This window comes from Dunckerocampus dactyliophorus, chromosome 5 (assembly GCF_027744805.1).
Source record: "Dunckerocampus dactyliophorus isolate RoL2022-P2 chromosome 5, RoL_Ddac_1.1, whole genome shotgun sequence".
NCBI lineage: Eukaryota > Metazoa > Chordata > Actinopteri > Syngnathiformes > Syngnathidae > Dunckerocampus > Dunckerocampus dactyliophorus.
In genome coordinates, this window is record NC_072823.1 from 3,268,885 (window position 1) to 3,375,000 (window position 106,116).

At 41.7% G+C, this 106,116-nt stretch overlaps 3 protein-coding genes and 1 long non-coding RNA gene across 6 annotated transcripts in view; 2 read left to right on the forward strand and 2 right to left on the reverse strand.

The window, feature by feature from the left end:
- Positions 1–1,079: 1,079 nt before the first annotated feature.
- Positions 1,080–35,522, reverse strand: sf3b3 (splicing factor 3b, subunit 3). 2 transcript variants are annotated; one of them, XM_054777327.1, is made up of 27 exons: positions 35,408–35,522; positions 34,713–34,853; positions 32,458–32,613; positions 32,096–32,266; positions 30,989–31,161; positions 30,654–30,795; positions 29,285–29,397; positions 28,462–28,599; positions 27,105–27,208; positions 26,775–26,940; positions 26,387–26,482; positions 24,310–24,382; positions 22,447–22,598; positions 21,922–22,077; positions 21,651–21,806; positions 19,609–19,752; positions 19,388–19,510; positions 19,143–19,297; positions 18,817–18,991; positions 16,435–16,640; positions 15,969–16,125; positions 11,924–12,049; positions 11,353–11,565; positions 11,025–11,123; positions 2,993–3,136; positions 1,995–2,099; positions 1,080–1,919 (listed from the first exon to the last, which is right to left on the reverse strand). In XM_054777327.1, the coding sequence occupies exons 2-27, from the start codon at positions 34,780–34,782 to the stop codon at positions 1,779–1,781; spliced, it is 3,654 nt and encodes a 1,217-aa protein (XP_054633302.1). In that variant the 5' UTR covers positions 34,783–34,853; positions 35,408–35,522; the 3' UTR covers positions 1,080–1,778. The 2 variants fall into 2 exon arrangements, with proteins under 2 accessions (XP_054633302.1, XP_054633303.1); XM_054777328.1 differs by having other exon boundaries at positions 35,452–35,521.
- Positions 35,523–37,092: 1,570 nt separating this feature from the next.
- On the forward strand, positions 37,093–56,656 carry LOC129180987 (uncharacterized). Its single transcript, XR_008570332.1, has 3 exons — positions 37,093–37,511; positions 48,366–48,490; positions 49,814–56,656. It is a non-coding gene; the product is annotated as an uncharacterized LOC129180987 (long non-coding RNA).
- Positions 56,657–66,141: 9,485 nt separating this feature from the next.
- On the forward strand, positions 66,142–88,886 carry st3gal2 (ST3 beta-galactoside alpha-2,3-sialyltransferase 2). Its single transcript, XM_054775757.1, has 8 exons — positions 66,142–66,182; positions 68,690–69,281; positions 78,181–78,240; positions 78,423–78,556; positions 82,979–83,158; positions 83,226–83,271; positions 86,078–86,197; positions 86,284–88,886. The coding sequence occupies exons 1-8, from the start codon at positions 66,142–66,144 to the stop codon at positions 86,455–86,457; spliced, it is 1,347 nt and encodes a 448-aa protein (XP_054631732.1). The 3' UTR covers positions 86,458–88,886.
- A 9,295-nt stretch (positions 88,887–98,181) lies between these two features.
- Positions 98,182–106,116, reverse strand: part of aars1 (alanyl-tRNA synthetase 1) — an 18,423-nt gene continuing 10,488 nt past the window's right edge. For both annotated transcript variants that reach the window (XM_054775497.1, XM_054775498.1), the window contains exons 10-20: positions 105,994–106,116; positions 104,718–104,862; positions 104,456–104,634; positions 104,118–104,231; positions 103,822–104,028; positions 103,220–103,404; positions 102,927–103,035; positions 102,281–102,394; positions 101,218–101,424; positions 100,842–100,955; positions 98,182–99,042 (exon numbers count right to left, since the gene is read on the reverse strand). The exon at positions 105,994–106,116 is cut by the window's right edge and continues 2 nt beyond it. In XM_054775497.1, coding sequence (XP_054631472.1) covers positions 98,863–99,042; positions 100,842–100,955; positions 101,218–101,424; positions 102,281–102,394; positions 102,927–103,035; positions 103,220–103,404; positions 103,822–104,028; positions 104,118–104,231; positions 104,456–104,634; positions 104,718–104,862; positions 105,994–106,116 — 1,677 coding nt within the window. In that variant the 3' untranslated portion in view covers positions 98,182–98,862. The remainder of the gene's footprint in view (positions 99,043–100,841; positions 100,956–101,217; positions 101,425–102,280; positions 102,395–102,926; positions 103,036–103,219; positions 103,405–103,821; positions 104,029–104,117; positions 104,232–104,455; positions 104,635–104,717; positions 104,863–105,993) is intronic.

Genomic DNA, 106,116 nt, shown 5'->3' on the forward strand with positions numbered 1-106,116 from the left:
TTAATCAGACAGCATGAGAAGCAGCGATTTTCATTCAAATGGATATTTTCATACTTCAGGCACTAAGGCTTTTTTTTACGTGCTAAGGACCCCCCCCCGCGCTTTAAATCGGGACCACATGTCAAACGGAGCACACGGCATTGGGATTGGATTTACATTTTTACAAGGAGCAAAAATACACATGAGAACTGTGCTTTGGCCGAGTTATTTGATTCCCCCCCCCCCCCGCAGAGACAAATCCCATCATTTGTTTAGGGGCGCTGACGTTGAATTGTAAGGGCTTGTAATTTCGTCTCGTAGTGTGCGACTAATAATCCTCTTTGTAAAAGTTGCACACACTCGATGTTTGCACGTCAGGCCGTTCAGATGCGAGTCAGCGCTGGCAGGCAATGAGAAAACAATCCGCGTGTGACGATGGCGTTCCCTTACAAAGACAAGCCAAGAGATATATTAGATTTTTGCTCCTCTGATTTGTTGACGTTAGTTTTTTGTGTGAATAAACCACATCAGACATGCAGAGATTAAAATCAAGAAATAGATCTTTGTAGGTGTCCGCTATCTTCACTTTGAATTCCCTGCAAAAAGTGTACGACCTTTTGACGCACACACACAAAAAGCACAATCAGAATTGCAACATGTACTGTATATACGGTGGTGTGAAAACGTGTTTGCACCCTTCCTAATTTATTTTTCTGCATGCTTGTCACACTTAAATGTTTCAGATCATCAAACAAATTTAATTAGTCAATGACAACACAACTGAACACAAAATGCACTTTTAAAATTGAACTTTTTAATAAGGGAGAAAAATTCCTAAGCTACATGACCAAAAAAAGTGATGGCCCCCTAAACTTCATTTTGTTTTTCTTCACTCATTCAGAGGTGGACTTGCTGGTGTGTTTTGGATGATTGTGGGAGATTTATATTTACTTAATTTATACTTGTAATCGCATTCCTTTTCTAACACTTTTTTAACTCTGAAAATGAGATTTGACTCTCATAGAATAGCAAATAATTACTACGAGTGATCAACACCGATCCAAGGAACACGCTTGTTCATCGTAGACAGTCAGCACACAGACAAGATTGTGTCATGTAGAAAACTTTATTTACAACACAGACTGTTCTATCCCACACTAAATGGTGCGTTTCTACAAGAAAATGCAACTTGTGGCTGACGTGGGGAATTCACAAGACAAAAACAAGACTCGCTTTGAACTTTGGATGTTGATCCGCCCACGTTATTTAGTCTGTTTAACCGCTGTTTTGGGTCACATTATGTGGCAGCGGAAAAAAGGTGACAGACAAGTAGGGCAGTCATTTTCCACTTGCTTTATATCGTGGTAAAAATTCACCTAAGCATAAAGTAAATTGGTTAAAAGACTGAGATGTAGAGCAAAACAAAACAACAAATGCCAGTGAGCCTCTTGTAGGCATGACTTGTCTACTAGCTGCACTTTTGTGTGTGTTGTGTGTCGGAGGGACACTTGTGACGGTTGTGTGAGTGGACAGTTCACACAGCTGGGCCATGAAATACAGGCGTTTGTAGCCTTAATTACATGTAGACGTGCTGAAGCGACATAAATCTTCCTGCACTCTTGCAGTGTTTGGCGACTTTGTACAGAGTAACAGCAGCAGCACGTTTTACTGACTGTTGAGGTGTATCACAAACACTGCGGGTGCACGTTCACACACGTCCCTACCACTTGGTCCTTGATGACAGGAGGCAGTGTGTCAAAATGGTTCATCGTAGTAAAGGTGAAGCTTGGGGTGTGCGGTTAGAATGCATAGCGAGTACGAATGTCCTCCAGTTTCTTTGAGACCTCAGGTGGCGTCCTGTCCAGCTCTTCTGCAACGCTCTTCTGCTTATGAGGCTCCATGCTGTTAAACTGCTCACACAGGTCCCCGTCAATCACGTTCTGCGCCACCAAAAAAGACGAGAGACTCATCAGTGCAAGAGCAAGAAGACGGCATTAAAAGCATCACAAACTGACCTTGACGGGGAAGTAGTAGGACCTAAAGCTAAGATGGTCTCGGCCGCCCATTGGAGGGAACTCGGAGCGCATGTGCATCTCTAAATGTTGGAAGAAGTCGTGGTCCTGCACAAAGAAACAGGCTTCATTGAATAGGCTGGAACAGGAGCGAGAGGAAATTAAAGTCTAAAAAACACACACATACTGTACAAAATATGGCTGTATCCAAGATGTGGACCTTTTTTGGGCCCAAATTTAATAAATGTAGCGTTCCCTCGCTACATCGCGGTTCACCTTTCGTGGATTCGCAGTTTCACAAATTTTTAAATTGCAATTATGCATATTTTATTTTAACAGCGTATGAGCTCGCATCGTTTGCTGCATCCGTGCTCTGTTGCGTGTCTGTTATTGCATTTGCTACTGCTACCAGTAGAGGGTGTTGTATGCTCATGTGAGAGTTGAAGATGTGTGCAGTATGTGTTAACGTGCCTCCACCAGCATATTAGGAACCCACAGTAGACAATAGCTGGTCAGAGTGAGTCACTTCATTTGTGTCCGACCTAGTGGGTTGATCATTAAAACTCAAATGAAATTTGAACTGAGAAAAGTTTCATGGCTGTCTGAGAAAAGTGTATAAAGTGTACGGTGAGGGGCTTTACAGCCTTAAAACATATAATCATTGTAAACAAATAAAGTTGGCTATTTTGCAGATTTCACTTATTGCGGGCTATTTTGGGAACCTAACCCCTGTGATAAACGAGGGAACAGCCCATCAGGTTCAACAATCACACAGTCGATCCCTCCCACAACCCTTTTCAGTGTTATGATGGGTAACTGACAGGTTTAGCACAATTTTAATTTTATTTTCCAGAGCTGCGGCATCATGAAACAAATTGCTTTAAATTAAAAAAAAAAAAAAACACAAAATTCTGTCGAAAAAAAAGTCAAAAATAAACTGTCTTCGATTTAGAAGACCAAACCTTTTAACAATACTTTTTTTTTTTTTCTTTTTAAATGACCTCATGCGAAGTAAATGGGACCAGAATGCCGATCCCTCCAGACAAGGTGGTGTAGACCAGGGACTCGGAGCCTCCAGGAATCAGCGTGGTTTTCTGGAGAGACAGGATGGTCTCCCCAATGTGGTAGTTGACAATCACGTCAGCCTGGAAAGCACATAAGTTTATTGTGTATGTTGACTCACCATTGAGGCAGCAAACGGTGGTGACAGTGAGTAGCTTTTTTTGTTTTTTGCATTGTGGTTGGTGCAACAAAACCAAAAATGGGGTCAGTCAGTGTGGTGGAAAATGTGGAGAGTAGATAAATAATGTGTCACGTATCTCCACCTTTGACTAACATGGAAACATCTTTTTTCTCCACTGTGTGAACCTCATGTCAGACTCACATCCGACCCGCCGTGTCATTTTGTGGCCAGGAAATATCTGCATGTTGTGAGCTCTGAGCCATCTAGACATGAAACACCTTTACACAAGTATTACCCACTATAATAGGCATATGAGAAAATACGACATAATTATAGACTCACAAGTTTCAGTTTCTGTACTTTTTGCTGCTATTGTCTCATCAATGTAACATTACTGACACCTAGTGACCAATGTAGAATACTATGAATCATCACGTCTTTGAATGCCTTATATTTGCATCTTAGTTCAATTACCAATTATTATGCTTGAAAATGTTTCATTTAGGCAAAACTACATACAATTTGCTTAAATATACTTTTTTTTTCTTTTTTTACCAATTACGACAACAAAACAGCAATGATTTATTAATGTATTGTGAAAAACTCTGATAGAGTGAAGCTGCATTACTGTACAACTATCAAGCATGTGTTGGACAGATGGCAGGTTGGGTCAACACTGTGTCCTTTCCCTCCTGCTCATGCTTGACCAAGTCGCCCATAAACATGGCATGCACCTCGTGGTGGCATAGCAAGCGAGTGGCAGAAATGCGAGATGCATTCACGGACATCGCGTCAACAATTTTGATTTATTTATTTTTTGCAAAGACCCAGTGATCAAAATTGCTCATCGACAAGACAAACTCTTTTCACTGCTCCCAAGTGCTTAACAGCAGGCCCCTGTTGCAATAGGATAATGTAAATGTTTTGAGTTAGCAGACGTTGCAGGGGAAACATTGAGTGTGACACCGTACCGGAAGAGAGAGCCGGGCTAGCTGTACATGTGATGTTCAAGTGAGCAAGAATACAGCCCTAACCATCCACTCTTTACGGTGAAGCAAGACTAGACGGACTACAGTGAAACAGCTGCTGCCTGGTTCTTGATCTTTAGGCCCCAGCTTGATTGCCAGCTTCAAATGCTGCACATTCAATGGTGTGGTGGTTCCTTGGCGTTTGACAATGGCGAACAAGGTTTGTTGTATTCAATGTTTTGTTTGCAGTCCCACCACGGCTTATTTCTCTCTTACATAAATTACAAAGGCCAATCCTTTGCTTGTTTCCTGCCACACTGATGACATGGCCGTTCACCAAACGATGAGTGTTGTGTGCCGATGCCCCAAAATGACAGATCAGCACCAATCGATCGGCATGCGTGTTTACTCCAAACAGCCGCATGTTCGTCCATGTGAAGTATATAAGAGTAGTCTAGGTCAAAGTCAGGAAATTGGCCCAGGTGGTCAGATGTAATCTAATAAATGTCTCAAACTAATTTTGCACATTAGAGTTAATAATATGAGCAGGGAATGCATCACTGGGAGAAATGTCTTAGTCAGGACAAACTGCGTTGGGGGAAACACGTGACACAAATGCCAGGAGACCACAAAAAAAGTTACATATAAACATGTTTTTCAGAGCTCAGTAGGCCTGCAGGCACAGAAACAAACTATCATCAGCTGAGGATCGACGACTTGGCAGCAAGACTTCAAGAGGGACAAAGATATGGGGAATAAAATGTACCCCGAAGAGAAGATACGAGACACTGCAGATTTATTACATCAATTAGCAGCAAACCTCACTGCATACTACTATATTAACCCCTTAACATTCCCACGACCTAGCACCCCCATCTGCAATTGGGCTTGATACACAGCATTCCAGGATACAGCTATAACTGCAGGCTACGTGAACGTGAATGCTGGACAAGTCGCAAGCATAAACGTTAACGACACTCGCCTTCCAACCTGACAGTAGATTCCAATTCCAACAGCAGATAAAAGTCACAGTCCAATGAGGTTCATTTGGTCTAACGTTCATACATTCTAAGCAGTTCTTTTTACAGACCAGAGTTGGCTAGATTTTTTTGTGCCTGACAGTTTCGACTGCCCACTTGCAGTCTTCCTCAGAGTGGTCACATGATGTTTCTGTGACGGCTGATTTATACAGATGTTGGGAGGCAGGGTGACAGCGCCATCCGCCGTCCGACTTCTTTAGGACCACATCCCAGGTGTGAGAGTGCAAAGGCCCCCTCGTCCCGCCTTATGGTCCTACGGGCACATTTCCAAATCTCAACTGCTTCTTTGATCCATCAGTGATGTTTGTTGTCCTCTATCCCAACTATGTTTGCTCCATTCCAATCTATAATGTGGTTTTCTCTTTTGCAATGGTCCAAAATGGCGGATTTGTGATTTGTCCTGCTCTGCTTTGCGTTTGGTTGCTCATGTGCACGCCTTCGCTGTTTCCTTCTTGAGATCCGGAAACGTGCCCACAAGACGATACACCGGGACCAGGGGGCCTTTGCACTCTCTCACACCTGGAATGTGGTCCTAAAGAAGTCGGACGGCGCAGCGGATGGTGCTGTCGCCCTGCCTGTAAAAGGAACTGTTTAGGAACATAAAAGTCTGACAAATAAATCCATAAAAGACAAACGGTAACCCACAGTACGGTTCGTACCGTGGTCTTTGGGCTACGATTTTGGTACGTCTCTAGTGCGTAAAACTTTGTTATTCATTTGTTATTATTAAGTTTTATTTCAAATTAAACATAAAAATGCAATCTACTGGCAGGTAATTCTCCAAAGAATACAATTCTTAGATAAACAATACAAATTTTGATATAGCACACAAAAAAATTGAAGGATGTGAGGGGCCACTTTGATGTATACATTAAAGATGTTAAACCCAATCCAGTGCAGGTCAGTATACTGTACTATAAGCAATATAAGCTTGTGTTATAGACAACAAGGTAAATTAGTGTAATAGCTAATATATATCATTAACTTATTTTTTTAGAATAAGCCTCGGGCCAAGAAAGAACAAACAGCGGGTCAAAAATGGCCCCTTGGCCGCACTTTTGACACCCCTGGATAACAGTGTTTTTTTAGGAAGGTGCAAGTGCAACAGTAAAGAACAGGGTGATGATTTTTTTTTTTTTTTAGTTCCCTACCTGAAGTGCAGTGTTAATAGCAGATGATAAGTGAAAATAAAATTAAAATCACTGTTAACTGGTTACGGATCCGACCAGGAGAACTGAAAACGACGGCAGTGACAAGCACTTTACAGCTCACACACACGCTCCTTTTCAAGATGACACGAGTACTGGAAGCGCATCCCGTATGACATTTCTGTGTATTTTATTGTCCAACTAGCAAGAACAATGACGTCAGACTTACATTAAATACATTACACAGGCTGTAGAAAGTCATGGTGTATAATAAATGTTTCTGCAACACGTTGACAAACATACTGGCAGGCGTGCACTCAGACACAGGGCTGGACGGCCCATCGGGAGTTGTAGGAGTTTTCCCTGCGGGCCAATCAATAATGGGCATACTGATGGACGTTTATTTACTCACATATTTATTGCTGCGGCTTGCCTTGGTCACTACTGTAACTAAATCTCCTGGGCCGGCCTGGGAACACAGATTGGGCAAGTCGGCACAGTCAAGTGTGGTTGCTCCCAACACGCAGAACAAGTGCTGTGTGTGGGGCCCCACAATCCGTGGGGAGGGGAACAGCGCATTTTATGCAAGGGGGCCATATGCGCAAATGCACCTCGCTGCCGTGCATGCAGCGTCAAGTCAGTCCGAGGCTCTGTTGCCAACTTGAGAATAAATGACCGATCTCATTTGCACTAATCTGACAAGCCCCTGCATATCACCCTACACGGCGTGCAGTGTTCTGTTGAGACTTTCATCAACAATGACCATTTTTGTTACCATCCCTGAAAGCACACGGACAGAAAGAAAACAACAAAACCACAGGCTCTTTTCAGAAGGTTAGTGGTTTTGGTGCGGCCACATAACAGAACACACAGATGTGTTTAGTAAGAACATTATTAGGAAAACTATTTAGCGAGAAGAAACTATTAATTACATCTGCAGGAATGAATATTCCCGCGACCCTAGTGAGAATAAGCGGCATCAGGGATGGATAGATGGATTGAATATTGAGATGTCAAATATTATAACTTGGTATGCCACATGGTAGCAGCAGAGTTGTTATATTTCTCAACAATGAAATGGACCAACATTTATTTTCATTGACTGAAAGGAGCTGGTGGAACACTGATAAGAAGAATGCTGAAATACTCTTGAGCTCTGCTGATTTAGCGTCACACACTGTGGCTGTTTTATAGCAATACACTTTATACCGTAAAGCACCGTGTATAAACTGCACCCCATTTTCAGGCTCACGGCAGGGGAAAAAAAGTTTTTGTTCATAAATGCTTGCCAACTCTTTCATCTCAAATCAACATGCGTATAGGTACTAAGCAATTTCAAAAAGAAGAATAAAGGAGAAATCTGAACTTCAGCATCTAGATCTTTAATATTATGGCTAAGCACAGATTAATAATAATAATAATAATAATAATAATAATAATAATAATAATAATAATAAATCAAAATAAAGAAATTTGCAATTTTCAGAGATGTTTTGATATCTTATCTTTCACTGCTTCTCTTTTTCTCTATTATTTTATTGCATTGCTTCAGTGTGAATTTGAATAAACTCCAACGTTGTATTGTATTTTACAAATGCAATGTTTTAATGGAAGCTTGGGTTAGCTTCAGTGTATATAGAGATCGTTTCACTGTGTAAAAATACAGACAGCCGTCAGATAAGTTAGTTGCATACACAAGCATTTTCAGCAACTGTACAGCAGAGGGAGCTAAAGTCAAAGCAACTGTCTGACCCACAGACGGCTATTCTAAAATGGACTTCTCGTCAATTTCTGCGTCTGGTCACAGACCTGTCAACCGCACTTTTTTTCCACTGGTAAGAAGCAAAAAATCGGGGTGCGGTTTATACACATTGCTTTACGGTAAATGTTTTTCAGCTTTTCCATGACGATGAAACTGCGGGACTATTTAGCAATTTCAAAACTGCCAAAACGCTGCCATCCTTAATTTAAGACTGTCAAGCTTTTCATTCTTCTGGTGCTTGCTGACCCACAGCTTTCTAGATATATTAATTTAACATTAAAGGAATGCTTCTGATTTCATGTTTAACAAACAGTTCATTGAATTGGATTTTGTTTTAACATTTGAAAATAATAAAAATTCATTCCCTTTATTAGTATTCAATTTTTATCTTATTTTAAAATCTTTATTTCTTCCTAACACTTCACTACAAGTGTCACAATCTGATATTGATTATTGGCTATAGGGAAGATATCAGCAAAAAAAAAAAAAAAAAACGACTATCAGATTACATTGGCCTGCATCTAAAATGTCTGATTTTGGCACTCTGATACATACAGTGCGTATGATATGGACGAGTCCAGACTCCGCACCAGCACGTCTATCCAGCAGCGGCCAGATAGAGCCGACATGATCACAAAAACAGGATGTGCTTCCAAAGTAGCAAGGAGTAGGTGATATTTTGGGTGTATTGCAGTATTTTTCGTCACGGTCCGAAAAAGACGTTGTACAGTAGGTGAGTGAAAACTTGTCATGCACAAGTTTCCCGTGGTGGCACAGATGCGGGTAAGTTTCGTACGACCAACCTCGTCGTGCATTTGAGCAGCATCTCAAAAAAACTTGAGGATTTTCGCAAGACCACGACTCCCTCCAATGCTGTTTGAAACATTTGTGAGACGGCAAAAAAAGTCATTACCTCCAAGAGAAAAGAGGCAGCCCCTGCCGGTGGTGAGTAATGTCAGCCTTAAACGCTTCATTGAGCACCCCAAACCTTGCTATATTATGCCTAGCCTCCCCCTCAATGTGGATAAAACTATACCCCAACTATATCCCAAGTATAAATAAACAAATCGGTCAGTTTTTCCCTCACGCCTACTGTTGCTGACTAGTGTTTAGAGCTGCAACAATGAATCAATGACTCATCAATTACACAATGAATCAACTATAAACCCTTTAATGGTTTGATTTAAAAATGTAAATATCCTCTGATTTCAGCCTTTCAAATGTAAATATTAAATGATTTCCTTCGTCATCCATGAAAGCAGACCTATTATCTTTGTGTTTTAGGCAAAACCAGACATTCACACACATCAGCTTTGACCGTGCCTCTTTTCTGACATGTTGCGGCTCAAACCACTAACTGTTTGTTTTTGGTTCAAATTGATTTGGTCCGTCTAGGTCTTTTGGTCTCGACTAAGACAATCATTAGTTGCAGCCCTAGTATGGTTGAGTAATATCACTTGATCAAGCATTTTCTAAAACTTCACACTACAAAAAAAGTCATAAAAGTGTGTGCGATTCATGCTGATATCAGATCAATATCGGCTGACACTCAAGGTCTCACTTCACAGGAAGACACGGTGTGAATGAAATATCAGTGACAGGCATGGAGAAAGGGTAAGATAAATAAGTGCCGCTTCTTCCTACTCCTTTTTAGACATGTTGAATTGTGCAAATGTAACCATGTGATGATGTTGCTTCAAGTAACTCGTAACAAATAAACCATACCGTAGCATAGCATAGCGTATACTGGGGACAAAAGTTGACATGTTCACTGTGAGGTGTACTCAGCTTTTTAAATCATCTCCCGACAGAAGAGCAGTTTCAGTGGCAGATTACTATCACTGCACTGTTCCACTGACAAAATGAGCAGATCATTTCTCCCCCACACCGTGCGACTTTTCAACCTATTATTATTTATTACGTATTATTGAAATTGAAGTGATCTGTTACGTATTTATTTACTCTTATTCGACTGTATTTTCTTATTATTAACTCTCCTATTTTGCTTTGTTTTATTTTTTAAGTGATTTTGTTTATTAGGACACTTGCAGAGCTACTGGAAATGTGAATTTCTTTTGAAGATAAATAAAGTATCTATCTATCTCATGAGGGGATATACCTGTATTTATAGGGCAGTAAATATATACTGCCAGAGAAACTGCACGCTGACTATAGCCAAGGTTCTTTCCTTGAAAAGATATAATCAAATCTGAAACTTGAGTCGTGGACTCATTTCTGTGATGTTAAGTAAAACAACAGGCTAGTGTTACACATTTTTAGATATTGTAAACTTCACTATTTCCAAACAATATGCAGTTTGGCTATATTTAAAGCCAGTTTTAACTTGAAAAAAACAGTTTTGAAAAGAATGACAACTAAATCCCAAATTGTCAAAGCCTGATCTAACCACACCAAGCCACCAAGTAAACCCAATACGAGGCAGTACCGCATGCTAACATCATTTGTTTGTCCAGGGTAATTCACTATGATTTCCCAAGAGTAACTTTTATGTTTTTATTCTCATCTCTTTTAGTTGTTGCGAGAAGTGGGAATTCTTTGTTGATAAATTACTGGAGTGCAGCATATCCACTCCATTAGTAGTATAACATGATAATGGGAAAGGTGCCAAAAAAATTGCCTTTTGTAATTCTTCCAAACTTTCAGCAATGGAAATGCTAAAAAGACCACTTGGACACAACTGTGCTGCTGTGTGTAAGGAAGAAGGGCACGACCCTTCTAGGCATTTTTCTTTAGTAAGACAAGGCAAGATATCATATCATATACAACTTCATGTCAAAAAATCCAAACCATCCCTTTAAGCCCGACTTTGTGGACTAATTTTGAGTCTTTCTAGTGCTCTCTATTATAAATGTTTGTTGCAATACATAGGAGGGGTTGCAATATAGTACTTCACTGGGTTCAAGATCCTTACCTTCTGTGAAGCTCCATTCAGGAGCCCTCTGTCCCATAAGGCTTTGTTCCCTGTTGGATCTTCATCCACATCATCGCTTGTGTTGGGAGGAAGTCGCACCTGCAAAAACCGCAAATGACATACTGTATAATTGTATAAAACCCTCATGTTGCAGGCATAGGGAGCTGCCTGGGGGATAATATAGCAGCCACATCGTCCTCGCAGCCAGCAGGAGGAAAGGGATGGGAGAGACATAACTGATGACATTAACTGGAAACATTGCATTTCATGTTTTTGGAAAGGTCTTGTGTCACACAGACTGACAATCAAGTCCCATTACAGTACTCACAATGGTAATGTTCCCAAACTTGTCAGCGGAGGCCATGGTGTCATAGTCCAACAGACAAGCAGTTGTCACCCAGCGGGGACACGTATCGTCGGCAAAGATGATGAGCTGGTTCTCATTGCGGCGGTACCGAACCCAGAATAAACTCTCTTGCACGTCCGAGACTATCACACGCTGGCCAATGGTGTGGATGCCAGTTACCAGATTGGGAACATGCTGAGGACGAGGAAGAAAGTGAGGAATAAAACAACATACTGTAGAGCATGTTGAATCCATACACAATGAACACAGTAATGCTCTCTTAGCTTCAGCACATTAGGAAAATGCCACCAAATCAATTGTCAGGTTTACATTGACATCCATGTATGTGGTATGACTTGCATCGTGTGTGTAAAAGCTATTCTTGCAACTAGTGAGACAGACTCACTGCCTGTTCACTGGAGTCAAGTCATGTCACAATGCCAATGATGTTCATGTGGCATTTTTTAATCAATTAGTGCTGATGAAAACCTTTTGGCTAAAGCTGCAGCGTGACTTCAGTTTGTGTTCCAACAACTTGCCAGAACTGACATACCTTGTTCTCACACTTGCGAAGCAGTTTCTTTTTGCCCATGTCGTAGATTCTCAGTAGTTTTCCAACTCCCACCAGGGCACGTCCTTGGAATGGAGCAATGGCCAAAGGCACATCCTCTACTGGTGTCTGTCACAGAGGTAACATTTGGATCTTCAAGAAGATGAAACTGATGGCAATCAGGGAATGTTTTTTGGTGACACTAATTCCACAATACGGGCCTTCTCAGAAGGTTGTTGCTCAGTTCAGAAAATGTCGATATTTCAGTGAACCATTACAGCCAATGTGTAATCACGCTGTTCTTGCGCCCCTAATAACACTGAATTCTGCAGCAGGACATATGATTCTGATCATAATAACCCAATCACACAATAGTGAGTCCAAAGACAACAGAAAACTGCACTTTTTTAAAACCTTTTAAAATCATCCACAATCCTTATGTGAGACATGAACACACGTCTCTCTTTTCTGTGCATTCTAAAGATATAAAAACAGATCAAATGAGGCAGCTCATTTCTGGCACGTTATGGGACACGCTTATGGCGTCTACAAAGAACGCTGTTCAAACACCTCCGAAAACCCCCAACAAGGTCTTATGGTTTTATATGCATGCTGTGATCATGTAGTAACAGGTACATTCGTGATACTATGTAGTATTTTGGTCCTTTGAAGCGTTACCGGAACTTGCTTCCTGGGCACACTGATTTCACATAGCAACATAGAAATGAACGCCTACACCTTGGGTTAACGTTTCCAGACTCAAAAATAAAAACACAGCGGCAGCTCCAATATGTAGCTTTACCTGTCAGTACTCACCTGAGGCGTTGTGATGCGCTGCAGGCGAGTGTGTGGTAAAGCTAGTCGCTAGCCGGCTAGTAGCTAGCCAGTGTGGTGTGGCAAGGCGTCACTATGCCAGTAACGTAGTTCGATCTGCGTAACAATGTTAATAATAATAATAATAATAATAATAACAACAACAACGTCACTGTAGCTTGGTTAATATGCACATCAACATTGTATGGAAATGGAGCATTGTTGGCGCTTTTGGGAGTTTTTTTTCAGAAGGCTCTATAGGCGGAATGTGTGTTTCCCATCACATGCTTTAATCGATCACGTTTTAATCGATCAACAGCAGTGGGCACCCAAGGGGGCCCTCGCGTAGTTCCTGTGGGCCACCAAGGGACTGGCGTTCTGGTGGCGCAGCCTGCTAGCCAAATAGCTAGCTACATCGCATTCTTAGTTGTGGCTTTTTTATATCTTTAGAACGCACAGAGAAGATGTCTCAAGGATTGTGGCTGATGGACAAAATCCCCCCCCTCCAAAAAAGTGCAGTTTTCCTTTAATGGTAACACACTTCATAACAGAAATATATAAAGGCTCCAAACAGACCAAAAGTTAAAACCTACAGTGCCTGCAACTACACGTGTGTGTGAGTGCGTGCATCATCCAAATAATGCAATTGCTCCTCTCGCAAGCAATTATTGATAGCCACTGTTTTGCACAAAAGAAATACTCAGCTTGACTCGAACTATGACTGCAAATATATTTGAAAAGGTAGCAATACAGCAGTACAGAAGCAAACAGGCCAAAGCACGACTGCTCTGTGTGAGTGCACACCTAGGTCCACCATGGTACAAATGGCCTGGTGTGAGTACACCCTTGCAAGTAAATGAACATTGGTATACCTCTAACAACTCCAAAAGGCACTTTAAATCTTGTGCATTAACAATGCATCTCTGGTGAAATTTGTACTATACATTCTGTTTTGAAATAGAATGATTTCACTCTGAATGAACAACTCATCACACATACATTCATCAACATACTGTGGGCTGAGTCATCCTGATGACCCCCCCACCCCCCACATTCATAGAATTTGACCAAAGAACACTGCATAGCATCAGAGGCAATGACATCTGTGTTTGGTGTAATTTAAATCTTAAGCCTTTCTCCCTCCAGTCCAACTACTATCAAAACATTAGCGCAAACTGTGACCTGAAAACTAGTGTGTCAAGAATGGAGTGGTCTCTCTGGACTGTTGCATGTGACATCACGTCCGATTCCAATCATCACTGGTTCAATCGGACAGTGGAAAACAAGCATATTTGTAGCTAGATGTCAAGAAATCAGAGGGAAAATGCCGCCAACATGTGCTGTTCTCGCATGTAGAAATCGTTAAAATAGGGATTTCGGGAAAGTTATTGAGAGAGACTATCATATCTGTATATCATGTTTGAGTTTATAGTGACAAACAAGAAGCAAAATATATACTAAACCCCCCCAAGTTAAAATACTGTTGGAACTGAAAATGCTCTTAAAAATGGGAAATACAGAAATAATTGCCTCATAACATCTGAAATGTGAAACTCCCATGGAATAACAGCACAGTGAAAGGATGAAGAACATATAAGATATATGTTATATTATATATAACATATACGCTATATTACAAGTAGGCCTGTCACGATAAGCGCCCTCTCGCGCTCCAAACAAACCGGACATTGTTACCATCGAGAGTCAAGCTAGCCTCCTCTGCTAGCCACGGCTGACAACGACTACGGTAACCGGGCATACTACCAGACACTTGCCAGAGCCGAATCCACCTCAGCAGGCCCAGCTTTTGGGTGTGTGTTTCTGTCGCTGTTTTTGGCCTATGTATATACAGTATATATTGATCAACAGCTGTGGGGACCTGAGGGGGCCCTCGCGTAGTTCCTGGGGGCCACCAAGGACTGCCGTTCCGGTGGCTCGGCCTGCTAGCCAAATAGCTAGCTACAACGCGCTGTCGGGCTGGTTCCTGGCTAGCCGCGAAGCTAGCGACACTGCTAACCAGAATAGGAGATTCCAGCAAGGGAAGACTGCCAGGCCGCAGAGGTACTACGCCACTGTCATCGGCTGAACTGAGGAAAAATAATAACAATGCCACCAAAGGGAAAAACGGAGGTGAAGCCGGATGAAGAATATGTCTCCCTCGCTCAGGTGACCGACTTGTTATCACAACAAAAAGACACATTCACACGACACTCAGGAACATCAACAGCAGGAAAATTTCAAAAGCTTTGTTAAAATCATTATGGACTCTACAATTACAAGTACCGACACACTAGCAAGAGCGTTGTAGGAAATTAAGACAAGTCTTCAATACACACAAAGAGATGTAGAAGACATGAAAATAGCAATCACTAAGCAGATTGAACATAGCGACAATATACAAGCAGACATCTGTTAAGTCTGTGCCAGCGTGTTGTCTATCACCGATAAGATGGAGCAATTGGAGGGACAGTCAAGGCAAAACAACCTAGTCTTCGATGGGATAGAAGAATCACCCAGAGAGAGCTGGTCAGAAACAGAGGACAAAGTAAAGAAAGTTCTGTCTGCCAAGTTACAGCTACAATGGGACGTGGAAGTGGGGAGGGCGCACCGAGCAGGAAACTCAGGTGGAAAAAGACCCCGACCTATTGTGTTGAAACCGCTCAGGTAGAAAGACAGAGAGGAGATATTAAAATGTACAAAATCACTCCGGGGAACAAGCATCTTCATAAACGAAGACTTCACAGACTTCGTCAGGAAGAAAAGGAAGGAGTTGATGCCTGAGCTGAGATCTGCGAGAGAAAGGGGTGACATCGCCTATCTACGACATGATAAACTAATATACAGCTAATATACAACTAATATGAAATACGTAATAATACGTATTTAGAGGGTTGGAAACAGGTTTTCCATGACATAACTTTTAAAGTATTCCATTTATAAATAAGGAATGCTACTTCATGGAAATTCACTTATCACAGTCGGGGCTGCAACCAAATAGCTGTGATAAAAGAGGGATTACTGGAATTCTTTTTGTTTTTTTTGGTTCATGTAAACGTACTGATTGTGTGACTGTCAATGCTTTGGCCTTTGATGTTCTTATAGAGGAGGACCAATGCTGTTCAACTGGATTGAGAAACCTGCTCGCCTGTACATATCCTCTACTTATGAGTTTAAACCCTTGCTTTTCTTGCGCAGTGTGATAGAAGCTTTACAACTCAGATTCATTAACTCTTACCTTGTGCACAAACTCAAGCTTTTCACCCCCGCCAGTGAGGCGATAAGTGTAGATGAAGCCACCGCCAACTGATCTAGGGTTGAGGATCATGTCTCTGGCCACTCCCACCAAAACGTACCAGTCATCCCCTGCGTTGTGGAAACGACACACTGCAACACTAGGAAAGAGCACACATGGAAAGTGAAGATGAGACATACAATAAAAGCTTTTATTTTGAATGTGTGATAATGGCTGTTTCACTCTGGCAATTCTGAGTTGGGGTGTGGTCTATATTCTGTTTACATCCCTGCCTACATAGTAAAGTAATACCACCAGAATGTTTGCGTAATGCCCACGAAACTCTTCCAACGCTGAAGCCTCAGCTTGCCGTCATCAACAAAAAGCAATCTCAGTATTATTTGGTCTTGTGTTCATCCATATCTTAAAAGAAGTCAGGAATCAATCGTGAACACAAAGCAATGTCTACCTGAATGCAGCTTCATTCTGCTCTAACTGCACTTGGTCCAGAGTTGAACCCTGAATGGGGTTGACCAGCCGCACCAGCGATGCCCACTGCCCAGCTCCAGCTTTCGGTGAACCAAAAATAGCTTCTGGAAGATTCTCATTGAGGAAGGCAGCTGCCATCTCAGCAGCCAGTTCCCTTTCATCCTCACCTGCAGCCTCCACCATTTCCTGAACGCAAGAGTAACAAAGATCAAAATGTGGAACTACATTTTACATGATGTGGTTACCTCTGGGATCCAATAAATTCTTAAAAAATGCTGTAATCTGTCAAAACAAGACTCGCTCAGGAACTAGTTAGAGTGGAAGGGCATGCTATGTGTGCTTCACACGCAGTTACACTACTCTCAACACTGGACGGCCGCGACCACCAATAAGGATAATGATCATATTGTATCGTCTAACCCAGACGTTGTAATGATGACAAAGAGACGGTAGATCAAGGATCTCTTTTTTTGCAAAGGAAAACAGGCTACTGTCAGCCGCAACCGTGCTGAAACAAAATCAGCAAGCTCAACCAAGCCGAGGCGCTGTTGAAAAGCGAAGTACATCTAGAGTGTGAAATGTTGGATAATTAAATCATGCGCTGCAGTTGTAATTGGCAGTTGTAGTCTGGAACTGTTGACATTTTTTGACAAAATAGTCCCAGAACAAAGTTCCTCTAACTCACACAAAAAAAAGCATTATTTTTAAAATGCAAATTTGAATACTTCATGGACGTTGCATTTGTATCAGGAGAGTATTTCAAATGCTATGCTAGAGGCATTTGGGAGGAACTACAGGGTGTATCCAAAAAAAAAAAAAAAGTAGACTCTCCAAAAAGTAGCCACTGAAGTTACAATTGAATATTTTCATGAAATGTCTTTATTTGCATATGTTTGTATGGACATCATCCTTTGGTCCATACCCAAATTTATTACATAATTGCATGTATGACTGAACACAGGCCCTTTTTCAGGAGGGGGAAAAAAAAAAATAAATAAATAAATAAATAAAGAAATAAAAGAAATCCTCCAAAAAGTTACAGGTTTAAATTTTAAGGAAAAGTCATAAACTGTGATGCAAAATGTGAATTTTTGTTTCCGACAAGACCAATCTTGTCGGAAATGGTTTAATTGTTGGATCGTACTTTTTCTGCAACAACATCAACGGTGACGATTATCTCTGAATGTTGAATGAGCATGTCGTTTGTACTCAGAGGAATGCCGCGTTTTTGTCTTGAAGAAAATGATGGTCGGCTGGCACGTGCTTGGTGGGCCCAAGATGGTGCTCCACAGGAGAACATCCGGACAGTGCAATTGTGCATCCAAGTTGACAAGCTTAAAAGAAAGGGTTAATCTGGGTATTGCAGCGTAGAACAACAAAAATTCTCATTTTGCATCACAGTTTAAGACTTTTCCTTCAATTTTAACCCTTTAATTTTTTGGAGGAATTTCTTTTTTTACCCACCGAAAAAAATGGGCCTGTGTTCAGTCATGCATGCGATTATGCAATAAATGTTGGTATTTGGTAACATATGCAAATAAAGACATTTCATGAAAATATTCAATTGTAACTTTAGTGGCTACTTTTTGAAGACTCTACACAATTACAGTTGGTAAAAAGTGTCACACACTGTCACACACATGGGTGTCACAAGATTAAAACGTAACAAGTTTTCTCGTTCATAAAAAAAAAAGAACCCGTCTCGTGGGTATTAGGCCTCGGACGATAATAAATTATAAAGAACCCAGCCTCAATATAGTGTCATGCGTGTGTATGTCTGTTTTCCTCACCTCTCAATAGGCAGGAAGAGGACTGGCTCTGTGCATCGGTTTCAGCACCTTAGTGCATTTGTTCCACAGAACAACGGTATGAACGGAGTGAGCCCTTTTGTCAGTCAAAGGATTCATCGATTACCTAAATAATTGTCCATTAATTGGGTCATGGATTACCCACCAATTAATTGGCTAATTGTTGCAGGTCTATTTATATCCTTCGTGTGTTCTGTGTACAGTGACTCAGGCGTTAATTTACGACACACCGGAGGAACAGAACTTGAGGACCACTTGTCATACCACATTAACTAACACACATCCATGCTGTGTCTTGAAATGACACAGCAGATGTCAACTAATCGTAACACTGCATGTTCAATGGAGTCTTGATTTCCAGGACTGAGCTTTTTTTAGCATGCACCAGCTGGGTAGATGTGCGTGAGAAGACATGACAGTCAAAGGACTAAGTCTTGCCTCCCTGCCTGCATGGCTCCCGTAAAAATAAATGGGAGTTTTCATTATTTCCCCAAGCGTTAGCTGTAATTGTTACTTTCTTTCCTCTATGTCTGGCTGAAAATGCTGTTTCATACCTCGGCCATCTGTTGTTTCCTTTGTGCTTTGGTCGCTTCGGTGTAAGCATTATGGTCAGTCTCAATCAAAATGAGGTTGTTTGTCTCTGGATGGATCACAAACTTCCTGGGAGTGTACTGCAAGGGAAAGGCCACCTGGTTGAAGACAGCTCCTAGTTTCTCCAAAGCCAAGATTCTGTAAGACAAATGATGAGATCATGAGGAGAAGGGCCAGACAGATGCAAAACTTTCTACAATCGAGGACTATAAGGCCCTCAACGAGAGACAAATAATTCAAACCAAAGGTTAAAAGCAACGTACTGAAAGGAACGTGCGAAAATCCATACCTTAGTGTGTTGGTGGAGATGGCCACGATACCTTCTGGGCATTGCTCAGAGGCAAAGCCAGAGGCATACTCGAGGGTCTCATATGACAGTGGGGTCAGATGGAAACGAGACTGATACGAGTAGCTGAGCCATGAGCGGCTGGACATTGCCAGAACCTGATGATGAGAAGAGATTGAACATTTCTATTTGGCACCTTTGACCAATCGTTTGTATTCAGTGTTTTCTGGACATTTCCAACAACATACAGCGTCTTGGCCCTGCATCTTGACTCTGAAAAGCTTGACAGGTCGTGACCCCAAGTAGCGGGTTCTGGTATCAGATAGATCACCGGTTACTGGGTCAAGCACAGTCCTCAGCAGCACACCATTCTGACATAGGAATACAAAAAAACAGGACTGTTCACTGACATGACCTGGAACCCGTGACTGTTCCCCAAAACAAAACAGATGTGAAGGACTCATAATACCTGAAGCCCTATGTTAAGGTAGAGGAAGCCGATGGTTCCTTTCTCTCCAAGTTCATCCTGTTTCTCAACACCTCCCATTTCAACAATACAAAGACTCTCTGGCTGGGCCGGGAGTGCCTGCATACTCAATGGCTGCAAGCAATCCTGAAAATAAGATTCCAGTAATATTACTCCATCTGAGAATGACTTTTGGCCCAGGTGTTTTCCAAGTTAGTAACTCATTCAATACCACGTCTTTTACCTTTACGAGGTGATGACGCCAAGTGCACACTAAAAGACAGTTTTAAGCCATAAAACAGCCAAAAGGTGGCAGAAGTGCATTCGATAAGAGCTCGGCATGGCTCTTTTGCATGTAAATACACACTCGTCAGCAAGGGGGGCGTGGGAGAGCATGGAGAAGAGTAGCGTGCAGAAGGTTACGTATTGTAGGGAAATTTTAACGCGTGCACACACGGACACACGGTTTAGTTCAAAATGTGAAAATTGATGTTTGTAAATTGTTCATGATGCTATATTTATAAATAAATTGTTATTTTGATATACAGCAACCCAAGCCGTGGCTCCAGGGGGTTTACTAGCCAACAAAAGCGGGTATCTTCAAAGATAGTAAAGGGCTGGTCGTCCAGCACCATCATTTCCATGATGAAATCATAGACCGCTCTATAGCCCTCGGGTCATCTACGGCAAACCGTCTACATTTTTCAAACGCAGCGGCAATGGGAACATGCCCCAGGCCCTGGCGAGGCTGGAGTTTCAGGTGGCTCATAAGGTTTGATGTTTATTCCCTCATCACGGAATGTTTACAGAGCATTTGGCAAAACGTCTCCCTGTAAAACAGTGAATAAGTCCCACACAATCTACACCGTGTTTGTTTACAAATGAACTCAGGAAAGTCACGACAGTTTGCAGCACGTCACAGACTGGGAGCGTTTGATCTGCTCATGCTGACCCACCTACAGCACATTACGGGTAATCTTGCCTCACTGGAGCTTTTTTTAAAAAAATTGGTTATCGGAGCCATTTGCTCATGACAGCCGTGTAGCAAATGTATCTATTTTTAACTTAATTTACTAAAAATAGTTAAGATTGGAATTGAAAATGTTTATGTTTAATAAACAAACTAGAGAAGCACTCTGAGACCGCAGACCTCCGCCAGGCGTCATAGTTCCCCCCATATTGTGATTCCCACCAAAATAATTTGGATCAGTCTTTGATATTTTGTAGAACCTGTTGTAAACTTGTCCTGTAATTTTTTTCCAAGGGCTCTGACCATTTTTTGTGGAGTTACATGCACAAATGTCGAAAATGGTCCTCTCTTGCAATGTTAAAGAATCCTTTCAGATATTCTTGGATCTCGACAGTGATCCCGATCACCCCCAAAATTTAATCTGTTCTTCCATATCGCATTTCCAACAATTCCTGAAAATTTCATTCAAATCCATTCTGAACTTTTCAAGTTATTTTGAACACAGACAAACAGATAAACATAGCAAAACATAACCTCTGCTCTGCGCTGTGCTTGGCGGAGGCAAAAAAAAAAAAAAATAAAGGCAAACAAACAACATGCTCTATTGAGGCACTCTTGTAGTTGGCTCAATAAACTAAAAACAAGCCATTCTCCAAGTCAGTCTCATGTTTGCAGCTAAGACTCGAGGTACGCCATGGGTTTTGCTCTTTGCATAACTGTTAGCCACAGTGGGTCATGAAAATGATTGTTGCTAAGCTTTACAAAGCAATTTGCTCACTGATGTTGCTTTCCCCTGGGGCTTATTACAGTTTAAGCAGCAACTGGCATTTAATATTTTATTGAGTCTGACTTCAGAACAATCTAAACAACATAAAACTTGAAAGAACTGCAGTCAGTGTTTTTATGTAAACACGGTACTTATAAAATATAGGTCTGATGCACCAAAGACTCTCATTCGACTAAATAGGTAACATGCCCTTTGACAAAGTAGAATTTAGGAGGGTTGGACAAGAATTAGCAAGCAATATAAAAGGCTTCGCCAGGGGTCTGCCAAATGAAATGTCTTTATTCATACCGAAGGATCCAGGGATATGATTCGAACAGTGTTGTCAACCAGTCCAACGGCCAGGAATCGAGAGCGCTGTTCACCTGGGGGAACGTTTGCCAAACTCATGCAGACTACATCGGCAGACATTTCCTTCCGCTCTGTATACTCATTCAGCTGGCCTGACTGGAGAGATGGAAAGACAAGCGCAGTAATAAATACAATAAATTATACAGTAATACATTCAACGTATGTGTTACTGCATTACAAACTGATGATGCTGATGTATATTTGCTCTTACCGGGTCCATCTCGAAGTAGACCAGCTCGCCGCCTGTGAGTGCAATAACCACTTGCCTCTGGTTCACAGCACAGCGGACAATGGTCTTTTTGCCAGGAGTCTTCCATTCGTTCACACGCTTGTCTGCTCTGATATGGCGGATACCATCTGGGTACACCTAAACAGAGTATGTGACAATTAACTGTCTTACCTAACTCTTGCACTTCATGGTGATGCATCAATAACAACAATTGGCTAAAACACTCCATAGTAGCAAGCCTAGTGCTCACGGCGGCTAATGCAGTGCTAATTCCTAACTGACGCGCTAGCTGGGTGGCTAATGTGGTATCTGTTATGGCTATCACTGCCAGTAAAACACATCATACTCCTCACAACACAATATTAGTCAATGTTATTATTGTTGTGAATATGTCACTTCAACATTTGTTTTGGTGTCATGGGCACTGTAAAACTGCCTCAGTTAGAACCAGAGAGATTTATCCTGCTAAAAAGAAAATAATAATTTGTAAAGTCTAATATCACACACCTGAACGAGGGCATCGTCACCCAGCAGTGAACAGGAAAGAGTGGGCGTTGTCCCCAAGAAACCAGAATCCGTCACCTCCTCTACCGTCTCCCCGATGGACAGCACCAGTGTAGCGTTGACGAAAGACACAATGATGTAGGCATCAAATTCATCTAAGTCAAGTCAGAAAATGAGGACTGATTAGGTGAAATTAAAGTTGTCCATTTTTCAGCTTCAGGAGGTAACATCAGAGTCGTACGAGACCGTCGGGATGGTGTCTCCAGTAATGCCAAGAGCAAAAGTGGCAACACCTGAGACTCACTTTTCCCACCCTGTTGTGTTGAAAGCAGCTGTTGCTTTCCAGCAACTAATTCGACTCTGCTTGCAGGATGTTGTGTCACTGTGTGTACGCACACAAAGTTACCGGTACGCTAATGTCCTGATTCACTGAAATAAGGTCAAATAAGTACTGGATGTATTCTTATCATTTAAAATCTTGCAGCATCTCTTGGTTGAAGAGGCCATAAGAATCTCATTTTCCAGTCATAAATGTCCCAACTATAGCTCAAATTTTATCTGATGAAATATATTGAACCAGGAACTATATTCAAATACAGTACTTCATGTTGTTTGCCGAAGGCAGATGAATACAATGGTTTCATTATGCTTGATTCATAAGGCACAAGGACGATGATCATGCCCACAAGCAGCATATTTATTGTTTGTCTTTTACCACTGTCACATGAGACAGCACAAACAAAACCCCAGAGGGAGAAATGCACTGCAAAAATTAACTCTAATGGGGCAATGAATATTTAGGACTGTTCTCTTCTTCTGCTTTGAGCTGTGCATACTCACTAGCAGAATCAAGTGTGGACACATATGAGGCCCATCATTTTCCACCGATTGTGCCATAGTGCATCCAGGATAGCCCAGAATGGCTAAAATTACAGCATGGACGTTTTCCAGGCGAGGGTTGGCATCATCATTGTTGTCCAGTCAGATTGGCTATCGTAGCAATGTTAATCACAGCTCTGCACAAAAAGTATCGTTTTTGGATTATTCTTGTGTCTGCTTCTCGGGAGAAACCTTTTGTTTGGAAGCTGCCTTTACAAATAAGATGATGTATTAAATCTTCTAAAACTGGAAAAACAAAGAGCAAGAAAACAAACCAAACCCGTGAAAAACATAAATCACTTCCATCTTTCGAAGGAAAGCCAGTAAGTTGATCGCCAGCAGACACGAGAGAGAGAAACTGGAGCAGTCAAGCCTAAACCTTCCTGATATTATTCAGTAAATCGAGGGAAAGGCTTCTTGAGACGTCATCTGTACTTCTGTGAAGAAGGTGTCGGACGTTTCGCTCCTCATCCGAAGAGCTTCGTCAGCGAACTAATAAGTGCTGTTAGCCTAGGCCTTAAATACAGTAAGAGTGGGCGGAATTGGTGTGCCACCAAGGGAGCGACACTTCCCTTTTATCGGAGGTGCTAATAGCAGGAGAGGATTATACCACTACTCCGCCCAGGTTTAGTGAAAGGAACCAATAGAAGGAAAGTGTTGGCACACCAATTCCGCCCACTCTTACTGTATTTAAGGCCTAGGCTACCAGCACTTATTAGTTCGCTGACGAAGCTCTTCGGATGAGGAGCGAAACGTCCGACACCTTCTTCACAGAAGTACAGATGACATCTCAAAAAGCCTTTCCCTCAATGGACAACTCCTGTACGACTGAGAGCCTACACAGACGCATTATTAAGTAAACTTAAAACACCACAAACCTTGTTGACTTCCTCCACCAGTATGTGAACATCCCGCCAGCACTGTTATTATGTTTATATTCATGACTTAAGGAAATGAAAGGTGTCTGAAAGAATACTGTAACATTACCTTCTATATGTCGGCGTACTGTCCACACAGCATTGGGGTTACCAGGCAGCTCAGACACGGCCATCTCGGAAACCTGTTGAAAACATTTTAAAAAGGCACACATTAGTAAATGCTTAATATCATCATACAAGGAGTTATCAAAACTTTGACACTTTTGTTTAATTGTTGAATTGAATATTTTTAGTTTAGTTTTTTTATATGTCCATGTGTTCTATGTACAGTGTGAGGGACCTAGGTGTTAATTTGGGTTTATAATTTAAGTACAATGTCAGATTTGCAACAAAACTCAAATTAGATCAGTCGTAGGAATAGAACTTGTTTGAGGACCACAATGCATGTTGGATATCTATCTTTCTATCTATCTATCAGGCATTGTAAGAATGCCTTGATTCGCCCTGGCATCTGTGCAAATAAAGCACAAACACAAGCTAATCAGAGCCCCAGCAGGCAGCCAAGCCTCATCCTACTTCAAATAAACACACTTAGACACCACACTCAGCGCATCTGATAAGTGGATGAGAAGCAACAGGCTGTTAACCCTGATTAAATCCCATCCACACGCCAACAATGTATGGCAGAAGATCAAAGGAACCACACACAAATAATGTCTGTGGATTAAATACACTTGAACAATGTATACATACAATGCCTATATGAAGTATTCACTCCCTTGGATGCTCCCTCCCTTTTATTGCTTTTATAAATGAAATCATAGTCATGGTCTTCCAGTGAACAGCGTGAGCGTGAAAGCACCAACTTTAACACACCTCCGCCCCACTCACACCTCAGACCATGTAACATGGCACCGAGAAGAAAAAAAATGGCTAATTGGTCCCAATCTGGACATTTTCACTTGGAGGCGGTTTAGACATCAATACTTGTAATGTGTTATTTTGAGGGGACAGTAAATCTACAGAAATTGCAAAGTGACTACTTTTTTGACATTTCAAAATTGTGTACTTTTGTGGACTCGGTAAATATGTGTGTAAAAATCGATAATTCATGGATTATCCAATTAATCAACAATTATTTTTCTATGGTATTCGATTAATTGTTTTGGTTTAAAAATGCAAATATACTCTCATTTCAGCCTCTCAAATGTGAATAATTTTTTATTTCCTTAGTCATCCATGAAAGCAGACCTATTATCGAGATCAGCTTTGACTGTGGGAAAATCGCATTTTTGTCTCTTTTTTGACATGTTGTGGACCAAACTGCTAACCGTTTGCTTCATGTTGATTTGGTTCATCTAGGGCCTAACCGATTACTCGATTCATCGAAACGACAAGCTTTAGATTAATCAAGTAAGAAAATAAGTTGGTTGCAAAAGGTAATGTAGCTCATACAAAAAGGACTGGAGGAGGATAAGAGCAGAGGGTTGGCCGAACCCCCAGTTGCTCCCGATGCTGTGTCATCCGTAGGTAAATGTGCTAGCAGTGTCAAAGAGCTTTGAGTGCCTTGGAGGTGGAAAAGCGCTATATAAGCGCATCTTAGATGCTACATTGAACTTCCTCTAAGCAATCAGAATTAAAGAAGTCCAACAATAATGACATCTGTCTTCCAGGACGTTGGCTGATGTGAAAGAGCCAAAGCGACTGCTAAAGTGTACTACTTTTCCAAAGTAGACATCTTTTGTGAAAGTGTACTCATTTAAAAATAAATATATTCAAGCTGAATGGTTTGATATTTACATATTAGTTGAAGATAGCCATGTAAGAAATCCATAGTAAAGTTGATAAAGTTTGTATCAGTAAACAATTCTTGGACAAGTTCAGACATTTCATCCAAAAAGAATTCCGGTTAGCGCCCTCATTTAAATCATACAAACTTTCATGACGCTGCCTCCTACAAGCATGGGAATCGAGGATGGTTAGGAATTGTTCAAATTCAAACGATGCCCAACCCTACTTCAAATGTGTATCTGGCAGTGAACTTTCAGTGAAATGTTGAATGTGCTGCAGTAACAACTGTGTTTCACATCAGATCATGATCGTAATATGTTATCCAGTGATCAAATGTACTCATTCCCATCTCAGTCAAAGTGTGTGTGCATATCCTTGTGTCTTGATGCGTTTACCTCAAGTCCATGTCTAAGAACCCTCAATGTCGACTTCGGACCTCGTCCACAGGCCACATAAAGCTGTGGTGTATCTTCATTTGCCAAATCAGCAATCTATGATGAAAACAAAAGTGTGTATACAAATAAGAAACTCACCATGAGTGACATCATTCCAAAGGTTGGTCTTTAGAGACACCAAAACACCACCCTTCTAATTCTTATGCGCTCTTTTATATAGTGGGGGAAGTATGCCTTTAACACAATAGGCTGCAACAAAAACACTGTATTTTTTCCATCTTGCTGGAAAAATGCCAACAACTTTTTCTTTTTTTTTTTTTAATCAGATCTGTGAATTGTCTGTGCTAAGGCAACTCTGGAAAACCCCAGCTGTTAAATGCACACCCACCTGACAAGACATGATGGGAGACAAGTTCTCCTGTTCATCAACCAGCACCAGGTTCTTGAGGGGGCGGGGCTGGAAGAAGAATGTGTCCCCTTCTTCCAGCGGCATTGCAGAGGAAAACTCAGGCTCGTCATCGTCGTCGCCCAAGTGCGCAATCTGGTAAAGGTAACTGACAAAGCATTGTACAGCCTCAGGAAACAGTAGCCAGTAAACATGTTCGGGGGAATAAATGCACACAACGAACATAATTTCAGCAATAAAGGCAGTTTAATTTGCAAATAAACTACCAATGAGCGTACGAGGGATGGAGACAGCAACTGTGCAGACACTTACTGGTTTCCAAATTCCGAAGCCACAAACAGGAAGCCAGTCTTCAGGACACACATCGCTGTTGCCACAGGGATCGTGTCAAAATACTTAAGCCTGATTTCGGTGACCTACAAATACAGCACATAACAGATTTTTGTATCCCATTGAAACCATAATTTTATTAGAGACCTGAAGGATTCCATGTCAATAATATTGTAATTATGGATGTCCCGATCCGATCTTCGGGATCGGGAGCCAATCCACTGCATTTTGAAAATTGGATAATATCGGCTTCCGCCACAAGATCGGGCCAATCGGGTTGGCGTATAACATTCGCAACTCTGGGCCACACTCCAACATGGTAGCTGCGGTAATGCACCTCAAAGCTGGTTGCCATTCGACTCCCGCCACCCGCAAGAAGAAAATGCAACACCATGCAGACATGTCCGCCGTGTACCACAGTGAAGTTAGTTCCACGTTTGTTATTCGGTTCCGTAGCTACAGCGGTAGTTCCCCCTCACTGTGCCCGGACTGCTGTGTCATTGTGCGGGGAGCTCGCATGGGAAGTGCTGCTCTAATTTCTGGTTGTTTATACTAGGGACTGTCAATAAATTACTATTAAGTTGAAGAGAGTTTGCTACAAAAATGTCATATATTCACATATATTAACATATTCAAAATCACACCACAAATTGATCTATAACCATGTCAAATGATTAGTCCTACCCTAAAAGGATTTTGCACGGCCATTTTTTCCAACTTTATCTTTTATTGGATGGACTTTCATTGGATCTTTTATTGGCTTAGGGACCTTTGTTACAAAAGCCAAACAATAGTCATGCTGAGTAATAAACTAAATTCAGCAATACTTTGGTTGCATTGTTTTAATGCTTTGAAGAGCTATTTTCATAACCATATTCAATTCCACAAATTCATGTTTGTAACAAAAGCTTAAAAAAAAAAAAAGATCGGTGCCAGATTGGACCAGACTAAAAAAAAAAAAAAATCAGATTGGATGCCAAAAAATGTAGATCGGTACATCCCTAAGTGTAATACAGCAGATCCCTGCTCTTCGTGAGGGTTATGTTCCACCGGCCAATGGTGAAAAACCACAAGTAATTGATACGGCCATAAAAATACCTATTTTTGACACAGCTCGCTCCCATGAACCACCATTTACCCTCCAAAAAAACAAACTAAAAAAAAACATACTTTTGCGCCAAAAATCTGGCGACTCTGGAATGTGCAGGGATCCACCGTGCTTATTTAGTGAATGCTACAGTGCATGCAGTGGAGAATTATTTTTTACAATGTAAACTACGCTTGACATATTTACCACAAAACCAGAAAAAGACCATCCACTCTTGTCTCCTCAGCTCACCATTTCCTCATCAGTTTCCAAGGTGACCTTGAAGATGTCTCCTTGCTCTGTCTGGGCTAGGAAGAAGAACATGGACTTGGTCTTGTGAGTTGCTGAGCACACAAATATCATACCGCGCTCTGGGTCGTCCAGGTCATTCTATGAGAAAGAAAAACATAAGAATGAAGCGTTTTTGGGTGACAACAATCGATGTGATTTTACAACTTGTCATGAGCACTGCAATTGTTCTCTCATCAGTTTAACATTATTGGACATGTTCTCACAGCCGTGTGTGCATGACTTGTGGCAAAGAACAATGCATGTCTCAGAGACTTTGCCAACTAAATTGTAATCAGTTCCAATGAGAATTTTGCTGCAGATGTAATAAAATTCTGTCCAGGTGTTCATTAAATACCACACTAGCAGCAGAGTCTGCATGCCCAGTTACAGGAAATCTCTTGCATATGGACACAAAATTACATTTTGTACCAAAGTTGATGACGTTAAGGTTCACGGATTTGTTCAATACTGTAAAACCAAACAGCATCATGCTTGGATCTTGCAAGAGTTGCAGTTTATTGGCATAAGAGAGACAAATATCAGGTGGCTTTATTATTTTTTTTTAGGTGATTGTGGATAAATTAAATGATTTTGGTTTCATAACATAGGTGTTAAAACATACTTTTGCTACAACTTTCTCAACTTTACCAGTGCCAAATGTTTTCAATCCTAGTCATACCTCTGGATTACAAAAGAAAAAGGAAGTGTCAATTGCAGGAGACATGACTCGGCGGGAAACTTAAAAATAAATAAATAAATAAAATTTAGCTATGGCACGACTCACCCTGCGACGTGGGATGGGACAGCGGATGTCAGGCTGGTCTCCAAAATTCTTGTATGTGATGTAGTTTTCAGAACAGATCAGAACTCCACTGGGCCCATCGGAACCACCAGGAACTACAGTAAACATGCAAGAGGAAATATTAAGAAATAATAACACAGGTACCTCAGGCAAGTACGAGTTTCATTCTCAGACTGTGATGTAAGTTGAGTTTTGGTGTAAGTTGGGTCTCACACCTCAATCATACCTAAATTAACTCCTAAGTCACTCACAATGTTTGACAGGAAAGACAAAACACGGAAAACGCTAAATATAATAATTAAATGAAACAGTAATTTAAAAAAAAGCCAAAGCAGGAGCCATCTTTCCATGTCAATAATAAGACCAAAACATTTTAGGTATTTTCGATCAAGGGATCAACAACCTGGCAGTTATGTGCAGCGTTAGGGGCTATCCACACTGAAAAATTTCAGGTCAAACCGGCAACGTTGTAGCTCTCCACTCAAACAGTGTGGGCATCGTCGTGCTCATTTGTCATAATATAAAAAGGCAGAAAGTCTGAATTAATCAGTTATAATCATAAACTACCAAGAGGAAAAGCAAATGGGCCGCACGGTGGCCTAGTGGTTAGCATGTTGGCCACACAGTCAGGAGATTGGGATCAGATGACTGGGATGCATGTTCTCCCCGTTGGTGTGTTCTCGCGGCAATACAGGACCCCCAAGTGCGTCCCTTGTCGGCGCAATACGGGAGTTGGCAACCCTAAGTGACACAACACACATGCACATTCATGTCATGTTTGTGTTGTCATGACATGAATTGTCATGTAGGCCCCGCACGGCAACCGGTTTTGGCGATCAGATTTGAAAGGCATTATCGGCATATACTGATCACGTCCATCCATCCATTTTCCTCCGCTTATCCGGGTCCGGGTCACGGGGGCAGCAGTCTCAGTAGGGAAGCCCGGACTTCTCCTCCAGCTCCCCCGGGAGGACACCAAGGCGTTCCCAGGCCATCACGTTTTTTATGGAAATCGGCCGATACTAAAGTGGCCGATCGATCGGAGCATCCCTAGATATTAGTATCAACATTTCAGCTTTTTGTCTTCACATTCTGCCTTTTTATTCAATTTTTATTCATTTCTTTTTTTGTTCATTTTAATTTTATTTCTACATTGTACCAATACAAAAAACAAACCGCGGGTCGCACTTTGGACACCCCTGCTGTAAATGTCCTTAATGGCATATTGACTTAATAATAAAAATGTGCTACCAATTTGACTCTAAAATGAAGGTTCCAAAGTAAAAATATATATATATCTGCCAACAGTTTTGAGCAGCAACTGTGAAACTACTTCAGAAACTTTGCTTACCAGTGATGAGAAAGTTCCCATGTTCTTCTAAAGCTTCGCTGTACTTGCGGACAACGTGATTCAAGCCGAGGTCCAGCTCGTAGAAGGTGAGCGTCTGTTGTGTGTTGGCCGCCGCTTCTCCCGTCGGATCATTGTCAGCTTCCTGGGAAGGGTTGTTGCCAAAATAAAGATATTAAAATACGAATGTGCAAAAACAGTAAATCAGTTGCTCATATTTGCTTTTTTTTTTAATCAGCGTTCAGAGATATTGATCTTTCTCCAGTGAAGGTCAGAGAAGAGACATAAACTCATCACGGCTTGTTTATGTGAAAATTAATAATTTAACTTGACACTACCTCATAGTCCATTTCAAGGCAAGCGAACATGGGATTTTCAAAGCCGACATCCACTCCCACTACATGGTAGACCAGTGTGTTGGCTTTGTGGGCTTCCAGTGGGGATGAGATGGTCAGTCTTGCAGCTGCATCTCTGTTCAGAATATAAACCAACTTCTGTTTCTCTATTGCTCCTATGTGAGGGAAGTGGAAAAACACCTTAAGTTAATGTCAGTTTTTGCTGGTCCAAGACAACATTAATAAAAGTAAGCAGCTTATTTTTCTTAGCAGCTAACATTGTCCAAATCTTTAACTCATTCAATCCCAGCCATTTTTCAAAAAGGCAACCCTTTCAGTATCGGCCATTTTAGACGATTTTGACTGATCTTTCGAGGCACACAGAATATTGTGTTCTATGGCGATATAAACATGGAACCTACCAAAAGAAAGGTTAGACTTCCCCATCTTTCATTAGAAAAAAAAGTTTTTGTACCTTTTTCCGTTCTTTACTAATCAACAGTAGAACACAGGTAAGTTTCAGGAAAATATCAGTTCCAACTAAAACAGGGATAAAACCAGCTTTTTGTGAAATTATACATTTCAAGCATAACTTTCACTTTGACACAAATGTTTTACTTTTGTGACAGCTCAAGTATCTAAACGACTATACCACCACATAAACAACACAAAAAAGCATTGTTTTACATTAAAATAACAATTTCTTTCCAAATATAACACCATGAACTATTTACAATTTTCACATTTGGAACTAAACCATGTGTGTGCACGTGCGTGCGTTAAAATTTCTCTATAATGCGTAACCATCTGCACGCTACACTCCATGCTTTTCCACTTCCTCCTTGCTGTCGAGTATGTTTTTACATGCAAATGATCCATGTCGAGCTCTTATCAAATGCACTTCTGCCACCCTGTGGCCCTTTTGATGGCTTAAAACTGTTCTAAAAGTGATTACATTAGTGTGCAGTTGCTTCATCACCTCTTTTTGCCTCTTGCGCAAAAATACGTAAGAGACATATAAATACATCTTTGGGATCGGGCGTTTGGGATTATAAAAACGTATAAATACGTCTTTGGTACTGAATGAGTTAATGAACCTACTGAACATACCTATCATGACTGCTCTGCCTTTGGGGTCCACTGCCAGAAATTGTCCTGGGACAATGCGGCGACAGCCACTCTTCCCGAATGTTTCCTGGTGGATCTTCTCAAACATGTTTTTGGATGGATGGTATTCCAATATAACAATACGACCGCTGTCACTTCCAACAACGATGTAATCTACAAACACACATGAGTCATTTAAAGTCAAATAGCAGTGTAGCCCACCACCACAGCTTCAAAAAAATCCTAGGGGAAACCCTGCATTTTCCCAAAAGCTTTGGTCAAACCCTTAATCGGATAAGACTTTCAATCTTAGAGGTTACGCTCCATTTTGTCTGTAAAAAGTGTGGCTGCACTCGATTATATACCTTTAGTTCCTCCTGTCAATCGGAAGGCCATTAAAGAACGTATGATACCAAAAACTTCCACCGTGAGCAGCGTGTGCACCTTTCCAGTATTAGCATCTGGCCTCAGCAACTCTAAGATCTTTCCCCTGGAAACCACAATCTCCTGCATTTTTGTTCCTGCAAAAAACAAAAAAGAACATTTCATTCAACAGCAGTTTAATGGGAGCAAAATACCAAAGTGGTTCAGTACCCCAAAATGTCTGTATCATAATATGCACACAAATTATATTCAACAAAACTGCAAAACGCATTTTGCTTTTGTTCCCAACTCAAAGATGTCACTCTTTTTCTATGTACACAAAAGACCGATTTCCCTCAAACATTGTTCACAAATCTGTCTACATCTATGTTAGTGAGTATTCATCATCCATCCACCTCACAGGTGTGGCATATCAAGACGCAGATTAGGAAGCACGGTTTTTGCACAGGTGTGCCTTAGGTTGGCCACAACAAAAGGCTACTCCAAAATGTGGGGTTCGAAAACCAGTCGGTACCTGGTATGACCATTTGCCTCAAATAGCGTATACGCCGATCCATAGCATCCCAAACATGCTCAATGACATGTCCAGAGAGGATTCTGCCCATGCAAGAACTGGGATGCTGTCATCTTCCAGGAATTAAGTAGAGATCCTTGCAATGTGGGGCCATGCATTATCGTGCTGCAACATGAGGTGATGCTCGTGATGAATGGCGGAAAAATGGGCCTCATGATCTCGTCACGGGATCTCTGGGCATTCAAAATGCCATCAATGAAATGCACCCATGTTCGTTGTCCATAACATACACCTGTTCATACCATAACCCTAATGCCACTACGGGCCACTCGATCTGCAACACAGGATAGCATACTCACCAGACATGTCACCCACTGAGCATGTTTGTGATGCTCTGGATCGGCGTATGGTCACACCAGATACTGACTGGTTTTCGGACCCCACATTTTGGAGTGGCCAACCTAAGCCAATAATCATTGCTGTCTAATCAGCATATTAATGTCACACATGCGAGGTGGATGATTTCTGAATGCGTGCTAAAAATGATTTAGACAGATTTGTGAACAACATTTGAGAGAGATAGGCCTTTTTTGTGTGGAAACTTGTGGAAAAATCAGAACAAAACAAGTGTTGCATTTGTATTTTTGTTGAGTATAGTTCAGAAGCAACTAAGTTTACAGAGTACAGAGCAAGACAAAACTTGAGCCAAGGATAACATAGATGTCACTCCTATTATGACAAAACTTTACCTCAATTCCACATATTAGGATCCAACATAAGCAAGCAACAATTTAATCTAATCTGAATTGACTTTTTACACTATATCAAAGCATTCCCAGAAAGCATCTCAACAAATGAGATTTTCCATTGTTATATTCAAGATCCGATCCAGATGAAACAGAGACGGCATACCAATAGAGAGTTTTGTTAAAAATGATTACAGCTGACAATTTCCCCCAATTTAAACAGGACGTATTTTCTTGTTTTGTTCTACTGGCTCTTACCCACAGAAAACTTGAAAAATAAGCACATCACACAGCTACAGCAGGAGGTCAAGCAATATGCAGCCTTTTTTTTTTTTTTTTTTTTTACACATAATCCAGCATAGGCTGGATATTGCCACAACTGTATCTGCTTTTCTACAGAAAAGCCAGCATCCCGCTTTTAGAAAGTTCCAATGTGCGATGTTGTCACAATAATGGATAAATCGAACGAAAAAAAAATCTGAGTTGATCATTTTGCTGGCTTCGATAAATTGACATGTGCATGCCTGTTTGTTGTCAAGATCTATTACCGACAATAATTTGCAGGACAATTATCATCCAGCAAAATTAGTTATCGAAACAGGCCAAGTCAGCGCCAATGTCTGCTGTACATAATTCCTGTGCCGTTACACTAGAGTCATTGCCGGCTTTATCTATTACGGCTCTGAGACTTCAGCCAATGGTGAAACGGCTTGACTCGACACCGTTTATAGAGAAAGGTGAAGGAAAAGGTGCATTAATGCCAATTTAAAGAGGAAGTGTAGGATTCAAGGAGCTGCTTCTTGTTAAATACTGTACCAGTCTAGAACGCCTTCTAATCATAAACGGTTACATCAAAAACTTTGGACAGAAAGTTACACAGAAACAAACCCAAAACCTATGCAAACATACAAAGCCAATCACATAGGAACAAGTGACAGGCTAAAAAAAAGTGTGTCCGAGTGCTTTGTAAACTCACCTGAAAAGTTTCCATGGATGGCATGTGTGATGCCAGTGGCACGCTGCAGGGTGATGTTGTACAGAAACATGGCTGACTATTCACCGTGGCTTCCCCACAAGCCTCTCCAGGGGCTGAAACGCACACTTGGCCGAGCTCAATCTATAGAGAAATGGAGAACGGCAGATTGGTGCTTCCCCTCAACAATATTTCACATCTGCCTCTTGCTAGTACAGAGCATTTACAGTACGCTCAGAACAAACCAAAATTACGGATAGCAATTTATGCAGAGAATTGGTATTTTCTTGCATCGTGTGTTTTTTCCACGGAAACCAACACAACACCAATAGTAAGTGCTGCACTACTGTTGCTAGCGTACTCGTAGGTCCGAACTGCTAGCTTAGCCAGGCGAAGTCGACGTTGAACGAGTAAAAATATATTTACAAATGCATCACAATTAGACGTTAGAATGTGTAATGAAAGTGACTGTTGCTGAAGGTTACCAGTGATCTTCCCCTGGCAAAAAGGACACATTTAAAGGCTGCACACGCATCTCCTCGAGACTACTCGTAGTAAACCCATTCATACAAAGCGCTACTTTTGTCGGACGTATTCGCTATTTATGTTCTATCTGACAAGAGCTCAGCACATTTAGCTCACATACGATATGCGTTCGTTAACGGACAAACAGTACATTTGTAAAGTATCTTATTTACCGCTGTGTGAATTGAGATGATTAGGATTTTTGTTTGATACAAACTCTGTGCTGTTACGTTGATCCTGCAGTCCTTGGGAAGCCGACGACTTACCGCCGTATGTTGGGGTCCTTCGACAACCTTTCTGCGTCACAGGCGGGGGCGAAAACAATGCCTGAAGGAAATCCGTGACATTCTGTAGTAACAGAAGAATTCCCGCAGATGTCGACAAAGACCATAAAATAGCGCAAGGTTAACTTCTGACCTTTTTATTATGTTGATTATGAAGCAAATACATTAGCTCTGCATATATACACAAAAACAAATATCCCAGTGGAATACAATATGTTTACGGGATACCGACTATTGGTCAGGGTTGGGGAAAAGCGGTGGTTTAGCAGCTTTTTTGAAGAAGCGCATTATGTAATTTCATGGCAAATTCTTTTTTATAGCAAGCCGACCGTTATAACTATTTATGCGCAAACTGGCAGCAACGAGCAAAGGTTTTAAATATGCAAAGCTGGATGAATAAAAATACGTAAGATCCAATGCCTTTGTTGTCAAACCCTACAAAAATTATTTCAGATCTATTGATGAACGTACTATCGTGACAGATCGAGTGATAGACCAGTTTATTTTCGCTATCTGTGTGTTTTTGTTGTGTTTTTCATCTTGTTACTTAGTGATATGATATGATGGTTATATGGTTATATTTACAAATTGTTATATTGTTTACAAACTCAGGGAATAAGTTATTGGACAATGGAGAGTTGGGGGGGGCAAAGGATTTGAATGAGAACCAATAGTAGCTTTTGCTTATGTATGTAATAAAAATAAATTATTGTATTTTGTATGTGGAGGTTTATTTCAAGATCGCTGATTCGCTCCTTTCACTGTCAATCAAAAAAGGATTCCGCCTCAAACAGATTATCCAATCATCATGCAGAAAGCGAGCGGTCGGGCCAGCCCACTGCCCCATAGACCCCCAGAGAGGCTGAGCGTCCGATGGGCGGGACAAAACCCAGCATTTATCCAATGACCGTCCAGTTTCGCCCAGTGGAACAACCCACTCTACACTTCCCTATCAAAGTCAGCAAACGCTCAGTAGACGCTCAGCGACCCGCAGTGTGAAAACGCCGTGGCGCTGCGGTGACGAATGAAAACAAAGTCGTGTCAGTTGCCTGTGATAAGTAGCTGATTCTAAACAAAAGATGAAGGTATTCTGGCGCATATTTAGTCAATTAAATGTACACACAGCAGTACATATTTCACCACTTTTTTTTTTTTTTACATTTTAGCCGAAACTGAGTTTTCTTCCCAGTTTTAGAGCAATCGCCACTGCCTCGTGTTCTGGTAGAGAATTGTCACGAGCTCGGTCCTCAGACATAATCTCATGAACCTCTGTCACACGTGACTACAACACAAAATCCGAATTACTTTGCACATTTGAAGGTTTTGCAAAAAAGTAACACGGTAACTATTTACATTTATGAAGGGGTAATTCCGTTACTAAGTCATTATTTGGGGGGAAATAACTAGTAACCATAATTCATTACTTTATGAGAGTAATTTGCCCAACACTGCTTATAATGAAACTATTCAGTGAAATCATTTGATCCATGCTTATATTTTGTTTCCTAGTAGCTGTCCTTGTGATGCTCTCGTTTGATTTTGAAAATATCAAACCGGAAGTTTCACATCGACGCTAGTTTAACAATAGTGTTCGTGTGGCGCGTGTGTGTGTGTATGTGATGGAGTGTATGCGCGGAGGAGCGTTCCTTTAAGGGAATAAAACCAAACGGGCATCCCGCCTGCTTGGACTGTGAGTGGCGGCTACCCGAACAGTCTCTCCCTTGCTTAAGTCAACCATCATCCAGGAGGGCGCTGGACTCCAGTCTCCTGACATCTGGTAGCGGATGTCTTTGTGTGGCTAGGTTCGACTCGCTAACATCCTCTCCTCCATTCAACCGAGCTTTATCTAAATTCATCAGCACGTTCGGGAATGGAGAAAAAAATACACATTTACATTCAGAGTGTGTGACCGCTTGCCATCAAGACAGACACCCGTGAAGACGACGCTTGTTTCGGGATCCCCCAGCAAAAAAGAAACACCTGCTACTGTAAGGTGAGCATTTTTTCCAACATGCTTTTGTTGCACGTTGTCTTTATTTATCGTGACGGCAGGTTGGATTGGAAGCAAGCAGTTGTGAGGTTTAATTGTGCAGGGATCCATCTCCACCCCCTTGAGGTGTTATTGTTAGTTCTGCATCATAATAATGTTAGAAAGGAAATAAGTGTCTGGCATATGTTGTGTATAAACATCACGGCTCATTTCAATTAGGTACACAAAAGAAACCTAATTAGGTTGATCACATGATCATTCGCAGCATGGTATGGTCCTGGTTTTTATCTGTTTCAACCATGCTTAACGTTGATGAACATCACGTTTACACTTCTAAGAGTTATTATGAACGAATGACCACAGACGGCGCCTAATTGTGATCCACTTGTATCGGATTGTATTGGACACCAGTGTAATGTGCAGCCCACTGCTGGTTTTCTAACTGGCCCCCATTATCGTCTAAGAATGCAATTAAAGACTTGAAGCCCACACCACAACGACGGATTACTGTGTTTAGTTGTCTCATTTATTTGCTACATAAATAACCAAAACTTAAATGATGTATAAATACGTCTTTGGGATCGGACCTTTGGGATTACAACCCCTGGCAAAAATTATGGAATCACCAGTCTCGGAGGATGTTCATTCAGTTGTTTAAATTTGTAGAAAAAAAGCTGATCACAGACATGACACTTTCTGGCTTTAAGAAACACAAAGAAATCAAGAAAAAAAGATGTGGTAGTCAGTAACAGTTACTTTTTTAGACCAATCAGAGGGAAAAAATTACGGAATCACTCAATTCTGAGGAAAAAATTATGGAATCACCCTGTAAATTTCCATTCCCAAAACTAACACCTGCATCAGATTAGATCTGCTGGTTAGTCTGCAGTTAAACAGGAGTGATCACACCTTGGAGAGCTGTTGCACCAAGTAGACTGACATGAATCATGGCTCCAACACAAGAGATGTCAGTTGAAACAAAGGAGAGGATTATCAAACTTCTTAAAGAAGGTAAATCATCACGCAATGTTGCAAAAGATGTTGGTTGTTCACAATCAGCTGTGTCTAAAATCTGGACCAAGTACAAACAACATGGGAAGGTTGTTAAAGGCAAGCATACTGGTAGATCAAGGAAGACATCAAAGCATCAAGACAGAAAACTTAAAGCAATATGTCTTGAAAACAGAAAATGCACAGCAAAACAAATGAGGAACAAATGGGAGGAAACTGGAGTCAACGTCTGTGACCGAACTGTAAGAAACCGGCTAAAGGAAATGGGATTTACATCCAGGAAAGCTAAACGAAAGCCATCATTAACACCTAAACAGAAAAAAACAAGGTTACAATGGGCTAAGGAAAAGCAATCGTGGACTGTGGATGACTGGATGAAAGTCATATTCAGTGATGAATCGCGAATCTGCATTGGGCAAGGTGATGATGCTGGAACTTTTGTTTGGTGCCGTTCCAATGAGATTTATGAAGACGACTGCCTGAAGAAAACATGCACATTTCCACAGTCATTGATGATATGGGGCTGCATGTCAGGTAAAGGCACTGGGGAGATGGCTGTCATTACATCTTCAATAAATGCACAAGTTTACGTTGACATTTTGGACACTTTTCTTATCCCATCAATTGAAAGGGCGTTTGGGGATGATGAAATCATTTTTCAGGATGATAATGCATCTTGCCATAGAGCAAAAACTGTGAAAACATTCCTTGAAGAAAGACACATAAGGTCAATGTCATGGCCTGCAAATAGTCCGGATGTCAATCCAATTGAAAACCTGTGGTGGAAGTTGAAGAAAATGGTCCAACCTGCAAAGCTGATCTGGCAAAATCAATCAGAGAAAGTTGGAGCCAGATTGATGAAGAGTACTGTTTGTCACTCATTAAGTCATGCCTCTGAGACTGCGAGCTGTTATAAAAGCCAGAGGTGGTGCAACAAAGTACTAGTGGTGTGTTGAAGTATTCTTTTGTTGTTGTTTTTTTCATGATTCCATAATTTTTTCCTCAGAATTGAGTGATTCCATAATTTTTTCCCTCTGATTGGTCTAAAAAAGTAACTGTTACTGACTACCACATCTTTTTTTCTTGATTTCTTTTAGTGTTTCTTAAAGCCCGAAAGTTGCCATTTGAAATGACTTTAGTTTTGTGTCATGTCTGTGATCTGCTTTTTTTCTACAAAATTAAACAACTGAATGAACATCCTCTGAGACTGGTGATTCCATAATTTTTGCCAGAGGTTGTATAAAAACGAATAAATACATATTTGCTACTGAATGAGCTGTGGCAGCTGTAGCGTTGGAGTTGCCTGCTGCACGCCCACTCTGTAAATAAGGGAAAAGAAGTATATTATTATTATTATTATATGATGATTATTATTTTCATCTGCCAGACACACACACACACACACACACACACACACACACACACACACACAGACAGACGTTACACCTGTAAAAACAAAACATGTTGCACTCTTTCCCTTAGGATTGTTTTTTAACACAGAATGTTTTTATTCTCAACATCAACCGGATCTTTGTCAGCCTCTCCGTCTCACTCAGTGCCTCTGCCCGAATTCATTTTCAACACATTTGGCTCTGCTCTGCTGTATGTTGTGGACAGAAACATACCTGCCTTGTACACAACCTCGCTGCCGCCGATAGAGCCCAATAACATGTGGGCCTATTTTTTATCGGACACTTGACTTAAGTTTCCTTTATTGACAAACTATAAGAACGTTTGACAGACAAACCATGCGTTCAACTACAAGTTTACTTACCTTACACACTGAAAAGTTGTGTATGGGGGTCACAGAGATGGCTGCAAGTGTTAGCCCCATTTGGGGAGATTTTTTTCCCTGCATTTTATAGGTTGATTGTCTTCAACGATTTTCCACACAGAATCCTTTGCTAATTCAAACTATGTCCAGACTTCAGATTTTGTGTTTTTACTGGGGAGGAAAATCTCAGGAGGGCTGCTTCCGGGGGTGCTGCCTGCCATTGTGAACTTTGCAAACTGTGCATGCGCATCCTGTTTTGCCGCTTGCAGCCGCACGAGCAGTGTCACTGGTCCATGCATTTACCGAAGTGATATTTTACAATCATTTTAATATGAAACGGTCATATTAACCATTGGGAGTTTTACCGTGGTTAATCATTAATACCGGTAATCGTTACATCCCTAGTTTTGGAAAACAGCGATGGACATTTTTGCCTCTTTTCTCATATCTTGCGGACCAAACCACTAACCGTTTGTGTTTGGTTGATGTTAATTTGGTCCGTCTAGAGCAGAGGTGTCAAATTGACGGCCACATCGCAGTTATGGCTGCCCTCAGAGGGAGGGCAACGTTAACAGAATCACGGAATTGGCCAATAAAAACGGAATCAACTGTGAAGTAAACTGACATAACGTGAATGAAATGCTGTCATCGTGAGGAGAAGGAACGATCGTGTGGGGAACTGGTTCCCCGGCGGACCGCTCAATCGTGGTGGAATCTCTAGCCCGCACCCTCCCGAACTAATCATGTCAAAACAGCAACCTGAAACCCTGGCAAAAGCTGGCGAAAAAACTTTGAAACGCCTCTCCTACGGAGTGGGGTTAGCTTAGTTAGCAGAGCATGCTAGTGCGGCTGTGTGTGTGTGTGTGAGACTCAGACTGTATGAGTGTGTTTTCACCGTGTTGGGTTTTGCCGCTTGTTAATGCAAACAAGCATTTCACGATGCCCGCTTACGCCGTGCAAGTTGTGAGTGAAATAAGGATTTATTCTTTCTCCCAGCTCGTCTTAACACACACGACACACTTCCAGCATTCAGAATAAGAGCACCGTTCGCCAGGTACTGTCTAATTGTGCCATCAAAATAAGGGTGTCATAAAAAATGTCTTGCATCGGTGACTACGTCTTCCTTAACCACAAGCACGGGCATTGCGGTTTGTTGAGGATTTTGTTTCCATGTGTGCAGAAGCTTGATATCCCATTAGAAAGGTTAGCTAAGCTACATCCGTTTCTGAAATACTGGGCAAAATTGTCCAATGTTGCGTCAATAAATGGAAGGATCTTTGCATTTAATTAACTGTCATTTTATTTACTATTACAAAGGTAAACACTCTGTGCTGGTAAAATCTGTGTAAAATGTAAAAAAAATAATAATTTAAAAAATTAAAATGGAAAAAACGGAATTTGGGAAAAAATAAAACTGATTTCATGGAGCCCTACTTTCTGACTTCACGGCGGCAATCTGCTCTCTGCGGCCTTTTCCCCGTCTTCTCCTTTTTTTGTCCTCTAACCCCCTTCCGCCTCCCTCCCAGTCACGTCACCCCGCGTTTATCTCAATGTCTTTCTATTTTCCCCTTCATCGATTGGCCTTGCAGCGTTGCTAAGAGACAACAGCAGTCAGTCAGCGAGCAGCGAGGGATGGAGAAGTGGTTGGCCAAGCAGCTTCTCTTTGCTCCAAGGCAGGAGTGGGACTTCATTTTTTTTTTTGCCTCCTCTTCAGTTGCTGGGGTCACTAAACGTCTCGTTTGGCTGACAGGTCAGAAAGTGTATGTGCTGTAAAAAAGAAGATGGGGGAGGGGTCATGCTGAGTTGTGTGCATGTTACTAGGCCACACCTTATGAGGAAGTCACAGCCCTCCACAATTTAGTGTGTGCCCCCTTTGTCCTGTATGTCAAAGGGATGATTGTGCATCCAAGAATGAGCAGAATTAAACAGTGACTTTTTTCATCTCTTCTCTCGAGCCCAACAAGCCACCGCATGCCCACGTAAATTCACTGATTTTTGGTTAACTCATAGTTAATCACATTTAATTGCAGATAGGCGTACATTTGTATTTTTGATAAGAAGGGGTGTAAATCTCTTGGTGGTGAACGCTTTGAAATGCAACTACTATAACTGCATCAAATTTTATGTAAAGGCATATCAATTTTGGAAATATGAGCCATTATTTTGTTCAAAAATAATACAGTTAGAAATCCTACAGTTTTAGAATGTTTAATGCAAGCGGCAATTTTTCCCACTGTTTGACGGTCCTTCTGACCTTCTACGTTCTCCCGTGCTGCACAGATAAATGATAAATGGTCTTTATAGCGCTTTTCCACCTCCAAGGCACTCAAAGCGCTTTGACGCTGCTTGCACATTTACCTACGGATGACGCAGCATCGGGAGCAACTGGGGGTTCGGTGTCTTGCCCAAGGACACTTCGACACGATCACGGGAGGACGGAGGATCAATCCGTGTGAGCCGCAAATTTCAGGCTGGGAGACGAGCACGCTCCCACCTGAGCCATGCCGCCCCGATAGACTACTATACTGTGTAGTAAGATTTGATGACCTTATTGAGTGCTGATGTGCATATTTGTTTGGTACATAACCTCTCTGAAAAAAACTCCAGGCTGGTGTTGGTGGATGGTGGCTCTGTATTCATTTCGTCCTTTTAATTTGATGTTATTCCTGTCATAGTTTTACACAGTACATAATAAATAAGATAAATGAGATCGCTATGTATGTTTTACTGAGGTGTTGAAAACCTAGCTATAGTTCGCTGCTATTGCTAGCACTGCTAATGCTATTTATAGCCACTGGTTTCTCCACTGGTTTGACAGCCAGTGAATAGCAGCTCGTAATCCAAATCTTAGCTCACAGTTCAAAGCAAAAATGAGCGGGGAGAGGGTTCGCATCTAAAAAACACTCGTCAGCTGGGACACTCGTAGCATGCCAAGGTAGCACAGCATATGACCATAAAAACAATACCTGCACTGCTCCGGTCCCGTGATAACTGAAGTCACAGCGACAGCAGACACAAATAACTTCGGTCTTCGGCCATCTGCCAGGGCTTTGAAGCCAATCAATCAAAATACCCTTTTGATTGATTGAGGGTCAAACAGGACATGCGCATGTCAATTGCCCGTCAAAAAAAATACTGCCGTTAAAGGAAACTTCAGCGTTAACTTTGACAGCACTAAAAAAAAATATACAGTATATATATATATATATATATGTGTTTGACTTTTCTTTCAATCCTTTTTTACTAATAACAGGCCGTAGTCAACCGTGAAACAGCGACATTTTTGAGTGAGGGAGCGATGTTTGAACCGTGATGTAGCGAGGGACGACTGTACATACATTTTTGAGCAAGAAAAGAGCTGCGGAAAAGAGCAGAGCAGGAATCCGCAGTGGAAACCTGAGAGGCCAGCAGTCAGAAGAAACTAGCTGTGGAATTTGTGGTGCCATTTGTCTTGTTTATTGAGTCACGTGTTCATAACCAACACAGCATGAATTTGACTACTTGCAGAGACCCAACTAGTTTATTTTAAACAGTAAATTTGGTGAGAGGCAAACACCCGTTAAATGATGTAGTTGTAAAACATGTAAGGCTTGCTGAGAGACACAAAATACACGCAAATCCATTTTTTTTCAGTGATACAACATCAAAATAAACCGGGATTTAAAAAAAAAAAAAAAAAGCCCATTACAACCGGCGAGCATAGGGCTGTCAATCATGTGATTGCAGCATAGCGATGCTGATCACGTAACACATGTATGGCAAACCCAGGCCCAAGCACCAGATGCAATTTCATCCGGCTCACGAAACGGTTTGGAAAATAGGACTGAGTTGGACGACATTGCGGACCTCAACAAAGGAAGTTAACTACTTGAAGTTAAACGAGGGAAAGGCTTCTTGAGACGTCATCTGTACTTCTGTGAAGAAGGTGTCGGACGTTTCGCTCCTCATCCGAAGAGCTTCGTCAGCAAACTAACAAGTGCTGGTAGCCTAGGCCTTAAATACAGTAAGCGTGGGCGGAATTGGTGTGCCAACGCCCTCCTCCTATGGTTCCTTAAACTAAGACTGGGAGGAGTAGTGGTATAATCTACATAATCTATAATTATAATATAATAATTAGCACCTCCGATCAGGAGGAGGGCGTTGGCACACCAATTCCGCCCACTCTTACTGTATTTAAGGCTTAGGCTACCAGCACTTGTTAGTTCGCTGACGAAGCTTGAAGTTAAATATCAACTGTCTGTGGAAACAAGCAATTCTTCCAGTATCAACTACTCCTCTGGTGTTACAAAATGAATATGGCTGCAGTATTTTATGTAGTACGAACTGCACAGCCATTCTTACAATGGGTGCTCCATTCAGACCAAAAGTAACAATCATTTACCCGTACACCACGTTAACAACTTTAAATATTACACGCTGTCTCTGCAACTCTGGCTTCCGCTGTGGAGCACATACGCAACAATGGTAGCGCGCGGTAGTGCGCAGTGATACCAACGGAGAGAAAAAAGCACCGAACGATTGTGTGGTCTGATATTTTCGAGGAGGGATTTGTATGACGCAAATGTGTTACTCTTTTGAACGCGTGTTGTTTTGAGAAGCCAAACTCTTTACTTAAATGCCTCCAGCAACTCACCGGAACTACGTTCCGCATCACCGAAATCCGACCAGAACTCAGCTCACGGGACGAAGTGGGGGGTAAGTCATCGTTGATGCGCTACACTGCTGATGGGGATGTCATACAACTTCAAATCAAAAAATCCCAACTATCCCTTTAAGGATTTTGTGTGTGCAGAGGATGGCATCCTATTAGAAAACTTAGCCAAGCGACATCCGTTTCTGAAATACTGGGCAAAACTGGCCAATGGTGTATTGCATCAATAAATGCAAAGATGTTTTCATTTCATTAACGGACATTTTATTTACTGTCAGAAAAGTACACACTCTGTGCTGGTAAAATAAGTGAAAATGGTGAAAAGAACAACAAAAAACCCCCACTAAAACGGAAAAAACGTCACTTGGAAATTCCAATCCCGGCACTGTGCGCACGGGGAACCGGGATAAGAAATATGTAGGCCACTTACTTATCTATTTGTCAGTGCTAATGTGCCATTTTCTCAAACTCTGACCATACTAAATACTACTTTTGATCCTGGATTATTGATCCTTTCATCCCAGCACCGCTAATTGTCACGTTTCTCTTGTTTTTTTTTTTTCAATGAACTGGCAAAATACATGTTAACTGGCTTCTATGACGCTGTTTACTCTCTGAGGCGCCTAGCTATAACCGCACCATGCCTCTTCGTGGAAACATGGTTTAAGTACCTCAGGGTCTTTGTTCGGGAGGGGGGAAGGATGAAATGGGAGATTGAGAGCAAGAAGAGATAACGTGACTCAGGCAGCTATTATTATTGGTGAAGACCTGGGACAAGCAGGAGGGACTTTATAAACTGTTACTCAATCAAAACAGGGCGTCCAAACCTTTACCAGCGAGAAACATGAAAGGATGCAAGGGCCACTCTGATATTCTATAAAGCAACACTTGTAGATGTGCAAACAAGTTATACATAGTCCAAGAAAAAAAACTACATCTCAGCATTGTGATGCAGGTGAAAAAGTATATTATTCCTTTCAACTTCGCTCTTTTTTTCCCCATTTTTGCTGTTTTTTACATTTTTTTATTTAACAAATATTTCAACTGTCTTCTTAAATAATCTTTGTATCTTTGTATCTTTGTTTTTATATTGTTGTTATTATATTATAATATTACTTTATTCACATCATCTTTTGACTTTATTCCCGTAATATTATAACTTCTTCCCCAACCTAATTTTCCAAAATTACAACTTTGTTTTCTTTTGTTTGTTGATTGTGATATTGTGATTTTTAAACAATGACGTTTCGGCTCTATGCTACTAAAATGACATTATTTGTCCTCATAATATTATGAGTTTATTCAGGGGAAAAAAAATGAAATCTTTTTTTGTCATTCGAATACAACTTTTTCCAGTTAATATTTTGACATTTAGTCCTGTAAAATTACAGCTGTTTTTTCGCCGCAACTTTCTTCTTGTAATTATGACCTTATTCCCATAATATTTTGGCTTTATTTCCATAATGTTCAATCTCTTTTTTCAGCAACCTAATTTTCCAAAAATGACAACTTTATGTATTGTTTTGTTTGTCCCTTACTTGAAATACGTACAGTGTGGGAAATGGGCCTTTATGTCACACAAAGTGCAAAATGCATTGAAAAACAGCAGATTGTCCCGTGCAGGGCGGACCGAAGGGTTCATGTTTTTGCTGCTTGTGCAGTATTAAGGATGTTAAGAATAACAATGTTAAAAAATACAGATAAGTGTATTAAATAAAGTTAATATTACATAGAAAACAAATAAGCTAGAGTAAGTAAAGACATACAAGACAAAGCAAAACATTCGACCATGTACAGTCGTCCCTCGTTTATCGCGGTTAATTGGTTCCAGACCCGAATTTCCACAAAGTAGGAGCCAACGTTAATAAATGGAATATTTTCGTAGTTAGAGCATAGAAAACCTGTTTATGACTTTCTAAATTGTATTTTTAAACATTATTAGAGACATGAATGAACACCCCTCGCCTTTACACCCTTTTATCGTTGATTTACACCACATTGCTAATGCGCACGCTACGGGATCACTGCAGGGACACAAGAGACGGCCATGGCTGCATAGCATGCTAGCGAGCTAACTAGTTAGCCTCCAATTTATTCTAAATTTAAGAAAGGGTTTCAAACGGAGTGGGGAAGAAGGACAAAGTAATAAGCCAAAAACCTACCACTTCCACTTGCAATAGGAGGAGAACTTTTATTCAGTCTATCGTGCCATGGCTGACTACATGCAGTGTTAAGGTAATGTGATGTGAAGTCATGTCTCATCAATGTTTTCTGTCATTACTGACGCCTAGTGTCCAGAATACTACATACAACTTGTATTTCAATATGTTTTGACTAATAATGTGCCAGAGTCAACCACTACAGCAATCATTCATTCATTAATCCATTCATTTAGGGAAAAACACAAGCGATATTCGAACCGCGATGTAGCGAGGGACGACTGTATGTCCATGTCGAATTAAGCAGTCACATTCTAGTCGTAACGGCGAATAGAACGGACCAGGACTTGATAAGTTGGTCAACATTCATGGTTTGTCAACTTAAACATGCGATGCTTACGACGTACAAAGCTAAAGACACAGAGTAAAGAGGTTACTAATAGGATTTAAACCATATGTACACACACACACACACACACACACACACTCATTAGACCCTGCTGCTCATTCTAAGAATCCTGAGGACAGATTTGAAATGTAAATCCCTTCTGTTGAAAGCCGTAAGGTTTCTCAGAGTCTGCGACTGGTGACCCAGCCGTGAACACACATAATGTCAGTGCACATTTGGAGTTATTTATTTGAGAATAACAAAAGGTCCTGATAGGCTACTAAATCAAAATCAATTGCAACAAGTGAAGAGGATGATTTTGCTGACAAACGTGAGCCGTGGAGCGGGGCAATAAATGAAACAATTCATGAAAGGCGCAATGAAAATTCACATCAGAAAACTCCATTTAAGACCCACTTGTAGGACCAGCAGACCAACATGTATGCATTTTGACCCTTGAATACGCCTTGTACGCATCGCTGCTCTCCAGGTACGCATTTCATTGCATTTTGCCGGTTTCAACATCAGGCTGTGCCACCTAGATAATGCTCCTGCGTCCCGGCTCGCTCCTCCTCCTTGCAAACTTGCGTAGCGTGACATGCGCCTCCAAAAAATCCTCGATCTGCGGCTATGCAGACCATTACTGTGATTGGTCATGTACTATTTCCTGTACGTATACGACTCGTTCTGAGGTTGTACCGGCCACCTTTTCCGATTTCGGATCAAAGTTTGCAGTAAAAATGACTGTTCCAACACATGGTTTTATTCCAGCTGCAGTAACACTCCTTTTCTCTCCTTAATGACCATCGTTCACGCGCGACGAAAGAAGCTGCCGACCTAAATAATAAATAAATAAAGTTGTGATTTTTCACAGAGCTGACGTCAACCCTGACGAAGAACGATGACAGCAGAGGTGTCCGAGTACTCCTAAAATTACTTTGAGGTTGGCAGGTCTGTACCAGGAAAAGGAGGAGGTGGACACGAAGAATGCTTTGAATGGTACGGATGCACGTCTAAATCATTATAAAACAATCTGCATTGGAAATGAGATTCAAATGGACTTTTCGAACTTGCAGACTTCTCAGTGAAAGCCCTCCCAGGGCACCTTGCGTGAGCAAATTTGGTGGTGACAGCAAGTTTAACACCTAATGAGCTGAGAATAAAAAAACCCGTGTCTGCAGTTTAAATACTGCTTTAGGGTTCATGGCCTCCAGTCAAGTCTTTTTTGGGCCTTTGTGAAAGCACCTGGATGATTTCACTTAAAGCAGCCGCTCCTGACTGGTTTGGCTGCGGCACCCACCCCCTTATTACTCCCTTATTGCTGACATTTTAAAAAATCTTTTTTAAATCTTTTTTTCCATTTCTTTTATCTTTTTTCTTTTATTTTTTCTTTTATTTGATGGAAAGCCAAATTCAGTTTGAATTTGAGGTAGTCCACAAAATACTTTGAATACTTTCAGGGCCGACACGTTTTTCTCCACAAACCTCAACACGATTTCAGCAAAAAATTGTCTGTAAAAGTTTTCTGTCAGAAGACACAAACCCTTTCTCTGTGACGTTCAATATAAACCAAAATGAATTTAAACACATAGCGGGATGTTAATTTACACTGAAAATCCCACACACACGCTAGCAATTAGCATTAGCTATGACGCACGTTCCACTTAAATGCATCATACAAATCAAATACTTACACGTTCTAAGTCCCAACAAGACACAGGAGTGGCACATTCAACATCTTATTTTCAGTAGAGAGCATTGTCGCCACCTACAGGAGTATGACTAGAATTACTAGTATTACTAGTCCACACGGAAACATTTTCAGGTCGAAACGTATTTTATCGTTTCAGCTGTTCATCCACACGCCAACGGCGTTCTGGATAACGCCGGCTTGTTGTTGCCATGTAGAAAAGCAACTTTGTGAAAACGATGGCATTACCGTCCGGTCCAAGAAAAAGACAGAGCCTCACACGCAATAAGTTCTTTTAGTCGTTTCTTTTCCAGGTAGTTCATTCCCTCTGAGACTTTTGACCTAGATTTACTACCAATGTTGCTTTGTGTATTATATAGTATAGTATTATAGTGTTTTGCCATTTCTTTGCTGCTAGCTCTGTTCCCCAAAGGAACACATTTAGAGCAACACACATGAGCATGAGTCTTATTTATGTCTTACATGGCTTATTTTGTCTTTTATGTCTACTATATCGGGTAATACGAGTGTAAAGGTGACTATAGGAGTGTTAGATCATGTCCAAAGGGCTCTAATAATGTTAAAAAACGTATTTAGAAGGTCGTAAACACGTTTTGTGTGGTACTTTGCAGAAATCCACGGTTGGGTCTGGAACCGATTAACAGCAATGAACGAGGAATCACTGTAATTCATCTGTCCATTTTCTACCGCTTATCTGGTTCGGGTTGACTGGAGCCTATCCCAGCTGACTTTGGGAGATTCAGGTCACTGGACAGGACACAGGTCGAAATGATCATCAATCAAGTGCATCATCCAATGTGGCAGATTACTATCTCTATCTATCTATCTATCTATCTATCTATCTATCTATCTATCTATCTATGGCAAGAATTTTTCATGCCCATCCCTCATTAAAATGCATGTCGCACCATCTCTACTGGCTTAAATCACATTGACGTGGCATTGCTATTTTTGTGGCAGCCGCACAGTCGCAGTCATTTTTGGGTACCACAGAAATGCGAAGGTTAAAGCGTCTTACCACATCACTCACAAGACGGAAGAGACACTCGTGTCAACTGATTTTCATGCTTCCCTCGACACAATCTTTCCCGTTAATCCCACGCATAAAGCATAAGCTGCTGGAAGTGTTCCTCAAGTTTTAAAAAGGAAAAAGAGCGTTTCCTTCGCAGAGTGGAGTGGCAACTCCATCTCACCTGTCTCGCAGAAACACCTCCTCTCTCCGCGGAACTTGAAAGTGTCAGATCCATCTTGTCTGCTCCCTTAAGGGGCCTTTTTCATCATCCTCCACTTAACTTCGCTGCACGAAAGACATTGCAAACATCCATGCAATTGTTACTCGTAGGTCAAATGGAAATTCTAGTAAATTCCAGTCGTCCCTCTCTTCATCACGCCTTCACTCTATCGCGTTGTTTCAAAGATTAATTAATAAATGATTGCTGATTCTTATTAGTTGAAAAAAAGCATATTTAAGCAAATTGTACTATCCATGGCCTAAATTAAGCATTTTCAAGCATAAAAATGGCAAAATTAACTAACTAAATTAACCAAAATACAAAAACAAGGCAGAAGAGGCATTGTAATTGTGAATGTACGTTGGCCACTCGATAGAACCACTAGAACCTCCGACGTCACTTCCTGTCCTCCACACATCCGTCTGCCTGCCATTAAGGTCCCCCAGGGAACACATTTACACACACGAGCAGGAGTTTTATTTATGTCTTAAATGGCTTACTTACTCTAATTACGTCTACTATATTGGGTAATATGAGTATTAAGCCATTTAAAGCCGCTATTACAATACAATGATGAGAGGTACGTTGTCCAGAAAAAAACAAGAACTGCTAATGTGTGAGTTATCTTATTTATGTCTAATATGTGTTATTTTCTTTTCTTATGTCTACTATATTGGGTAATAGGAGTGTAAAGGTGACTATAGGGGTGTTATTTCATGTTTAGAGGGCTCTCATGATGTTAAAAACCGTATTTAGAAGACTGTAAACTGGTTCATAACTATGAAAACATTCCACTGATTCCAATTATCGGCGATGAACAAGGGAGGACTGTACATGTGATGATAAAATGAATCTTGGATATTGTTTGGTCTTTTCTTGATTGGCGATTTAATCCTGGATATTTGGGGGGAAAAAAGGACACAAAAACCTGGCACAAACATCATGGATCAACTGTAATTGCATTCTGTAAAATTATTTGCAGTGGAAGTCATGATTGATGTGCTGTTTGCAAAATAAGCACACACTTTCTGTCGGACAGATAGTATCGGCAAAGTACAGGAAGGTTGGAAATCCAATAAAAATCTCACAAAACTTGTAATATTCCGAGAATAAAGTCGCACATTTGCTCAACTGCTCTGTTTTGCTGCCGCGTTTGACACGATGACATGTGATATCGCCACTTTAATCTCACCAATTGACGACTTTTTTGTCATTCATTTACGACTGTTTTCTCATCATATTCCCACTTTTTTCCTCGTAGTATTACGACTTTTTTTCTCATCATATTCCCACTTTTTTCCTCGCAGTATTACGACTTTTTTTCTCATAACATTACGACTTTATTCCCGTAAAGTTACAACTCCTTTTTTCACTTTGGCCCTAAAAAAAGTCGTACATTTAAATCGTTTCATGCATGTAAAACTACAATTCTAAAACTATAAAATCATGTTTTGTCTTAACACTTTTGAGAGTCAACCGCTGATGACATCATAGACGAGCAACATAACGGAGCTGACGTGCGGTTCCAGTTGCCATTTTGTTCACAAGCTAATCGGATGCTAACAAGGAAGGACGTTTTCTGAAAAAAGATGAAGGAAACAGATCTCATGCAGTGTATTCAGAACACAACAAGACGCGCACCGGTTAGACGTATGCTAACCGGACAATGCATGCAAAATTGTAAATTTTCGACCTTAACCAAATATAACCGGGCCGAAAGGTAACCAGGGTTTCACTGTATTTGGGTCAAATTCCACAAATATGGGGGCATTTCACTTCATAAGACATTTCTGCGACAGACGATGTGAACATGACGATCCTGACCAAAGACGACAGTACTTTACTAACGAGGACCGCTCTCCGTCCGCTCAGAGCACAATTACAGCTGAAGACTCAATTCTTTAGTACTTAAAGGCTTAAAAAGGCCTCGTGCGGCTGATAATGTCTGTTAAACCGCGATTGACCGATCGCTGTGAGTGACAGAAGTTTAGCAGGGGCCCGAGGGCTGCATACACAAAAATTCAAAGATGCTGACAGCCACTTTGATGCGTTTTGTACATTAGAGGTGCTAAATCCAATCCAGTGTAGGTCAATATATGCCATCTAAACATCCTAGCTTTGTGTTCAGGCTGAATTATGCTAAAGCGGAGTCACTACATCGCCGTCTTGATCTATTTATAGAACTTCAGCTGGGGCCTAGTGCGCGATGTTTAGTTCTCCACCAAAACGCCAGGGGCAGTGTTTCCTTGAGCGTGAGCAACCACAACTCCTTTTTCTCTTTGACGAGTTATTTAGCTTGCGGCGTCTGAGTAAAAGATGGCGACTGACGCGACATCCATATAAAACTTAACATATTATATTTGGGAACTTCCTCGCTCAGACGCTCCTCTACTTGGTCCTTTGTGATGGTGGATTTTTGGGGAAAAAATGCCGGCCAATCACATCTCTGCGGTCCCCGTTGCCCTTGACGGGGAGTTAGAAGTTTTTGGAGGTGCACATCAAGGGTTTGGAGGGTTACGCTCCGGCGTCATGTATTTGGTGTAACATCTAACAATATATCTCATTAATAATGAATTGATTGGATTTTTGGAATATGCAGAAGGTTAATAAAAAATAAGCAGTGTGCCGAAAATGTCCCAACGGCTGCACTTTGGACACCCCTGACTTGCCGGTCCTCGTAGGATGCAGTGCTGCAGTTTCCATCTTATTCGTATGTGCAGTTTCAGTCATGTCAGGCAAACTGTCACATAATATCACTAAATTGGATTTCACTCTCACATGTGAAATCCACCTTCTGCCTTCTTCTCTGAGCGAAAAGGTCAGTTGGAAACGGAGCGTGAACATCCAATTTGATTGCAGGGTTCACAGGCTACGCATCAGTCACCTAGATGCAAATTGCAGAAAGAACTGCAGCTCAGAGGGGATGGAAAGAGCAAGATGAGTAGGAATGGGAGGGAAACTGTGTATGACCCCTGTGGGGTTTTAATGGAACTATTTTGCTAAAAGAGGTGGCTGCATGTGAGAATACGGACTCATTGTTGGGTGTGAATGGATCCAGTGTGGTCTAATGAAATAAGGGTGAGGCGAGCAATGTGACAGGCATGGACTCCACACCCTCTGTTGGACTGTACTTAGTTTGCAACTTCAGGCGGTCCTCGGTTTACGATGTTTCGTGGTTCCAAACGTGCTCCTATAAGTTGATTAAAAACTTTATTTAGGTCCATAAAGACGAGACTCACTTGAGAACTAGCTATAGCGTGCACCGGCGGCAATAATGCAGCGTGTCAATAACATCACTTATTAGTTACCTTTTTGGACTTCACTATATCTCCTAATAGGCGATGCGCTAAAGAAAAGGAAAGCCATCACCATGGGAGGGAAAATGAACATCATAAACAGTGATGTGAGTGTTTTATGACGGTATTTTATATGTCCTTCATGTGTTCTGTGTACAGTGTGAGTGACTTAGAAGTTCATTTAGGTTTAATGTAGGCATAAGTTCCAACTTACACAAGACCCACTAGACTCACACTACGATGCTGCCCATCCCTTCATCCATTTGAATCAAGTTGTTTTATGTGCTGGCACCTGGACTCCCTCTAAAAGCAAGCTAGGAAATGGAATAGCTAGCACCTGTCCACACCACTTTGTCAAGCATCCTGCTTTTTACCCTTCACTTGTACCATCTGCACTGACCAAGCAAGCATGCATCGCAGGGTAGCAGTGGGACCCAGTGGGACCAGTTCGACCAGTGGGACCAGTGGTTGGAAATGCTGCGCCACAGGAAAACGGTTTGGGGTTTCAATCTGTGTTTTTCCAACATAATGGTGGTTGCAGTCAGTAGCACAGTGATGTGTAGCATTGTATAGTAGAGTGGAAATCATTTATTCCAATGCCCCTCGGACTGGCTGACTGACACACCAGAAGACTAGGGACATTGGGCTCCCCGGGCAAAACCCCAGGATAAAGCAAAAGCACACTGCCACCTCCACAGGTGAACCCGACCCGCTACCACTATCAGAATTCTTTTTTGGCATGATTTGCATGGAAATTCACTCATTTTAGATTTATAAACTAGATAAAAAGAGAGTCATATTTTCTTGAAAATTGCTAGACATTATATTTTTTCTTTTTAGGAATTTTTTTTAAAATGGTTGCTTAAAATGGGACTTTTTTACTTTCTTGAAATGTAGTTTTTGGTCATTGAAGTATTGCTAAAACAATACAGCCAATGGTTGTTTTGCACAGTACCCTGTATCAATCCTCTCAGTATCTGGGGAATGCGTTTTATTTTCTCCACTGAAATAGTACCTTCACTTAAAAATATCTTTTCAAGGCGGCCCTTTGTTTGGCAGCAAAACTAGAATGTAATGGTTCAGATAAGATTGAAACCCGCATGATACCAAATGTTGTGTAGGCGTGTCTACTTGTTCTGGCTGGAGCAGATGCTGTATATAGAAACCCAAAGAAAAAATACAGGATGGGGAGTTAAAGGCCTGGGAGAGCAAAAGTGGGCAAAGTGAGAAAAATATAGGATGATGATAAAAGCTCCATGCGTATAGGATTCACCCGGAGAGGAAATGGCTTGTCAGTGACCCCTTTGACTGCCTGCCAGCAAAGTGCTCTTTAAATGCACCATCATCATTTTGCAGGAAGAAAGCTACCGCATTCTCATTCTTCGTGTTTCTGTGGCCACTTAGTCACGTGAAAAAATGAGGACGGCCCATGGGGGGTGCATATTATGACTGACTGCATTCTAACTATGTATTTGTTTAAGCGAACTGTACTACTGGTGACACTGTTGCCAACATCTAGGCCAGGGGTCACCAATGTGGTTGCCCCCATGACCACATGAGGTGCCCGCAAGCCTGCTTTTCATTCAGGTTTTCAGTTCATAATGAAAGAACAGTAGAAAGAAATGGACTCTGAAATACAAAATGTGAGTTGTGGACAAAACAAGCTTTCGCTTTGTTTGGGTTTAAAATAAGCTCTGAAAAGAAATGTTACAAAAATGAGTAGCTCTTGGCCATTTTCATTTTGTAAAAGTAGCTCTCACAAGAAAAAACCTTGGTGCCCCCTGGTCTAGGCTGTCCCAGAAGTCTCTTTATGACATCATCGTCTCATTTTGAGCTTCATTTCGGGTGATGATAAATCTCCGTAGATGGCAACATTTCAACTTGGCTTCAGCATCTTAACCGAGTCTTGGAAAAGACGCAGTATCGTTTAGAACAATTTTATCACCTAAATGTGGACATCGTACCACTGGATTCCACTGGGAGCGTTTCATGAAGTCCTTTTTTGGTTTCTCAGGCAAAAATCCTTCCTTGTAGCGCACACATTTCTTGCTGACAGCTTTCACCGGGAGATTTTGTTTGGATTACTCCTCCGGGCATGTCGAGAGAGTTGTAGTCGCTAACAAGTCTGATATGTTGGAAAAATGAAACAATGATTCAAAAAGTCTTGGTGCACCAAAAAGAAAAGAAATTAAATCATCTCCAAAATTTGGGGGAAAGTAGTACAATTTCAAAGTGGGAAATAAAAGCAGTAGGCGACAGAAGCAAGCAGGAGCAAGCAAAGACACGTCTGCACTCGACGGAAGCACAAGTGAATAACGGATTATGCTGTTATTCATAGATTATGCTGTGTTTATTCTGTGGCTCACATTAGCATGACTCTGTGTGGTTTGTGAGTAGCACACTCTTCTGGTGAATATATGTAATAGCAACTGAATTACCAATTACTCACGTTTACCGGAAGAATTGTAAAATAATCCACTTCATTTTACAAATAAAGAGTAGCAATAGAATAACAATAAAATATAAACACACCCTTCTCTTTTATCCAGGCTTACAGAAGATTAAGAAACATTTGCGGTTTAGATGTCGTTGTGTGAAACAGGGCGAGCGCCACCCCCGTGATTCATTTGCGCTTTCGATGCGTTGAGCTCCACATCACGCTCTCAGTGTGTCGCGGAAGGTGACTGGACGCCGCCGGCTTGTGACTGCCTTTGGGCGGGGCGGATGAGCGAACAACACCCGCTGTTGCTCAGTGAGAACACAAAATGCAGAACAAAATCGCTGACTGGTGAACCGCCGTACACAATTTATTTCTGACAAGTACACCTAAATGTTATGAATACTCCGCCAGCGTGAATACTTAAATGTGGAGGAGCCTTGTGATATTTTTATTTATTGTTTTCATTTTGTAAACAAGGCTAAAAACTGTGCTACATATGTAAAGACAAAGCTTTGTGTAATTATTAGTTATGAGTATCAATGTTTCAGCCTTTTCTTGTTACAATATGGCTTTTGCTCAATTTTTCACATTTTTGCTGTTTTTTTGTTTTATTTCTACAATGTGTCACGGGCCAAAAAAAGCAAGCCACAGGCTGCAAATGGCCTCTCGGCCGCAATTTGGATACCCCTGCTTTCACAGGTCTTTGTCAGGGTTTAGCGCATAACGTGACGGCAACTCTGTGAACAACCACAACTCTCATCAACTATTTAGCTTGTTAGCTTCCTTTGTAGCAAGGGAACGATGGCACTAAAGAGAGACTAACCTGAACTAATCCATGTGTTACAACACTCATTTTTATTGCAAATGTTGATCCAAAAGCAGATAGAGGAGGCATACGCGAAGGTGGGCTGTACGTCCTCGTACACAGACAATAATGTACTACAAGCCGACCAATCACGGCCTTTATGGTCCGCTCTCCCACAGAGACAACGGGGCAGTACGACTGACAAGAGTGCTCACTCTGTCCATGCACTTGTATATGGAACGCCGCTGCATCCAATGCAGAGTGAACCCTCTTCCTGCCTGTTTGGAGGCGAAAGACGAGGAAAACAGACACGCATGCACACATGGCAATACTGTATGTGGAGGCGGGCGAAATAATCAAGTTCGTTTTATTATTGATTAGTTGGCAGAGACTGATCTCGAAACTGAAACCGTAAAAATGTAACAAAATGCACACCTGGAGAGCAGCGAAGCGTACAAGCATAGTCAAGGGTCGAAATGCGTGCTGTGTACAAAAGAATGCATACGTTTGCAGGTCTGTACACAGCTCAATTTGCTCGACAAAACACTCGCTGTAAGAAACGTCTTTGCAGGGGGGCACAGGCGAGACTTAGCAACTAACTGCCCATCAGTCATGAACCGTTTGTCTAATGATTATACAATGTTGAGGATGTACTACAAAGCATTTTTCACTCAACCCATACGGTGGCCTATTTGTTTCCCATAATTGTATGAATTGCAAGGTGGGAAAAATAGATACGAATCAAAGGACAAATGCAAAGTAAATAGAACTTATAGGGCTGGTCAGAATATAAAAGGTGGTTCACTCACACACACATTTATTCATTCACACAGTCAGAGACTGGTACACACAACACAGGAGTCACACATAGCTCATTGGCATTCCACGAGCATGGAGATGTCTGATGTGTTTAATTGCACACAGGGGATCTGTGTGAGGGATGGGTTGGGTAGGCTGTGGCTGTTTCTCCTCACTTTATCTCTCCCAGTCCCGTATCCATCTGTGTGACTAACCAACACGCTGAAAACGACAAATATTGGCAAATAAGCAAGGTCAGTCGAACAAATCACATTTTTTACACGTTTGTTTTTCATTTTTGAATGGGAGACAAATGAACAGAGAAGTCATCATTCAAAGAGAATATTATGTTCCAACTACGGTGGAACACGTTTATGCCAATGCCCCTCGGACTGGCTGCGTGGAGTCCACATAAGGGATTGTCGGCCTAACAGAAACCCAAAGTAACCATTGCTTGCACATTAACTTGTGACTTTCCACAAGATACACAAGGAGAATGGGTGATAATAAAGGATCTTTTAAAATACGGGAGTTTGTAGACATGGTTTTCCTCCATTTGTGCATATTTTTATTTTGACTCTTCTGTTTTCGTATATTTTATACGCCTACCTAACAGCTGCTGCGGTAATTCTGTTGTACGTCTTGACAGCAATTACAATAAAACTCGGGTACATGCACAAATCTTTCTTCCCGTGGCTGCTGAAAAAAATGGAAATGGATGCATTTTTGCTGTGATTGAATCTACCATGCTTTTATTTTGAAATTCACCTTTCAGTCAAGAGGAAGTCAATGTGCACATTTTAATGCTGTGCAACTAGATGGTAGCTATGTTGCTGCTGTCGTTTCACGCTGCTCATAACGGTAAGTGGACGATACATGAAGACATAAACCGCACCATTTTTCATAGATTGGGGCAGGCAATACTGCAGGGCATCTGTGCCTACAGATATACATTACCACCACCAGCGCCTGACTGTGGAGTGAATGGACAACAGGTTTCAGAGTGAAGCGCTTGGGATCTCTGTAATGAGGCGCTGCAGTCGCCCCTCACCACATTGCGGTTCAAATTTTGCAGCTTCACTCTATCACGGTTTTTCAAAAATATATTCATGAATAAATCATACTGTTTTGTGGTTGAATACGGCCTATTATTAGTCAAAAATGTGCACATTTAATTTGCCTAAATTAAGCTTGAAAGCAAAGCATAAAAATAGTTAAATCAGCTAAAATACAAATCTAATATAAATCCAATCCATTATTATTATTCTTCTTAAACTTAGAGCTAGTTTTCCTGACACTCATACCAATACGCTTTACTTGTAATTTTACAAGATGGTTGAATGATTTGCCTTTAATTTGTACACTATATCAACAATGTGACAGATATTTCTGTCATTTCTATCACGGTAGTATCAATCCAATATAGATACACCCTTGGTATCAATACTATCAATATTTGGATCGATCCACTCAAGCTGCTAGTGTTCAGGTGGTTTTGGGGCTAAAGACCAGTGAGTGGCAGGCCATGCATCACGTCACAATTATACAAAGAAAAAGGCAATATAGCATTGCATTACAGAAGCGAGACACCAAGCCAGAAACCCAGTTTTATCTTGGAATACGTCATCGCCAGTATGCCTCAGTTACATTTCTCCTCGTGATTTCAAGCACTACGGCCTTCACTCGTGGAAGCTGCTTGGAAACACGGCACGCAGCCAAAGGTAACAAGCATCAGACAACTCCAAAGTTGGACACAACAACACCATCTGGAGCAGTTCTGAGTCAATATTTATGTAATAACATGACAAAAACATCAAACATTTAAATAAAATGCATCTACTCACCAGAAATGCTGATTATTTATACACATCCTCCTTCCCAGATCCATACCGACAACTTATTGAACAGTTTTGCTCTGATCAACCAATCAGAGGACGGAAAATGCTGATGTTATTGCTGGCCCTGTGAGGTGAATCTGAAATCGTATTGGTTAAAGAAACAGCCCCTTTGCTAATAGTGTTTAAGTGACATCAGGCAGCATTCCTGATTCTGAAGGCCCAGGGCAGATTAGATTGATATGGCAACACATAGAAGCTGAAATCTGCACGTGCACGTGCGCACATATTCATACTGGAAGCAGTGCAGCCCAGAGACACGCCACAAAATGAAGATAATAGACTACTGGCAATAAATGAATACAATTTCATGGAACAAATACTAGAATTTAGGTGGTAAATGTGGGTCAGTGCTTCTGACCGTGTTTATGCCTGCAGCAGCCATGAATCCATTCAGCGAACTTTAGGTTTAGTCGTAGTCCTATCAGACACAAGTATCATCAAGCTGGTAATGTAGACAAACAACGCATTTGGATTTAATTAAAGTAGCCTCTAATGCTTTACTGTGTGAATATGGTGCACAGTAGGCGGAACAGAGAGTTACGTACTGAAGCTCTTTGTGGACAATTAATTTGTGCCATCGCGGTGGTACAACTTAATTACATGAAGGCAGACATCTCTTAGGAGGGCACCAACATGTGGTTTCCATGGCTACAGCCCAGTTGCAAATCTGGGATAGTTTGATTTGTTGTCATCACCAAATGGATTGCATTCATCCGGAATTATTTTCTCATCGTGCTTTGCTTCATTTAATGATTGAATTGTCTCCTGCTGGTGTGCTGCATGAGCAGTGGAGGGGGGCGTCATGGTTTTTTATGTGAACACTAACTGTGTTTTTTTTTTTTTTTTAAATCACGGGAGCAGAAACGGGTGACTCATTCGTTAAAAATAATCCGGAGAGGAAGTGCAGGTTTGTTTTCCGGAGAGCTGCCACCACGTTCTTGTACGCATCTGTTGAAACATACTGGATCGAACATTTTGCTTACTGTCGCTTTTAGAAATGATATAGCCACGGGGGGGGGGCGCTATGGGAGGGGCAGTATGTAAAGACAATGTGACTGGACAGTAGGGAAGGGATATAGAAGAAGAGTGAGGAGTTGATGAAGGGAAACAGATAAAAACAATGATGAATTGTGTTGGTGTGGGAACATAAATACGAGAAGGAAATTGATGGAAGATGTTGCCTCCACTTCAAGGGAAAACACTTCAGAAAAGGCTTCCGGGGCTGGGTGAAGTTGATACTGTAATAAAGTAGAATCCCTTTATGTCAACGCCCCTTGAACTGACTGACTGACGTCGACGTAAGAGTTTTTCGACAAAACCCAAAACAACACATGACCTTGGGCAGAGACGTAGTGCTGTAAGGAACGGTTTCTGGGGAAAACAACGTCAAATCCTGCAACGTGACGAAACCCAGTGGAACCTCGAAGGGCGAACAAGACGCTGGTCAATCGCTGATTTGTTCAAATTCCGAAACCAACTGGCAAAAATGGAAATACGGTCGAAACTGTTAGTTGCAGGGTCAAACTGTCACCATCATGAAACATTTATTTATAGACAATGTTTTTAACAGCCGTCACGCAAGTGTAAAAATAAGTGAAAAACTCCATTCCACTGTTACTGTGTTATAGCATTACGACTGTATCAATACCAAGGGTGGCATCAGTATTTGATCAAAGGTAGCACAATGAGAGTGATATTTTTCAGTTCTCTTTTATGTTTATTTCCACAAATATCTGTGTATTTTTTATTGTTGCACTACATTGTTGATATTGTTATATTTATATATTGATATATTGATTACAAACTCAGGGAAGTCTTTGGACGCAGGAGGGCTTTGAGGGGCCAATAGTTTTGACAATTTCCTCACAACCGATGGTTTTTGGTTCAAATGTCGTCTCAAACGTGTGGCATAAGGCCCCACGAGTTCCACATTGACAGACTCGTGGAATTGGTCAATGAAAATGTAATCTACTGCACGGAATCTTGTGGAAATTGACATAATGTGAATGAAATGCTGTCAAACTGAGAAGGAACATTTGTGTGGGGAAGTATTTTCCCGGCGGACCGCTCAATCGTGGCGCAACACCATCACAAACATTAGCCCGCCCCATCCCGAACTAAACATATCCAGACGGTGACCTGAAACAAAAACTGAGAAACTCCTCTCCTAAGGAGCGTGAATGGAAGCTAGCGGGGCTAGCTTAGTTTAGCAGGGCATGCCAGTGTGGCTGTGTGTGTGTGTGCGACTCAGGCTGTATGAGTATGTTTTAGAGAGTGTGTTTTACCCCTTGTTAATGCAAACGAGCGTTTTATGATGCCCGCTGACTCGCAAGTTCCGAGTGAAATCAGAACTTGCTCCCCGCTTGGGTTAACCGTCAACAGACATTCTCAACACACACACAACACACTTCCGGGCTTCAAAATAAGAGCATTCAAAAGAAGAGAAGATTTTGTGCGTGCAGAATCAGAAAAGTCAGCCAAGCTACATTCATTTCTGAAATACTGGGCAAAATTGGCCAATTATCAGTCAAATTATATGACCAAGTATGTTATATTATTAGCAGACACACTCTGTGCTGGTAAAATAAGTGTCAAATGTAAAAAAAAAAGGTTCCACAGTCCAAACACAGGCATGCTAGGTTAAGTGGGCACTCTAAATTGTCCATAGGTGTGAATGTGAGTGTTACGTGTCCTGTGATTGACAAGTGACCAGTCCAGGATGCAAGTCAGCAGGTACATGCCCCCCGCTCACCTGTGAGCCTGCACGTGATAAGCGGTGAGAAATGACTACATGAATGAACATGCTGCAGTATCCCAGTAAAAGGCTGGCACTGTCCAATCAACTTAATTACTTGACCTGGATGACTCTGGGTGGAGGGAGTATTAACAGCGGAATTACAAAAACAAGGAAAATGTGTGTGCAGCTTTATTTAATAAGCAGAAAGCATTTTTCTCTAATCAGTGCTTTCCTACCTCAGAGGATGAAACGCACCGTCTGTTGCAAAAGGCTGGTTGTCATATTTTCCCATAAGAGATAATAATATACAAAAATGAATAAAACCTCTATTAACTGTACAGGCAATGTTTTAATGAACATTTTGACACTCTTAATGAACTGATGTCATTGTTTTTAGATGTGGGAGAAACATACAACATATCAACCTGCTTCAAAAGGATGCAGCAATGTTCTATTTTCTCAATAGAGTTGTTTTTTTTTACTGTTTACCACCAGAAGTAAGCACTCCTAAACTCCTAAACTTTGCATAGAAACACGCCAACAAATGTTGCTCAGTTTGAAGTTACAGGTGTCCTGATGGTGCCCCATCTCCTGGTGTACTACATGAGGTGTCGTATTAGCAGCAAATTAAGCTATGTTGCTTGTCGGGATTTTTTCATTATAGGGAAAAAAAAAGCTGATACCAGTATTGACCAATATTACATTTTTATGTCAATATTGGGCCGATATTATCAGACATCCCTAGTGAAGACATAAAGCAAAATTACCGCAGCACCTATGTTAGATAAGAGTATAAAATAGCATATGAAAACACAAAATATAATATAAAAATATACACAAATGGAGGAAAACGATGTCAAAAACTGCTGTATGTTACAAAATCCTTTATTATTCCCAATTCTCCATATATACTGTATCTCTGGCCAATGTCACAAGCAAACATGCAAGCAAGAATTAGTGCCATAGAGCGACGGCGGGTGCAAATGAGAGCACTTAACAGGAAACGACAATGAGAGGCGACAGACTGATATTTGCAGCACCAGTTAAGAGCCATTGTTGCATGGATGGAGCACAAGCAAATACAGTGAGTCACAACACCGAGCTGTAAAAATGAGATGGCATCAGGCTTTAAAACAGGGGTGTCCAAACTTCTTCCAGCGAGGGCCACATACTGAAAAATGAAAGGACGCAAGGGCCACTTTGATATTTTGTAAACCAACACATAGAGATATGCTAAGAAGCCGTATGTAATACAGGTGAAATGCTACTAAAAATGACGTTTTTTTTCCACAATAACATGGGTTTATTCTTGTAAAATTGCGACTTTTGTTCTTCATTCGATTCTGACTTTTTTTCTTAATATTTTGACTTTATTCCCATAAAATTACAGCTGTTTTTTTCCATTTCTGCTGAGTTTTTTTTTCAAATATTTCATTTCAGCTTTCCTTATTTCAACATTGTTACTAAAATTATATTTTTCCTCATTTTACAAGTTTATTCTCATAAAATTGCAAATGTTTTCTCTAATTCTTTCTCTTAATATTTTGACTTTATTCTGGTAAAATTTCTGCTGTTGCTTTTTTCAACTATCTTCTTGTAGATTTTTCTTCTCCTAATATTTTGACTTTATTCCTATGCTATAAATTTGCACCCAACCTAAGTCTCAAAAATGACAACTTTAGTCATTGTTTTTGACGTTTAAAAAAACTTTTTTCTTTAATATTTAAACTTCATGCTACTAAAAGGACATTTGTTTTCATACTATGACTTTATTCTTGTGAAAGTTTGGCTTTTTGTCCTTGCTAGATTACAACTCTTCTCTCAATATTTTGACTTTTGATTAATTTCCCCATTTTTGCCACTGTTGTTGTTGTTTTTTTTAAGTTTCTTTGTTAAGCTTTCAAACGATGTACAGTATACGCCAAATGGAACGTATTGAAAAAAAACCTTGGGGAGGGGTGGATCGCTATTTAAAAGTGGCAACTGCTGCTACAAAGCCAGTGTAAAATCAATTCAACAGAAAAGAAAATCTAAAGGTGAAGTTCACACTCCGATGGCTGCTGGCGAGATGTAGAAATGCATGAACACCTGGAAGGCTTGAACACCTGGACTGATGGAAAGCAAGCTCAGTGTGCTTTGCGTCATTGTAATGCAATGAGCCACCGTCACTGTGCAGATTTGTTTAGTGAAAAGCTGGTCCAACACACTTAAAAGGCTGCGACAGCTTTGTGGGACCCGAGAGGACGCTGGGGAGCCAAATTGAAAATATAGCGGGAGCATAGATCCTGTCAGTAGTACACTTTTCTGTATGTTTGCTGCAGCGCTACAAATGAATAATAAATGGACTTACGTCCAGATCTTAATAAACCCAAAGGAGAAGAGGCGAGTCTCACACTCAAGTTAATTGTATCACTTGGCGTCAGTGACAAATGATAGGAACACTAACAAGCACCTACACAGATTCTGCTGGGGGGAAAAAGGGGTATGTTTAACAGCTCACTAAAATCTATGGTGTGAGTATGTGTCTTGGTGGTGTTTCTACAGGTGCTAGAAAACTGTGTATGACTTTCTAAATCCGATTTCTAACATTATTCGAGCCCTGTAGACATTAAATAATACCCCTATTATTCGCATTATCCATTATTATTATTAGCATTATCGACATTGCGCAGGCTACGGTATCACTGCAGAGACACAAAAGACGCCACGGTTTAAGTATAGCATGCTAGGGCGCTAACTAGTTAGCCTCCAATTTATTTAATTGTTTTATTTACGTGTGTCAAATGGAGCGGGTAAGAAGGACAAAGTAAGAAGCCAAAATCGTACAACTTCCACACGGAATAGGAGGAGAAGTTGGAAAACTGGCTGACTCCATGAACTGTAATATAATCCAGGTAATGTAATATAACGACGTGTCTCATCAATGTAAGGGCCCTGTCACACCTTGACGATTTAGGCAGCGCATGCCGGACGTGATCATTTTGATGGCATATGTTGAATTTTGGGCGTATACATAGCGTATACATAACAAGTTCGACGTAAACATGACGTATTAGTAACTTATATAGAACGTTTCTCTAACTTATAAACAACTTATATTAATGAATGCGTAGCTTGTTGCCGGTGTTCACAATTTATGCCCAACGCCTGTCACACCTTGACGATTTAGCCAGCTTACGCCAACGTATAATAATACAACAATACACTGGCATACGTCGTAGTACGTCTAAGTCGTCCAAACATTTTGTGCATGCATAAAACTTTTTCACGTATGTCAACGTATGATTCATACGTCCCGCATCCGCGGGCAATAAGTTATGTGATATGATATGAATGACACTTGTCGTGTGCTGAGCTGAACAAACCAATCACGGTGAGGTATATGGGTCTCGAGGGCGAGACCTCGGCCGGGCAGTACGTCCAACGCCTCACCGCCTTGACTCGTTCGCTCGCTCATTCATTCATCACACACAACAAGTGTCATTCATATCAAGATTTGCGGGCCACACGAATATTAATCTTTCATATTAAGATGGGGGCCGCAAACTATCGTCCCGGGGGCCGCGAGTCTGAGACCCCTGGTGTAGGCTGCATATGCTACCACTCATGGATTTGTGACTTGCTAAGGCATTAATAAAGTTGATAGAAAATCAAAAAAGAGTTGGTTCCATTCCCAGTGTCACTGTGCCCTCTACTGGTCAAGCTGCAAACTTACCTGCAAATGCAAGCCGCCATGTCCATCACCCTTCACCAAGAAGACAGTTTTGTCTCAAGGTATGTTGACGTATTACGACTTGTACGTAACTTACAAATAACGTGTGTGAACGGGCGTCAACGATGGCATAACTTATTGCCCGTGGATGTGGGACGAATGAATCATATGTTGAGATACGTCGAAAGGTTTTATGCGGGCACAAAATTTTTGGACGACTTAGACGTACTATGACGTATGCCGGCGTGCGTCCGCGTGCTGTTAACATATACAAAACTTACCCATAACTTATTCGACGTACGCCAGCGTATTGGCCACATTTTTCATACGTTGGTGTAAGCTGGCTAAATGGTCAAGGTGTGACAGGGCCCTAACATTACTGACGCCTCGTGACCAGATTACTACATATAACTTGTCTTCCATTATTTTTTGACTAATAATAGGCCATAGTCAACCACGAAACAGCGAAAAAATCTTTTTTGAAAACGGCAATGCAGCGAGGGATGATTGGATTGGATTTTTTCTACATTTGTTTCCTTCTGTCTCTCTTTGTTACAATCAACCTGCCATACAATGTATGTACTGGTAAAGGTGTTCACATATAAAATGAGTTGGGGATCAAACACTTTCCCCCCCACTGCAGTCAGCCAACAGGTGTTCGGTGGTGATTGTCTTTGATCTAAAAAGGAGATTGCCAGAAGTGAAAGTTCATTATTTGCAACAAAACATATTGAGTCATCGAATTAAAAGGTCTTGCGAGGGCTTTCCAGATCTGTATTTATTTTTTCATTCCACTCTAAGCATGATGACGTTTGTTCGAAAAGGTCACCCGTCTTTGAAGTGAGCAAACCACATTGACTCATTCTAAAATACTCCCGTCATTTTTGTCATTTGACAATGTGGACGGCCGTGACCTAAACCATGCAAGCCTGCATGCACGCTTCATTAAATACTACTTGGATTACTGGACACAGTACGTCTGGAGTCTTCCCCTTATGAAAACTGTTACATAAAGATGGAAAATAGAGCTTAATGGTTAGTGGCTGATTTCTCTCTCGCTCTCTCTCTCTCTCGCTGTTGTTTCAGGTTGTCCATGGAAGAGGCAGCTTGTGTCCGATGAGAATGATTCATGTGGATTCCCAAACACACAAATGCTTGAATAGGGAATGAACAATTTTCAGTTTTTACCCAAAGGCCGTGATCTGTGCCTTAGACAGGTTGGACAGAAATACGACAGTTTTGCTGCATTGGGAAAAAGCCGATAAATTCACTCACCCACACCTTGCAACCGTGATGAAAGGGCACTGAGATGAATGAAATGGAGCTAACGGTCGGCGTGAAGGGGACGGCCACAGTGGTGCTGCTTTCAAATGCCAGCTTAGCAGGTTAGCACCAACAGTTAGCCCTGTGAGAGTTGCCAGTCACACACACACACACACACACAGACACACAAAATTAAATCAATACAACCAACAGACGGTGTGCAGCCCTAGCGTACACACATTCAATCAAAGGCACAAAGTGGCGCGCACAGACACATGCACACACCCTGTGGGCCTGCAGGACAGATGCTGCCCCCGCCCTTCCTGCTATTGTCCTCTCAAAGCCAGCTGGAGAGAAGATGAGATTTAGGACTGATTGGTTCTTTTTTTTTTTGTCACCTCCTGTCCGCATCCCTCCACCCGGCCTGGCCAAGTGGAAGCGAAACATCATAAGATTTTTGTTTTGTGACAATATCACACAAAATCCGCTTCTGGGATCCTTGGATTAAGTCTTGTGGATTTTTGAATTTGTTGCTGGAAAAATCTTAAAAAAGATAACCAGACTGACTAAATGGTGGGTTTTTTTCGAGTGTTTAAAGATCCTGAGCTGGCAATTCCCTAAGCAGAGACGCTCTCACGGAGCACTGGAAGAAAAGGGTCAATTTAAAATAGACATAAGCAGTCAGCAGGTAACAATGGCAGAAAGTGAACAGGGAGAAAAGAAAGAGTGCGAACAAGACCACACCGGGCTACGTTTTGTCTAGGATGGCTCGAGACGTGACGGAATACCCAACGGGCCGGACCTCCTCCCTTTTACTGCTCCTCCTCCTCCAGCCTTCCTCCCTCCCTCTCTCCCCAGCTCTCAACTAGAGTGCAAGCTTTCCTGGGCTCTGACTACAGTGCAAGGAAAAACACCAGGGAGAAAGAGAGAAAGCAGAGCCTGATCACTTGCACAGATGGTGGCAAGAAAGAGGAGGACGACCTGCTGCATCTACCCTAAATCTTAGCCGGATCTCACCATTGGATACTGCTGTTAAAACTAAGAAAGGACAAGGAAAGAAGAAAATGAGGCAAGTCAGGGCAACGATAAGGATACAGAATCAGATGCGGAGCTTGTCCTGATGGAAAACACAAGACTTCCGAACGTCTCAGACTGCAGCTGTGTGTCATTCAACTGCAACTTCAGCGTGTGATAGGAGAGACACATCGAACTCGTGCCGGAAGACCGCCAAATCAAGTGTGACAGTGTTTGTGTCGTGGCTAAAATGACAGAGCGCGTGACCTCGTAGTCCAGAGCTCTAAACCAGGAGGTTGGCCCAAGTACGCACAGCAGACCTTGGAAGCACAAGAAGCGGTGGGCTGGGTACGCTGGCAGGCCCAGCTGTGGGGGCATGGCCATGGGGGGGCCGCATCCCTTCCTCCTCCCTGCACCGGGACAGACGCTGGGGGTTTTGGGGTGGGGGTCCTTTCAGAGGTACGTCCAGACTCTCAGAGCTGAGGCCTTGGCTAAGCCGAGGTCATAACGTGGAAGGGAGCGGAGCAGACAAAGGAGGACGGGTCAGATGTTCCCGCAGAGTCCTGGTTCTTCTCGGCTCGCTGGTTCTCGTCTTTCTCACCTCGCTGTTTTTTTCCGTCTCGCTCCGGGGAAGCGTCGGCTTCCACTACCTGGAGCCGCCCGGGTGGGAGGAGTCTAGGCGTGTGAAGCTGGTGCCCAGCTACGTGGGCGCACACAGGCTGTCCCCCCCTGATGGCCAGCAACAGAAAACATGTGCCTGCCCTCGCTGTGTTGGAGACCCTGGAGTGTCGGACTGGTTTGATGAAAACTATGACCCAGATATCTCACCTGTGTGGACCAGAGACAACGTCCAGCTGCCCTCTGATGTCTACTACTGGTGGGTGGTAAGTAACAACCCACTTGTACTCCACATGTTCCAAATAACACTGACATCATGCACAAGCACCTCCATGTTGTTCTCCTGATCCATTTCTTTATGTCAGACAGGAGGGTGTTCTTGATCCTAGCATTTCTGGAAACTTAAGTGGATTTTTCAAAAAACGATTTCTTAAAGGATTGTATTGCAAACACCACACGCACAGTCAGTGCACCCAAGCAGCTCTATTGATTCAACACGACTACTTGACAACTTACACAAAAAAACTACAGTGGCATCACCGATGTTGAACACATCTGTCAAGTGACTCAAAATGCGACATGTCAGCATACCTCCTGAGACTTCACCTCAGTGAGCATCTCAAGTGCTCGTGTTTGCTTCTTATTTGGCTTCTCTCTGCTTGTTTTTAATGTGATGCGAGTATAGAAGGGTACCAGTGCTGATGATCATAGAACCAAAAATGCAACCAATCGCAGGGTTTCCCATGCATTCATTCGTTTGGGGCGGCCCCCCTCAGTTAATTTTCGGCTGCTCACATTCACATTATTATGTTGTGAATGAATGGCTTGTCATTAAAAGTCTGCATAGTCAAAAGCACTTCAGCTTGCATAAGGTGCTCTTCCATTTGCAAGCAGTAGTCAAGAACGTACAGAGAAACATACACATATTCCAGAAAACAAGTTTGTGACATATTGATATCATCTTAGTTAGTTGTTTTACAACTGTAATTTCCCAACTAGAGTGCGCTGGTAAATAAGCCACACCCATTAAAGATGAAAAAAGATTTGTAAACATAAAGGTCACACGTGTCTATAAGATATTTAGTAAACACAAAGAGGTTACACAGAAATACTTCTTTAAATTTTGGTTAAATAAATGCTTTTTCCAAACAGTGCCGAACAGTGCGTGTAACATGACAAGTTAAACATTAGCCTACCAGAAAAGTCATTCATCGCCTTCCCCCTGGGAACTAAAACCAGTAAAGAACAGCCTCATAAGTCCTTCGTCACACACTTTGTCAGTCTCGTCTCCCTCTTTCGTTGTCGCTCTCGGCATCGAGGTGTAAGGTCTACAGTCACCCTTTGACAAGACAAAAACTCACAAACTTGTGCTCTTTGGGAGTGGATGTGCTGTATGAGAGCACAGCGTATCACAACGCCTCATATCGTATAGTTATGTTTACAGTATATGACCTTATCCATGCGCTCCGCTTTGCAGGGGCTACGCTACGCTGTTGAATAGTGACGGTTGGCAGCCCAAGCAGTCCAAACAGAAGCTGCAGCAATTCAGCACTTGATTGAACCAACTAAATTTTTGTCACATCAAAACTTGATCGCTGCATAAGACTTCAAGACGTGATATTAGCGTCCACTGAACTACTTCCTTGTTTCTTGTGTAACTGATTGTATTTGCATTGACCCATGGGTTAAAAAAAGTCATACCTCGTCTGTCACGGTTAATTGATTCTGGACCAGACCGCGATAAAAATTTCCGCAAAGTACGATTCAATGTTAATAAACCAACGGATTATTTTCATAGAGCATAGAATGACTTCTGAATGTGGTTTTTTTTTTTAAACCATCATTAGATCCATGTAAACATGAAATAACACCCCTCACCTTTACACTCCTACTATTCTTTGTTTACACCACATTGCTAATGGGCAGGCTACAGGATCACTGCAGGGACAGCCATTGCTTTAAGCATGGCATGCTAGCGAGCTAACTAGTTAGCCTACAATTTGTTCATGAGGAAGGACAAAGTTAGAAGCCAAAAACTTACAACTTCTACAAAAAAATGTGAGGAGAACTTTTGTGTGACATGCCATGGCTTTGTCATGGCTCATCATTGTTTTGTGTCATTACTGACACCTAGTGGCCAGAATACTTGACTAACAACGACTAATTGACTAATAATGGGCCATAGTCAACCATGAAACAGCAATCATTTATTAATTCATTTTTGAAAACCCGAGGGACGACTGTAAATGTATTTTCTGTATGATTCCAATCATTTTTAACATTTACAAATTTGCACAGTTCCTGATCAAATACAGGGCAGAAACCTATGATGAGGCTTACGCTTAGTGCGTGAAACCCACACTACCATCTGACAGCACTCAGGGGGTGCACTGAGTTGAATCATGACACCTGCCAGTTTTTGTTTGTCAGCATGTCACCAACAACATAATGTATGCGGAAACATTTACAATACAAAGCTTTCTACAGCCTGTGCAATGTCTGCCGTCCATAGAGAGTAAAAGCCAGCATTTGTTTCAGCAGCAGCACCAGCTGGGGAGCAGCAAGTCAAATGCATTAAAGATATCTGTATGCTCTGCTGAATGGACCAATGAATTTGACCGCTAAGATGGAGGATCACCGTACTTTTTTTCATGGTTTGGCTGGTGCTGCCACTTACACTCCGGAGCGACTTATATACACTAGGTCCCCAACTTACGAACACAATTGGTTCCAGACGACCGTTCTTAAGTCGAATTGTTCTTAAGTCGGGGAAAAGGTAATATTACCAAAGATAAAGGTACTACATGTACGTGTATACATATACAGTATATGTGTATGTATGTAAATATGAGTTTGGATGCAGTAGTAATATTAAACGAGGATAATTAATGAAAAAAACAATCATAAAAATGATATAATAATACGTAATGATAAATGTTATTTACCCTTGAAGAGGAGTGGTCGAGCATACGTCCTTGGTTGTGGTGGAGTTGGAGGAGGAGTTATTGAAAAAAAGGACAAATGGTGGTGGTGGTTAGACTCTTCTAAAAGAGGTCGTGTTCTGTGGGTGGTGTAGAATTAAGCAGGCCTATTAACTCTTCATAAACTTTAATCACACGCTCTGTCCGGGTTGTATAATTTAGCTTTCCATTTAGCTTTCCACTGTATCTCTCCTCTGTTGGTCCCATTAGCTCTAAGGCTGCATTAGCAGTGTCACAGTGCCCTCTACTGGTCAAGCATGTACAGTAGCAGTATAAATACTGATTGAGCAGCTACAAGGACCATAAAGTAAAATATAGACCAGTCGGCTTGTGTTCGTATCCGTGAATGTTCGCTAGTCGGGTGTTTGTAAGTTGGGGACCTAGTGTATGTTTTTTTTTCCACACTGACATCCACGAGAGGCCTGTGTGCCAGTATCCTATCACTCCTGTACTCCTGAAAATGTAAAATGTAAAACTTAACTGTGAAAGACGGAACACAAATGCCCCCAAAAAGAAAATCATATTCTGCAGATTACAAGCTACATTTAAACTAGTTATGTTATATTGTTTAGGCTGTAATTATCTGAATAACTCTGAGTATGTTACGTTAACATCCCACCTATTCACGTTACGTTAACAGACGCCTATTTAGCTTGTTGTTCTCCATTTTATTATTACTATAACTTGCCTTATCCTTTCAAGATGAAATGTCTCTGCGGGTCTCTGGTTTTATAAAATAAATTTCCCCCCAAAAATGTGACTTATAGTCCAGTGCAACTTATATGTTTTTTTCTTCTTCATTGTGCATTTTTGGCTGGTGCGTCTTATAGTCAGGAGCAACTTATAGTCCGGAAAATACGGTACATATGTTCACCAAGCTCATCAGGAGGTGATCAGACTTTTACCACAAAGTATCAGAGCTTTTCCCGCAGAAAGATCGGGTGCATGTACCTCATATGCAAATAAAAGTTAAGAACACAAATGTTTTTCTGTTAATAAAAAAATGTATGAGATTAAGTATTTGAAAACATTTTTTTATCAAGTGATTTTTTTTCTCATCTTTTTCTTGTTGTCCTCTTAATGAGCAAGGTGTATAAACATAAAAAAAAAAACTCCAAAGGAGTCAGTGCCTCACCAGCGATGAACGTCACGGCACATCGCTGGTGACTCTACATGTAAGATTTTAAAAATGCTGACGTAACCAATTTGCATGTGACATTTTAAAATCTTACAGGGTCAAGCTTAAAAGCAGACATTTACTTTGGATTTCCCTTGATGAACTATGGAAGAGCTCTCGATTGATCTCGATTGAGCATCTCTCCAGTTCTTCCTGTCCGCTGCTTTAGCTGTTATCTGTTAAAAAAAAAAAAAGCAGTCTGTCGTCAATCGGTCAACATCCGGAAACCTCCAGAGAGGCAACCTTTGTATTTCCTGGCCGTGGGGCACCATGAATACGTCCTAAGGTTAGACGTGAAGCAAATAGCTCACTATAGGAGTGTAACTGAGCCATAGACAACACTGTACAAGTATTGCAGAGAGGAAAGCTGTCCTTTCAAGCAGTTTGAAGTTTTTTACACCAATATAGAGAAAGTGGTATAAGTCTAATCACAAATCTCCCTTCATCCTCTGCTGTCGTCAAGCCAACCAATCCACATGCTCTCCTTGTATCCATGTTAAGATGCTGGCACAGGAGTAGGACTTTTCCACCACCAACAGGGTGCTTGTAAGGTCTCAAAACCTGACATAAATACATCTTCTAAGAGATTTGTTTTTGTAATGATTTGTCATGTCTTTTGTGGCTGTTGTCCTGTGCAGTACGTGTGAATCCAACTTAAAGTGTAAATGCGGGAGTGCGTGTCGCCTCGGGCTCAGTCCAGCTCATTAATGGCAAAAAGACTCCAAACACAGGCCAACAGCTGCCAAGTCATTAGGTCACACTGCAACAGGGAGACGATGAACTAAGGAGAAGGGTAGAGAAACAGAAAAGGGAAGGAAGAAGCATAAAATAGGAAAATCAACAATCAATCCCTCCATGTGTTTCAACTCAATCCATTCAAAATATTTATCATTTTTGGCTTCCTGGAGCGGATTCATTGGATTTACATTATTTCCTATGGGAAAATTTGATTTTGTTAGCGTCCATTTCGGGTAGAGTTGGGCCTTCTGGAATGAATTAACTCACTCAATAACAAAGACGTACTGTATATATACGTTTTTTTTAACCCGAACACTCGATCCCAAAGACGTATATTTTACGTTTTCTTGCATAAGAGGCAAAATGAGGTGATGCCACAAGTGCACGCTAAAAGATGTCACTGTTAGAGCAGTTTTAAGCCATAAAAACGGCCACAAGGTGGCACAAGTGCATTTGATAAGAGCTCCCCATCGATCTTTTGCATGTAAATACACACTCGACAGCAAGGAGGAAGCCAGAGAGCGTGGAGGAGTGTAGCGTGCAGAAGGTTATGCATTGTGGGGAAATTTTAACGCATGCACATACACAAATGCGTGCACATGTGCGCACACACAGTTTAGTTCCACATGTGAAAATTATAAATAGTTCAGTCTGTTATATTTGTAAATACGTTGTTATTTTGATGTAAAACACTGCTTTTTTGTATTGTTTATGTTGTGGTATAGTTGTTTAGATATTTGAGCTGTCGCAAAAGCAAAAACTTTGTGTCAAAGTGAAAGTTATTCTGGAAATGTATCTGGTTTTCTCCCTTTTCTAGTCAGCAACTGATACTGTGTTTTCCTGAAACGTACCTAGAGTATGTTCTACTGTTGACCACTAAAGAAAATGTTAGAAACAAACTTTTGTTCTGATGAAAGATGAGAGTCTAATCTTTCTTTTGGTAGGTTCCATGTTTATGTACCCATACTGTACAACACTATATTCTGTCTGCCATGAAAAATCAGTCAAAATCGTGTCAAATGCCGGTAACGGTACTGAAGGGCTTGAATTTTGTAAAATGTCTGGGATTGAATGAGTAAATGACGCTAACCAAGGTTCCATTGTATTTGAAAGGCATTGCACCTGCCACACATATACGTCACAAAACACGGCAGCCCGAAGACATGAAATGCTTTATTGTGCCATTGAATCTTCCTTTTTCCATGAAGGGCTTTACAAATAAACAGCGTAGCTTTTGCAAGAACACTTCAAATGCATACATTTTCTGCTAATTGCAGTTCCTGTGATATTAGCCTTAGCATGTACACTTGAACAGTGACAAGCTCCAGTGTTCATCTGCCCCGTTGTTCCGCATGTGCGTCAGTAAGGGTTAATAGTAGGGATGCTCCGATCAGGTTTTTATGCTGCCGATACCGATCATCCATGAGTGAAATCATCCGATACCGCTACATTAACAAACTGCTGGTATCCACAACTGACATTTCACGTTATTAACTGAAAACCTGAATGAAAAGCAGTCTTGCAGGCGCCTCATGTCGTCGTGGGGGCGGGCACCACGTTGGTGACCCCTGGGCTGTATGGTATGAAAGGGGAACCATAACATTTTGACAAAAACATATTTGAGTTACTTTTTCAAAATAACTGGTGAAACTTAGCGGCTCAGACGCCTTCTTGACTTCAGATGCAAGAGTAGCTTGATGGCGCTCCAGCAGAACCCCAAGCAGTCGGGAAACCAAACCCGGTTTCCTCCATCGACAGCCGGCCATCCAGTCCGACGAATCCAACCACTGTTCGGGCTATTACGGGCGCGTGTCCCGCGTTTTGGCTCCGTGAAGGAAAAGTGGGCGGGAGACGGTCGCTATAGGCTGGCTGCAGCAATGGAGGCAGAGCTGATCGGCGAAGGGGCCGATACTGATCGGTGGGCGATCGATCGGAGCACCCCAGGTAATAGCTGTTACTTGACTGTGTCGTGAAGTCGTGCTGGTGCTGGTGGACCCTTGGAAGCGTGCAAAGTGTGATGTGCGTGCGTTGTTTCCACTCCACCGAAAATACAATATCCATGTGTTAGAAGCTGCTGCCAGGTATCTTATACCTTAGTCGTCAGCTTAGAGGAAGATTAATGGTCTCTGAACAACAGCAGCACAATGTGCCAAGCTGGATTTGGCAAGGTGCAGAGAGGGAGCATCAGAGACAGAGAAGCCGAAAAATGGCGAGATGAAGAAAGAGGTAGGAAGAAATGTAGAAGAAGAGACGAGGTACCAGCTGGAGAGTAAGAGAGGTAATGGTGGGAGAAAAAGACAGATTTAGTGCTCTCTGATCGGCACTGATGAGCTGCGTGGCACACGGCCGTCCCAGAGAGCTGGAGAAAGACAGGAGGAGGAGAAACAAAAGCGGAGCGGGGGAAATTAAAAGAGAAGGATTTAGACACGAGGGCACGCAGACTGCTGGGAGACGCATGAATGGAAATGTAAGGGAGAAGCAAAACTAGGCCGACGGTGGGTGAGGGTGTGAAAACAAGAATTGTTGAAGGAAAATAACAGGAAAGATGAGAAGTGAGGGGTTTTTGTTGTGCTTGATTTCTCTACGAAATGTAAGAAGGAACGTTTGTGCCCATGTGATTTGGTAGATGTCATTTATTTTTGTAAAATGTGACTAAGGCCTGGTTTACGCTCCTGCGCCAAAGCGCCAGCGTACGCTACACTCACGCCTCCCCCTCCAAACCCTCCCACGTAGCTTGATGTTCACCTCCAAAAAAATGTAACCCCGAGTTGCGAACTGTAAAGGCTGTGATTGGTCAGCTTTTTACAAAATGAGAATTTCCTTTTTTTCTCAAACAAAGCTACAACTCAACCGTGAACCCCCAACATCACTTCCTGTCACACCCTCATTCTGGTCCCCAAGGGGAGCACGTTTATAGTAACACACACGAGCACACACGAGTCTCCTTTATGTCTTAAATGAATTATATTCTCTTATTATGTCTTCGATATTGGGTAATACGAGAGTACTGCACAGGTTATTTCATGTCTAGAGGGCTCTAATAAAGGTAAAAAAAATATTTAGAAGGTCGTAAACTGGTTTTTGATGCTCTGACTACAAAAAATATTCAGTTCATAAATGTAGGAATCGTACTTGGCAAAAAGGGAAGGTGTAGTGAATCCACAGACGCATCATCCAGGTTTTAAAGTGGATTGATCCAACTAAAATTTGTCGTCAGTTGTTTTTTAATGTAAATTATCAGATGAATGGGAGAAATATTTTACCTTCTTTTCCAAATCACTGTTAAAAATATAGCTACATATCCAAAATGTCTGTGAAGTGAGTTGAGGCCTAAATTTATTCTGACATTTTTGTATGATCCCCGCATTTTCGTGATTCAGCATTCGCAACCCCACAAATTTGTAGATTTTTTATGAAAACATTTTTTATTCATGGGGAAACCCCACCATTTTGTGCTTACAATCTCCACAATTAGGCGATTATTGGTAAACCCATCTCATCTTCCCTGCATTGCTAAAGCTCGACTTCCACAGAAAGTAGTCATGATCAGCTTATCAACCCAAACGCCAACCTCACTCATGGTGCAGCCAAAAAGAACACGTGGAACACACGATGTAGGCGTACCAGCACTATGCAGGTATCACAATAGATGCTTACAGACTAATATACATGCAAAACAATACTATTTTGTACTCATTTATAACCAAGGTGAGCTGGGAAGCCCACGCACACACTTCCCTAACAGGAAGTTACCCAGCATGCCTTGTGGGTTACACATTAGTATAAAATAGTATTGTTTTGCATGCATGTATGGTGTGTACGGGTTTATTTCGATATCCACATAGTCTGTGTAGTGCAGTTACATTGTTTGTCCCACGTTATTTTTTGTTGCGCCGTGAGTGAAGGAGGCGTTTGGTTTGATGGCCTCCTGTTAGTTCGTCATCGACATAGACCAGGCTTGACAAAGTGTCTAAAATAAACTTTTTTTATGAGCATCTTAGTTATTTGCAACTATTCACAACCCTCACGATTACCAAATAAACATTCGATAAGCAGCTGCCACTTAACAGCCTTTTTACTCTGAATGTTGAGAATACCTGAAGTTTAAAGCATTAACAAAAAAGACCATTGAAAATCCTGTATTTGCAATGGAATCTCCTCCCTTTATCCTGTATGAGGTTTGGTCCACAGGGGTGTTCTCTTCTGTTAAATGTTGTCAGATGCTGTTTCTCTGCAGAGCCTCCTAACCATATTTTCCTTTCCCTCCAGATGTTGCAGCCCCAGTTTAAACCTCACAGCATCCAGCAGGTGCTACTAAGGTTGTTCCAGGTATTATTTTGTCATTTTTGCTTTACTAGATTCAAAATCAGCTCAGGTGAATGGCACAGAACCCACCCCAGTATTGTTCAAGCAGGGCTTTTATAAAAAGGCTGGTAAAAGTCAGCCACGTGGTGGAGTTGTGTTTCAACCTTAATGAAAGCTCATAGTTTGACGACGGTGTTCTGTCCAAGGTGATTCCCGGAAGATCCCCCTATGGCTCATGGGATCCAGGACGATGCCTGCGGTGCGCCGTGGTGGGGAACTCGGGAAACCTACGCGGGGCCGGGTACGGGGCGACCATAGACGAACACAACTACATCATGAGGTGAGACGAGTGGATATGGACGGAGGACAAAAGAGAGAAGACTAAGGCATAGGGAAAGAAGGACGAGTGAGGGGGAGGAGGCAGATGGCTGCAGGGCAGCACGGAGAAGCACGATACTCTTATCACTCAGCACGGAATGTGTCATTAAAGTTACATCACGGCTAAAAGAAGGAAAGTAAACAGATGTGTACCTAATGCTATATTTAATCTTTAACATTTTGCACGTCCCTGGATGCTAATGGCTGGCCGAGGGGGTCATGGGCTTCCTGGGAGGTCAAGAATCCTAAGAAGTTGAATTATATTGCTGGTACGGATACAGAGAATAAATCCTTTGGTCTCAATCTATCCCCTCCGTTGTGTTGTGCCAAGAGCAAATCTATCAGTTCAGAGATTATGTTAGTCAGCAGGATTGTGTGAAACAACATAACTTAACAAAATGATTTTGCGTAGGCGACTAAGAAGGATGTGGGCAAGAATTTTGGCTACGGCAGTTTGTGGTGTGACATCTGTTGCGAGGAGCATGTAGGTGAACATCATAGTGGTGGGACGTTGGGAGTAATCGCTTCCAAGACATCTTGTTTCCGCCACTGACTGTCTTTTGCTTCTTTGGCCGCCATTTGTCTTCGTGCCTGTCAATTTTGTCGACGAACTTTGACGTTTGGCGCCTTTCGATGACGAGACCCAAATGTTCTGCCTGCAGTAGCGTTGGATGCATATTGGATGTATACTGTATTTGCATATGAAAGAGGCCTGAGTGTCTCCAAGAAGCGCCATTGCTGGGTTTCAACCGCGTGACTCAGGCTACGTTCACACTGCAGGGTAAGATGCCCAATTCGTACGTTTTGGTTTCAGTCCGATTTTTTGTGTGGACGTTCGCATTACCAAAAAAAATGTGACTCGTTAATGTGAACAAAAAACACAACGTCACACCAATTTCTGTGTGTTTAAGGAAGTAAAGGTGCTGTAGTGTGTGCTCTGGTGATGTGTGATACCACTGATTTCATTTCCGATCCAATACTGGGTAAAGTTCAGGCTGGTATCGGCGATACCGATCCGATACTTTGTGCAAATACACCTAATGGGTGGGGTGAATTTGAAAAAGTACATATTGTAATGCGGCACCGTGCAGTAACACGACGCGTTGATACCATCGTCATTTCAATGAGACTTCTGACATTTAACAGCTCTGACACTTAACTTTCTGCTGAGATTGTCCTCATCCTAATAGCATTCTAGTCACTGTCTAAAAATGAGCGCATCAGTGTTACATTATTGCCTTCATCAATATTCAGTAGCTTTCACCGCCAGTGGCTTGACTTGTAATCTGACTTTGATGAATTGATTTTGTGCATTAAGGAAATGAGATATTTTTCTTGTATTATATTCAGTATTGATGCGCAAGGCACAGTGAAGGTGGTCATATACGTGCAGGAGATGCAGGAACCTTTCGCTTTACTTCTCCATGAAAACGCTGATTCATAGAAGACAGCAGCCCTGACTGCTTCTCCTTAACCTTTTAAAAGCACCGACTCCAGCACAGGGCGCAGCGTGGGTGCATTTGCATGGCTATGATAACTGCTTTGCAACGCTTGTATCAATATACGCATGCAGTACATCCATGTAGTCAGAAGAACGTCACCTAAAAGCTCAACCAAACCCATTTTAGAAAAAACTCAGACAATTCAAACCACAAGCGCTTGGATGGGCAGAGGTCAAAAACAAGCAAGCGGTCCGTCCGAATGCCATGAATTATTTCATAAGAAAACACGATTGCCACAAACTTAGCACCGTTTCAGAACTAACACTTCGCCCTTGCAAAAGTAAATGAATCATTCCTCAAATTCCCAAACACAAACACAAAGATGTTCACGTCTACAGTAACGGTCCGAGTCTCCACTTTACTCCTTTAGATGTTGTAAATGGAGAGAAAAAGGTTATTTTTCCCTTTTCCAGCAAAATGGCCCAAGATTTAAGAGGTTAAGTAACTTACTTGGAACCACCTGTGGAACGACTACCGCTGTTCCAGTTTTACAACCTGGCTCAATGTTTTTGCTTTGTAATAACAGCATGACTCAGCATGACTTGAGTGACTTAGCATAGGTTCTGGGTGATTATGTGATCGTGATCAGTGATCGCGCTAAAACAACACCAAAGAATTCCATGCTCCCCTCACGGCAATCTTCGGACCTAAGGGATCGCCTGTTGCGCCGGTTTTCAACATAGAAGGCCAACTCATTACAGAACGATGGTCTATTGCAAACAGGCAGTCAGTGCTACTGAAGCCATTCCACAGATGCCAGTGATTGAAACGGCTGAAGATGAGCTTCTTCCAAAAAGTCAGGTGGATTTCACTGTAACCGCTTCAGTGTGTACATGATTTTTACTCTACGTCAGCTACAAGAAGAGAGTGTTGAGCAACAGCGACCACTCTACATACTGTACTGTAGTCTTTGTTGACTTCACAAAAGCTTTAGATACTCTTGGCAGGGTGTTGTTGTGGAAGCTCCTATGCCTTTACGGCTATTCTAATGTCTTTGTGAAGATGATCCGCCAGTTCCATGAAGATATGACTGCAACTGTTTCAGTTGGAGGCTCAGACTCCTCATATTTTCCAGTCTCACATTGAGTCAAACCTTTTCAATCTGGGCCGTTGTCCGTGTTTTGAGACAGTTATCCAGGACGTACTCTATGCTGATGACTCGGCCTTCGTCTCCGATTCTTTTGCTGACCTGCAAGAAATAATCACCACTTTCCAAAGAGCCTCCAAAAGGTTTGGATTAAAGGTTAACATCTTTACCGGCCTTCTCAAAACGAGAACTATGTGGAGCCAAAAATCACAATTGATGGTGTCCCACTAAACTCTGTGCACAGCTTTGTTTACCTCGGAAATGTGATCAATACTAAAGCCACGCTCAGCAATGAAATCAGCAGACGGATCCAAGGGACAGGTGCTGCCTTTAGTGCCTTAAGAAGAAGACTATGGGATCAAAGAGCTGTCAAGACCATTACCAAGTGTAAAGTGCATCGGGCAGTGTGTGTATCTACCTTGCTCTATGCCCTAGAAGCTGCACCTCTTCACCGTAGGGACATGAAGTGTCTGACAAGCCCGCAGTGCCGCCATCTGCGTTACATCATGCATATTAAATGACAAAGACAAAGTCCCCAATACTGAAGTTCTTACAAGGGCAAACATGCCAAGTGGAGAAGCTCTGTTAGCAGCAACTAGACTGAGATTGACGGGACACGTTTGTCGTCTGGACGACTCACGTCGAACAAAATTAGCTAAGATTTGGAAAGCGGCCGCAGTGTGTGACCAAGACTCCGTTAGAAAGACTGCATGAAAAGGGACAAAGATTAATCTGAGCAACTGGGAACAACTGGCCCTGGACCGCCTGTATGGCGGCAAATGATTTATGCAGGAATGGCAGAAATTGAACTAATACAAGTCAACAGTACGATCCAAACACATCCAAAAAGGAGCAGGAAGAAGCATAACAGTGTTTCCCAAAGCACTGGTGTGCAGAACACACAACCTCATCAAGGACAGCACACATCCACAACACTCATTATTCACACTCCTACCGTCAGGCAGACGCTACAGGAGTTTGAAGTCCAGGACCACGGACTTGCTGGCGGGCTGGCAAACAGCTTTTACCCACAGGCCATCAGGCCTCTCAACGAAGCACTCACACACGCTGCACGCAACACACGCACACACTCATAGCACTTTATTATTTATTTGTATTATTTATCTGTATTAATGTCTCTTCTGTTGTTGCTTAATTTATTGGTATTTATGTTTCTTATGTTCTTATTCTTTCTTGTGTTTTCTTTCTTTTCTTGGGAGAATGAACAGAATAAGAATTTCATTGCATGGTATAACTGCTGTTTTACTGTGCACATGACAATAAAACTCTTGAATCCTGAATCTAATGTGCATGTCATTTTTTTAAGCGGCTAAAAAAAAAGTGATACATATATTTAAAGGCAAATCTTTGTGTTATTATTACATATCTGTGTCAACATTTCACCTCTTTGTTTTTTTTCCATTTTTTATGTTTTTGTAAAAAAATATATATATTTTTAATATTTTATTTCCCCTGGTTATGTATTACCCCTGGTTTATGAAGTTTCATCAAATGACGGAATCTTTATTGCTAGTATCGCTATCATGACACGCTTCACGGTGCTGCTAGTGCACATGCACCGCGCTTGTGGAGGTCCGCTCCTGCAGTGAATACTTCGCCTTTCATGTCTGTAAATGCATGATGCAAGAAACGACGCATACCGCCACATAACAGGTAGCAGCAAAACCATCTGATTTTCTGATGGCGGGCCGCCACTAATAAATGAATGTATGAATGAGTGAATGAAACACCGCATCACCTCATCTCGTTCATTCTGCTCCCCTCTCACACTTAGAATAAACTTGGCCCCTACGGTGGGTTACGAGGTGGACGCCGGCAGCCACACCACTCACCACTTCATGTACCCAGAGAGCGCCAAGAACCTGGCGGCCAACGTCAGCTTTGTCCTGGTACCTTTTAAGACACTGGATCTCGTTTGGATTACCAGCGCGCTGTCAAGCGGCCAGATTCGATTGTAAGAACAGTGTACAGTTCAGACAAGTCAATTGACTGACGGCTAATTAAACTTGTCTCTTCTTTAGCACCTACGCTCCAGTGAAGCAGTTCCTCCGTGTGGATAAAGACAAGGTGAGTAATTATTTGTAGCTATTCGCTCACCTAACAACAACAACAGACACACAAATGCTTAAACACACACACACACACACACACACACACACACACATACTACAGTATGTCCCCTTTGTTGATGGGGGATTACAGTTAGATTAGAAACCATCCCTTTGTTTTAACTAATCTTCTGCTTACTCTTTAATCCATGAAAATAGAAAAACTCCCAACTAATCCTCACCCGTTGGAGACTTCATGGTGAATATCTTCGCCTCAGCACAGACACAGTTTTACAGCATATTTGGGAGCACGGCCAAAAGTATAGATTTGTAAGATTTACTTGGAGAAGCCTCGAGTCTCCTTTGCTGGCACTGAACGTTACCTGGAGATAGATTAGAAACGTGGAATTTCTCATCATCGATTCTTTAAAGCCACCAAAACCCCAGGGAGTCTTAATGTTGAAAAGGTTAAATAATGTAATGTTCTGTGAGCAGGACTGCTAGGTAACCCGCTTCGGTGGATGACCAGTCTATGTCAGCCAGCTCATCAAGTGTTCTTGTTACTGAAAAGTCAACGTTTACAATTGTTTCGACATTAAATCTCAAATCTTCTATGAAAAATGGGTCCGTGTTTTAGCATTCGTAACTTCCTCATTTATTGCTAAACAGCGTAAAACGACTGTTACTACGACTACATAACTACTGTCTAGTTCCCGGGTTCCCAAAGTGGGGTACGCAAATGGTCATGGTGTATGGGAATAAAAATTAAAAACAGCGTGACTACATTGGTGTCTGAAAGCCTGAAACTCGGCAGGGGAGCAGGACAGTGCAGAAGAAATCATTCATTGTTCTGTGTGTCTTATATGAACAAATAAGTATGTTTATATATAATCATGCTTAGATCATTAAAATCAATAAAATACATTACTATGTGAAATGAGTGAAATGAATAAAAATACATTAATAAACCATGAAAATAAAAAAGTATAGTAATGTGTTTAATAATTCATGAAATGCATCAAAACAGTTGAGAAATAATTCACAGGAAGAAGTTTAGAGATATTGATGTATATTTTTTCAAGTGTGTAGAAGTGGAATGTAGGAAGGGGTAAAAACGGAATGGTGAAAAGTTTGGGAATCACTTGTTTAGTTCCAGAAAAGATGAGCAGCCCCGTCGGTGGTGAGTAAAGGCCAGTTTAAACGCTTAATGGAGCACCTCGAACCTCGCCACATCATGCCTCGTCGCCAGAACACTTCATCTAGCCTTTTCTAACATTCCACACTACAACATAAACGATCAAATTATGTATGATTCGTGCTGATATCACATTGATATCGGTATCGGCCGATACCCTGGGCTGTAATATCGGTTGTACCCATCTTGCGAGGCTAGCACGTTAAAAAGCTTGAATACGACATTTGAAGAACAAACACGTGACGAAGTACGGTGACTTTTCGAGGCTCACGGTGTGATCATCAGTCAAACGCCAGCTAACGCAGCCATGTGACCCGACACTCGCCCTTATGTGCGTGACAGTCACAAGGCTAAGTAAATAACCCGAAAAACAATTGAATTCATCGGACGACGGTGGACGACACCGGTTCAGGCCGAGTGCTCGCTCACGTACATCCAAAGTCTCCTGAAAGAAGGCGTCTCATACTCACTAAGTTTCACAGTCAAATGCGTTTTTGTCTAAATGAAGGTGGTTGAAGATGGTTCTTTTTTCATATCATATAGCCAATAGCAGGGGTGCAGCCAGGAATTCTGCGTCCCATGGGGAAAAAAAATCACGTTGCCCATCCCCTTTATTAATTAATTGCTAATTTTATTAGTAATTATCTATTTTTGGACCCGCTGGCAGTCAAGGGACCTTGGAATTGTCCTGATATTTCCCTTTATACGGAATCCCTGGCCAATTGCACTCATCATTAATAAATTGAAACATGTATAATTAATCCATGTTATCGGCATCGGACGATTTCAATCCTGGTATCGGAATCGGCAGCATAAAACCCTGATCGGAGCATCCCTAGTTTTCCAACGTTTGTAAGAACTACACAGACTGAAAGCCCTTCTTTTGTTGCGCTTGATGATCAACCAGAAATGTTTTTAACAAATATTTGTTCATATCACGTGATGAATATACCGTAGGTCTCTCAGATTGTTGCGTCTCTTGGAATTTTAACTTTATTCTCGTAATTTTACGACTTTCTTCTTGTACTGTTACATTTTTTTTGTTGGCTGGTTTTGTTCAGTAAATGTCTTTCATCCTCTTCCATGCATGAGTTTAAATCGATGGCATGCTCAGACTAGGCCAATCGTGCCTTGCTTGGGCCCACTTCACACCTAAAGAGTGCTCTGAGCCGTACTCAAGTTGGGTACACTTCCCCTCCTTTGGCACGACTGGAAGAGGTAGGCCAGGGCAGCGCACTATTCCGTGCACACACCCATGTTCCATGCACACACCCATGCACTTGGACAACAAGAAGGACTGTAATGCAGTCACTCCTCGCAATTTCTTCATGATAAGCAACACACTCAACTCAAGTCAACCGCGTCAAGTTTACTAACCCGTCATAATTCATGACAGCCGTCAGCTTGTGCGATCAAACTCATCGAAAAGACTCAAAGTAAGCCAGGGAAATTGCACTCATACAGCTGAATAGAAGTGATGGGACAAGCAAACATGCCGAAACCAGAATGCTCAGTATGAGGGGGGGCCAGGATATGGAGTGGGAATCTAGCTCAAGTCTCACATGGTACAAATGATCTTGTATGAGTAAGCCCTTAGTTCTTAACAAGTAGTTTCTTTTCGTCTGTCCAGGTCCAAATTTTCAACCCAGCATTCTTTAAATACATCCACGATCACTGGACCAGGCATCATGGCCGCTACCCGTCCACAGGCATGCTAGTGCTCTTCTTCGCGCTGCACGTCTGCGATGAGGTCAGTGAATAACTTCAGCATCTGGCAACTGCAATGTCCTCATGTTCGGAAACTCACATCCACTTCGGTTGCCAACTCCCCTGCAGGTGAATGTGTTTGGATTTGGGGCGGACAGCCGTGGAAACTGGCACCACTACTGGGAGCAGAACCGTTACGCTGGGGAGTTCCGAAAAACGGGGGTCCATGATGCAGACTTCGAAGCGCAGATCATTCAGCGGCTGGCTCAGGCCGGAAAAATCACCGTATTCCCAGGGAAATAAGTCAAGAACACGGCTGGTTATTTGAGGATACTTGATAGAAAGCTTGTTTGGTCATCGACACCGTGGTGTGTTTAACAGTCACAAGTTTGGGTTTTAAGAAAAGTCATTGCAGCGACACATCATATCAGACTCAAGTAACTAACCCACAAGTGACATATTGATACAAAATATATGCTAACAAAGTCATGGGGACATCCCATTGCCAAGACTGAAAGACCAGTGCTTACTTTCACAACCAACTTCAACTCAGGAGTGAAAGATCCATGTAACCATGACTGTGATCAGGAACTGGGCTCAGCACCGAGAGCTTGAGAAGAGAGCCGTGTTGTTTTCCACGGATTGATGAAGCTAGTCCTCCACTATTTACATAAATACAGTTTGCGTCTAGCAGGAAAGAGCAGCATCAGCAGTCTACAGGACCGTTGTTCTGCAGCCTTGTTGTTTCCAATAGCAACAAACCACTGAGCTGTGGATGTTGACCACCACAAGGTGCTGCACCGTAGGCGTGCAGACAGACAGTCATGAATCTCCGAATAAAAGCAGTGAGATTTTTCATTTCTCACAGTGCTTTAAGCTTTTTGGTGGGAAAGTAGTTCCTCTAACATCTTCTACAGAGGCGAGTCCTCTGGGTTAACCTTGTGTGACTGGGATGGCTTTTCACTTCAGCAGGTGATTACTGGGAGTTCATATGAAAAATTTCGACTCTTTGCGAAACCTCACACAGTATTTACACCTCTGAGGGAAGATCTGGGAGTACGATGATTTGACTGCGTGAGGATTTTGTGCTAGGATGGATGCACGCTGGTTTCTGGATCAGACTTTTAATAATCCCCATGTGGTGTGTCACGGTCTAATTTAAGAGCCAAAACACGGCAAAGCCAGCACAGCAAACACATTATTTGGTCCGGGGTCGATGTTGTTTTGCGAGTTCTGCTGCGACTTTGTGCTCTACGATAAACTGCAGTGGCTTTTGAAAACTGCGACTCCACTTTTGTACCCTGGTGAATTTAGCTCATTCCAGATTAGTGCCCATATGAAAGACTGGAAGAAGACATGAAATCATTGAACCTGACAGCCTCATCGACTGCTCGCCCAGGTATCTGCCATTAAAAAACTCTCTGGAGGGGGTATAGAGCCACCAGACGCCTTAGAAATGACCATATCACTTGCATATCCTGTTCTGTTCAAGACAAGTCACATTCATTTTGATTGTTTTACGTGGTTTGTTACTTTCACAAATGATATTTAGGTTTATTTCATTTTGATGTCAAGCGCTATCACAAGGAAACAGATGGGACATATCTACATTTTTGCTACATGAAAAATATCTATAGCGCTCTCATAACTGTTTAAAGATATTAGACTTACCCACAGAATGTTTCCTAGCAGACGCGTTTCCTGACTATTTGTCTTTAGCTTTGTATTTAGCATAAAGGATATGACAACGGTATAAATCTTTTAGCATTTGCAGTCAACGGTAGGGTTGAGCGATACTGCACATTTTGGTATGGATGCGATACCAAGTAAATGCAGGGCCAGTTTTGCTGATACAGATACTTTTTACCTGTCATTTTTCAAGATCCTTGAATGATTTTGCCTTTAAAGCTGTTGATGATTCTAATCAGAATAAAATGCAAGAAAAGATTTTGGGCAAAAAATATATTATCAACAAACTTGTTTGTGAACAATTTAAAAATTTACAAACACAACAAATACTTTCCTGATCACAATGTTAAGACCAGTTGAAAAATTGCATGAATTTAGACTTTGCACGGTTGGATCTTGAGGTTCAACGTACTGTAGAGCTTAAAAATGCAAAGAACAAGTGGGAGTAATACAAAACAAAAAACTTGAGTAAGCAATTTATTGCAAACAAGCATGAAAGTGAAACAGGCTGTTCATCCTCAGCTGATATAAAGTTTAAGATATAACATCAGCAGCAACGGCGCACTGCGAGAGGCCTTGCTTATATAAATCTAGAGTCCTACGAAGAACACACAACCTCATCAAGGACAGCACACATCCACAACTCTCATTCTTCACACTCCTACCGTCAGGCAGACGCTACAGGAGTGTGAAGTCCAGGACCACCAGGCTGGCAAACAGCTTTTACCCACAGGCCATCAGGCTTCTCAACGAAGCACTCACACACGCTGCTTTTAATTTATTGGTATTCATGTTTCTTCTGTTCTTGTTGCTTTTAATTTATTGGTATTCATGTTTCTTCTGTTCTTATTCCTTTTCTTGTGTTTTCTTTCTTTTTTTTTAGGGAGAATGAACAAAATAAGAATTTCATTGCGTAGTATAACTACCTGTTTTACTGTGCATACGTCAATAAAACTCTTGAATCTTGAATCTTATGCAGCTCAACAATCGAACCACGTTCAAAGAGAGAAAGCTTTTTTGCCTTTGCCATCAACAGATCAGGACAGTGTGAATACAGACAGAAAATGACATTCAATCCACTTTTTTTTCCTAAAGCTTATTTAGCTTTCTGAAACAGGAAAAGATTTTAAAACAATCGGGCCTGACTCAGCCAACATGCTGTTTTCCAGCAGGTTCCAGCTCTGCGGAACATAAACACATACATCACTACCACATCAGCCAAAACACAGGCAACCCAGACACACAGAGATTGGGAGAAGCAGCTAACAGGAGGCGTCTACAGAAACAATCTGAGCGAGTGCAGCGGTGGCTGTCCATCAGATGGTGGGCGTGGCACTTTTTAAAATGATTACTGCTTGTTTTCAATAATTTGCTTACTTCATTATTTTGTCCCACTCCAATTTCTGCTTTTTGCATTTTGAAACTCTACATCCAACAGTGCAATTTTTCAACTGGTCTTAAAATTTGGATCAGGAGTGTATAAGACAATGTAAAAATTAAAAAAAAGAATAAAATTATTCCCTTATTCCATTTCATTACATACAGTACAATTGTTTGAGCGAAAGAGTGCAAAAGCATCAACTATTATTGGCTCCTCACATCCTTTGGCTTTTTGAGCCCAAAGCCCTCCTGTGTCCAAAAGTGTTTTCCCTGAGGTGGTTTTTGTTCGTAAACATGATAACAATATATAAATATAACAATATGAACAACACAACAAAAACACAAGTATTTGTGAAAAATAACTTAAAACATCTCAATCTGGGTATCAATCCGATACTGATAGTACCCTTGGTTGTGATATCATCAATATTTGGATCAAATCTGCCCACCCCGACCGACTCAACGGACCCTTTGTCCGGCAGGTGTGTACAACTGAATGCAATACAAAGTAGGAGCTCGATTAAAATTGGGGCTTAAGAGAAGTAAAATACTAGAATCAGCTCATTATGATACAGTGCAGTTCTCCACATTTTCAAACTACAACTACGAAAATAAAAAAAATATTCTCTGTAGGGAGGTCCCGGTCCACATTTTTTGGCTTCCGAACCGATCCAATTTTTTTTTTTTTAACAGTCTTGCCGATCCGATCCCGACCTCTTTTTTTTTTTTTTTTTTTTAAATAACAAGCTTTTTTACAAACATGGATTTGTGGAATTGAATGTGGTTATGAAAATAGATTTTCAAAGCATTAAAAATAATGCAACCAAAGTATTGATGAATTAACTTTTTTATTACACAATATGACCAACAATATCGTTTGGCTTTTGTAACAAACCTCTGTGAGTCTGGTCCCTAATCCAATAAAAGATCCAATAAAAGTCCATCCAACAAAAGATCAAATTGGAAAAAATGGGTGTGCAAAATACCTTTAGGGTAGGACTAATCATTTGACAGGGTTATAGATGCATTTGTGGTGTGATTTAGAATAACTTTTTAACAAACTCGCTTCAACGCAGTAGAGATTTATTGACGGTCCCTAGTATAAACAACCAGTGGTTAGAGTGGCACTTCCCATGCGAGCTCCCCGCACCATGATGCAGCATTGTGAGTGAGGGGGAACTACCGCTGTGGCTGCGGAGCCGAATATCCAACGTCTAACATGAAACTAACTTGACCACGGTACACCGCGGACATGTATGCATGCCGGTGTTGCGTTTTCTTCTTCTGGTTGGCGTGAGTCGAGTGGCAACCAGCTTTGAGGCGCATTACCTCACCTACCATGTTGGAGTTGGCCCAGAGTTACAAACGTTATACAGCAACCGGATTGGCCCGATCTCGATTTTACCTGATCTCCAAAATACAGCGGATCAGCGGCCGATCCCGATCCTGAAGATGGGATCGGGACATCCCTACTTCTCTGACAGTGTCCCCACTGAGTGTTATCTTCGTAAAGGCAGAAGGCACTTAATGGTGTACTGTAGTCCAGTCTTTTTGCTGTGTGGCTGTGCTGTGTGAACAGCACCGATACCGAGTGAGGCGGACAAAGTTTATTCTAATTATAATATTTTTCGGCTTCAGGAGGTAATATCAGAGCCGTAACATGGCACTTGTGTGAAAGTGTTTCCCACAATGTCGAACCGGAGTGTGAAGTATAACACTTGAGGTTCACTTTTCCTGCCCTGTTGTGTTGAAAGCAATTGACACTGTTCAACAAGTATTTTACACATAATGCATCAAATGATCTGATAGTAGGGTTCTGTGTCGCTGCGTGAAGACACACACTTTATGGTAATACTGTGCTTGACTTGGTTTTGTGTTAAATGCACATACAAATACAGTATTGACCTGAATATAAGCAGGTGGAGCCAAACCATTCCTCCACAAGCAAGTCAGAGCTTTTCTTCTGGTAACCTTTAAAGGTCTATCCCAATTTTGTCTGTGACAACATTTACATGCAGTCAGTATTTGGGTTGAGGTCAATATTCTGGTTTCTGAAACATTCGGAATAACCCGTTTACATGGCTGATGTGAAAAAAAACACAAAAAAACCCTGCACGGACAATGTTTCGACGCACGGTAAATGTCCGCTTCTTCTTCCTGTATCCAAAAAACAACAACGATACCAGCACAGCTTAACGAACGCCTTTGCTTACGTTTTGGTGTTGGTACTGACCCATCACCAGTACTTGACACTATTCTGTCTCACTTTCTTCATTAATGGAAGGCAAGAACGTGAAGAAATAGCAAATGGAGCCGGAGCTGTGCCATCCACATCCATGCTATATATCCCCAGAGCCCCCCCGGACACTTTTGAAGATGCGTTGGTACAAACCCTGCTTCGCGTAACTAATTGCCCCCCTTCTGATAGATTTCGCTATTGTGGAACTTTCTACCGTCAATAGACATAATGTTCCCATCTTTCACCACACTAACGAGGTGGCTCGTTTGCCCCTCGCTCCAAAAGTGTGGGTTTGGCGTGTCGTCGTGTTTACAAGCAGTTTCTGCGCAGAACACAAATGAATGTTCCTTTTGATCGCGATATCCCGATAGGCGTATGCATGACCCAATTTTCGGGTTAGAAAAGGAGTAACACGGGGATAATAGTCGGGTTTTTAAAAAACGGAATATGAGCATATTCTGGCTTTTTGAAAGGGTTATTGGTGTTTCCATGGCCGTGCGCAACCAGGTTATTGCTAAGAAACGGTTATTTGACTGCATGTAAACATACCTTTACATCCTTTACAACCACTTTCTTTGCATTTCAACAAGTACATCATTCCTGCCATGGAAAACAAAGCAAAGTTTGGGCTTACTCTGCAATGGGGATGATTAACATGAAGCAGTTGGTGGCAAAAGTACTCAGGGGTTCTGTAAGGAACACAAAGAAGTCGATAACTCAGTCAGTACCTCAGTGAGCATGAATATTTATGAGTAGCATCTGAAGAGAAAACACCTGTTTAATTTGAAATCTCAGATATTGTTTCTCTCGTGAAAAGCTTGGCCAGATTTTTTTCGACATGAGAAAATGACGCATCCGCAAAATCGCAAATACTTTGAAAAAAATAACAGGAAACAGTAAAGGTCAGGGGTCATTTGTCTCGCCAAACATCAACCAAATAATGAAAACCAGTAAATCTAACTAGAGAAGCGCTCATTCGAGCAGTGCTTCCTCCGCTCTGCAGGGGGCAGCAGTGAGGTGTACGTGTTACAATGAAGCAGCAATAGAAGAAGGCAGCTCGCATTTGTCTGTAAATAAATATGGCGATATCATCTCAATTTTGGGCTGAAAAGGCTAAAAAGGCTAAATAATACTATACTTAAGTGTATACATATACATATGTATGTCTATGCGTGTACAGTAATCCCTCTTTTATTGCGAATAATTGCTTCCAGACCCAATTGTGCTAAGTGAATTTCCATGTCATGGGATTCCTTACTTATAAATGGTATATTTTGGTAGTTAGAGCATAGGAAACCTGTTTACGGCCTTCTAAATATACTTTTTAACATTCGAGCCCTGTAGACATGAACACCCCCCAGACACTTTTACACTCGTATTACCCAATATATGAGATATAATAACAGACAATAAGACAAATAAACATACGGTTCAACACATCATACGTAGTTCTCTTCTTCTACGTACTTATTTCCTGAAAGCTAGCTCTAACCCAGCATGCACGTCACTGCCCTTGACATTACCTTAACTTGCACTGCATAGTCAGCCATGGATGCAGTCCGGCATGACACACGGAAAAAACATTCTCCTCCCATTCTGTGTGGAAGTGGTACATTTTTTGTTTCTTCGTCCTTCTTCTCCACTCAGTTTGAACCCCTTTCATAAATACTTTGGAGGAGAACTAGTTAGCACGGTAGCTTGCTATATGCTTAAAGCGGCAGCTGTCTCCTGTGTCTCTACAGAGATCCCGTAGCCTGCACTTAAGAGTTGCGCAATGTGGTGTAAAAGGTAGCAGCAGTAGTTGGAGTATACATATATCGTGGTATTTCATGTCTACAGGGCTCTAATACAGTAATGGTAAAAAAAAAAAAAAGTTTTTAGTAGGTCATAAACAGGTTTTATTTGTTCTAACTATGAAAATATTCAATTTATTAATATTGAATCCTACTTTGTGGAAATTCACTTATCGCAGTCAGGTCTGGAACTAATTAAGTGTGATAAAAGAGGTACAGCTGCATATAACTTCTACATTAACATCATTTGGTATTTATTTATTTTTTAACAATACCATTCTGCCCCGTGGACAAATGCAATTGCAGACCTCTGGTATAGATCATGTGACACTGACTGAAGCGCTGTCATACAGGAAGTGGCAGACCAAAAGGTTTTAAAGGCTCCCAGAAGATACAAAACACATCACAAAAAAGGCAAATTACACTAGTTAGTACACCTTATTAGTTCCTGTAAAGAGGGGATTTTCAGTCTGTATTCATTTCTCACTGCTGCTGCTCAGAGGAGTCCCTGTCGGTATTGAGCTGATGTGACTTACTGCCCTCTACTGTTCAAGACAAGAAGTGTTTCTCCTATATTTGCGCATCTGCAGTACAGTATGTGATTTATCTTGGTTAGTTCAGTCCCTGGTGGCCATCGTCCATTCTTGTCATCCTTCTTTGCACATGACTGCTTTCATGATGAGGTTTAGGCTCATTTTAGATTTGCTGCGGCTCAATATTGGTGACTCTTCACTCGCGCACACACACATTTACACACTTACTCCATCACGTTTCCGTGCCTTGTGCTGCTACTGTTGGACATATCACACCTAGAGACAAACCTCTGCTAAGCTTGGCATGTTTTTCCATGGACACTGACTGACACACACCTGTTGTTTGTGAGCTGTGCCTTCTGAGTTGTACTTTCTCTCACACGCAAACATTATCACACATTCTGCCTTCCTCTCCAGCTGCTTTCAACCCAGCTACTGTCTTCTTCTGGTCTAAAGGTGGCTCTGGAGAAAGAAGAAGACATAGGCAGGTGATGTGTGTGAATCATTTAGACATGTCGTGTGTTAAAGACTGATACCTGGTTGTGTTTTTTCTTAGTAGTAGCCATTTACTGTACATACAGTAGATATCAAAACTCAACAATACCCTACTGTGTTTTTATGTGAAATATGAGTGCAAGATTTTTTTTGTAAAAATGTTTTATTAAAGTTACGTGCTCATTTTAGGTCCCCTTTCATGCAATGTATATGCCCACCACTTCATAGGTGCGAAAGGTGAACCGCGATAGAGCAAGGGAACACTATTTTCACTTATTTCTGGAGGTACAACTTCCAAATATCTGATTTAATTTGCTAGTACATTGTGTTCACAAGCATAATTGGTTATATTTCCTTTCTGCTAACATGACTGAAGTGTCTCCTGCAACTGGCAGACAAAATGGAGAAAGAAAGAGCCCATATAACGTAATTCAAGTGGAACAATTGCACATGTGGTATAGCGGTTGTTGTGGATGAGATATTCATATTCTCAGTCCTAAAAATGGAGAGGGGTTGGCTGCATCCTTCATAGTTGCTGAAACTAACAGCACCTGTAAGTCATCAGCAGTTTGTTGATTCTAGCCGCTATAATAACAAATACTGAGGTGGCACATAAGGCAGATGCATCAAAACAAAGTAGAGTTGAACTGGTGGATAGCTCTATCCTGTTGCTGTGAGGATCCGTCATCGTTTAGCAGAACACTTTGTATCTTACTTTCTGTAAAAATAAAAGCTTCATGACAAATATGGATTTTGGAGTTGTGTAGTCCAATTATTAAATTATGATTAATTAAATTAAGTCAACTTAAGGTCAAAGTACTGTTCTCATTTAAATTTAATTACGTCAATGACGACGGAAAGACAAAAAGAACAGGTTTGCCTTTACAGTTTCACTCCAAAGGTAACATTAAATAGTGGTAGGCCTACCTTAATACAAAGCTTAGGCTCCAACCGCAGATTTGTTAGTCCGAAGCCCAATTTGAAGAAGATGGCGAAGTCCTCCTCACTTGGGTTTTAATTAGCCACTTAGCTAAGCAGCACTAACAGGTGATCATTAAATTCCAAAACACTCTTAAATTCTGGTCACAAATGTACTTCGGTAATATTGTTTTATTTAAATAAAATGTAAAGCTCTTCATTTTTTTTGTCTGTTTATTGACACTGTCTCTATAAATTTTATTTTTGTACTTCCCGTGGTAAAACCGAAAACCCGAAATACATATTTGATCTCTTTTTTCCCATTTTACTCAACAAAACGGATGTACATAAAAACAGATGTAACACTAGATAGATACTAACCATTGATAACAAAATCAAATTACTGTTCTCATTCAAATTGAATTACATCGCCTCAAAGAACGGAAACCCAAAAGAACAAGTATAAAAATTAAAAAAAAAGTGAACTTAGTGGTACCTTAATGGGAAGCTAACTTTAGAAAGCTAAAAGGAAGTTCACTTTTAATTAGCCAGGTAGTTAAGTAGCATAGAAAATATTGCCACAAATGTATGTAGTAACAATGGGCCTCATTCACGAAACGTTCTTACGCACAAATCTGTTCTTAAAGCTTTCTTACGAAGATTTTTGGCATTCATGAAACGTGTTCTTAACTCACAGTAGATCTAAGAACAAATTCTACGAACACTCAGGAGGACTCTTACGCACAAGCAAAGCTTGCACTTTCAATGCGCAATCGCCCTCATGACGGATTTTGCAACCTGATCCCAAAAAATGTAGTGCAAATAAAATATCCCAACAATTATTTATCATCAAAACAACTAAAATATACTCCATGGATAAATATATATTCAAATCCCAATTCATCAAAAAAAAGTAGCTGTCTGGACGTGCGCTGCGCAGAGAGAGAATGTAAAGGGACCATTAGATTTATTTGCTGAAAGCCACCAATATTTGATGTCCCGCTTCAGGCTTCCCTCTCTGTTCTTGCAGGTGTGCAGGATCATCAGAATAACATCGCAATGAAACGTGGTGTGCCTATTGCACACGTAGCACCCCCAGATAACGACATGCGCCCCCAGCCACGTCTTGAGCCAGAGCACGGGGCTGCTGTATTAATTAGGCAGCGTCTAATCAAATGTAACCACAGAAAAAATACATTGTCACACACAAACTATGTATTTTGACTTTATTTTTCCATCATGATTGTGTAAATATTTTCTAGAGTTTCCGAAATGGTTTGGTTTTTGATTGATGGCCCACCTCCCGCTTCCTCCAGATCCCTCCGGTGCAGTCCAATCTTTTTTTTTTGTCTATTTTAAGTCAAAACACTTCTTTTTAACCTCTGCGGTGGTGCGTTTCTCCGTGGAAACGGCATTTATGTTTCCTGCAATGGTGCTCCATGCCGACTCTTTTTGGATGGCCTGATGACCGGTGGATACACGTGAAAATAAGGTGGTCTTGTGTTCGGTCACTCCTTGTAAAAGCACCTCTATTTCTGTACAATTGAAGTTTTTCTTTCGTTTGTTGTCCAGCTGCTCCTCAGTCTTTCCCTTGCACGTTGCCATCTCCGCCTCCAGCTGCCCGTTGCGCACGGCACATTTTTTACCTTGTATGGGAAATAATAGGCGGTGACCTATGCAAATTAGGCCTCACATGCACGGGCATCGCAGTTGGCATTCATCAACCTAAGAACACCGGTGCGAACGATTATCCTTACTTAAGAACGTGTCGTGAATGCGGCGCAGTTTCCAACCCGTGCCTTCTTAAGTACACTTCTTAAGAAGACTTTTAAGAAGATTTTCGTGAATGAGGCCCAATGCTTGTAAAAGTTTCAATATTTTTTTCAGTTTAGTGACAGTATATCGGTAGAACTTCCACTTGTCACTAGTGACCAAATCCCATGTTAAAACGGTCACTTCCTTTTACATTGCCTTTCAAAATAAAACACGGAACTCCTTACTCACCATTGCCATTTCAAAATTGATTTTAACCATTTTAAGCCTGTTATAAACAGAAGAATTGTGGACACTTCACATTAGACGTCTGAAATATGTATACTGTATATTGGACCAGTGGTGTCGAACTCGTGCCATGGAGGGCCAAGACGCTGCAGGATCTCTCTCCAACCAGCTTCTCCATCAGGTGATTTTAATTGATGAGCTCCTTCCCTCAAATTGAAGGTGGTGTTCATCATTAAAATCACCTGCTTTAGTGACCGGCTGTAAAGAAAACCCGCAGCTTCTCGGCCCTCCATGGCACGAGTTTGACACGTGTATTATGCACTTTAATTTTAGTTGACAAACTATTATGTAATTTTAATGTACATAAAAATACAAAACAACTATTGCTAATTCAACCTAATTGACTAAAACAACTATTGCTAATTCAACCTAATTGACTACATTACACGTACTGTTTTTTCTTATTACTGCGTCTTGATAATTAGCGTTTATAACGTATTACTTTGTGGGTAAAGTATCATATTCGTATGCATGTAAAAAAAGACACAAGTCACAGCCCTTAACAGTTTGGTGCCATGGTCAGTGGTCAGGAATAGACTTGTCCTTGTCTTCAACTAAAACTGATGGCACCACACGAGGGGAAAAAAATCTATTGAAGAAAATTTGACTCTAAAGTGGAAAACAGCCTTCTAGCATAGGGACTGTGGTATGTTTGTAAAAGGTCAACGTTTATAAAAATGCCACAATCAGCAGCCAAAGGATCTGTTTGGGTTTGACTCGCCCTTTTGCAATGTACCTTATTAAAACAAATCACCCAAGCATGAGCAGAGCCTCCAAATGTATCTTCATTAACAATGTCACCCCACCGATATTTTACTCATTCATCATTTCAGGTGCAACGAATCAAATGTGGCGTGATTTCATACTTGGTTCAGCATCATAATAAAATTCATTTCCAAAGAAACGTGCAGACACATGGCAACGTAGATCAGTTTATTCCAATCCCTAAATGTGTCATGTTTCTTATATGGAAAAGCAATGATAGAAGACAATTACATTATTGCGCATTGAGGTGATACAGAAATGAAGTTACATGCACAGAAGGCTTAACATGAGCATTTACACAGTAGTGATGAATGTTGTATTTTACACTATGGCAATGATACAGCTACAGTTCATACAAACAGCATGGATGGACGGTGCCACTGCTATGGGTTTAGAATACAATAAAGTCGGCTTCTGATTTTTTTCTCCTAAAAATGAGGCTGCGCTAAAGCGGAATGAGTCAGTTAAGTAGGGAAGGGAAGCAGCCCTGAACACATCAGGATGCCAAAGTGAACTAAAGACAGCTAAATGCTCAAATCAGGAAATTGAAGTGCAAATGTGTCAAAACTCCATGATTCCCATCTTTGAACACAAGCATGCAAATGCAACCACAGACCATCTGCACTGCCTGTGACTTTCTGTCAGTGTACTGCAGGAGATGTTGAAACCCACCTTATTTCACGTGTAAGTGTAATTTCCACAGAGATACATTTGACTGAAGTGAATTAACCGACCCACTCCCGATAGTTGGTCAACTGTCAGCAAGGTGGGAGCGAGAAGCACAAATGTTACATTTCCCAGATTCCACCCAACACTTAGCTGACTTCTCTTGCTCTCAGTTCTCTCCAAGTTTGAGAGAGGCAAACTGCTGGGCCATCTGTAGCGCCTCCTGCAGGCACTGCATGTTCCTACCGGTCGCCTGGGCAGACATGTCCTTGCCGCCTCCTTTGCCGTCCATCAGGGGGCACAACTCTTGTACCCACTCGCTGGCTTTCAGTCCGCGATTGGCCTTTTCCTGTGGGGAGGAAAAAGGTCCCGTGAGCACCAGCATTGTTGTCTATTGCAAAACATAACCAAAATACAGTAGAGTAGAGGTGGCTTTCTCAGCCAACCCAAGTAATTGAGACGCCGATAAAAATGTTTTTTTTTACACTCTAATCAAGCCTGAGCTATGTCTAGACAAAACATCTTCGGGAAATGCTGTCTATTTGCAATAAATGTAAGAAATACAAATAAATAACTCAATACACTTGATGGTGCCGACCCATCACCTGCAAACATAAGGGATCGGTGCATTGTGCAGTGTGTTGGGTGGTGGTCGAGGGCGGGCGCCTGGGCGACCTGGTCTTCAGCGGCCAAGTCTGGTTCTCGGGGAAATGAAACATCACCTCTCTGGTGGGGAGCTTGAACTCACGCGAGAGGATGAGGACATTCCGACTAGACATAGTCGGACTCACCTCAACACACAGTTCGGGTTCTGGAACCAAACTCCTCGAGAGGTGCCAGACCTCGTTCTGCTGTGGAATTGCCGCAGATACTTGGAAAAATTAGGGAGAACATTGCTGCACACTAACATACATTGGGTGTTCCACGTGTTACTGTATTTTCCGCACTATAAAGGCACACTTAAAAGCCGTTAATTTTCTCAAATCTCGACGGTGCGCCTTATGTGTGCACCGAGTTCCAAAAATCTGTAAAAATGTTGTGCAACTTGGGTAAGCGCTCTGCTTGATTGTCGGACCATTTCCCACTGACAAAAGGGACGTTAATACGTACAGTACATACGCTGGCAGCGATAATCGAATCAGAGAACATTACGTAATACTTGTACGTATGTGGATGCCTGGGCTAAGGTATCTGCTCTTTTGCGAAAGCCGGCATCGTTGCTGAACAGCCACCTGACAACAAGACTGACTCCGACGATGATGAGAGGGAACCCGGCATGTTTGATTGCCCAGCTGTTCACCTCAGATACAGAAGATGAGGACTTTGATGGATTTGTGGGAGAAGATTGATTAGAAAAATACGGTGAGTGTATTGTTCAACTAGTTGCTTTCATTGCCTTTTTTTTGTAGGCCGTATGTTTTAGCATGCGCCTTATAATCCGGTGCGCCTTATGTATGGGTCAAGTACAGAAATAGACCCTGTAATTGAGACTGCGCCTTATAATCCGGTGCGCCTTATGGTGCAAAGAATATGGTAATTGTTATTTTTGGTTGCACCGTGAGTGAGTTAGCGATTTGGGTAGTAGTCCTGGTTGGTTTGTGATGTGTGAGTAAATGTAGGCTAAATGAGATGGTTTTCTATCAATAAATGGCCTAATCATGGAGATTGTAGGAGACAGGTTATAAACTTGTGTATTTAGTCTGCAATGGGTGTAGGGGGCGTGGTCACGTTGGCACAGGTGGGGGTGTACTCCTGCGTACATACGCCATAAATGGCGCGCACTGGCTTGTGCGAGAAAGGAGACAGGAAAGGCTGGGAAGCCGTAATTTTTGTTGACCGTTTGAAAGTATCTGTTGGCTCTCCCGGTTTGGTCTCATTATCCAAGCGTCTAGTAAACCTTCACCACACCAAGGTATTCGGTTCGGCATCCGTGTACAAGAGTGTCATCAAGACGGAGGACCCATTCCGACCCTCAGCGGCAAAAGGTAAAAGGATGCCGCAATCGAGATAATAAGCGCAAAATGGTGGTTTTCCCACAACCAACCAATCAAAAATTGATCAAAAAGCCACTGTACACAATAAAGGGGCCCATGCGTGGACAAGCCTGAGGGTGGGCTGTGGAGATAATGCCGATGAGAGTTCATTCACCTGAGGGACTTCACACAGGCAGACGACTTTGCCAGCATCAGGGTCCACAGCGAAGAGCATAGCAGCAGTCTGAGGGGAATTTGACTTCAGCAGCTTCAGGCACTCATTCAGAGCCTGGGAAAGGAGGCGGGGTTAGAGGGTGGAGAATACCAAGTCTTCTAATCAGCATGGCTGATTGCTCAAGGTCAAAACTAATGAGCTACGGAGCGGCTTTAATCCCATGGCAAAAATAATCACATGCACAGGAGAGGAAGTGAATTTTAAAACAGTTGCACTTTCTTTTTTACCCAGCGTGACAGATTTCTCCTTCATGAATATGCGGGATACTTTCACTTCTCTTGGCTTTGTAACATTTCAGTCTCAAGAGTAAACTCACTTTGGCTGAGGCGCCGGTCTCCATCTCCATCACCAGCAGTGCCTGATTAGGGCTGCTCTCAATCACCTCCTTAGTCTTCTCCAGGACTCTCTTCTGGATGTCTGCCTTGTAGGCACGGTCCAAGTCATCCATGGTTTTCTTCAGGCCCTTCAGGGTCTCCCTCATCTCATCTTTCCGCCACTGGGAGATCACTGCTGTGCCGATCGACTGCACACAAGACAAGTTACTGTTCACAGAGATATTAACGCTACTTGGGAGGCGTCATGCACCATATGTGATGTAAGTATGACAAGCATTATATGATACTAGATGGTTGTACAAAGCAAATAATTGCTAAATTTAGTAGACAACAGAAAGTATTCCTGAAAGATCATTGTAAAGACTATTCAAATGATGGTAACAAGAGAAGACCACAGAGACCACTGGTGTGTAACAAAAACTTACAAATGTGTTTAGTCTTGAGTAGTAATTTGATGCTATTCCTCTTTGATTCAAAAAGGTTCATCAACCTACCCTGTGCTCCCGTAAATAGTTGAAGTGTGAAATAAAACTAAAAAGTAATAAACTAAAACTAACTGAACTCTGCCTCTTCAAGCGCTGCGATAAGCAGTGGTCTCTCTGGTCGTCGTCTACTAAATTTACCAATTATTTAGATTGTACAACCACCTCGTATCATAGAATGCGTGTCATAGTTATGTCATATGTCTCTCAAACAAGTCCATTTTGCATCACGTTTGTATCAAAGCTTTGAAAGACATTCACTTTTAGCATCATAGTTGTCATAAGAATTTTCGCTCTGATGAACACACGTTCAGTTGTGCACGGTCACATCTTGCTTATTTTTAACAACATATTTTCAAATAAGACAAATTCTACAGAACAACCACAGCAACTAACAAAATGAACACTTAAAAATGTTTTTTTTTGTTTGTTTTTTTTAAGATTTTTGGCCACCGGATAAAAACTGACAGTTATTCAATGCCCCCCCCCCCAAAAAAAAGCCCTTCCGATATCATAACTGAGGAAATTAGAAGAAACATAATGCAAACGTGAAAAGGCACACCTCTGTCATGTCGGCAATCTCTTTCTGCATGTCCTTGTTCGGTGCCGTCTGCTGCTTGACTTTGTCTGCCAGGGCAGTCAGACCTTGGTGCAGTGCGTCTGCTTTCCTCTGGGCCTGGTGAACACAACACAACACAACACAGCATTAGCATTAATGAAACTTTCCTGATTATGTGGCTCATTTCATGTCCTGTTTATTCTACTGCGTAAGGTAGGAAGGGGGCTGTCATTAATAACCCGTGGGAGGAGCAATCCCATTCATTGCATGACAAGCTTCACGCCGGCGTGTGCTCTTAAATTAACAACTGCTATTTCCCATGGGATACTTTACCTGACCATACAAACTTCTGCCAGCTAGTCAGGTGTACGCTGCCTAACAATCTCTGGTCAAGAGCAGAAACTGTAATAAAATTGCCATTTAAGTCATCAGAGGCTGAAGAGAAGGCAAAATGTTGAACTTCAGCACATCCAAAATAGGCATCATTAAGCTACAATAGCTGTGTGCTTTCCTGAACTATTTTAGAAATACAAATGTGGTCTTCTAGAGTGAGAGCATTGTTATTCCTTTAGTCAGGTTGTCAAGCAAAAACAAAGACCATATGACCATAAACTGAATATTTAGCGTGCGTGTGTGCGCGTCTCCCAACCTTCTGGGCCTCGCTTCCTGTCACAGCAACAATGCGTCGGATGCCCTTGGCGATGGCCTCCTCTGAGACGATGACAAACGGCGCAGCATGACCAGAGTTCTGCAGATGGCTAGAGATAGCAACATGCAACAGGACAGATGTTAGCGCACTGCAGGAGGCTGGTGAGGAAGACCAAGAAACAACAGAAGCTGTGCGTTAAAGGTGAAGACAAAATGGCCTTTTTTCTACACTGAAGGCACATAAAGCATGATTACAATGTTGCCTCCCTTCACAAAGTCGTCAGAAATACTCACGTTCCACCGCAAAACTCAATGGAGGTGAGAGACCCGGCAGCACTGTTGGGGTCGTCCAGTAGGTCCTGAACGGGGATGCCAATGGACACAACCCTCACAGGGTCGGGGTACGTCTCATCAAACACAGCACGCAGACCCTGAACGGCCTTGGCTTGTGCTAGGGGGGCTTCCATGGCGTAAACTGGCTAAAGAAAAAAAGGTTCAGAAGAGAAGATGAGACAGCCCTATTAAGTTAAACAGAAGTTAACAGAATTGAATAAAGTGGGCACATGCGGGGACTGGCTGATCTATGTCAACATAAGCGGTGGTCACATTTTAAAAAAAATTGCTTTATTTGTGACTTTGGCCAGAGAAGGAGGAGAATAGACAATAATGAAACATTTTTGAAGGTTTGTTGACAGTTTTCCTCCATTCTTGCATATTTTTATTTTCATTCTTGTGTTTTCATGGGATATTTTAGCAACCGACTTAACAGGTTCCGCAGTGTCAGTTTTTCTATGTTCATATATGACATCTTGGAAATAGCTTTTTAAATTATATTATCAGGGATGCTGAATAATTCAAAAAAATTGGGTTTTTGAGCCATTAGTAGCCCCACTGACCTTGGCATCTCTTATCATCGCACAGGCAATCTCCTCAGTCCGCCGGACCTCGCCTGTGCTCAGAGCACCTTTGGCAGTGAAGTCAAAGCGCAGGCGGTCGGATGCCACCAAGGACCCTCTCTGGTCTGCCTCTCCCAAAACTCCCCTTAGGGCGAAGTTGAGGATATGTGTGGCCGTGTGGTTGCTCATGATTGGTCTGCGACGAGCCTGGACATGTCAGATGAGACAATTAGACGATCACACGCATCAGAATCAAGGGCATCCGGGGTTTTCCCAGTTGCTCTAATTGAGCTTACCTCATCTACATGTAAGGTGACACGGTCTCCGACCTTCAACGTTCCATAAACCGTCCCCACGTGCAGAACATAGCCCCCTCTAACTTGTGTGTTCTTCACTGAGAACTCCATTTTCTGCAAAGAAAAAAAAAGATAGCAGGGTGACACATTTGTAGCTGAAAAATAAAAAGTAATCCTTTCTTCAGAAATAATGCAGTCACCAGTGCAAGGCAATAATGCCAGCTTTTGTATAAAATCCACCTTACCAGAACCAATCAAACACATTAGACACAATCAGAATAATTGGCATACTAAGTAAACAAATAGTGTAGCACATCAAGAGTGTCTAGTGCACTGACATCCTCTGTGCTGTCATCCTCTCGAAGCATGTAGCCCTCATCAAATGTCTGTCCGCCCTGCTCGGCGTAGAAGGACGTCTGATCCAGAAGGACGCCACATTCCTGACCCGTAGTCACTTCATCACAGAAGGACCGGTCGCGGCGTAGGGCCAGCACTGTGGCAGAGGCATGCTGGAACTCTAATAACGCAGACAAACAACGGTTACAACACAACTTTGCCCGAACAACTTGAGGTTTGTTGTCGTATTTAGGTTGTTTGTACCGTAGGTGCCCTTTTCATCAGAGCTGTATTTGTATTTGGGAGAATCATCTGTGGCGGGGACACACTTATTTCTCAGCTCCTCAATGGCATAGATGTCCAACATGATGTGGTCCACGTCTCCTGCACCCTTACCCTGAGACTTCAACTAAACACACACACACACACACACACACACATTTAGTGTGTGTAAACTCCATGATAGCTTACAATCAAACTATTACACTCAATTAAAATCTAGAAAAGTTTCAATTAAAAAGGCATTTGTTTTCCTAACCTAATCTTCAATGCATTAAGAGAACATCATTGTCATTACGAGTCTTAACTCGTCCTCCCATGTGTACAAGTAGTTTAATGTTTGTAAATTAGATGCATGAACAGCAAGCCCACATGCATTTTAATTATGAACTTGATCTGTCTGGGATGAGTTGAACTTGCTGTTACTTACTCTTGTTTTACTAATGCTCTCAGAATGTGGTTGATCCCGAAAATGCACGGTTTAGACTCACAGTGAGGGGGCTACACAGACAGATTGCATCAGGGAACTTGCTTGAGGGTAACTCAATAATTTACCTTATTTGCATATTTTCTTCTACCGTGTCAAGTCAACTGAGAGCAAAGAGTTGGCCAAATGTTATTTATTGTCTTACATGCACTTTCTTTTCTGCAGTGTTTCCCACACATTAATTTGTGTCCGCCATAGTCAAAATTGGACCGCCACAGAAGGATTTGGCGTCTTTTTTTATTTTTAGAATTTGCACATTATAATGGTATGGTCTGTGTAGCTGGTCGTTACAACTCCGTAACTCAGTAGGTGGCATCGTAACGCCATTTTTTTTAACACCTCCTGCGGTGACCAGCCCTGCACGAGCTCAATCCAGCATCCAAACATCCCCACTGATTGACAGTGGAGTCTAGCAAAGTACATTAATATCTGGGACTTTAAAGTGTGACTTTAAAAGTGCGGTGCGGTGCCTGGTGAGTGACGCGGGACGTCGGCGAACGAGAGGAAAGTTGGCTGCGTTAGCTCAGGTTAGCTCAGGTTAGCGTACTGCGTGGGTTGTGGCCAACAGCAGCTGTTGGATGAATGTGCTCACTGTGTGGTGTGTTACCACGTGTCTCCTTAACCACATGTCCTCCCACGCATAACAATTATTATGTATTATATTTAAAATCAACATACACTGACATCGAGCACGCTCCCCCACAGCCCCAACTTAACGACACTGATACGTCACAGTCCTGTGGGAAACACGGTTTCTTTTTCCCTTTTCCTCACCTGTGCAGCCTTCTTCTCTTCCTCAAAGGAAACCATGTCCACCAACATGCCTTTCTCCTCTGCAATGAGGGAGGTCAAGTCCAGAGGGAAGCCGTACGTGTCATACAACAGCCATGCTGTGTC

Excerpts from the sequence above, each read along its gene's own strand:
- st3gal2 (XM_054775757.1), top strand. The coding sequence starts at position 66,142 with ATGTCCATCACCCTTCACCAAGAAGACAGTTTTGTCTCAAG. Across the intron at positions 66,183-68,689 it reads GAAGACAGTTTTGTCTCAAG|GAGGTTGGCCCAAGTACGCA; the intron begins GTATGTTGACGT and ends GCTCTAAACCAG. Across the intron at positions 86,198-86,283 it reads CGCTGCACGTCTGCGATGAG|GTGAATGTGTTTGGATTTGG; the intron begins GTCAGTGAATAA and ends ACTCCCCTGCAG.
- sf3b3 (XM_054777327.1), bottom strand. The coding sequence starts at position 34,782 with ATGTTTCTGTACAACATCACCCTGCAGCGTGCCACTGGCATCACACAT. Across the intron at positions 32,267-32,457 it reads ATTGACAGGAGGAACTAAAG|ATTACATCGTTGTTGGAAGT; the intron begins GTATATAATCGA and ends GTGTGTTTGTAG. Across the intron at positions 1,920-1,994 it reads CCTACTACTTCCCCGTCAAG|AACGTGATTGACGGGGACCT; the intron begins GTCAGTTTGTGA and ends TTGGTGGCGCAG.